This window comes from Thamnophis sirtalis, unplaced genomic scaffold (assembly GCF_051295495.1).
Source record: "Thamnophis sirtalis isolate CommonGarterSnake01/CBP01778 unplaced genomic scaffold, rThaSir2_p1.2 scaffold_3, whole genome shotgun sequence".
Classification (NCBI taxonomy): domain Eukaryota; kingdom Metazoa; phylum Chordata; class Lepidosauria; order Squamata; family Natricidae; genus Thamnophis; species Thamnophis sirtalis.
In genome coordinates, this window is record NW_028261383.1 from 126,759,996 (window position 1) to 126,904,174 (window position 144,179).

At 40.2% G+C, this 144,179-nt stretch overlaps 2 protein-coding genes across 10 annotated transcripts; one reads left to right on the forward strand and one right to left on the reverse strand.

Annotated features, from left to right (window-relative positions):
• Positions 1–39,271: 39,271 nt before the first annotated feature.
• Positions 39,272–110,757, reverse strand: SLC38A12 (solute carrier family 38 member 12). 2 transcript variants are annotated; one of them, XM_087709990.1, is made up of 10 exons: positions 110,613–110,757; positions 108,455–108,560; positions 102,498–102,619; positions 97,616–97,697; positions 97,179–97,278; positions 93,952–94,032; positions 83,443–83,542; positions 82,516–82,624; positions 53,050–53,143; positions 39,272–40,849 (listed from the first exon to the last, which is right to left on the reverse strand). In XM_087709990.1, exons 2-10 carry the CDS (start codon positions 108,497–108,499, stop codon positions 40,089–40,091), a joined length of 1,494 nt encoding a protein of 497 aa, XP_087566116.1. In that variant the 5' UTR covers positions 108,500–108,560; positions 110,613–110,757; the 3' UTR covers positions 39,272–40,088. The 2 variants fall into 2 exon arrangements, with proteins under 2 accessions (XP_087566116.1, XP_087566117.1); XM_087709991.1 differs by lacking the exon at positions 110,613–110,757 and adding an exon at positions 110,161–110,542.
• Positions 110,758–110,855: 98 nt separating this feature from the next.
• On the forward strand, positions 110,856–121,141 carry NAT9 (N-acetyltransferase 9). Of its 8 annotated transcripts, none has more exons than XM_087709992.1 (7): positions 110,861–111,008; positions 113,284–113,370; positions 116,783–116,892; positions 118,514–118,654; positions 119,689–119,748; positions 120,548–120,642; positions 120,733–121,141. In XM_087709992.1, exons 1-7 carry the CDS (start codon positions 110,923–110,925, stop codon positions 120,874–120,876), a joined length of 723 nt encoding a protein of 240 aa, XP_087566118.1. In that variant the 5' UTR covers positions 110,861–110,922; the 3' UTR covers positions 120,877–121,141. The 8 variants fall into 8 exon arrangements, with proteins under 8 accessions (XP_087566126.1, XP_087566118.1, XP_087566123.1 ...); XM_087709997.1 differs by having other exon boundaries at positions 110,869–110,915; XM_087709994.1 differs by having other exon boundaries at positions 110,922–111,510.
• Positions 121,142–144,179: the final 23,038 nt, after the last annotated feature.

A 144,179-nucleotide genomic window follows, 5' to 3' on the forward strand; every position in this document is an offset into this window, starting at 1 on the left:
TCACCTTCCTTCGTCTATGAGTTCTGCAGTTTGAGCCTCATTCATTTTCTTGGTGTGACTCAACTCTCCCACTGTATTTTTTTGTACCAGTCTCACACTTCTAGATTTAGTTTACATTTGTTCAGCATTATTTCATTCTTGCGCTTCCCTCTTCTCTTCTTGCTTTTAACCCATACATTTCCCCAGTACTCTGTTGACACAGCAATCAAGGTAATTTTACGTTGCTCCTGGTGTACCCCCATTTCATTATAATAAAGTATGCCAACGATTAATATAGGTGGTCCTTGACTTATGATTAGTTGATTAGTAACCATATGAGGTTCCATATGAGGACCTACCTGGATGGCCCTAACAACCTGGATTTGAAGTTCCAATTGTTGGGCACCTCCTGAAGTCATGTGACCACACAATCAGATTGCTTTAGTAAGGCCACACTTGGAACGCCAAAACTGCATCCAGTTTTGGTTGCCAGAATGTAGAAAAGATGTGGAAACTCTAGAAAGAGTGCAGAGAAGAGCAACAAAGATGATTAGGAGACTGGAGGCTAAAACATATGAAGAATGGTTGCAGGAACTGGGTATGTCTAGTTTAATGAAAAGAAAGACTAGGGGAGACACGATAGCAGTGTTCCAATATCTCAGGGGCTGCCACAAAGAAGAGAGATGCCTCTCCAAGGCATCTGAGGGTAGAACAAGAAGCAATGGGAGGAAACTAATTAACGAGAGAAGCAACTTAGAAGTGAGGAGAAATTTCCTGACAAAACAATTAATCAGTGGAACAACTTGGTTCCAGAAGTTGTGAATGCTCCAACACTGGAACTTTTAAAGAATTTTTTAAGAAGATGGTGTATGCCCTCTATATGGCGGCGCGGCAGTAGCTCACAGCAGCCACTCTGGATCCAAAAGTGGTGCTATTTTTATGTTGTATCCTGTCCCACGAAACATGTAGATGTCAGAGAAACCGGTGTTTATGTGTACCTACGGCAGACGCTATGGAAATACAGAAACAACTCCAACACCATTAATGATGATTTGCGGAGGAAGCTGCGTAATCTTGGCTTGCTCCGAGGTCCAGGCTCTCAGATCCCGGCATCGCCAGAAGCCAACTGATGGAGGAGGGGGTATCAGAAGCAGTGCAAGAGGAAGTGGAAGCACGGAAAGTGAGCAGGGGTTAACGCTAGGCTAAAGGCAAATCCTAGCCGGCCTGCTCTACCATCCATCCTGCTAGCAAATGTCTGCTCCCTGGACAATAAATTAGATTACATCAGACTCCAGCAAGATACATGGTGTGAGTACAGACACTGCTGCATCTTTGTTTTCACGGAGACATGGCTGAGTAATAGAGTTCCAGATGCTGCTATTCAGCTGGACAGGTTAACTGTGTTTCGTGACAACAGAAATGCCGCTCTGAGTGGTAAGACTCGTGGCGGTGGACTGTGTGTATACATCAACACAGAATGGTGTAAAAACTCTGTCCTCATTTCCACCTACTGCTCACCACTTGTGGAGTTTATGGTTGTGAGATGTAGACTTTTTTACTTACCCAGGGAATTCACCACTGCTATTATACTTGGCGTGTATATCCCACCTAGCGCTAATGCTAAGAAAGCACTCGGTATACTTCACCGGACCATCAACGAACTGCAGAATACACACCCTGAGGGATTGTTTATTGTTGCCAGAGATTTCAATCATGCAAATCTCAGGACTGTGCTCCCTAAATTTCATCAAAATGTGGACTTTGCAACCAGAGGGGAAAACATGCCGGATGTTGTTTATACAAACATCCCGGGTGCACACCGGACGCAGCCCCGCCCCCCACCTTGGTTAGTAAGACCACATCTCTGTTATTCTAATTCCAGCATACAGACCACTCACCAGGCATTCAAGACCAGTTCGGAAGCAGGTGAGGACCTGGCCAGCAGGAGCCATCTCTGCTTTTCAGGACTGCTTTGAATGCACTGACTGGGACATGTTCAGGGAGTCTGCAACCAATGGTGACTCCACTGACTTGGAGGAGTACACATCGTCAGTGACCAGCTACATCAGCAAGTGCATTGATGATGTCACAGACTCCAAGAAAATTATCTCACACCCAACCAGAAATGGTGGATAACTGTAGAAGTGCGTGCTCTACTAAAAACCCAAGATTCTTCATTCAGGGCAGGTGATAAAGCGGCCCTAAGAACAGCGAGAGCCAATCTGTCCCAGGCCATCAGAGAAGCTAAGCGTGCAGGTGCTCACCAACACTTCATGAACAGCGGCGACACATGGTGTATGTGGCAGGGCATCCAAACCATCACTTACTACAGAAAATCACCACCTGCCTGTGAGAGTGATGGCTCACTTCCAGATGTGTTAAACAGCTTCTATGCACAGAAGAATGTGACAGCGAGGAAGACCACACCTCCTTCCAACGACCAGTTACTTTGTCTCTCCACTACTGACATGAGGAAAGCTCTAAGCAGAATCAACCCACGGAAAGCTGCAGGACCAGACAATATTTCTGGCAAAGTGCTCAGAGGATGTGCAGACCAACTGGGAAATGTTTTCACCGACATCTTCAACATCTCTCTGAGCACCACTGTTGTCCCAAAGTGCTTCAAGATAACGACCATCATCCTCATGCCGAAGAAACCATCAGTGTCCTGCCTCAATGACTACCGTCCCGTTGCACTTACTCCCATCATCATTAAGTGCTTCGAGAGGCTCGTCATGAGGCACATAAAGACCCTGTGGCCCATAACATTGGATCCACTGCAGTTTGCATACCGCTCAAATCACTCCACCGACAATGCCATCTCTACTACACTCCATCTAGCCTTCACTCACCTAGAAAACAAAGACTCATATGTACGAATGCTGTTCATAGACTTTAGTTCAGCATTCAACATTATCATTCCTCAACACCTGATGAGGAAGCAGACCCTGTTGGGCCTGAGCACCTCCCTCTGTAACTGGATTCTGGACTTTTTGACTGGAGGACGTTAGACAGTCCGGATTGCGAACAACACTTCTAATACCATCATACTGAGCACTGGAGCCCCTCAGGGCTGTGTGCTCAGTCCTCTGCTGTTCACCCTGCTGATGCACAACTGTGTAGCGATTCATAGTTCGAATCACATCATAAAGTTCGCTGATGACACGACCATGGTGCGTCTTATCAGCAATAACTATGAGACAGCATACAGAGAGGAGGTGGAGAAGTTAACGAACTGGTGTAAAGCCAACAACCTGTCTCTGAATGTAGACAAAACAAAAGAGATGGTTGTTGACTTCAGGAGGACACAACACAACCGCTTCCTGCTAAAAATCAATGGCTCCTTCATGGAGATCATAGAGAGCACCAAATTCCTTGGTGTTCACCTGGCGGAGAATCTCACCTGGTCCCTCAACACCGGTTCCATAACAAGGAAGGCCCAGTAGCATCTTTACTTTCTTAGGAAACTGAGGAAGGCACAGCTTCCACCACACATTCTCACAACCTTCTACAGAGGCACCATCGAGAGCACCCTGAGCAACTGCATCACCACCTGGTTTGGGAATTGCACCATTTTGGATCGCAAGACCCTACAGCGAATAGTGAGTACGGCAGAGAAGATCATCGGGGTTGTTCTTCCCTCTGTTGTGGACATATACACCACACACTGCATTCATAAAGCCAGAAATATTGTGGCTGACCACACACACCCCTCAGACATGCTTTTTACTCTCCTGCCATCTGGAAAAAGCTACAGAAGCATTCGGGCCGCACAAACAGATTGTGTAACAGTTTTTTTCCACAAGCCATCAGACTCCTCAACACAAAGAAACTGGAACCATAAATACTTGTGTATTTAGCTTGTGTATTTTTTGTGTATTTAGCTTGTGTATTTTTTGTGTATTTAGCTTGTGTATTTTTTTTAGCTTGTGTATTTTTTCTCTCTTTAAGTTCTTAGATTTAGAGCTACATGTAGCTCTGTGTCCCTGCTTTGTCTGACGTAGCACCTTGGTCCTGGGGAAACGTTGACTTGACTTGACTTGAAGATGTTGGATAACCATTTGTCTGAAGTGGTGTTGAGTTTCCTGTCTAGGCAGGAGGTTGGACCAGAAGACCTCCAAGGTCCCTTCCAACTCTGTTATTCTATTCTATTCCATTCTATTCTATTCATATTGCAGTTATGGGCATTGATAGCGTTTTACAGCAGTTTTATTGAAAAAATGGCGTTTACTTCCAATTTCCAGCAAAGTTGATGCATGGCAAACTATGGGTTTGCTTAACAATTGCAGTATTCCCTTAATGACCAGTGGGCAAAAAAAGTCATAAAATTGAGCCAGTCGTGTGAGCGATTTGCTTTACTCATTACAATTATTATGATGGGTAGGCTCCATTACAGTTGTAATTTGAGGATTTGCTGTACATAGCTATACATATCCATTTTTACTTTTGTACATTAAATATTCATCCTTGTAGCATGTCACATACAACCCCTATCATACTACTAACATCTGCATGTCTTTAAAAAGTTTTCCCACTTTTAGTAAGCATTCTACCAAGGTAAACAAATTAATGTAGTCAATAAGATGGGCATTGATAAATGATAAAATGAATAAATATGTTTGCTTTAGCTTTTTGTAATATATCTACAACCAGCAATTATTCATTCCATTTTCCTAGTGAGACACTATCACTTGGGTTTCTGTTACACTAATTTTTAGATGCATACATCTTGCCATCTATATAATCTATCTCAGAGGTCACTAATCTTTCGGACCTCAGGGGCCACTAAATTCATAATTTTTAATCCTGCGGACCACTAATATGAATTTTAAAAAAAGATAAATAGTATTTAGTGCAATATCAAAAATGCAAATAATTTTTCTGCAGACCACCAAAATTTTCTCATGGACCACCAGTGGTCCATGGACCACTAATTGGTGACCATTGACCGATTCTATCTAACATTGTCTGCTAATTATTCAGCTTCTAAGCCAACAACATGACATTGTCTGCAAATAAAAATACATCTCCCGAACCGATAACCTCTATCATCACCTCCTTATAACACTTCCTTATAAATATGGGTATATATAAACTAATCAAGGGACATTACACATCTTTGTTTTATTGTCTGCTCAATATTGAACCATCCACTAAGCTTTTCACACCTGTCATGTGTGCGTTCTTTCTATCATATACCACTCTCATCCCATTCAGCAACCAATTGGGAACTTCATATTCATTGTAAAGTATTCTGCATTTCCACACTACTCCCTTTATGGTACTTTCTCAAAATGAAGGAAGTGTAAATAAGCTTTTTTTCTCACCTCCATACTTTCCTTAATGACACCCCCTTCCCCCCAAAATAAATCTGTTTTGCACATCCTCTGCCTGTCCTAAAGACAGACTACATCTTGCTTATAGCACCGCTTAGCAACGTTTTGCTAGAACCTCAACAAACATTATTGCAGCATGAACAGAGGTGGCCTTCAGCCGGTTCGGACCACTTCAGGTGAACTGGTAGCGGAAATTTTGAGTACTTTGGAGAACCGACAAATACCACCAGTGGTTGGCCCCGCCCTGCCATCCCCGTCGTTCCCTGTCCTATATTCCCTTGTTTTTTAGCTCAGCTGATTCGCATGGCAGAGCGGATTGCCGTGCTTCAGCTGAGCTAAAAAACAGCTCAGCTGACCAGGGTTGACACTAAGGGCGGTCTTTGAGGGCTGCACATGCGCGCAAAGCGCTCTCTGTCATAGAACCGGTAGGAAAAGATTTGAAATCCCAACACTGAGCATGAACTAGTCTGCCTAGAGTTTCTATAATAATTCTTATTACAGGTAGTCCTTGACTTATGGCCACAATTGAGCCCGATATTTCTGTCACTGAGACAGTTGTTCAGTGAATTTTGGCCCACTTTACAACCTTCCTTGCCACAGTTGTTAGGTGAATCACTGCAGCTGTGAAGTTAGTAACATGGTTGTTAAGTGAATCTGACTTCCCCATTGGTTTAGCCTGTAAGAAGTTCACAAAACAGATCACATGACCCCAGGACACTGCAACCATCATAAATATGAGTCAGTTGCCAAGCATCTGAATTTTGATCACATCACCACGGGGGTACTGCAAGAGTCATAAATGTGAAAAACAGTCATAATTCTTTTTTTTTTAAAGTGCTGTTGTAACTCCAAATGACCACTAAACAAACTGTCAAGTCAAGGACTACTTGTACCTCTCTCTTTATAGGAGGGAAACAAAATTGGCATGATTCCAAGGGGCACCAATGCAGTCAAACTGCTGTAAAAGAAGCCACTTAGCCATGTCATAAGCAAACCACATCTGCAGTTCTTTTATTGTAGTTTCACCATTTATAACTACAGCCTTATTCAGAGAGCTTTTATGGCTTCCTGTCAATTATATTTATATTATATTTTCATGGATGCTAACATTTACAGCATTTCTTTAAATTCTATCCACCATTCCCATACAAACTTCTATATATTCCTTCCAAGACACACACACACACACACTATCACTGTATAATCATTTATTTTTTCTCTTTGCCAGAAGATTTTCCTGCAAGCCAGTCACATAACATTTTAAATTTTCATTTCTTATTTAATTTTCTCTGCTTCTTTTAATCATTACCATTTCTTGCTCTCTCTCTCTCTCTCTCTCTCTCTCTCTCTCTCTCTCTCTCTCTCTCTCTCTCTCTCTCTCTCTCTCTCTCTCTCTCTCTCTCTTTTGCAGGAATCATTCTGTTATATGCATTTTCCCCTTCAACCACAACCTCTTTCACTTTACTATTCTAGCAATCTCCTTTTTAAACACACCTCATTAGTGTAATGTTACACACTTCAGTGGTACTCTATCATTTAATTTTTTTCATTCTCTCCCAGCTTCCACATCATTTTTCCATTCATTCTGTTGGGCAAATCTAATATACATATATATGATTCTACTTTCACTCTATTTTTTTTAAAGAAAACATTTTTCCATTTCTTCTACGTTCTTTTATTCATTATCCATTCTTGATACTGTGAAAAATGATCAGTTCAACATTCAGGATTTCTCGTCACTCACAAATCCTCTGTATGTATAAACCCTGTAACTGAAACAACAAAAATGTATTCTAAGTAGATGCTTTACAAAACAATTACCATTTCCTTTCCTTCTTGGGTAACATAAGACCAATTTTATTGCCATCCATTCATATTTTTCACCTAAATTGTTTATTATTCAATTCATTTAGCCACTCGACATATGACTCAGAGAACATGGACAATTGGAAATAACAGATTACAAGTATGTATATGTGCATGTGTGTGTGTTTATGTATGATTTGTTACACACAAAAAACCATGCATGTGTGCGTAGATACACACATTTATTTATTTATTTATTGTTTCTTTGTTTGTTTATTTATTATTTTATATTGCCACCTATTCGCCCATGGTGACTCAAGGCGGCTTACAGAACAAAAGACCACATTCAAAACAATAAAAACTAACAAAAAGAATCAAATAAATTAATATAGTACAACATAACAAAATCACCCCCACCTCCCATCCAACCTCCCTGCCCTGCTCTATTTGCAACATATTGCATCAGAGCAAGTTCAAACAATTAGAAATAATTAAGACACATACTTTAAAGACCCCAGGACACTGCAAGGAGTTCGATTCTCACTGGCTCAAGGCTGACTCAGCCTTCCATCCTTCTGAGACCAGTAAAATGAGAACCCAGATTGTTGGGAACAATATGCTGATGTTCTAAACTGCTCAGAAAATGCTGTAAAGCATTATGGAGCAGTGTATGAGCCTCAGTGCTATTGCTATTGCTAACTCAGTATTGTGGGGTGGGAGGGACGGGGGACGACAGCCAGATGTTAAGAGCCTTCTGAAACTCTGGAGAATGCCACTTTGTAAGGTAAGCTTAGGCACTAAGAAGCTATGACTCCTGTCATTTCCCCTTCATGATGCTGCTTAAGAGATAGGGAGGACTCAGACCAATCCTATTGGATGGACAGAGGTGTCAGAGACATACACTACCACAAATAACCAGACTCTGTGGTATGAAATGTTGAATTGCACTTGGAGTTGCAATTGAACTGTCTCTGTGTGAAGTTTTTTTATTTTTTAAAAATATACTTTCATTATTTTTTTAACTAAATATAATAGCAGGTAAACCATGTTAATGTAAAACCAGGGTATATCTAGAACAAACAAATAAAAAATATAGAAAATACAATCGGGTTCTACTGCAATGAGGATTCTTTAGTTCTTGATTTTTAAGCTTATGATTTGGTCCTGTAAATAAATGCAGCGATAGTACTTATCTCCCATTTTTTAATCCAGTTAATCTAATTATTGGATCCAAGCAGGGGTGGGCTTCAAAAATTTTAACAGGGATTTGCAAAAAATTTCTGCCTAGTTGCTGGGTGGACATGGCCATGGTGGGTGTGGCCTAGTCAGCCTCTTGCATCAGGGCCGGGGGGGGTTGCCCTCCCCAGGCTCTGGAGACTTTCCTCGAGCCTCCGGGAGTGCGGAAAAGGCCTCCCCAGGCTCTGGAGGCCCTCTGAAGGCCAGAAATGGGTGCTTCTGGCCTTCCCAAACTTCTGGTAGGCCTGTTTTTCACCCTCCCCAAGCCTCCACGCCCGTCCTGCGCTTACCTGCATGGGCCCCATGGGAGGGGTGGGCAGGGCCAGCCAGGAGTGGGATTTGGGAGTTCTCCAAACTGCACCTTCCGAACCCCTGCGAACCCCCAGCAGCCCATCCCTGGATCCAAGTGTTAGTGCCAAGATTTCTAGAGCTAGGGTGAATAGTAAAGCTGATAAGGGGCAACCCGCCTTGGTATTTCTGAAAATCATAATGGGATCTGAATCATAACTGTTAAGTCTTATCTGGACTTTAGTTGGGCTGTATCATCAATCACATTCTTAAATTTTTTTAAATAAATTTTAAAAAAATTAAATTTAAAATTTAAATTTAATTAATATTTAATCTCTTCCAACTGATGTGAATTTCACATGGTTTCATGGTGAAGTTTCTTAAGCATTTTACATATAAGCCATATGAATTGACAGAAAGAATGAAAATCTCTTATGTCCCTTCAGCTGTCAGGAATTCCACAAATGAGGGTGGGTTTACCCTGTAGCCAGCTGGAGTGTAGCATTGTTCTAAACAGTAACAGAGTTGGAAGGGACTTTGGAGGTCATCTAGTCCAACCCCCGGCTGACGCAGGAGACCTGTACTAGGGATTTGAACCACTGAACTGCTGACCTTTCTGATCAACAAGCTCAGTGTCTTAATCACTGAGCCACCTAGTCAGTCCTAAGAATCCCAATCTACTTCATCTTTCAAGTGGGGAGAAAATGTATGTAGTGTATTGATATGCAGGATATATGCTTTTCTCTGCCAGCAATAGCCTTTTATAAATTGGATAAGACAAAGGGAGAATAAACGGTTACAGTTTCATATTAGAAATGCTCATATTCAGAAGGTAAGAGGCATTTCTTTATATTGGCCACTGGTTGACTCAAATCCACCAGTTACAGAAAAAAGAGTCATTATTGCAAATACTGGAAGAAAATGCTTCAAGAATGGTTTAAAAAGAAAAGAAAAACAGGAGAAAAATGTTAAATTGGCGTCCTTTCATAAAGTTCAGAAGGGAAATCCAGCATGAAATCGTCAAATCGCAATTTAACCCAAATTTTAATTTTGATTTTTTTTTTCCTTTTTATCTCACTACCTTACCAATGTAAAGTTTTTGGCCTTCTCCCCAACATCACTCCATAAATTCTCACAGTAGCTATTTTGATTTAAAAATAATTTAATAATTAGCCACTTTACTTTTTGTATTGTGTCTTTATCCTTGTCCCTGTTTTGTTTTGATTTCCACTAGCCTCATTTCTCCACCAGTGTATGTACTCTATGTGCCCACATGCACACATCACAGGGTTGGGCTGCTGGGGGTTCGCAGGGGTTCAGGAGAATCTCTAGCTAAGATTCTATGCAATTTGGAGAACTCCCAAACCCCACTCCTGGCTGGCCCCTCCCCTCCCCTACTAGGAGTCCCCACACAGTCCGTTTTGGATGCAGGTAAGTGCAGTGGGTACACAGAGGGTCGGCCTCCCGGAGGTTCGAAGAAAGACTTCGGAGCCCAGGGAGGGCAAAAACACCTCTCCCTCCACGGTGCAGTAGGCTGACTAGCCACCCTCGCCATGGCCATGCTCACCCAGCAACTGGGCAGAGAACACTTTGCTAAAAACTTTGAAGCCCTCCCCCTGCACACATGGGTGTGCATGTCACTTTTGGATTAAATCAGAAGTAGATTTAGATTCTCAAACGCTCCTGTCGTAATTAGTGTGCTAGCCTGCAAAGTGCCCCCAACTCTGGTTCTCTTTACCTAGCTGAAGCTCTTATCTCTTATTAAAAGGCACACAAATGGCTCTGTGCCATTTAATTAAAGATGACATCACGATGTACATTCAGAAGCATTTCAAGAAACAGGCTCGGTCTCAAACTGGCACTTGCTAGAGGGAAGTTGTCTCAGCAATGTCACTGTTCAAGGTCACCATGTATGGCATGCTAAATAAAGGGAGGATGGAAACCTGTTAAAGTCCTTGCTGCATTTCAGCTGAATGGTTTTTTAATGTCTCATTGTGCAAAAACACCGTGCAGAGCCTGTTACTATACTGGGAGCTTAACTGGTTTAATAGCAGGCTACTGGGATAATTTACATGCTCTCACAACAACAAATCAGTCTGAGCCCACCCTTTAGCTAGAGAAGATACAACAGGGAGTTTACTTCCTCCTCCTTTGTCAGAAAAAGCACACTCAGTTCTTGTGAGATTTTAGCATTGAATGGAAATAGAAGTTGGCTCCTTTCCCTACACAAGAGTTTAAGGCCTACTGAACATTATTTGACCTACTGCAATCTAGGCTAGATGAGAGGCATTGATTTACATAACTTCACACATTAATATCTGAATTTGCTTTTTGTCTCCTGTTTCCTTTTTTGTCCCTATGTGGGATTATGTTCAACGAATTCCAAGACCTATTTTAGAAGTTAATGAACAGTAGCTCTGAGTGAAGAATGGTTCTGGAAGGAAACTTACTCAACTGTAATCTCAGGATTGGGGAATGGAGGTGGAACACCTCCAATAGTTACACTGGGCTAAAATAAGTATGTTTGCATTAAGAATCTACCTGTCAGGGTTCCAAATAGCTTCCAAAAGTAAGTCAGAGTCCAAGGCAAAGTATTGTTCAAAGTTCCAATTTATTAAGAGAGCCATGTTGGCACATCTGGAAAACCCACAAGTCCATCACATGGTCCAATCTTCCAATGCCATTCTGGCAGTTTCACCCATCCAGTTCCGATCAGGTGCAGAGACAAAGGATGACCTTGGCTTTCTAGAAAGAATTTATGGCTACGTCACATCTCATTCCTATAATCCCCCCTCCCATTTTCCTACAATAGAAAATGTATAGTAGAATAATAGAAAGTGTGGCAAGCCAAAGATCCAAAAGATGCAGGCCTGACACTATCTTAGCATGGACATATAGGAGAAGAAGGTAGTTCCTTCACAAGCAGGAGTTGAAACGTAGTCCCATCTTCTGCATTTGTCTAGAGAACAGTTACAGTTTCAATGAGACAAATATTCTTTTGGTATTTTTTTTTCTCTCCGACAATCTTTCTCAGCACCTTGGAGCCTATCTGGAACAGTTGCCTAAAGCTAACTTTAATTGGATGAATTTCATGGGTGGACGGTGCAATGTGAACGGGTAAATGAATATTTGCATTTAATCTGAAGTCACTGGACAATTGAAAACTACCATCTGACCTTGTTCAAAAATGGAAATTTCGATCAAATATGTTGCTTAAGTGAACTAAGGACCTATTTGAATATGCAAAAAAGAAAAAGAAAAAAACCTAATTAAAGCACTGCAGGGGAAAAAAAGCTTTGATTCCCCAGCCATGAATATAGATACAACCATATGAGCCAAAGGCTATTTGGCCTGGAAATTGCTCCTTGTATATATAAGACAATAAATCCTCAGTCTTTATTTACAATCAGTATGACTAGTATTAGATGACCTTGAAGAGATGTTTCTGTTTCTTCTACTGGACATCATATCTCAGCCTTTTTAAAGGCATGGATATAATAGCAATAGCACTTAGACTTATATTCCTGTTCGTAGTGCTTTTACAGCCCTCTCTAACCAGTTTACAGAGTCAGCATCTTGCCCACAACAATCTGGGTCCTCGTTTTACCAACATCAGAAGGATAGAAGGCTGAGTCAACCTTGAGCCTGCTGAGACCCGAACTGCCAAACTGCTGGCAGTTGGTGATCAGCAGAATAAGCCTGCAGTACCGGTAACCCCATTATTTTAATTTTAAACAACATGTAAAGGGAAGTCAGAATGCTAGATTACCAGTTATCAACTTCCAGAATCATCCTTACATTCCAGAAAACCATGAATTCTACATAGATCTCATAGGCATTCTTAAAACTGTTTTTCTTCATATATTAACTTAATAATTCCTATCATGGATCAATTCCAAAATATTTTCAACTAATATTAAGAGGCTGAACAATCTGGAGTGAAAAAATATTTATTTGCGCTGAAATGTAACTGTATATGTATATGCAAATAAAAACATGCAACTATATATGCAAAATATGCATATGTTTCAAGAGACTTACATCAAAAAAGGACAAAATACATTTATTGGCATAAAAACATTTTAAAAAACTTAAACAAATCTGCTTTATTAGGTGTATGTCATTACTTCCTTATTTCAATGTATAGAGACACAAGTATCTTATAGAAAAGGAATATTTTATTGCTCTTCAGTTCATAAAATTTATTTGAGAACAGATACATGCTGAATTTCCAATTGATTATTAATTAAACTCCTAATCATACAATCTTACTCAATAATTGTAAAATTAAACATAGGAACTTCTAGATCTAAGAGGTGGAATCTCAGTGGACTATTATTATTGCAGGAATATATCAAATCTATAGTGTGGGACTTTAGCAAAGCATTTATGAAAATATTATTTATCTCTCTAGAATCAAATAGAAAGGGAAAAACAAAAGGACACAGTAGTAAATGAATCAAAGCAATTAGAATTAACACTTAAACATAATCCAACATCAGATTAAGAAGAAAAGATGCAACTGATTTGTAATACTCACTATGCCATTACTTTGTTTCAAATGATTCTAATTAAAAATGAAAATAAGATTAATAATCTTAAAGATTATTAATATTAAATGACAATTTGTCAGACAAACAATTAATTTTATATAGTTTTTGGGGGGGGAAGTCAAATAGTGCAGAATTTAAAAGAACAAAGTAGTTTAGCACCACCAAATTCCAAAATCTGTTATCAAGCTAGATCCCAAACTTGGATTACAGACTGGATCACGTAGCCTTATCACAGGATTACTTCTGTTGAGGGAACATTATTTTACAAAAAATCTTTGATATAAGCAGAAACCCACAAATTGTAAGAGATCATTTAACAATATGCATAGGATAATCACAGAAAAAAATTGGTCAAGATCTCATCAAATTTCATTATTAAACATGTATTTCCATGAAAGTGAAAATTTAGATAAATTTAGTCAGTAGAGAAATAATAAATCATATGGACTGCAAGGTTTATCTGCCAGGAAGACAAATTTTGCAGAAATCCTTTGGGACTTTCTCTTCAAAATGATCAGAACCACCTGGCTAGTTCCAATGTCTTTACATAAGCCGTGTAATTTTAAATTACGAAAAGAAGGCAGAACATTTAGAGATTTGACTGAATTTGACAACTTTCCAACCCAAAATTCAGTAAGGGATTGGATAGAGTCCAGTTTGATCTGGTGGTGAAGGTTAGTTACTAGCTTAGAAACCTGGAGACTCTGAGTCAAGTACTGCATTAAGCATGAAAGTTGACTGGGTGATTTTGGGTCAGTTACTCTCTCTCATAGAGTTGTTGTTGTGGGGAAAATAGAAGGAGGAAGGAGTATTAGTTATGGTCACTGCCTCGAGTTACTTATAAAGCAATAAAGGCAGGATAAAAATCTAGTAAACAAATAAAAAAAATAAAGTATCTTAACTACTAAGAATGAGTTCCTCTCTAAGATCAGACAAGTGCAATTTGCACTGTGACATTAATATTTTCCCTAGCCATTTCTTTTCCTTCATTATGGTAGAATTCTTCTTTATCTACTTACTATAGCAAAGAAACATTTTTGTAAAATTATAAAGAGGCTCAACTGATGACAATACATAGTATATTTAGATGAATTATTAAGAGTTTTATTGTTTAGAATGTATTGGTTCCTCAGCACGTCTTGTCAAAAGATTGCCAGCAGGGGAAGTCTCCAGGCCAGTCAAACAGAGGAAAACCAATTTCTTCAACAACAGACCCTGAGTAAAATACATCCCACACATATTTATTTTATAAAGACTTGCTAATTAGATACCAGCTGCTTGAAAACCGATAGAGAATTCCCCAGGCGGAACCTGCTCAAAATGAGAAAGACTTTTGGACACCACATTAATTTGAGAGACAAGGGCAGATCTGCCCTACATCTGAATTCCAATATTCAGCACCAACGAGGAATTCTTAAAAGCAGCCAGTGGAACTCGGGACAGTTTTCAGTCTCCTTTTGAAGCTAATGAAATGCTCCGGTCAGAAACTGGAAAAGGGAGCTTTCAACTTTCTCGTATTGTCAGTGGCATCCCTATCCACCAGCCTTTTCCCACTCCAATTTATCTTTCCTGCCAATATTTTGTTGAGGAGGTGTGTGTGTGTGTGTGTGCGCGCACGCGCCTTTGAAAAGCGTTGCATATGAATATAGACTCAAGAAGTTTAGATTGTATTTTTCTATTTCAAGAAGACAGAAATTTCAGAATCTATATTCGAGCTAGGCAGACCCCAGCCTTAATGTACCACCAAGCACGCTGTCGATGAATCATCCAAGTTTGTGCCCACAGCAAAAAATATGTGCCAGCAGAAAACACACTTGTTTTAAACTGGGTTGGCTGAAGACGACCTGAACTTGAAGCTGGGATGAGACAACAATGTGATGAGGTTCTGTTCTTTAAAAATATTTAGTGGAGTATCTACATGCTGTGGTTAAATGTGAAGCTGAGCCCTTTGAGATAATATTTTGGTGCTTTCTAGGGCAATCCAAACACTGGATGGTGACAGCCTCACCATCCAGTGAGAAAAGACTAAAGAGGAATAAATTGTAATTTCATTTCCACTCTTGCTCAGCCCAAAGGCAGGGTGCCTTTAGAATATGTGACACAAGAAATAGCAATAAGTTGGAGGGCGGGTCTTGACGTCGCAACGACACGACATACAATCTTGGGGCTCCAGGATTACTGTTGATATCTCTGTTCCTGGATGGTCCTTTTGGACCTAAACTGATCTCAGGGCCATTGCAAAGCCCCCGACTGATCCAGGAGAAAGCTCTTGTTGCCAGCTACAAGAGAAGCAGTCAAAATGCCTGCCGAAGGTTGGAACAAGCCTCTGAAACAAGCAGTACAGGAATGGTGTCGAAATGGTGAGAAAAAAATTTATTATTAGAGAAGGGGAAACCCAAAAGAATTGGAATTTAAAATAAAATTGAAAACAGAAGAAAATAAGCAGCGAATTAACCCTGGTCTAAGACTATCGTGTTATCCTTTTTACCTTAACTTTGTTTGTTTTCTATGGATGGACTTTTTACAGATGCCTCTTACCTTTAAGCTGGACTGGTTTCTTTTTTTCCTTCTTTCTCTATACTTTTTCCATTTTTTGTATTCGTGGATTAAAAGCTTCTTCTCTCGTAAGACGGAGTGTAATTTTTAAACATTTTTTTTACCTCTCTCGGAACTGGTGTTTACAGAGAGAGGCAGAAACAGATGTAAAAGAGGTAACACTGCCATCTAGTGGCTAGAGGCTTGGCAATATCTGATAAAGCTTTAAGCTTTATTTATTGAAAGGCTCAGTGGAAAATGTTTTGTTTATGCAGTGTTCCTTTGAAGGAAAGAGAAAGCTTTGATTTGAAAAACTTCACTGAATTTGTTTGACCTAAAAAGTCTTGGATGATTTGGCAGTGTTTATAACCTGGAAAATTACACAATGTGAAGAAGAAAAGGCACTAAATGTGCAAAGAATTTTCTTAGAAATTAAAAAAGTTTTAATAATTACAGAGATAATTGAAAAGAGACTTGAAATTATAGATCAAAATACAGAAAGTACGGGGACCGTGATGAAGTTTGAGGACAGAGCTGAAAAATACAGAGACATATGAAAGTGATAAGAAAATTGTTGACAATGACAGCAAACTGAGAGTGGAGGGAAATGACAAGTGTGAAATACAAAAAGGAGAAATCGATGAACCGGAACGTTATTTCAGATGTCAGAAAATAGATGAAGAAAGGAGATAAAATTTGGCAGAAATAATGAGAGTAATCTCAGCAGAAGCACTAATGATAACAAAAGTTAAGCTGGTAAAAAGAGCAGATAGAGGGTTTCGAATTCTTATAAGACATGCAATGAACAACAAGTTCTTAAGAGAAGTCCACATAAGACTTATCAAGAAAACACTTAGAATACAGGCTTTACAAATGGCAAGAGATATTGGACTACACTATCTCTGGAAGGATACAGGATGATGAAATGAAATGTCACAATAAATTTTAGTTAAATGTAGTTAAATTTTGAGTGCTATGTACAATGTAATAATACCTATAATCAAATAAATGGTTAATAATAATAACAAAGCATTTATATATATTAAATTGATAATATGAAATTTTATACAATACTGTAAGTGAGGATTATGGAGATGATGTTGAAAAGCCTTTTTATAAAAGATAAATAATTTTATATAGAATAGAATATAAAGATGTAATATTGGATGATTTCAGGATGATGTAATAAAATGTCATAATATAAATTTACTTTAAATTTAATATGCCTTATGTTGAAAGGATGTAATAATAGCTAGGCTTAATGAATGTTTAATAATTATATCAATTTGTATACAAGTATATTAGATTGATGATACTAATAATAAGGGGGAAACCATTGAATTGAAAATTATTAGAGAATGTTATTAATGCTAAAATAATAGAATGATGTCACAATAAATTTTAGTTAAATATAGTTAAATTTTGAGTGCTATGTACAATGTAATAATAGCTGTAGTCAAATAAATGATTAATAATGATAACAAAGCATTTATATATACTAGATTGGTATTATGAAATCTTATACAAATTGTAAGTGAGGATCATGGAGATGATGTTGAGAAGCCTTTTTATAAAAGATAAACAATTCTATATAGAATAGAATATAAAGATGTAATATCATTGGATGATTTCAGGATGATGTAATAAAACATCATAATATAAAGTTACTTCAAATTTAATATGCTTTATGTTGAAAGGATGTAATAATAGCTAGGCTTAATGGATGTTTAATAATTATAACAATTTGTATACATGTATATTAGACTGATGATACTAATAATGAGGAAAAAACATGGAATCGAAAATTATTAGAGAATGTTATCAATGCTAAAATGATAGAATGACTTAGAATAGGAGGAAGCATAATAACGATGTATACAAAGATATCTTGATTGTCAATATGTGAATTTTGATAAAACTCAAGTGATGACTATGGAAAGGACACAGAAGGCCTTGTAACCAATCGACATACTGTGTGTAGTTGAAGAGGCTTTTATGTTATATGTGCTGTGTGTTTGTGTTTGTCTGAAAATAAAATTTTATTAAAAAAAAAGAAATAGCAATAAGCACTTAGACTTATATACCTCTTCACAGCACTCTCTAAGCAATTTTATAGAGTCAGCGTATTGCCCCCAACAATCTGGGTCCTCATTTTACCGACCACGGAAGAATGGAAGGCTGAGTCCATCTTGAGCTGGTGGAACTTGAACTGCCAAACTGCTGGCAATCAGCAGTCAGCAAAAGGATCCTGCAGTACTGCACTCATTTGATGGATGCTAATCACACATATTGACATATAAGAACAGCAAATTCACCCCAAGAAAAAGATGTTTGTTTTCCAAAGCAGGTACAGTGATTGTGTTTGTTTTGTTTTTGCAATTCTATTCATGTGCTGTGGACTTTAGACCGGCTCCTACAGGATTAATTAGGCTTCTTCCTTCTTTTAAATTATATTTTAGCTTTTAACAAATAATATGTGGTAACATAAATCCAAGATACACATAGAGAAAAAAAATCTGAATATTCAAAAGAGATCTACTGCAGTGAAGATAAAGAGACAGGTACTGTACACATGGACATTTGTCTCATATGTGTGTGTGTTTGTGCATATTTGGGCATACGAGGGGTTGTGACACAATATATGTATATGTATATGATGTATACATATACATCATATACATATACATATACATATACATATACATATACATATACATATACATATACATATACATATACATATACATATACATATACATATACATATACATATACATATACATATACATATACATATACATATACATATACATATACATATTGTCAGCCTCTGCTTTGCTGCTGCTTCAGCAGCCATTGTAACGGGGAGGGGGGGCATGGTATTTGGGAGGGGAATCATGATGTGCTGGAGGAAGATTCTAGACGCTGACCTGACCAACTTACTGCGCATGTGGAGGAAGGGAGTTTCCCGCCAAGGTTAACTGTCCGACATTCCATCCTGGTGATGTCTTTTGAAGTTATCTCCCACCTGACAGTTGGGTGCATTATAATTGGACTATGGACTGGGGTGCCAAGGGGAGGGGATTGAATTATACATGATATTCTTTGCTTTCACGCCTAATTAACCAGATTCAGCTTAGCTTTGCTACTGTTCGTTTATAATTAGTAAAAGTACACTTGATTTCAAACAAATGGAGTTGAGTGGTTACTTTCCTGATTATTAAATGAAGTTGCATCTGACAATAAGCTGAATCTCAATCGCACCCATCCTGGAGCGAACAACTTCCGAGGGGGGTGCCCTCACAAGAAGAAAAGAAAATGTCTTTGCATGAAAGCGACCAGGAGGAAGAAGTGGGGGCAGCGGCGGGACCATCTCTAACAGAAAAACTGGACAAACTGATAGTGGAAGAACCTGCCGTCTGTCCCAGATGGACTTGGGGTGTGGGACAGAAAGAGGAACCTGAGGAATTACAAGCTGGAGTCACGAGAAGGAGACCAAAGAAAAAACCAGTGGCTGACTGGAGTGGCACTGGAGAAGAAGACTACAAAATCTCCCACCCCATGAGGCTCCTCGAAGAGGCATGAACGTCGAATTCGAGAGAGAGCTGTGGAAAGGGAGCCAACAGAGGAGCTGGAGAAAAGGTACTCAATGCATGGCTTAAGGGAAACTGGAGGGCCTGAAGGGGGATATGCACAAGAAAACCCAGAACCAGCCTCCCCACTGCAGCTAGAGACATTCCAAGAGCGGGGGGGTGGGCAGGTGACGCCGGATGGCTAAGGTCCCACCCTTAAGCATAAAATGTGATGGAGACCCCAGAGGCCTCGGGTTGTTTATTATTCAGGTCTGGAATTATATGGAAATATATGGACCTGATTTAGAGACAGATGAAACTAAAGTGAGAATGGTGTTAATGGCTTTGGAGAAGAAAGCGGCCGACTGGATGGTCAGGCTACATAAATGCAATTCCCCTCTCCTGAGGAATTTTGATGAATTTATGGCAGCCATGAGAAGAAGGTTCGACGACCCTTTGACCGAGCGTCGTGCTAGGCTGAAATTTACGGCCCTTAAACAGGGAAAGAAAACTGTGCCTGACTATGTGCAGGAATTCCAGGAATTGTCAGCCTATATGAGGGGGTGGTCAGAAGAGGACTTGCTGGATCAATTCGCTGATGGCTTGGATAAAGATGTTTACCAGCAATGCATAAACAGATGCCTTCCACGTCATTTAGAAACTTGGTATGAAAACGCGGCAGACGTGGAATTGGATTTAGTCAGATTGCATTGCATGAGAGAGGGAGAAGTTGAGAAATCCCCCCCAGCACCTCCTAACCCCCCCCCCCGCCCAAGAAGTGAAGGTGGGGGAAGTTTTGCAGGCAAAGCCAAGCCTTTCGCTTGTTTCCGCTGTGGAAAGGAGGGGCATCATGCCTAGTTAACCAGATTCAGCTTAGCTTTACTACTGTTCATTTATAATTAGTAAAAGTACATGTCAGGCTCCGCTTTGCTGCTGCTTCGGCTGCCATTGAAACGGGAAGGGGGGGCATGGTATTTGGGAGGGAAATCATTGTTGTGCTGGAGGAAGATTCTAGATTTTGAACTGACCACTTTACTGCGCATTTGGAGGAGGAGTGTTCCCGCCAAGGCCAACGGTCCAGCATTCCATCCTGGTGATGCCTTTCGACGTTATCTCACACCTGACATTTGGGAGAATTATGATTGGACTGTATTCGGTGCCAAGGGAATGAATTATACAATATATTATTTGCTTTCACGCCTAAATAATCAGAATTAGCTTAGCTTCGCTTCTATTCATTTATAATTAGTAAAAGTACACTTGATTTCAACAAATGGAGTCCGGTGGTTTTCTTTCCTGATTTTTGAATGAAGAAGGGCTGACAGTACACTTGATTTCAAACAAATGGAGTTGAGTGGTTTCTTTCCTGATTATTAAATGAAGTTGCATCTGACACATATACATATACATATACATATACATATACATATACATATACATATACATATACATATACATATACATATACATATACATATACATATACATATACATATACATATACATATACATATACATATACATATACATACATACATACATACATACATACATACATACATACATACATGTTGTGACTCAGCAGCAGTCTTCTCTGAGTCTTTTTGGAATGCAAGATTAACGATGCAGCTTGGGCTCATTAGTGGGGTTTTGGGGATAAAAGGATGGATGGTGCCACGCACTAGTTGCAGGAGTCAACATTCCTTGGTTTGTTCAACATTGATTGATAATCAGTCGTGGTTTATGTAAGATACACTTGGAAAAGTGCTTTGTTTTCTGTAACCCTGATTCAAGAAGATACACTTGGAGAAGTGCTTTGATTTCTGTAACCCTGATTCGTAGAGACTTTGGAAGAAGTGCTTTGCTTTCGTTTTGTTCATCTTGTTTTGCCGTAAGAGAGATTTCTTTTGTATTCTGTTATCGGGTCAGAGACTGTACTTATGTTATTTTTGGGCTCGAAGCCAGTCGGAGCTGAGAACTGATAAAGAAAGTTCCTTTTAAGTTTGTTTGCCTGCCGTTTGTTAACGAGCGGAGAAGGGGGGACAAAACAGATTGACTCCTGCCTGGCAAGCCTTCATTTCAGTAATTATGGAACAATTAATGGATGAAAATAGACTAATGGCACAACAAATCGCAATATTGTCGGACCAAATTCAACAGTTGCAGAGAGCTGCAACCCCCACCCCCCCCAGCCAAGGAGGAAGTGCCCAGTAGCCATGCCAGATAAATATGATGGGAGTCTGGCCATGTTTGCCGCATTTCTGGGACAAATGCCAGCTGTTCCTGAGTTTGAGAGCGGAGGACTTTCTCACTGACCGGATGAAGGTGGGATTCATTATCAGTTTGCTCTCAGGCACAGCTGCCCGTTGGGCTACCCCCTTGTTAGTTCAGCAGAGCCCTTTGTTGGATGACTTTCAGGGCTTTTGCCAGTACTTCAAACGAATGTTTGAAGATCCGATCAAGGTGGAAACATCTGCTAGAAGTCTAAAGTCACTGCAGCAGGAGAGTAGTTCATTGCAGGACTATGTGATTGAATTCAGGCTATGTAGCCAGGATTCCACGTGGAATGAACCAGCTCTAATGGACACGTTCCAGGATGGATTGTCTGAGGCCTTGCAGGATGAACTGGCGAGGGTGGACAGGCCACCAACGTTCGATGCGTTGGACCACCTGTGCCTCCGGATAGACGCCCGGCTGCAGAGATGAAGGCCTCGCCATGTATTCCAGGAGACCACCAGCATGCCAGTTCAGCAAGGGACTGCAGTGGACTGGGAGGAGCCCATGGAGTTGGGTGCTGTCACGGACAGAGATGGACAGACGACGTGCGGAGGGATTGTCCTTTTATTGTGGGGATCTTGGACACCTGGCAGGGAGATGCCTCAAGAACAGAAGGGTTGCGCGGACTGCAGCCATCCCTCAGCAACGCACTATCATGTTGGACAACCAGCACGTTGGTGCGGCCGTGATACCCCATTTGCACAAGATAGCATGCGTTCGGGGTGTGTGGAGTCCCAAGGCGGATGCCCTGCCGAGTAAAGTAGAGAACTCTGACCCTGCGAACTCGCTTCTACCTCAGACTGTTCTACCCGTTGCATCCTGCGCTGCTGTTTGTCAACCTGTGAGCAAGCAGTCTCTGATGCGGGATGCGCAGCGGGGTGACTACTGGGTGGAGTGACGAAAGGCGGAAGTGGGGCCAGCATCCCCATGGACTTTGGAAGGGGATCTTTTGAAGTGTCGGGGCCGGCTCTATGTTCCCACAGGGCACATCTGTCAACAGGTGCTCTCGCAGGTTCATTGTCTGTCTGCATCAAGACATTGGGGTTTTTTTTGGACGTTGCACCTGGCCTCCCGTCAATTTTGGTGGCCCCATCTGAAAAATGACGCGCGGAGGTGCGTGGAGTCATGTGCCAAGTGCCAATGGGCCAGGTCTGCAAGGAGAACTCCGCCAAGATTCCAGCCTTTGTCGACTCTGGTCTCCGCAGCACTGGACTTTGTTTCTCGGTTCCCGGTGGGGTACTAGTGTCTTGGACCGTGTTCCGTGGAGGCCGTCACCACCCTTTCTGGGCCGCACCCCGATTGTAGGAACCGGGGGAAGGGCTCTGCAGGTGGGGATTGCATGGTGGCTCGACAGGACTCGGTGGAGCTGCCGCCGGACTCTGATGGGGAGGGGGCATATGAGTTGGCCTTGGAGGAGGTGGAGGACCCTGGACAGGGTGTTATGGCTTGGCCGGAGCTGGTAGAGCTGCCGTCAACCTCCGACAGTACAGGGGCTGGTGGGTCGGCCTTGCAGAGGGTGAAGGTGTCAATGCTGTGAAGGGCGGAAGGAAACATGCTGGCCATCGGATACCTAAGGAGTTCCGATTCAAGGGGCTATGCCTCCAGAGGTTTGGGATTCATGAAAAAGGCACCAAGGGAAATGGGTGCAGGTCATCTTGTGGACATGTCATTCCGACCGCATCCTGTCCATCGGGATCTGGGGAAAGGGCCCTGTGGTGGGGGATAGTGTTGTGACTCAGCAGCAGTCTTCTGTGAGTCTTTTCGGAATGCAAGATTAACTATGCAGCTGGGGCTCGTTAGTGGGGTTTTGGGGATAAAAGGACGGATGGTGCCACACCCTAGTTGCAGGAGTCAACCTTCCTTGGCTCGTTCAACATTGATTGATGTTAAACCATGATTTATTGAAAACACCATAATGGTTAGTATCATATGAAATGTTAAAACATAAACTGTGATTCCTTAAATGAGTTCACACAACACACTATGGCAAAATTAAGCAAATCACTTTGTGTTCAACATGTACGAATGAAGCTAGCTTTCCCCCTAAATTCATAAAATGAATTTTTCCCCTTATGACTCAGATTTATTTCTTCATTAGGCTTCTACATTCAATTATCTAAGAGTACATTTTGATTCTTCTTGTGTTTAGAAAAAAGTAATAAAACTCTAATTTACCTGCTTACTTTCATGTGGTATACAAAAAGTCAGAAGTAGACCAATTTAATTTTGTAACATAAAAGACTTTTTGGAGTCTGAAATATAATTGACACAAAGGAGAGAAGTATGGGGAAGCTTTATTAACTAACTGGATCAAGTACAATCAACTATTTTAGTTAATATATCTTTAGGGCTGATTTTGCATAAGGATAAGTGTTGTGACTCAGCAGCAGTCTTCTGTGAGTCTTTTCGGGATGCAAGATTAACTATGCAGCTGGGGCTCGTTAGGGGCATATTCTGGGGATAAAAGGACGGATGCTGCCACGCCCTAGTTGCAGGAGTCAACATTCCTTGGTTCGTTCAACATTGATTGATGATCAGTCGTGGTTTATGTAAGATACACTTGGAAAAATGCTTTGTTTTCTGTAACCCTGATTCAGGAAGATACACTTGGAGAAGTGCTTTGATTTCTGTAACCCTGATTCGTAGAGACTTTTGAAGAAGTGCTTTGATTTCTTTTTGTTCACCTTGTTTTGCCATAAGAGAGATTTGTTTTGTATTCTGTTATCTGGTCAGAGACTGTATTTATGTTATTTTTGGGCTCGAAGGCAGTCGGAGCCGAGAACTGATAAAGAAAGTTCCTTTTAAGTTTGTTTGCCTGCCGTTTGTTAACAAGCGGAGAAGGGGGGACAGAACACATACATACATACATACATACATACATACATACATAATACATACATACATACATACATACATACATACATACATACATATTCGTAGATTTTCACAGGGATAGGTATGCTGGTCTTGTTTTATTCGGGTTTTTTTCCGAATACACGGGAAAAGACCCGAATACAACAAGACCAACATGCTTGTGCGAGCAAAGTGTGATCAGAGCTGCCGTCTTTCTATAAATATTGGTGGAGTGCTGGCTTTGTTGCTGTAAGCCGATTGGGTGGCTGTGTTGTAACATCTTGATTAGTTGATGGAGTTGATGTTTGCAGATTAGTCGGCTGTTTCATAACATCCAGTGTGGCTGAGGTACTGGCTGTGCGCCTATTGTTCTTTTGTGTTGTAACGACCTGGGTAATGGGCTGTGTGATGTCATCCTGAGCTCTATTGTAGTGATATCCTGAGTCCTATGCTGCTACCTCCTGGGGGGGGGGGTTGCTGTGTTGTAACATCCTGAGCCTTTGCGTTGTAACCTTCTGAGTTCTGTGATGTAATGTTCTGAGCTGATGGCTGTGGTGTAACATCCCGGGCTTTGGTTTGGCTCTGAGTTTGCGGTCTGGCCATGTTTTCATGGTGTGTGTCAGTTTGCTTTGTGTGGGGTTCGGAGGGGGGTGCAGCAGTTGGTGATGCCGCCATGGTTTGGCTTCTGGATGGTGGTTGCATTTGGTCTATGGGATGGGTTTGGGTTCGAGTCTGGTGAGGGTGACCCAAATCAGACTTGAAGTCACCAACATTCTCTGCTCCAGCACTCCACCCGGAAGCAACTTACATAAAGAAGAACAAAAAGCATTCACCAACATGAGGAAAGACAACAACATAATCATTCTCCTAGCAGACAAAGGTAACACCACTGTGGTGATGAACACATCTGACTACCAAGCCAAACTATCCAATCTATTCCAAGACCCCGCTTACAAACCTCTAAACACAGACCCCAGCACCTACCTGGAAAAAACCACCAAATCCAAAATAAAAGCCTCCCCAGAGAGAACTCATCCAGATGCCCCAAGCTCTATGGCCTCCCCAAAATACACAAAGAAGGAACACCACTCAGACCCATAGTCAGCTCCATAGGCTCACCTCTACAGAATCCTGCCAAATTCCTCGCCAAACAACTCCAACCCTATGCAGAATCCATCACCTCACACATACAAAACTCATTCCACTTCATAGAAACAATAAGGAAACAAAACCTACAACCTAGCGACCTACTCGTGAGCTTCGATGTCATATCCCTCTTCAGCCAAGTGCTTATAAAAGAAGCCTTGACAGCTATCCAGAACAAATACAACCCCCCAAGCATATCCTAGATCTGACCAACCACTGCCTAACCAACACATACTTCATCCGCAATGGACAAAGATACAAACAGATAGAAGGAGCAGATAGTGATCCTCTATGGGATCACTCCTCTTACCCCTCATCCCAAACCTATACATGGAACATTTTGAAACTAATGCCTTAGATAAATCTGAACACAAACTCAAACTTTCAGTCAGGTTTCAGGCCTAGTTACTCCACCGAAACTGCTTTGGTCACGCTGACCAATGATCTCTGGTGGGCCAGGGATAGAGGACATTCCTCTATCCTGGTGCTTCTTGACCTCTCAGCGGCTTTCGATACCATCGACCATGGTATCCTTCTGCGACGACTGGGGGAGGTGGGAGTGGGAGGCACCGTTCTACAGTGCTTCTCCTCTTACCTCTCGGGTAGGTCGCAGTCGGTGTTGGTTGGAGGACAGAGGTCGACCCCTAGGTCCCTAAAGTATGGGGTGCCTCAGGGCTCAGTCCTGTCCCCTTTCCTATTTAACATCTACATGAAGCCGCTGGGTGAGATCATTCGCCGGCACGGGATCAAATACCATCAATACGTGGAGGATACCCAGTTGTATCTGTCCGCCCCGTGTCAACTCAGCGAAGTGGTAGAAGTGATGTGCCAGTGCCTGGAGGCTTGTCAGGGTCTGGATGGGAGTAAACAAGCTGGCACTCAATCCAGACAAGACCGAGTGGCTATTGATGTTGCCCCCCAAGGACGGTGCAGATATTCCATCTCTCAGCCTGGGGGGTGAAACTATACACCCCTCAGAGAGGGTGTGCAACTTGGGTGTCCTCCTGGATTCACAGCTGACATTAGAACATCACTTGTCGGCTGTGACCAGGGGGGCTTTTGCCCAGGTTCGCCTGGTGCACCAGTTGCAGCCCTACCTGGACCGGGAGGCACTTCAAATGGTCACTCATGCTCTCGTCACCTCTAGGCTTGATTACTGCAATGCACTTTACATGGGGCTGCCCTTGAAGAGTATTCGGAGACTACAGTTGGTCCAGAATGCAGCCGTGCGAGCAATATCGGGTGTACCTAGATACACCCATGTTACCCTATCCTTTGTGAGCTGCACTGGCTTCCCATCGGTCTCTGGACGCACTTCAAGGTGCTTGTTATGACCTTTAAAGCCCTACATGGGTGAGATCATTCGACGGCACGGGATAAAATACCATCAATATGCGGATGACACTCAGTTGTATCTGTCCGCCCCGTGCCAACTCAGTGAAGCAGTTGACGTGATGTGCCAGTGCCTGGAGGCTGTCAGGGTCTGGATGGGGGTTAACAAGCTTGTGCTCAATCCAGACAAGACCGAGTGGCTGTTGTGTTTCCCTCCCAAAAATTTGGTTAGTATTCCATCACTCAGGCTGGGGGGTGAAATTTTACGCCCCTCAGACAGGGCTCGCAACTTGGGAGTCCTCCTGGACCCACAGCTGACTTTAGAACATCATTTGTCGGCTGTGACCAGGGGGGCATTTGCGCAGGTTCGCCTGGTGCACCAGTTGCGTCCCTACCTGAACCGGGAGAAACTCGCAACAGTCACTCATGCCCTCGTGACCTCAAGACTGGACTACTGCAATGCGCTCTACATGGGGCAGCCCTTGAAGAGCATTCGGAGACTTCAACTGGTCCAGAACGCGGCCGCGCGAGCGATTGTGGGTGTACCTCGATACACCACATTACACCTATCCTCCGCAAGCTGCACTGGCTTCCAATCGGTCTCTGGATACGCTTCAAGGTGCTAGTTATTACTTATAAAGCCCTTCATGGTATTGGACCTGGGTACTTGAGAGACCGCCTGCTGCCAATTACCTCCCAAAGACCCATTAGATCGCACAAGGCCTCCTCCAGGTTCCATCCACCAGCCAATGCCATCTGGCTACGACCCGGGGGAGGGCCTTCTCTGTTGCAGCTCCGGCCCTTTGGAACGAACTCCCCGTGGAGATTCGGACCCTCACCTCTCTCACTGCTTTCCGAAAAGCCGTTAAAACAGGTCTGGGGTTGATGAGCTCCCCTCCCCTCTCAACAGATGTGGTTGTTGGTCATTTTAATATGTTTATTTTGTACTTGTATGTTTCCCCTTCCCGTTTAAGTTGTTCGCCGCCCTGAATCCCTTTTAGGGAATAGGGCGGCATATAAATAAAATAAAACTTAAACTTAAACATGGCTTGAGACCTGGATACCTGCGGGACCGCCTCCTGCCACATACCTCCCAATGACCCATAAGATCTCACAGGCTGGGCCTCCTCCGGGTTCTGTCGACCGGGCAATGCCGGTTGGTGACCACTTGGGGGAGGGCTTTCTCTGTAGCTGCTCCAGCCCTGTGGAACGATCTCCCCGCAGAGATCCGGACCCTTCCCACTCTCTTGGCCTTCCGAAAAGCCACTAAAACCTGGCTGTTCTGGCAGGCCTGGGGCTGCTGACTCCAAAATACGGTCCAGCCCCATCTAGAACTGAGTGCATGGAGTGTTGTTTTTAAATCTATCTTTTGTTTTCCTTACATTTTTGTTTTGATTTTATTTTGTATTGTAAGCCACCCAGAGTCCTACGGGATTGGGCGGCATATAAATGTTATTAAATTCAAAATTCAAATTCAAACTCTGGCTTAGATATGTTGATGACACTTTCGTAATTTGGCCACACGGGAAGGAAAAACTGGACAACTTCCTCACACATCTTAACAGCCTACACCCCAAAATACAATTTACTATGGAAATAGAAGCTAACAGAAGTCATTACTTTTAAAGCCCTACATGGTATCGGACCTGGCTACTTGAGAGACCGCCTCCTGCCAATTACCTCCCTGAGGCCTATAAAATCGCACAGATTAGGCCTCCTCCAGATTCTAGATGCCGGTCAATGTCGGCTGGCGACTCCCTGGGGGAGGGCCTTCTCTGTTGCTGCTCCGGCCCTATGGAACGATCTCCCCATGGAGATCCAGACCCTTACTACCCTTCCAGCCTTCCGCAAAGCGACCAAGACCTGGCTGTTCCAGGAGGCCTGGGGCTGTTGATTTTGTCCAGCCCCATCCTAAGTTGTGAACGTTGTGGATCTTTTAATGTTGTCTTGTTTTTGTATGTCCTTCCCTTTCCCTTTTTTACTTTTAAGCCGCCCTGAGTCTCTTTGAGAGTGGGCGGCATACAAATTAATTAAATAAATAAATAAAAATAAATAAACAACCAACTTCCCTTTCTGGATGTCCTAATCTACAAAAAACCCAATGGCTCTCTAGGACACACTATCTACCGGAAAAAAACACACACCAACCGCTACTTAAACGCATAATCCCACCACCACCCTGCACAGATCAACTCCGTAGCCAAGACCCTCATCTCCAGAACCAAACACCTAGCTGACAAAAACCACCTGAAAACTGAATTACACACTCTCACAAACGTATTAATCTCCAACGATTCCAAAGAAAAACAATTACCAACCTAATCCAAAAGGAGACTCCCCCTCCCCAAAAACCAAGACACAGAACAGGACAATGGCATCACCCTCCTTCCTTACATCAAAGGCACCATGGATAAAATCAGCAAAATTATCCACACAATTAAGCACAATATCAAGACAGCCTTCAGCACTGACCAAAAAATAGCCAACATCTTAAGAAACCCCAAAGACAAGATCCAGCTACAAAACCAAGGAGTCTACGAAATACCATACAAAATCTGCCCTGCCAAATACATTGGACAAACTAATAGGAGAATAAATGCATGCATCGCAGAACACAAGAACGCAGTCAGAAAAAAAGAAAAAACTTCCTCCCTTTTCCAGCACCTTAAAGCAACAGGACATGAAATTGATTTTGAAGGAACCAAATTAATCTCCAAAACTGAACACTTCAACAAGAGAATAATTATGGAAGCCATTGAAATAGTAAAACACCCCTACAACATGAATAAATGTGATGATACCTCTCGCCTATCAGACATCTGGAAACCAGCCCTAGTCAACAAACGAGCCCCACCCACCACCCAGGTCGTTACAACACAAAAGAACAACGGACACACAGCCAGCACCTCACCCACACAGGATGATATGAAACGTCTGACCAATCTACAAACATCAACTCCATCTACCAATCAGGATGCAACTACACAGCCAATCAACCCACTTACAGCAACAAAGCCAACCCTCCACACACTCCCACCAAGATTTATAGAGAGACGGCCACTCCGACCATGCTTTACTCGCACAAGCATGCAGCCAAAAACACTAGCCTGAAGATGGCGAGTGGGACCTTGCCGAAACATTGCCAAGAAATCTCAATCTTACACGGGAAAAGACCCGAATATAAAAAGACCAGCATATATATTCAGGCTCCTGAGCTCCATTTTTGGCTGCAACAGACTCCTGCAACTGTCTGCCAGCAAAAACGGAGTTCACACATGTCCTACCAAGCTCCATTTTCATTGGAAGAGGCACTACGGCCAGTCCTTTGCTGTTTCCAGGGTAGCTTCATGGGCCAGATCTAAGCACCCTGCAGGTTGGATCTGATCCCCAGGCCTTGATTTGACACCCCTGACGTAAACCATAAAACCCATCCAAATTTGATAAAATTGTGGTTTCTGCCCCTCATCTCACTAATTTAACTTTTGTCTGTGATTTTTTTTCCTAATGTAGAAATTGAAGAGGCCTTGTTATACAATAATACAATGGCAGAGTTGGAAGGGACCTTAGAGGTCTTCTAGTCTTCTTAGGTAGGAAACCCTATACCGTTCCACACAAATGGTTATCCAACATCTTCTTAAAGACTTCCAGTGTTGGGGCATTCACAACTTCTGGAGGCAAGCTGTTCCACTGATTAATTGTTCTAACTCAGGAAATTTCTCCTCAGTTCTAAGTTGCTTCTCTCCTTGATTAGTTTCCACCCATTGCTTTTTGTTCTACCCTCAGGTGCCTTGGAGAATAGTTTGACTGCCTCTTCTTTGTGGCAACCCCTGAGATATTGGAACACTGCTATCATGTCTCCCCTAGTCCTTCTTTCTATTAAACTAGACATACCCATTTCCTGCAACCATTCTTCATATGTTTTAGCCTCCAGTCCCTTAATCATCTTTGTTGCTCTTCTCTGCACTCTTTCTAGAGTCTCCACATCTTTTCTACATCGTGGAGATGAAAACTGAATGCAGTATTCCAAGTGTAGCCTTACCAAGGCATTATAAAGTGGTATTAACACTTCACGTGATCTTGATTCTATCCCTCTGTTTATGTAGCCTAGAACTTTGTTGGCTTTTTTGGCAGCTGCTGCACACTGCTGGCTCATATTTAAATGGTTGTCCCCTAGGACTCCAAGATCCCTCTCAGGGTTACTACTATTGAGCAAGGTACCCCTATACTGTACCTGTGCACTTCGTTTTTCTTGCCTAAAGGTAGAATCTTACTCTTTTCACCATTGAATTTCATTTTATTAGATAGTGCCCGATGTTCAAGTTTGTCAAGATCCTTCTGTATCTTAAGCATGTCTTATGGAGTGTTGGCTATTCCTGCCAGCTTGGTGTCATCTGCAAATTTGATGAGTTCCCCATGTATTCCATCATCCAAATAATTGATGAAGATGTTGAAGAGTACTGGGCCTAAAACAGACCCTTGGGGTACTCCACTGCATACTTCCCTCCATGTTGTTAATCCACAACTCAATTGTTGTGTTATTTAGAGTTGTCAAATGTTGCACAATTATTATTTTGGCTGATAAGATTAGACCAGTGGTTCCCAATGTGGGGTCCATGCCACACCAGAGAGACAATTTGATTTTTAACAGGGGCAATTTGAACCTTGTTTAAACCAAGTTAATGGCCTTTTAGGCTTCCTCTGCGTGAGTAGAGTTCACTTTTTGAGTAAAGTAAGAATTATATGCCACAGGGGAGGCATCGGGATTTTAGAGATGCTTAGGTGGGGCATGACCAAAAAAAGGTTGGGAACCACTGGGTTAAAGTAAGAAGGCTGAAATCAATGCATCACAAGAATTCTCCAGATGTACCTTAAACTTTACTTTTAAGCAGCTCTACAACACGGACATTGGAGGCAATGTTGTTAAACTGGCCTTTCCGCTTCTGCAAATTCCTCTAATTCCTTCCTAATATAGCTAGCAAAATGAGAAGCATTTGAGAGCATCAAGATCCTATCCTCTGCAAATCGATTTAAAAAATATCTCTTATCTCCCATTTTTATCCTTTTAATTTGATTATTGGACTGAAGTGCTAGTTCTAGGGCTTCTATAGCCAGGTTGAATAGTAAAGGTGATAAAGGACAATCCTGCTTGCTTCCTCTTAAAATTGTGATGGGACCTATTAAGTTGCATCTGAAGTTTATTTGGTCCATAAATATGTTCAATCATCTTATAGAAACCAGCCACAAATTTAAATGCAATTAATCTTTGTTTAAGACTCCTGCGAGTCCCTTGGATCAATCAAACCGGTCATTCCTAGGGGAGATCAACCCTGACTGCTCCTTAGAAGGCCAGATCCTAAAAATTAAACTCAAATACTTTGGCCACCAAATGGGAAGGAAGGACTCAGTGGAGAAGAGCCTAATGCTGGGAAAGATTGAGGGCAAAAGAAGAAGGGGAACGGCAGAGAATGAGGTGGCTGGATGGAGTCACTGAAGCAGTCGGCATGAGATTAAATGGACTCCAGAGGGTGTTAGAGGACAGGAAGGCCTGAAGGAACGTTGTCCATGGGGTCGTGATGGGTTGGACATGACTTTGCAACCAACAACAAATCTTTATTTTAAAAATTGTATATCCAAACCTTTTCCTATATTTGAAGAATATATGGCTAATGAAGATTATTATGTTCATTATAAATTTTTCTAATTTGTATATTATTTAATAATTTCTTAATTGGGGTAGATACAGTATGGTCTGGAATGAAGTAAGACTGATCCATTACTATTATTTTATCTATAATCACTTTTAATTTGTTCAATACCTTTGTCCTTAACTTCAAATCAAAGCTCAGGTCATTAATTTTAAAGAAGAGATAAGTAGTCAGATTGGTCATTGCAGTTTTCTCTTTCATCCTTAAATTATCTCCTGCTACCATTCTGTAAATCTGCCAACTCAATCTTTATTTCAGAAATATTATTTTGAGCCCTGCCTATTAGAGATAGTATTGATTGCAGCTTTACTGGCAATAACCTGACCTGTATCTGCTATTTGCTGTGACATTTCCTTAAATTGTTTATTCATTTGCTCAGGCATACCTACAATAAGTCTTTAGTTATTCACATAGCATGTTTATCCTACTCTGCCTTCTATTCTTTGTTTTATTAATTGTCCGATTACCACCCTATTGGATGTCTGTCCATGTCAATGGACAGTGCTTCCTTCCTCCATTGCTTCTTCTTTATTGCTGGGAAGAGGCTCCTCAAACTCTTTCGGGTCTTTCAAATTAGCTTTGATTCCCTTGGCTTTGAGCAGATATCTCCTTAAGATTCTGCTTAAATCATTTTACTGTCTGAAGATATTTAATAAGGTAAACTGGCAATAGTAAAGAAAATAGCTGACTTGGGGCAAGAGCAGAGAACACAGCACAGACTCCTTATCTTTATATAAGCCATGGTGGCGCAGTGGTTGGAATGCAGTACTGCAGGCCAACTCTGCTGACTGTCAGCAGTTCGATCCTGACTCAAGGTTGACTCAGCCTTCCATCCTTCCGAGGTGGGTAAAATGAGGACGCAGATTGTTGGGGGCAACATGCTGACTCTGTAAACTGCTTAGAAGGGGCTGTAATAGCACTATGAAGCAGTATATAAGTGCTATTGCTATATCCCTCCATCAGGCTTCTACTTAAAGATAGCATAACTAATCAAAAGAAGCTTCAAATAGTGACCAGGTCTGATCATAAAGAATTCTGCTCCATACAAAAACACATTTATCCTTTTCATCCCTATGTCAGATTCTTTTCTTCTTTTAGGCACTGGGTGCCAGCAAATGTTATTACTGTGCTAGAACAAACTTCAATATGCAAGAACCTTTTATCTAAAAAAAAAAAAAGCAGTTTGTGCACAACTGCACAACAAAAACTTCATTTACATTTAGAGTAATAGCAGATAAAGCAGGTTCCTTGCTGTTCAAAGGAGATGGCCCTGCTGGATGACAAAGGGAGTTAAAAAAAAACCATTATTTTTTCTTTTCTGCTTTGTCCCTAACTATGGCATTTTACTTTCAAGTGCTGTAAGATGTAAAGCCAAGAGCTAGTTATTTGAAAATTGTTCCTCCCAAAATAAACAGATCTACAGCAGGTGGATGCAGTAAAGATTATTTTGATTGACAGTTGGAGGACATACAGAGTTTTTCAGAATACATCACACTGCCAGTTTATAGGTCTTGTTGTACAAAACCAGAGGCCTAGATCTGTATACTGCTTCCACTTTGGTCACATTTTTTTGGTTTTATTTGATTGTCATTTTGTTTTTATGACATTTTAAATAATTATTATTATTGTTAATCATCTTGAGTACTTTAGAAGGCCTGGATTTATTTGGAAATATATAAAAAACCCTACTACTACTATTACTAGATTATCTGCAAAGAAACAGTGACATATAAAATATAAGTAATTCAGGAAGAAAAACATTATCTCATTATGTACTCTTGTGTATTTTAATTATAGAAAGTTTTTCCCATATTCCCTCTTTAAGCATTTTTTTTAAAATCAAGGGTTATTTAACACTTCATTGAAGAAGTTTTATTTAACACCAGAAAGTACCATTTCCCCAAAAATAAGACCTCCCTGGATAATAAGCCCAGTTGGGCTTTTGAGTACATGTGCTAAAATAAGCCCTCCCCCGAAAATATTGCAACACAGCAGCAGCCATGAGGTGACCACACTCTCCGCCTCTTGCACCTCAAAAATAATAAGATCACCCCCAAAATAAGGCCAAGAGCTTATTTCAGGGGTTAAAAGAAAATAAGGCCCTGTCTTATTTTCAGGGAAACACGGTAGTTTAAAAAAATATAGCAATTGTTTTACGTTTAAAATAAAAGAATTCTTCTAAGAGGGAATTTCAACCCAATTTTACAGACAGGATTCTAAAGAGAAAGAGGGAATGGTTTCTCCAGAACTTTCCAGAGATGTGACTGATCTCAAGAAATAGATTGACTGGACCATGGCAATCGCAAAATATTCTAATTTCACAAGCTTCAGTGGAACAATAAGAGTGAAATGTTGACAGTTCTCCCTATGGTCCTCTTCCTCAAATTTGGTATCACCAACTATCCTACATTTGGAGGTGGCTCTTTGCCCACGTGATCTTTGAAGTGAGGGGGGGGGGGGAAATAGCCATCAGCTCTAGCATCTCTTTGATTTCAGATTTACACTCCAGTTCCTCAATAAATCTGCCAGTGCTTTAATCCCTCAGACAGAAATAATGTGTGAGCCACAAAAGGGGAAAATAGAAACTGTTTATTTCCATCATAAAGATGCCTTTTAATATTTTAACATAAATCAAGCTGTGGTTTATGATTATAATAAATTTACCAGGAAGAAAATCAACACTTCATTTGTTGCCCAAGACTGTGGAATGATTTGATTTGCTCCGTTTTTCAGTTTGAGAAAATGTAATTGAGATGGGTGAGGTACAGCTGTTTTAATTGAGTTTTCAGAGAGTACCTACTGCTGCTGGAAGCAGGAGGCTAATACGGAATGAAAAGGCACACACACACAAACACAAACCTTCTCCATGAGCTGCTGCCACGAGGCTGCCCTTCTTTGCTTCTGGCAATAGAAACCAATTCTAGATTTCCCCTAACCCCTGGAGGAAGGCCAGACACCCCAGATGCATAACATTTTGGAAAAATAATCACCCTTAGGGACAAATCAAGGACACAGAGCAGTAAAGAGCCATAGGGGAGATCTTTTGCATTAGAATAATCCATTAAAAATATCTCCCATGTTAAAACAAGGGGAGAAGATCTCAGCTGTTCATACTCACCCAAGGTATGTTCTGGATTTCCCTGTCCCTGCAGTCCTTGATTATGGGGTCAATGAAGGATACGCAAAAATAATCCTAAACTCTTTCTTTTGAAACTTTTTAATGTAAGTTACAACTATTGCGGAAATTGGATCACACTGGCATTTGCTTATTGCTGGCATTGGGACACTCACTCCAGCTCTAAGGAAGCTACCAAATTGGGGGCCCAATGGAGGGCACTATTATTAGGCCCATGGGAAAAATCTGATTCCCATTCATGCAGAAAGCAAGCCACATTTATCTAGAGCAGGGGTGGATCCAAAGATCTTAAAAGTTGTCAAGGTTGGATACCCCTGATCTGGAGAGTTGTTCTGAAATCAGGAAAAAAAAACCTACTATAATGTTGTGTTTTACAACCTTCAGAGCAGAATTTTGGGATAGCTAATGTTGGTTGAAAATATATTTCATACAACGTGGAACTGGGAAGGAGCTGCCAGGGGAAATCCCGCAAAGCATACCAGAGGCAGGAGCTGTGCATTTAAGTAAACAATGGGAAATGAGTACACTTGAAGCCTGTGGTTTCCTCTTTTCAAGAAGGAAAAATGAGTGTCTGCTTAACAGAAGACAGTTGCAGGAATTCTGCTTTTGCTGAAACCCAGGCCTTTTGCCTGCTTCCAGAATCAAGCGATGGCCAACTCTATCTTCAGAGGTTCTTCTAAGATGAATGTCAAGGATGAAAGACAAAACAAAGAGGGAAGAGAAGAAAAACCCTGTGAAGATTCGAGAGGGATACATGCAGGAAATGAGTAATCCTCTCTCCAGAAGAAAAAATACATGGTAAATTCCATTAGGTGAAATAGGACATGTGCTCATCTTTCAAATCATTCAGGGCCTGAAGATTAAGCCGCAATAGCCAAAATGTGCATTCTCATCATGTATAGGTGATCCCCTAAGGCATAGGAGATTTTGTTACTAAAATACTAGCAGTCATTCTATCTTTGCTGGTATCTTATTATTCCGAGGATAGATTGGTGCAGCACCTGACAGCTCTTGACATGACTCTCCAGGATCTCTCTTCTGCTGCTTAGGAAGGTTTACGGCAATTGTAGGCAAGAATCACAGAAATGAATAATGTTAAATCTACGTGCTTGTTGAGATAGATGATTTCCTATTTCAATGGAGGGTGGATATGGTTTTTAAAAAGAAAAGAAAAACTATTTTCGTTCTCCCTGAACCAGGGCGGAAAGCTGACTCTTATGGGCTCAGTCATTAAGAGCTCTCTGCAACCTGGTGTCTGGGATCCAGCCTTATCCATTTGCAAGCTTTGCAGGTTGTGTACGTGATTCTCTGATGCACCAAAAGGGCTGCCAAGAACAGCCTGACATCGAGAGGGTGCTGTCATCAGGTCTTGATGTGCCTGCAGAAAACGTCCCTAGCTGCCAAGCCTAACCTTATGCAATCTAGCAAAGACACGGCCTTCTTTTGGAGACAGCTGAGTTTCACTGCAGAAAAGATACTGTCTCTCTCTCTATTTTTTTTTTTAAAGCACAGCCGCTGCCAATCTCTGTAACAAAAGCAATTTGGGCTTTAAAAAAAAAATCATTCTACTTAATCATTCTTAAAAAAAAAAAAACCTAACACCACCGAATTTATCAACTAACCTTGGTGAACATCAAATTTAATATCACGGGTACAACCAGCCTGGAGAAGAGCATCATCATCCACCTGTTTGGAAGATGGAATTTAATAACAGAAAAAGCACTTTCAACACATCTATAGCCAAAGGAAAGAAAAAATAATACTTTCCTTATACGTATAACTTTGCGAGTTGTGACCCAAACTCCTCTTGTGACTTTGTATCAATGCAGTTGAAGAAATATCCCTTCTTAACAAAGTCTTATGGTCTCAACTAGAAGAAATCAAAATCCAGTATTTTGTTCATCATATATCCAGTTGGATGTAGATATCGGGTTTAAGATCCAAATACTGTAATAGGTGATGGATATTGGGAATTCTTTCAAACTCCCCCCACCCCATTTTCCCCCCAGAAGGTTTAGTTGTTATAGAACAGCCTGAGAAAAAGAGAATACCACTATGGCTAGAATACTGCATCCCAGGGGTGGGTTTCAACCAGTTCGCGGCGGTCCCCGCGATCCGGTTGGTCGCCGAACCCGGAAGTAAGTAACTTCCGGGAACGGCGAAGGCCTCCCCCCCCGCGCGCATCCTGCGCCCGCTCCTTACCCGGTTTTGCCGAATTCTGCGCTTCCACGCATGCGCAGGATGCATACAGCGCCTGCGCGATCCTCCAGGAGCAGCTGGAGCATCGCACAGACACTAGTACGCATGCGTGCGGCGCGTGCGTGCACACGCGTGCCGCGCGCATGCGCGAGGACGCCACCGGTCTCGTTCCAAACGAACTGGTTGGAATGGGGCGAGAAACCCACCCCTGCAGTGCATCCAGTGCATTTTAGTGGAGACTTTGGCAAACTGTTATTTACTTATTTAGTTTGGTTTACATAGCTCCGCATCCATAAACAGCAACTAAGATGTTAAGGAACCTGGAAGGAAAAAGTTATGAGGAGATAGATAACCTGGAGAAAACTGCAGGGAGTTGTCTTAAGTAGCTGAATGACTGTCATGTAGAAGGGGATTTGTTTCTATTTATTTATTCATTAATCAAATTTATATGGCCACCCATCTCACAGGAAGTGACTCTGGGTGGTGTACAGCATTGTTCAAAGTTATTTCAGAAGACAGAATGGCAAACCATGGAAGAAATTAGTAATGGGTTGTCTGAATTTCCTTATAGGAGGAGCTGCTCAACAATGGAACAGATTCCTTCAGATGATGACTGACTTCACAAGAGGTGTTTACACAGTGTGGAATCATGCCCTGGGATGGCATTGGATTCAACACTCTCTAAAGTCTCCTTCAACCTTTACATTTTATGATGTGAACATCGGTTTAAGGAGAGAGAGAAATGAGATTTCATGGACTGGAGTTCATGATTTAGCAAGAATCAGGAGGCATCATTTAAAATATTCTGTTAGAAGATGGAATGGCTTTCAGAACAAGTCTCTTTCCACTTTCTATAGTTTCTCCCCTCACCCTAAATTTAGAAAATTATTTACATACCATGTTTTCCCGAAAATAAGGGTCTTTTTTTTTACCCCCGAAATAAGCACTTGGCCTTATTTTTGGGGAGGCCTTATTATTTTTGAGATGCAGGAAGCTGCGAGCGTGGTCACCTCATGACTGCTGCTGTGTTGCAATATTTTCAGGGAGGGCTTATTTTCGGGGAGAGCTTATTTTAGCGCATGTGTTCAAAAGCCCGATTGGGCTTATTATCCGGGGAGGTCTTATTTTCAGAGAAACAGGGTAGATTTAGTCATAATATATTGTATCCAGACAATATAAGCTGCTCTCCACTTTTATCCAAGTAGTCCTTTAGTAAGAAATCAACATTTTCACCATATAGAAAGCACGGGGCCTGCCCTGCTGCTGTGACACTAGCATGATTCCATTAGCAGTATAAAGAGAAAACAAGGCATTATACTGGGAAACATTCCTTATTACTTATTAAGAGATGGCTTTGTATCAACCGAGTGTATAGTTCATGGTAGGACTTCCTACCATGTATATTGTACATAAACAATTGAGGAGGGAAATATCAGAGATAAAAGAACAACAAAGATTAAAGCTTGGCAAGTTTCAGTCTCAGGACTGCATTATATGAAACAAGGCAACATGGAAAGGCATTGGAAAGGCTGAAAAACAAATGGGCAAAAGGGTCAAAGCAGGACTAGGGGAGAAGGAGAAGTGGTGGGGCTCCTCTACTCATTTCAGAGCGCTTAGGTTGCCACATACATCATGCAATATTAACAGTTATTAAACCAAGTACCATCCTTTTGCTCCTAATGTTCAATGAGTTGGCAGGATAAAAAGCCGCTTCACAAGGAATACGAATGATTAGGGAAGCAGATTTCATTAAGTCAGATCTTGCTTGAGTCACTAGCTATTGGCTTGACTACTAAAACTTTTAGTAAAACTGTTCTTTTTCATCACGTGAGGGATTAGACGCATATCCAACAGTCTCTGATATCTTCTGACAGAGAGGAAAATACCCTGCTTAAAAACTGATCATAGCAGCCTGATGTAGGACAGAGTCCAATTGTTTTGTGCATGAAATGGAAAATCAGAATCTGAAAGGTAACTCAACAAATAGCAAGATGCCTCAAATGAGCATCAAGCTCAATATTGTATTAGTAGTTTAAAAGTAGTTTAATCTTAAATTAGCTTAAAAATATCCTTATTAGGTGCAACACCTGGAGCAGAAGTCTTAAGAGATCATCTTAACCAGCAATATTGCTCCATTAGTTTTTTGTTTCACTCAAAATTATATTTGCAGTCACAAACAAAAAACAAAAAAGTCCCCAGAGCAGCACAAACCCAATCCAGAAGGTGTGCCGGAAAGGGGACAAATGTTTATTGAGTGCACGGTTTCTAAAGGTCGTTTGTGTTTCTTTCCGACTATAGTATGCTAAAAAAGCAGGGATGATGTACTGGATCCCATTTCCAGCATAGGCACCAGTGATTCCCACCAAGGATTCCAGATCATGAGTACAGAAAGCCACAATAATTGGAGGAATTAGTGTGATGGCTGGGAAAAAAATTCTGTCCACTACCCATGGGTAGGTTCCCCCTTCCCGGTGGAAGAGAGTTTTCCAATTATTTCTTAGAGTCACAGCAATTATAGGAAAGTTTGTACTGATGGTGAAGACAGGGAAGAGTCCCAGGAAGTAGCGGATAAACGCAATGCTGACAATGTCACAGTTTGTGAAGTTGAGTGTATACATGTCCATTAGAGTCCCATTGCGGAAACAATAGATAGCAGTGAAAGACAGAAGACTATAGAAACCCAGGATCAAGACATAATCCAGCAGGACTAGCTTGTTAACATGCTTCTTCTTAGAGATGGGAGTGATGAGGGATGGCAGGGAGTGCTGACACATGAAGGAATAAACACAGACTCCAAAGAGATTCCGTACACCTGAGAGCTGAGCCAGAGGGGGGTGACCTTCCTCTTGACCCTTGGCGATGCGGAGGAGGGCCACAATGATCATGATGATGAATGCTGAAACAAAAAGGGGGAGGGGGAAGGGAAGAAGAGAGAAGGAACAGAGTTAGGTCAGAGAAATAGACAGGATCCTAACTTTTGTGACTTTTTCCCTCTATCTTAGCTGGATCTTTCCTAGTCTGTAGCTGAAGGGACAAGGAAAAAACACTCATCTGGATAAAGCTGTTCCATGAATAAAATAGAATAACAGAGTTGGAAGGGACCTTGGAGGTCTTCTAGTCCAACTCCTTGCTCAGGCAGGAAACACTACACCACTTAAGACAGCATACAACATCTTCTTAAAAACGTCCAGTGTTGGAACATTCACAACTTTTGGAGCCAAGTTGTTCCACTAATGAATTGTTCCAACTGTCAGGAAATTTCTCCTTAGTTCTAGGTTGCTTCTCTCCTTGGTTAGTTTCCATCCATTGCTTCGTCCTGCCCTCAGGTGCTCTGGAGAACAAGTTGATACCCCCCTTCTTTGTGGCAGCTATCATGTCTCCCCTAGTTCTTCTTTTCATTAAACTGGACATACCCTGTTCCTGCTACCATTCTTCATATGTTTTAGCTTCCAGTCCCCTAATAATCTTTGTTTGCTCTTCTCTGCACTCATTCTAGAGTCTCCACATCTTTTTTAGGAGTTATGAGTCATGAGGAGTTATCAGTACATAAACAACCCACCTGATTGTACTGAAGGTTGAAAAGGGATTATATAAGGCTCTGTTTAGGCTCTTCTAAATACCCCTATTTTTTCCTCAGGAGCACCTACTTCACATTTGAATTGTAGAAGAATGTACATGGTCCCTTCATTTGAGGGGTCTTGCCTTGTTTCTGCTAATAAAGTTGCATGGGAAAAAAACTTCTCAGCATAAGCATATACCACTTCAAGATGAAAGGTCATTTGAAAAATTGCCTCAGGCAGCGCAAGAGTACATGCCCTGTGGTTCAGGGCAGCATTTGTTAAATTTTTTAAAAACCGACAGGGCAGGAATTCTTGTAAATGGAATAAAGAAATCACCGGCATTGTTCTGAATCAAGAACAGTTAAATTTACTGCCTGTGGCTAACTGCAATCTAATCGCAAGAAACTTGGGTAAGTTATCATTCATTGTGCGTTTTATTTTCTATTATTTTCCTCTTTCTTTTTTGCATAAAAATGCATGCACCTTAGAAGATGTACCACTGCAGTTTATTGTTTCGTAATAAAATGTTTCATTCTAAGGAACTAGCGCCGCCTCAGCTCCCACCTGGATTCTTTCAGTACTGATTTTCATCATGTTTGCCCAATGTGAGCAGACTTCTGTCTTACAAAATTTACTCCTTTTCTTCATGAGAATTTCAAGACCGACCAATTGTAGGGACAAGGTGGCTCAGCTCAAAACATCACAAATAGAATTAAGGAGCAGTGAGTTATTGAACATAGACGTTAGGCTCTGGATTTGATTTCAATAATGTGTGAGCTTTCACAAAAATCAATTTCTGATTACTGCCTCCCCAAACTGGTCTACCTTCTGTTGGTCACCTGGTTTAGTTAATGTAGCAAATCTAAGGAGATCAAATAAGACTACAGTATTTTCAAAGTTTGCTCTCAATCATCTGTATGTCGGAGGCGAGGTATTTACTCCACATTTCAAAGTGGTTCATTGTTTCAAGATCACAAAGGCATTCCACATAACCCAGGACAAATCGATCTCTATAAAAATCTTAACCATAAACAAAACCTAAAGCTAATTTTCTTAGGATTTATAATGACATGTTTCCAATAACTGATAATAATGTTTAAAACCACTTTTAACCCGAAGACTCCATTTTTTTTTAAACAATCAAACTGTGAAATGTAAATAGGGCTGCTGCTGTTTTGTATGTTTTTGATCTTCAGATGAAATGTATTACAGGCCAAAACAGCAGAGAACCCAGTAAATAGCTGAAAATATGAAGGCTGAAATTAAAGATTGAATTCTATATAACTTGTGCAGAAAAATTAATAAGACTCAACAGCACAGAACGCAGACATTAAAAAAAAACCTAGCTGGCAGAAATTCCTAGCTATACTTATTTACCTGTTTCAAAAACAAAAACAGAAGCTTCCTAAAGTAAATATTCTGCCACTTCAATTACTGCTTCAACTTCTGCAGCTTCTTGGAGAGGCTCCTGGGGGCATAAAAACTCTGTTCCTTATCCAACAACTTTGTTATAAAAAAACCTAAACATGTCTTTATCCAACAGAGAAAGCAGTTGGGTATCTGGCACTGAATTTGACAAAGGGCTATTTCACAGTTGTAGACGGTGAATCTTTAAGTCTGCATTCTGGCAGGCAGACTATATTCACAATATTCCATTTTATTTTACTTCTACTACAGCCCAAAAGCAGAGTAACATGGAACAAAAAGATCCCTGTGCCTGCAAGGGGCAAATGTCCAAATACCAGCTTCTGGATGCTGGTACCTCATCAGGAACCACAGAATTGTGTCCTTAATTTGAAAATTATTCTGCAATATTGGTATAACCCTTTCTGAATTTATGAATGGAAAAATCTGCCTGTCCAACCAGATCTGATAGGGTGGGCCCACTTCATGTCCTTTCCTTTAAATGCTTCCACTTCATGGGACTTAGGTTGTGTATCACAGCAGCCCCTGTCCTGTGGAATATCCTTCCCCCTCAGATCCAGCAGGCTCCTACACTCCTCACATTCTGGAAGTCTAAAAAGCTGGTTTTTTCCAGGAGTATTGGGGTCCATTGGTGGTCTGTTGCCTCTGGAGAGCCAGGATTCCTTTTCTTTTCTTAACCTGGATTAATATCTACTGATTACATCTTCCCTTGTTTTAATTCTGGACAAGGCACAAATTGTATTTAGGGTAGTTTTTATTTCTTTTTTTGCTGTTACTTCCACAAGGATTCCATATTACATCACAGACAATGGTCATATGAAATAAATAATGCCTTCCTCCAATTTCGGTTTGCACTGGAAAAGGTATCTTTCCCAATGGCTCAGTAAAATATAAAATAATAAAAACTAAATTAGAATTCCTCAGCTCCCATTTTTTTTCTTACAAACAGAGGGGGTCCTTGGTGCTCTCTGAACTTGCTTGCACAAACAATGTCAACCCTGAGCTACAAATACTCTCCTCTATTGGTTCTTATAAACTGCTACAATATTTCAATACAGAAAGAAGATTGAGTCCTCGTTTTCATTTTCCAAATCCAACTGTCTTTCCATGGGACCATAAAGTTTTTTTGAATATATTATGTTAACATATTCTACATGGAGAAAGTAGCTTTTTTCTGTTTTGGAGATCCCCCGCCCCTTGTTGAAGAAAGCAACCTTAAAGCTCAACCTGTAACAGTTACAAGTCTCTTATTGCTTCTAAAAACAATTATGTACAAAAGCTCTAAATCACCGCAGGAAAGGTACAAAGCTCTTCAAATTATCTAGAACTCTCAAAAAGACATAAAATATTATCAGTAAGGCAGCAAGAATTGCAAGCTCACACATCCTGACAGGAATAGTACAGCAGGCGCAATACCAAATGGTAGCTTCAAAGAAAGATCAAGTAAGACAAGTAGGTCTTTTCAGAAAATACCTAACTCTCTATTTGGAGAAAAGAGTTTGATTTATGGTACATAGTCCCATAAACACTGCTGGAGCTTAATTATATTTAACCATAAGACCTCTGTACCTCTCCTCCTGCTGGAGAGTGAAACGATATATCTCTACTCTTTCTGTTCATTCAAGGATGAAGATCTGACCTATATCCTCCCAAAGCTCTCTTTATCAGGTAGAGACTGTTCATTATTTCCCATAATAGTAGCATGTGAGTATCAGTGGTGTACCCCAGCAAACACAATCTTTCCAAACCCTTTGGTTTAAAGTCACCTAGCATCTTTATATATAACATCCTCAAATTCACATTCCAGGAGGCAAGTCACCAATCACTCAGGTGTAGCTTGAACCCGCCAGTTTGGGAATAATTCTGATGTTCACTTTGTAACATTTGATTTTTTTTAAAAAAAAGAGAGAGAGAATGCATTATTTCTGTGCTGGAAAGGCAGGGCCAAGCTTAGAGGCCACAGGCAACAGTGAATTGATACTTTACAGAGTCAATGGCAATTTACGCCATCAAGTCCCAATCTTTGCTATATATGGAAAGCTATATAAAGATATCTGTGACTGTAGCTGTCCCCTGTCCAGCCTCTACTGAACAAATCCAGTGACAGGGTAACCCACCAATTTTCTAAATTGGTTCCACTATCTAAATGCTTTTTCTGTTAGAAAAAATGTTCATACCATTTACAATACCTGGAATCTGCCTTCATATAATTAGACCCATTATTCTGCATTTGTCCTCTAGAATGACAGAGACTATGTATTTTCTACTGCCATAAGAATATGCTTGCTCTACTCAGAGAATATGTCTATTCTGATCTTCTTATTCTACTATTCTACTCATATAAATGCATGCATATGATATGTTCATATGAATGCATGCCTAACTTCGCATCTGTGCAGTTAAATGGTTTGTATCTGGTAACTGATTTATGACATTACCGTAAGTTCAGATTTTTTAAAAAAAAATGAATTCATCAACAGCTATACAACAGAAAACTCACCCACAAATAGACATACACAATTATTTTATATGAGAGTTATTTATAACATCTGACTCCATTTTTGTATAGGATATATGAACAAAATGTAAACTATGCAACTATGAGTCTCAAACTTTTCAAACCAAGTTATGATTGGTCCTCTCTGAATTTGATTATTTTCTTGCAGAATTTTTATTATCCCAAGTAACATTATTAGTGCTAGTTATTTTTAAAATGTGCAAAAACATCACTAAAATGTTAATTTTTCCCCCTCTAGGAGTGATCTGGTTTACCTTATATTTTATAAGCTGTAAATCAAAGGTTTTGCTGGAAATGTTTATTTTTTTCTGATCTACAATTAACAAAAGTCTAATGCAATTTAAGATATTTAGCAATTATCTTACTAATTTCTTTCCGAGTGAAGGGGATAATGGGAACATCTTCTTGCTTGTGATACAGGTACTGCAAAGCTGAATATTCATATGCTAAATTTATCTTTCTGTCCTGAAAGGCAGCAAGATGAAGACAATGTTCCAAACCCCAATTATGTCCAACAATAAATCAAAACAAAGAGGGTAATAACTCTTGATAACAAGTATTAAAGCTAGGATTTGGTGGCATATGGGACATGCCCTATTCATCCAACTTCAAGATCCTCAAGTAATGAGAAAGAGTACAAACATCCAATTTTATGAAAGTTAACTATGAAGTGGGTATTACTAGCTATTCTTCTTCAAATAAAAAATGTTAAAATACTTACCTACCAGTGATGGGTTTCCCCACTGTAGTGGTGGCAGGAGGCACCGCCCACCCGCTTCTGCACATGTGCAGAAGCATTGTGTGCGCATGGGAGAGTGCATGGGAGTGCACCCAAACTGGTAGTAAAAATATTTGCAACCCACCACTGTTACCTACATATGTGTTTATTAGAAATTGATAGAACTTTCAGTTTGTCAAAACATAAGCTGCATCTGTAATTAAATGCAGTCCTGAATACGCATGATTTAAGAAAATAGACTGCTAGATATTTTGGGTAGTACAACACTGTACTTCTATAATTCTACTTCTAGAGTGTTATAACTGGAAACAAATTTTATGTGGGAGTCGTTAATTGTTGGATGTAGGGCAACATAAAACAAATATATGTATGCAGAAAGAAATAAACTGAGAAATCCAGAGAAAATAAAAGGAATAAAGGTGAAAAATGAACACAAAAGAAACAAGCAGCATAAGAAATAGCTCTACAAAGTTTCATCAAGTAAAAAAAAAAAAGGACACATATTTTCAAGGAAAGGAAAAACAAATTCTGATTAAGAGTGTCCTGCTGCCCAGGTTTGATGCTCCTCCAAATGTGCCTTTTTTCAATGTTCACTTAGTTTTCTTTCTCACTTTACTTTCACAGGGCCCCTCAAGATTATTATAATTAAAAATAAAATAAATGGAGAGGTGGCATTTGCAAAGCATCTGCCTCTAGCATCCCATTTATTTGCAGGGGTTGTTTTTGTCCTTTCTGGGATATTACAGAGCATTTTGGGAGAGAGGAATTGAGCAACATGTCTAGCCTTCTCAAAAATGCCAATTAAGAATCCAGCAGATGTTGTATTCTTCCTCAAGCACTTGACACGGTACTTTGGCAATTCTAGAAAGAACTCTAAAAGCTTATAGAACAGAGCCAATGTCAAAAGGACTCTCCTTAAAACACACTGAAAGGATGATCCCCAGGTGATCCTACATTTTAACAAAGTGACAAACATGTAGAGGAGTAGATGAAAATTAAGATTTCCATTTCCAACCCTTTTAGCAATTCTATCTTATTTTATGCCACAATTTATACAGCTTGGGAGCCTTAATATTAATCAACAGAAATATCTTACTCTAGTTGTCATTGCCACAAACAATCTAGATTAGAACAGAGCATAAAATCATACTGTATCATCATGATAGAAAGGGAGGAGCCTAACCCACATTGCTCTTTTGATCCAATTTAAAATCATTTGTTTAAGCAAACAACTATTAACCATTTTGACACATTTATGACAGAGCTATCTATCAGTACTAGCTCCTGGCGTGACACATATTCCCTTCAAAGCTGAGAGACAATATTCTAGACCATAATGATAATGAATCACCCTCTTTAAATATGTGCTTCTTGCTTCATTCTTCATGAAAAAACTAGCAGGATTTTTGTGGGAAGAAGAATCTTGAGGGAAAGAGAAGGCAGATGAGACCAAATCATGATCTCTCTGGAAAAATTCTCTTTCAAACATATTTTAAGGAAAGGCAGGCTCTTTGGCTCACAACAGGCTATCTCTTATAACAAAGGTCTTCAGTATTTTAGAGTGATGGACTTTACAAACTACATCTTAAAATATGAAAATAGGCCTATTTGAAATTTGCTAATTTTAAAAAAAATTTAGGCTGATTATGCTATGTAGTACTATACTTAACTGATCAGGTTAAAGATTGTAACACTGGAATTAAGAGCGGTTTTAGAAATTATTTACAAAATTTATCTTCAAAGTCTACAATACTGAGAGAAAAAAAGTATCTTTAACGAAATTAAAATTGGAATCAAATATTTCTGTTTGCATTTTATAGGCACACTCATGGGTGATATGCAACTTTACCACTAATGGATGTAGAAGAATTTTCATCTTTCTTTCATCTGGAACTGGATTCTAGATACTTTGCTTGTCAAAAATATCCCACATAAGCAGAATCCAGTAGAATGTTATCTTCTCCACTGTACATAAAAATTACAGAGGTGTAAAGTACCAGCTGATAGGTTCCCTGTGGCTTTTGAAAAAACCCTTAAAGGCCTTTCTGGAATGCCCATTAGGTTACTTCCAGGAAAAAGCAGAGGTTGATTTTAAAAGCAGGCTGGGCTTTTTCATTTTTTAAGCTGCAAAAGTTTTATATCTATCAGGAAAAAAATCCTACTACATTTCCTGTCCTGTACAGAGAGATTTTTTTCCAGTCTTCAGAAAAATCCTATAGGTAGCCCTCGATTTACAACCACTTCCAAATGCAAAATTTCCAATATCCCAGGTGCTAAGCTGAGACAATTATGTAAGTTTTGCCCCATTATATGACATTTCTTGCCACATTTGTTAAGTGAATCACTGCAGTTGTTAAGTTAGTCACACTGTTCAGTGAATCTGGTTTCCCCATTGACTCTGCTTGTCAGAACATCACAAAAGGGAATGTCAGATCTCACCATATCATCCATCATAACTATGAGTCAGTTGCCAAGTGTCCCGATTTTGATCATGTGATCATGGGAATGCTGTAAAGGTTGTGTGAAAAATGATCCTGTCAATTTTTGCAGTGCCGTTGTAACTTTGAATGGTCCCTAAACAAACTGTTGTAAGTTGAGGTCTACCTGTACTAACAAGTACCAGAGACAAAACCTCCCCTGATGAACTTGAAGCTGACTCTGGAAAAAAACAGAATTATTTTAGGCTTAACATCTCTATGGTAAAATGAACACCATTGACAAAACAACATCCCATTGCCCCAAAGCCCCTATTTTCTTTTTGAGGGTTGAAAAGCCCTTGGGTAAAGGAAAGACTAAGAAGCAAGATGGCCCTATTTTACTCTACCAATCATATTTATACTATAAAATGGAGAATATTTCAATTCTGTATCTATGAAAATAGGTTCTTCTCTCATCATATTATTTATGAGAGCCACTCTTGTCCTCTCTGAAAGGATCAAGAAAAATGGTTTTATGTGGGCACATATAAAAACTTTATGAGCTAAAGACACCAGTTAAAAACCTAAACATACAGTATATGATGGTTCAGGCTTCTATGTAAATTAAAATCTAAGGAGGAATAAATCATACAAGCTTTTCATGAGCACTCAACTTTTTTTCACTTCACCTGGGTAAAATGTAATGATAAAGACAGATTAATGTCATTAACTTAGTAACAGATTTTATATATCATTATATTAGCCATGGCTCTAAATATTGAGAACAGTTCTCCCCAGTTACAATTTGCATAATAGCAAAACTAATTCAGAGATGGATCTGCTAGATACATTTTAATTTTAAGATACATGAAGGACATAGCTAAGAATTCAAAGTCTATACAACAACAGCAGTGATGTAAAATGATTTTTAGCTGTCACCATGCTTTTCAGAGGCACCTATTGTGACTCTCAATTACACCAAAACCAGATGTGATTACTAATAACAATAGGTTTACCAAACTCTATTTCATTTTAATGTCATCCAAATTAAATATGTTGTATCCTCATGCCTGTCATTTAATCTGATATGAATGTCTATATATTGGTCACTTGGTTCTGAAACAGCTGCAAATCTCAAATCTATTTCTAAAATGGTCAGTTTGCTGGAGAAAGCAACTTGGTATACATGTCAAAGTCTGGAGTCTTTTAGAAACATAAGAATAATGTATATGTATGTCTTAAGCTTTTGACTTTGAAATTGTTTTCTGAACTGAGTTTATTGTTAAATCAAGAGTAATGATGGAGTTCAATCATTATGTTAAACCATGATTTATTGAAAACACCATAATGGTTAGTATCATATGAAATGTTAAAACATAAACTGTGATTCCTTAAATGAGTTCACACAACACACTATGGCAAAATTAAGCAAATCACTTTGTGTTTTCAATGTGTACGTATGAAGCCAGCTTTCCCCCTTAATGATGAAATGAATTTTTCCCCTTATGACTCAGATTTATTTCTTCATTAGGCTTCTACATTCAATTATCTAAGAGTACATTTTAATTCTTCTTGTGTTTAGAAAAAAGTAATAAAACTCTAATTTACCTGCTTACTTTCATGTGGTATACAAAAAGTCAGAAATAGACCAATTTAATTTTGTAACATAAAAGACTTTTTGGAGTCTGAAATATAATTGACACAAAGGAGAGAAGTATGGGGAAGCTTTATTAACTAACTGAATCAAGTACAATCAACTATTTTAGTTAATATATCTTTAGGGCTGATTTTGCATAAGGATAAGTGTTGTGACTCAGCAGCAGTCTTCTGTGAGTCTTTTCGGGATGCAAGATTAACTATGCAGCTGGGGCTCGTTAGGGGCATATTCTGGGGATAAAAGGACGGATGCTGCCACGCCCTAGTTGCAGGAGTCAACGTTCCTTGGTTCGTTCAACATTGATTGATCATCAGTTGTGGTTTATGTAAGATACACTTGGATAAGTGCTTTGTTTTTCTGTAACTCTGATTCGTAGAGACTTTGGAAGAAGTGCTTTGCTTTCGTTTTGTTCCACTTGTGTTACCGTAAGAAAGATTTGTTTTTCATTACGTTATCTTCAGGCAGAGACTGTAATTAGGTTTATTTTGGCTCGCAGCCAGTCTGAGCCGAGAACTGATAAAGAGAGTTCCTTTTAAGTTGTTTGCCTGTCATCTGTTTAACGAGCGGAGAAGGGGGGACAGAACAGATAACCTTACACTATATGTATTAAACCACTGTCCCTGTATTTTTTCTGATGTAATAGAGAACTTTATACCATATCATCTTATATCATTTCAGCAGTCCTTAAAATGCTGATTATTAAATCCTGTTTTCTTGCATAAAATACTGAATTTTAATTAATTCTTGCATCCACAATACAATGCATCTATGTATATTTTGTTAAAATATATCACAGCAATTCTAATAAATCACTCCCACATTATGGACTAATTGCAGTTAAAACAGCAGTACTGAGTGACAAATGGAGTCATTGTCTGATCCAGGAGGAGGGCAACCAAGGGCAGAATGACTGAATAGAAGAGATGCCATGGAGGCAGCTAAGAGATGGCAGAGACTGTGGGAGCAGGCAACTCCATAAAGCATGGAGTAAGCTAATTGATTCATAAGAGTGTTTGGTTATATTAAAAAGAAATGACCACCCCAGGTTTGGCTTGTAGGGAAGTACTGGGAAATGACAGGAATTTGGGAAGGAAATTAACCCTTAAGATCAAAAAGTCCAATTTATGTTCCTTTCATATTCTTTCTGCATGTATTTGCTACTCCTCAGATATCTTTCTCTTCCCCCCTTACTCCCCCCCCCCCCGCAATACAAGGTACCGGAGTTCATTAGGAAGTTTTGTTCATTGTTCAATTTGATTGTAACACTGAAATACAGTGAGAACAATTTGAAGCATATTTGAGACTGGCATTTCTTCTATGGTATTATGGTCCCGGGCTGAGTTTAGCCATACCTTGCCTATTCTGATCTCAGTAGCTCTGAGGATGGACATCCTTCTTTTCTATTCCAAGCATCTCCAGTAAAAGAGATGAAAGAGTCATTTCCTTGAGAACCTAAAAATTTCCGGTTACAGGAACACACGGTGTAGCATCCCTGGATGGGAATCAGCCTGGGAATTTTTTTATTTTAAACTAGCAAGTTCTGCAGCCTGAAAAAAGGATTCAAAATCCTGATCTAGAAAAATCAATATATAGAGAAATCAAAGATTTATGGAAATCAAAGATATGTTGTTAGCATGTTCTTTGCAAGTTAATACAAGTTAAGTCTGGCAAAGAACAAATTCTTTATGATCAGTCATGCCCAAGAAATATCAATTTTGTAGTACAAAAGCAATTACCTAAGATATTTTTTCAATTGTATCAAATTTGGTAGGTTAAAATTTGGTTTAATTGCAAACAGCTGGTGATCTTTCTATAGTGTTCCATATGTGTTCAGGATGAAACATTGAGACTAGATTGGGGGTATTTTATGACTGATTTTAAGAAGCATACAAAAAATAAACCAAAAAATTGATGAACAGTAGCACAGTCTCTTTTATTATGATGGTAATATATTCAATTAATGAGTTAACCATAGATAATTGGGATATTATTAGCATCTTGATCTCTTTGATTCTGGGTTTAATAATGCCCATTAAAATCTCTCTTTTTGGGGGGAGGATGTAACTATCTAAAATATGATTATGTCCCAAGGGAAGGAAGGAGGGCATGACTGACTGACTGAATTAGTGTTTTTTCCACTACACTTTTGCTTAATAGCTGGTCTCAGTGGAAAAGTCCACTGTGCATGCATACATATACAGGCAGATAGTTGGGAATACTTTTGAAGCAGCCACACAAGCCTTGTAAAATATTACTGCTTTAGTATTTCAGTAATAATGAAAGGTTTTGCAAAACACGTGATTGTATGCCTTGCAAAATATCTCTTTTGAGTTTTTTGCAGTCCTGGTAGTGATTGCTACTCATTCATTCAATTACAGAAACAAAACTACTTAATTTCATATCATGAATCGTTTTGGTTTTTAAGAATTCTGCCCTGGTCAAAGGAGAATTTCTATGGTGTACCCATTAAGCTATCATCACAACTGCAACATAAGTGAAGCAATCACATACATTTTTGTACCAACAACACAGAATGGTATTCTTCCTCCCACTATCTTCCCACAGCTGGCCAAATCCAATCCAGAGTTGGGGATATTCGAAAACAGATGTGGGACACATATGGATGAATAAAGGGAAATCCTATTGGTCAAGTGAAAGTCTATTCAATTAATATTGTACACAATCCGGAGAGGTCTCTGTCTCTGTCTGTCTGTCTGTCTGTCTCTCTCTCTCTCTCTCTCTCACACACACACACACACACCTGTGATTTGTACACTTACCTAACCACCTCATTAGCGATGTCATGATCTGAAGATATTTAGTTTTCTGCACATTAAAAAAGGTGAAAGGGCCCAAAAGAAGAGTAAATACTGCCTGGAAAAAAAACAATTGAGAAAAACAATGTAGATTAGGAAAAGCAGCTTCCTCGTAGAAGTATAAAGAGTTCACTGATATACAGTTTTATTATTAGTCACTTTAAAAAATTATTAGTCACTTAAAAAAAGAATACATTTGCTTAGTAAACAATTTACTTATTTTTTTATTAAGGTAGCGGCATAATACTAATAGGCTTCATCACATTGGCTACAGCTGATAGTGCTACACAAACTACTCTACCTCAGATTATACCTAGTATCCATTATTAATATTTTTTTGCAAATTTCTCCTAGGAAGAAACAAATTTTGGCATTTTTAGTAAGACTCAAATTCATTCTAAAGTGGTTTATTAAACTTATATCATTAATACTAAAATATGCCATATAGAATACATTGTCAGAAAAAGTGATAAATAGCAAAATAAAAATTCAGAATATACATTTATGTAGGTGCAAAAGCAGCCCAATATTTCTTGCACATTTCACTACTAACTTTAAAGAGGTTGTCATAATTAAAATGACTAATCATCCATTATGTTGTTGTTTTTAATTGACAAAAAGGTGGACAAATCAATTGGGACTGAAGTCTAAAAGAGACTTTCTTTTCACTCTGCTTGACTCAATGAAAATCACCCCTAACTTGTTGTTTGTCCTACTAAATATTCATGTTTTGTCACCTGGGATAGAAGAAAGGGAATGTGGGCATGAGCATGCATTTCATTTTCATTTGGAAATATGTCCCAGGTGCAATCATGTCTCTCATGGTTAACCAAGGTGTTGAAAAAAATGATGGGAGATTCAAATTTCACTTCTTTTAAGTATTTGGTCCAGGAACTTATCTCATGGCCATATTTTCAAAAACTGACAGTAGTGATGCATCGACAGTATTGTCAGAATCAATAGTTTTATAGATTATCAATAACCTGTTTCCCTTTCAAGGATTGATTTTATACTAATCACTAATGATTTACTTTCTAGGGTGAAGAAGACAAAGATTGCGGCTAGGATCCTTTCGGATCATAACCCAGTTTGGATGGAATTGGGAAGGGCAGTGCAGGCAAGAAGGTCTTGGAGGCTGAATGAAAACTTATTCAGATATGAAAAGTACATTAATGATTGTAAAAAATTGTTATCTGAATACTTTGTTTTGAATATGAATAAGGGTACACCTATGGAATTCGTATGGGATGCAAGCAAAGCGTATATGAGAGGAGTATTGATGAATATAAACAAAATACATAGACATAAACAAGGGCTAAAACGAACAGAATTGGAAGAGGAAATTAAAGGGAAAGAGTTGGAGTTAACATTGAATCCAGGCGATACAAAGGTTAAGGAAGCAATTACCATATTAAAATCTCAATTTGACATGTTGATCTCTGACCAGGTAGCCACTAGTTTATTATATGCAAAACACAACACTTTTTGTAACGCAAATAAACCGGGTAGATGGTTAGCTTATCAGATTAGGAAAAAAAGGAAAACTCAAAATGTAACTAAACTGATTTATAGAGGGAAGGAGGTGTTTCAACAGGAGGAGATTCAAAAGGCATTTCGGGAATTTTTTACAGAATTGTATAAAGGGGATAAAATTAAGGGCTTAGATATAGACAAATACTTAGATAAAGAGAAAATACCCTTAGTCAGAGAAGAGCACAGGCAAAAGTTGAACCAACCAATAACCTCGGGGGAAATTTTGCAGGTAATTAAGCAACTAAAGTTAGGGAAAGCGCCAGGTACAGATGGCTTGACAGCGGTTTTCTATAAAAATTTACAGTTAGAAATGGTAGAACCGCTTAGAGAATTATTTAATAAGATTCAAACGGAAGGTAAAGTGCCTCCATCTTGGAAGACAGCGTTTATATCTTTGATACCCAAAGAAGATCAAGATATTACCCAACCAAAAAATTATAGACCTATCTCATTATTTAATGTAGATTATAAAATTTTTACTAAAATACTGGCAAATAGGTTAATGTTGGTTATTCAACAATTGATACACACCGACCAAACAGGTTTTATACAGGGGAGACAGATGAAGAGTAATGTTAGACTAATTATTAATGCATTAGAATATTTGGGAAAGAACAACCAAATTCCTGCTGCGTTCATATTTCTGGATGCTGAGAAGGCCTTTGATCGAGTTAACTGGCAATTTCTTTTGAAGATATTGCAAAAAATGCAGATAGGAGACAGCTTTTTACAGTCAATTAAAGCAATATACCAACAGCAAACAGCTCAAATCATAGTCAACGGAGGTTTAACAGACCCTTTTCAAATTGGAAAAGGTACAAGACAGGGCTGTCCTTTGTCCCCACTATTGTTCATTATAACTTTGGAAGTATTGTTGAATAAAATACGGGGCTTGGATGGTCTAAAAGGGATCAAGATTAGGCAGCAAGACTACAGAGTCTTTTGCGGATGATTTGGTCATAATATTGGAACAACCGCAGGAATCTAGTATGGTTTTAATGAATACGGTTAATCAATATGGTCAAGTGTCTGGTTTTAAAATAAATTTAGGAAAAACAAAAATATTAGCTATAAATATGAATACTAAACAAAAGGAAGAACTAGGAGGGATGCTAGGATGTGAGGTAGTCAAAAAAGTCAAATATCTTGGGGTTAATATTTTAACCTCAAACGGGAAATTATATAAGCACAATTATGAACCACTTTGGCATAGTATACAGATAGAGATGAAAAAATGGGAGAAATTGCACTTATCTTTGCTGGGTGGGATAGCGGCAGTGAAAATGAACATCTTACCAAAATTTTTATTTCTCTTTCAAATGTTACCTATACTTAAAAAAGATGCGAATCTTTTAGAATGGCAGAAGGGTATCAACAAATTTGTATGGGCAGGAAAGAAGCCGAGGGTAAAGATGAAAATAATGCAAGATGTACGCGAGAGAGGAGGCTTGAAATTACCTAACCTAAAATTATATTATGATGCAGTGGCCCTATCTGCAATTAGTGATTGGACTCATTTAACCAACGATAGAATACTGAATATCGAGGGACACGATCTGGTATATGGTTGGCATGCTTACTTGTTATTCAACAAAAACCTGGATAAGAATTTTAAAAGACATATTTTAAGAAATGCTTTACTGCGGGTCTGGAAAAAATACCAATATAAACTAAATGACAAGATACCCATGTGGGCAATTCCCAGACATGCAATTGAAAATATGAATATAACACAAAAACAGGATAGAACCACCCACAGACAGCTTCTCACTTTGGAAAGGGGGGTACTGCAATTAAAATCTTTAGCGGTATTGAAAGAGGAGAAGGTAGTTCAAACATGGTTCCAGTATGGGCAATTACAGGCCAGGTGGAAAATAGACCAAAAAAGTGGTTTTATCCAAGTTGAGGATAATTTGTTTAAACAAATAAGAGATCAAAGCTTAATGCACATAAAGAGGATATATAATGTACTAATACAGATGGATTCGGAAACAGAATTAGTTAAAGATTGTATGATAAAGTGGGCTCAAAATATTGAAGAACCAATAATGTTGGACACATGGGAAAGAAGATGGGTAAGAAATGTGAAATTTACACAAGCTCAAAATTTGAGAGAAAATTTTTACAAGATGTTCTATAGATGGCATTTAGATCCCAAAAAGCTGGCTTCTATGTATCCGAATGTACAGCCTAAATGTTGGAGGTGTGGTTCTCTCGATGCTACATATTTTCATATATGGTGGACTTGTCAAAAAGTTAAGGCATTTTGGATAAAAATGTGGTGGATTATGCAAAATATCTTTAAAAGAAGGATAAAGTTTACTCCTCAGTTATTTTTACTAGGTATATGTACTGACTTTACAGTGGTAGAGACTAACTTGGTTCTGCACCTAATAACGGCAGCAAGACTGTTGGTGGCGCAATACTGGAAGAAGGAAGACTTGCCTACAACTCAAGAATGGACATTGAAAGTTACAAACCTAGCTGAGATGGCTAAAATATTGGCATATCTTAAAGATCATTCAAATGAGAGATATAAATGAGACTGGAAAAAATGGATTGACTATACACAAAACAAATACGGGACTAAGAAATTCCAGATTGCCTATGCTTAAAATCAGGAATAATCTAAACTGTTCAAAGTTAGTGCAACAGGAAGAAGCTGAGTTCAATGTAGAGATGTTATTAACTTCTTTTTTTTATTTCTTTTGTCTTAATATATTTTAGACTGTGTTTGTTAAAAATCTATACCGTGTACGGGCTCTGGGAAGTCAGGGGGGGGAAGGGAGGGGGGTGTTAGGGGGGAGGGGGATATATAGTATGTGTTAGATTTCAATGTAATGCGATTGCACATGTATACTGTTGCTCTTTAATTTTACTGTAAAAATAGGACAAGCTGAATATATTGACATATAGTAGAAATACACCAAAGGGAGGAGTAGCGGGATAGAAGAAAGAGGGGTAGAGAGGGTGGGAGAGAGGATTGGAGGGAGGGTGAGAAGGAAGGGAGGGAGTGGACTGGGAGAGAGGAGTGGTAGAGGGGGAGGGGAAGTAGGGTAGAGGGGAATGATGGAGGGAAGATGGAAAGTTGGAGGGGGGTGAAAGAAAGAGATGTATGGAGGGTCGAAGAGGTATATTGGGTTTCTATTTTGGGGGGTATTGTTGACAAGAGGAATTGCTGTGTTTATTGTTTAATGTTGTATGGCCCCGGTTATGCACAGTATATATGTGACTGTATGAAAATGAAAAATGGAAAATAAAAAACACATTAAAAAAATAAATAAATAAATAACCTGTTTCCGTATTTCCTTTCAAAGGACTTCCAAAATGTTCAGAAGTATCTCTTAAAGCATATCATAAACATTTTATAAATTATCTAGATTATTATTATTATATACACATTATATAGAGCCAAGGTGGCGCAGTGGTTAGAGTGCAGTACTGCAGGCCACTTCAGCTGACCGTTAGCTGCAGTTCAGCAGTTCAAATCTCACCGGCTCAAGGTTGACTCAGCCTTCCATCCTTCTGAGGTGGGTGAAATGAGGACCCAGACTGTGGGGGCAATATGCTGACTCTGTAAACCGTTTAGAGAGGGCTGAAAGCCCTATGAAGCGGTATATAAGTCTAACTGCTATTGCTAACTGCTATACACAACAATATGAAATTACAGCTGCCAGTTCTTTAACTGGTGTTAGCCTTCGTAAGCGCTAAGTTCTTCCTAAGATCTAAGTCATATGGCCTTTTCTAATTAGTAGATGGAAATTTTGTCAATGTGTTATCCAAGGCTTTTTCATATACCATCCAGTGTACTGATAACCACTGTGACCACAGCCAATTTATGCCATAATTTTTCAACTTTATTTGTGATACTTGGTGATCTCCAATTCTTTGTCTTCTATTCTACTATCCCGATATTGTCACATCAATTATCCACATAATAATTATCCATTCTTCTTCTTTTCAACCACACTTAAATCTGTTGTATTATGCAGAAAGACTTTATTGGTTTGTATTTGGAAATCCCACAATATTTTAAACTGCTCATTTTCAATTAATTTTTCCAACTATTTCTTCCCATTAATTTACATTACTGGGTCATGATAATTTTTCATAATAGGTTTGAGCTGTGTATATAATCTACTATTCCTCCTTCTTCTTTGCACAATCTGCACTTTGAATCGTTAGATATTTTTTTCAGTTCTGGCCTTGATTGTATTAGTTCAAATAGCTTGTTCTTGAACAGCCAAAATCAAACCTTCAGCTTCTTTTTCTAATTCTTCCAATTGTAAGCTATTGCCATGTTTTATCTTTTCCACTTTTCCCTCCATCTTTTAAAGAAATTGACCATGTAATGCTTTACCTTGCTGGCATTTTGTTCATGTATTATTTTGGTATTTAAATATTTTTTCTGTACATTCAGCAAATTCCAATTTTTATCCTGCATCAGTCCCCTTTTTTACTGACTTTTACACAACCATATGTGTTCTGACCCCCACCTTCTTCGTTCAAAAACTACAGCCAAACAGAACTTCAAAGGAAATATTTTTATCAGTCCCGGCTTTTGCTGGCTGCGAGCCCAAAATAAACACAGATAAATTCTCTGGCAAAAAGTTAAACAGCAAATGCAAAAACAAACTCTTACAGCAAACCAGGTTTATATAAAGCAAATCACTTATCCAAGTGCTTCTTCTCGATTATTGCAAACAAACAGAGACTTGACTAGGACAGGTACGGAACGGACGAACATTGACTTCTGCAACTAGGGCATGGCACCATCAATCTTTTATCCGCAGGAGATCCTTAATGAGCCACAGCTGCTTGTTATCCTGCATCCTGAAACAACTCACAGGAGGTTTATGCTGAGTCATAACACATATGCATGCTTCACAGTTTGTTTGACCTAAAGTAAACCTCTGCCTCTATTTTTGCAGATGTACAATCTATCAATATCATTTCAGGGACATAATGCATAACAAATAGTCATCAGTTTTCTTGTTTTTCAATCCAAACTGTCCAGTTCAGCTTGTGTCCAGTTAATTACTCCAAGTGTGTGTCAAATCACAAGTTTGGCCCAGGTATTGATAGATTTGATGGTGTTTGTATCATTCAATTTTGTCTTTAGCGTTTTTCTTATTCTTTGGATGTATTCTTTATTAATCGCTTTTTAAATTTATCCATACTTGATGTTAACAGAATAACAGAGTTGGAAGGGACCTTGGAGGTCTTCTAGTCCAACCCCCTGCTTAGGCAGGAAACCCTACACCACTTCAGACAAATAATTATCCAATATCTTCTTTAAAACTTCCAGTGTTGGAGCAGTCACAACTTCTGGAGGCAAGTTGTTCCATTGATTAATTGTTCTGTCGATGTCAGCCTCCGCTTTGCTACTGCTTCGGCTGCCATTGAAAAGGGGAGGGGGGTATTGTATTTGGGTGGGGAATCATTGTTGTGCTGGAGGAAGTTTCTAGACTCTGAATTGACCACCTTACTGCGCATGTGGAGGAGGAGTGTTTCCCACCAAGGCCAACGGTCCAGCATTCCATCCTGGTGATGCCTTTCGAAGTTATCTCACACCTGACATTTGGGAGAATTATGATTGGACTGTGCACAGGATGCCCAAGGGGAGGGGAATGAATTATACAATATATTATTCGCTTTTGCGCCTAATTAACCAGACTTAGCTTAGCTTTGCAACTGTTCATTTATAATTAGTAAAAGTACACTTGATTTCAACAAATGGAGTCCAGTGGTTTTCCTTCCTGATTACTGAATGAAGAAATGCTGACAATAAGCTAAGTCTGATCTTTCACCCATCCTGGAGCTACAACGTACCGAGTGGGGTGCCCCCACAAGAAGAAAATAAATGTCTTTGCATGTGAGTGACCAAGAAGATGAGGGGGCGACGGCAGGACCATCTTTAACTGAAAGGCTGGCTGGGCTAAGAGTGGAAGAGCCTGCTGTTTGTCCCAGATGGACTTTGAGTGTGGGACAAAAAGAGGAGTCAGAGGAGTTGGATGCTGGAGTCACGAGAAGGAGACCAAAGAAAAAGTCAGCGGATAGGGGTGACTCTGGGGAAGAGGATTACAAGCTTTCCCATGCCATGAGACTCCTCGAAGAAGCTTGGTCTGAACGCAAAAGCCGTGAAAGAGCAGTGGAAAGGGAGCCAGCTGAAGATCTTGAGCAAAGGTACTCGATGCATAATTTAAGGGAGGGTGAAGAAGCCGAGGGGGGTTGGGCGCAAGGAAACCCAGAACCAGCCTCCCCCCCTCCAGCTAGGGCCGCTCAAAGAGTGGGGGGGGGCAGGCGACACCGAATGGCAAAAGTCCCTCCCTTAACTGTAAAATACAATGGAGACCCTAAAAGTTTAGCACATTTTATCATTCAGGTCTGGAATTATATGGAAATCTATGGACCTGATTTAGACACAGATGAAATGAAAGTAAGGATGGTGTTAATGTCCTTAGAGAAAAAGGCAGCCGAATGGATGGTTGGCCTACACAAATGCAATTCCCCTCTCCTGAGGAATTTTAATGACTTTATGGCAGCCATGAAGAGGAGGTTTGATGACCCACTGACCGAGAGACGCGGGCGCCTGAAATTTATGGCTCTGAAGCAGGGAAATAAATCGGTGCCAGATTATGTCCAGGAATTTCAACAGTTGTCAGCCTATATGAGGGGGTGGTCGGAAGATGCTTTGTTGGATCAGTTCGCTGAGGGATTGAATGAAAAAATATACCAGTAGTGCATAAACAGACGCATTCCCCGCCGGGTGACTGCTTGGTATGAACACGCGGCAGACATTGAGTTGGATTTGGCCAGGCTTCAATGCATGAAGGAGGGAGAAGCGGAGAAGCAGCTCCAAAAGCCCCCCTCCGCCCCAGAAGTGAGGGAAAAGGGAGTTTCACCGGCAAAACCAAGCCTTTCGCGTGCTTCCACTGTGGAAAGGAAGGCCATCTCGCTGTGAATTGCTGTGTAAAATTGGCTCAGACTGCTCCACCCCCTCCTTGAAAAGAGGGAAGAGCAATAAAGGCCCCGGGCAGGAAGAGAGAGGCTCCGTGCGCCGCTGAAAATGTTCCCCAGCATTTCCAGCCGGAGGAGGAGGGAGGCATTAGCTCCAGCTCGTCTGACGAATCGGATGAGGAACAGTCTCATCACTGAGTAAGTTCCAAAAGGGGGCCCATGCTTATCCCAATTGAAGTAAGAATGCCACCTTCTGGCGCGACTGAAAAACTTTTAGCTCTCCTGGATTCTGGCTGTTCTGCTGTATGATAAGTCCTGAAATGGTGGAGAAACTTGGCTTAAAATTGAGGACTTTGAAAACCCCTATTGTTTTTTGCCAGATTGATGGTTCTATTGCAGGAGGTGGTCCTGCTCATTTTTCTACTGAGCCCATAGAGATGAAAATGGGGACCCATCAAGAATTAATCACTTTTATTGTGGACACGCGGCAGACGTTGAGTTGGATTTGGCCAGGCTTCAATGCATGAAGGAGGGAGAAGCGGAGAAATCCCCCGCAGCAGCTCCAAAAGCCCCGCTCCGCCCCAGAAGTGAGGGACAAAGGAGTTTCACTGGCAAACCCAAGCCCTTCACGTGCTTCTGCTGCGAAAGGAAGGCCATCGCGCCGTGAATTGCCGCGTAAAATTGGCTCAGACCGCTCCACCCCCTCCCCGAAAAGAGGGTTTTCTTTCCTGATTACTGAATGAAGAAATGCTGACAGTCAGGAAATTTCTCCTTAGTTCTAAGTTGCTTCTCTCCTTGATTAGTTTCCTCCCATTGCTTCTTGTCCTTCCCTCAGGTACTTTGGAGAATAGCTTGATTCCCTCTTCTTTGTGGCAGCCCCTGAGATATCAGAATATTGCTATCATGTGACCCCCTAGTCCTTTTTTTCATTAAACTAGACATACCCTGTTCCTGGAGCTGTTCTTCATATGTTTTAGCTCTAATCCCCTAATCATCTTTGTTGTTCTTATTTGCACTCTTTTTAAAGTCTCCACATCTTATTTACATCACGGCGACCAAAACTGTACGCAATAGTCCAAGTGTGGCCTTACCAAGGCATTATAAAGTGGTATTAACACTTCACACGATCTTGATTCTATCCCCCCGTTTATGCAGCCTAGAACTGTGTTGGGTTTTTGAAAGCTGCAGCACACTGCTGGCTCATTTTAAAATGGTTGTCCACTAGGACTTCAAGATCCCTCTCACAGATACTAATATTGAGCAAGGTACCACATATACTGTACCTGTGCATTTTGTTTTTCTTGCCTAAATGTAGAACATTACTTTTTTCACCATTTCATTTTGTTAGATAGCGCCTAATGTTCAAGTCTGTCAAGATCTTTCTGTATCTTAACCCTATGTTCTGGAGTGTTGGCTATTCCTGCCAGCTTGGTATCGTCTGCAAATTTGATGAGGTCCCCATCTATCCCCTTGTCCAAATCATTGATGAAGATGTTGTATTGTATTGTATTTTATTATTTGTATGCCGCCCTTCTCCGGGAGGACTCAGGGCGGCGAACAATTCAAGGGGGGAAAAAAGGGGGAACATAAAAGACAAAATACAAATAATAAAAGTAGACAACAGTCGCACAACCATACATGTCGAGAGGGGAGGAAACTCATCACCCCCAGGCCTGCCGGCAAAGTCAGGTTTTGATGGCTTTTCGGAAGGCCTGGAGAGAGGTGAGGGTCCGAATCCCTGCGGGGAGTTCATTCCAGAGGGCCGGAGCTGCCACAGAGAAGGCCGTCCCCCGGGTAATAGCCAGGTGGCATTGGCTGGTAGATGGCACCCGGAGAAGGCCAACCCTGTGAGATCTAATGGGTCTGTGGGAGGTAATTGGCAGCAGGCGGTCTCTCAAGTACCCAGATCCAATACCATGAAGGGCTTTATAAGGTACGACTAGCACCTTGAAGCGTATCCGGAGACTGATCGGTAACCAGTGCAGCTCGCGGAGAATAGGTGTAACGTGGGTGTACCGAGGTGCACCCACAATCGCTCGCGCGGCTGCGTTCTGGACGAGTTGAAGTCTCCGAATACTCTTCAAGGGCTGCCCCATGTAGAGCGCATTGCAGTAGTCCAGTCTTGAGGTCACGAGGGCGTGAGTCACTGTTGTGAGTGCCTCCCGGTCCGGGTAGGGACGCAACTGGTGCACCAGGCGAACCTGGGCAAATGCCCCCCTGGTCACAGCCGACAAATGGTGTTCTAAAGTCAGCTGTGGATCCAGGAGGACCCCCAAGTTGCGAGCCCTGTCTGAGGGGCGTAGGTTTTCACCCCCCAGCCTGAGTGATGGAATATTGACCAAGTTTTTGGGAGGAAAACACAACAGCCACTCGGTCTTGTCTGGATTGAGTACAAGCTTGTTAACCCCCATCCAGACCCTAACAGCCTCCAGGCACTGGCACATCATGTCAACCGCTTCACTGAGTTGGCACGGGGCGGACAGATACAACTGTGTATCGTCCGCATATTGAAGGTGTTTTATCCCGTGCCGTCGAATGATCTCACCCAGTGGCTTCATGTAGATATTAAATAGCAGGGGGGACAGGACCGAACCCTGAGGAACCCCGTATTTCAGGGGCCTAGGGGTCGACCTCTCCTCCCCAACTAACACCGACTGCGACCTGTCCGAGAGGTAGGAGGAGAACCACCGAAAAACGGTGCCTCCCACCCCCACCTCTCGCAACCGTCGCAGAAGGATACCATGGTTGATGGTATCGAAGGCCGCTGAGAGGTCAAGGAGCACTAGGATGGAGGAATGACCTCCATCCCTGGCTCTCCAGAGATCATCGGTCAGTGCGACCAAAGTGGTTTCCGTGCTGTAGCCAGGCCTGAAACCAGTCTGAAAGGAGTCTAGATAATCGGCTTCATCCAAGGACCGCCGGAGTTGCGAGGCCACCACTTTCTCAACAACCTTCCCAATGAAGGGGAGGTTGGAGACTGGACGGTAGTTGTTCAAACTGGCTGGGTCCAGTGATGGCTTCTTCAGGAGGGGTCTCACCACCGCTACCTTCAATGCCGGTGGAAAGAAACCCTCCTGAAGAGAGGCATTCACCATCGCCTGGATCCAGCCCCGCGTCACCTCCCTGCTGTTCGCAACCAGCCAGGAGGGGCACGGGTCCAGTACACAGTGAGTGAGGCACTCACCGCTCCCATGGCCTTGTCCACTTCATCAGGAGCAACAGGTTGAAAATCAGTCCAGAAGTGTCGTTCAAGACCTTCCCCCGGTACCTCGGCTGGCTCTGCGCAATTGGAGTCCAGGTCCATCCGAAGCCGAAGCAACTTTGTCCGCGAGGAACTGGACATATTCCTCTGCTCTACCTTGTAAAGGGTTCCCCGCAACCCTCGTGTTTAAGAGGGAGAGGGTCACCCTAAACAAGGCAGCAGGGCGGGACTCAGCGGACACAATCAGAGCGGCAATGTGGTTGTTCTTGGCTGTCCGTAATGCCGATAGATATGCTCCGATGCAGGCTTTTAAGAGTGCTCGGTCTGACTCGGATTTACTGGTCCTCCAGCGGCGCTCTAGGCGTCTCTTTTGGCGCTTCATCTCCCCGAGGTCCTCGGTAAACCAAGGAGCCCTCCTGGATCCACTGCCGTGGATCGGCCGTAAAGGCGCAATTCGGTGGAGAGCCTCAGGCGCTACCGAGTTCCAAGTACTGACTAAGGTCTCCACCGAACTGCGGGTGAGAGTATTAGGCATAACGCCAAGCGCTGTCTGGAAACCCTGGGGATCCATAAGACGCCTGGGGTGGAACCACCTAATCGGTTCCTCCTCCCTACAGCGGGGGATTGGTCTCCGAAAGTCAAGTGTTGAAGAGTACTGGACCTAAAACAGAGCCTACATACTTCTCTCCATGTAGATGCAGTTCCATTGAAGACTACACATTGAGTGCGGTTGGTCAGCCAGTTATGAATCCATCTGGTGGTGGTGCTTTCTAACCCACATTTTTCTATTTTATCTAGTAGTAGGTTATGGTCTACTTTATGAAATGCCTTACTGAAGTTCAAGTAAATTATATAGAAAGCATTCCTCTCGTTCATTAATTTTGTCACTTTATCAAAGAAAGCAATAAGATTAGTCTGGCATGATCTGTTTTGACAAACCCATGTTAGCTTTTGGTTATTACTTTGTTTGCTTCTAGGTATTCGCTGATTCGTTACTTGATTATCTTTTCCAGCATCTTCCCTACTACTGAGGTCAGGCTGATAGGTAGTTTCCTGGATCTATTTTTTGTTTCCTTTTTTGAAAATGGGAACTACATCAGCTCTTTTCCAGTCCTCTGCCAATTCCAAGGTGCTCCAGGACCTTTGGAAGATATAGTTCAGTGGTTCTGAGATCTCATCTGCTAGTACCTTCAGAACCTTGGGGTGTAATCCATCTGATCCTGTTGATTTGAACTCATCTAGGGCAGACAGATTACCATTTTCTTCCCTATTTTAACTTGTCTTCCTAATCTAATGTTATCCAAGTATAAAATGTAAAATGATAGATATAATTGTTACTAGTATTATTTAGCCTTGAACTAATGATAGTAACATTCTAAATTTATTATCTAAACATGTAAAATTCATTTTAAAACTAATCTTGAAAATTCCCTAAATACCAATAAAATATTGGGTACAGTCTATTCTGTTGCAAGTCTGTCCTTTTGCAAATAAAAGATACAACACAATTCTATATTGTGTCTAGGGAATAAGACAAGTGAATTATCCTGGCAGTTGAGTATATTTATGCATACATATGAATGCAACAGTTGTGGTATACTCATTAATGGGATGTATGAGAACTTCTGTATGCTGAGAGTATTATGCTGCCAGCCAAGAATCTGTATAATTTGGTTGAGAACCTACATGAAAAGGAATAGTCTGGTGTATGAGTACATTGTATTCAGCAATTAATAATGAAAGAACCTTAATATTGTTTAATATCACACATTTGGTTGCTATTATTCATAATTCAAAAGGCGGATTCTCCAGAAATATTGACCCACTTTTCCTGGGTTTAAGATTATAACAGTCCTTGTGTGCCTCTGACAAAACCATTTAATCAACTCTGCTTGGAATGAACGGGAGAAGGTGAATTCCAATTCCTTAACGTAAGGCAACAGAGGAAAACAATATTTCGTGGTAGCGGGATACGCTTGAAGTTTAACAAGGTGAACAACAGCTTCTCAGTCTCCAACAACACTAGAACATCGTATAAGCAGCAATGCAGTCTACATTCTGAGTGACAGGTTGTGTGATTTGTGGATCAGTAGCTGCAAGAATGCATGTATTTTCATGTAAATCATCTTTACTACCTTTCTTCAAAGATTTCAGGACATGTTTTAAGGTTAAAAAACAAATGCAGTATTATGAATTCATTTCTGAACTCATTATGAAGAAATGAAGGAATTAAACAGAGTATTAAGCAGAGATTACAATAGCATTTTTATCGTATTTTTCACTGGTCTATTTTTCAGCTGGACACTCAGCAAACCACAATGAACAACTCAACATGACAAATCTTTAAAGAACACAGGTAGCTAATATCACAAGCATTTTCAAAATAGAAAGGATATATAAAATTCATGAATTCTGATACCCTTTTGCTGCAGGTAAGATCTGCTCTCCTGTTATACCAAGTCTGAAGATGTGTCCAATGTCTTAAAACTCTTAAACATACAGAAAAGGGCCTCCTATGATCTTCTTTCTTAGCCAATATATTCCTTTAACCCTAAAAATTAGCTGCATATTTTTCAAGGGATTGCATTTCTGATCTCACAGACCACAAAACTAATCTAATCTCACATCTGATAGGAAAATTCACCTTTTGCTGCCAGAGAAATATTCTTTTCCTTCTATGTCCTTCCTTTTTCTGCAGAACCAAGAATGAAGTTACAATGCAATTGTTAAAAATACTTGTCCAATGGCCATATAGAAACTAAGTAACTCTACCTACATTAAATATGTATTTTATAGATTGGCAACCATCAGGAAATTAAGTTCCTGAAGTCCCCATGATCATTTGTATTTACATTGAGATGCTTAACCACTGGTTCATATTTATGACCGTTGCAGTGTCCCAAGATCATATGATCCCTTTTTGCAACTTTCTGACAAGAAAAGTCCATAGGGAAGCCAGATGCACTTAAGAACGGTGTTACTAATTTAACAACTGCAAAGACTCACTTAACAAATGTGGCAAGAAAAGTCATAAAAAGGGGAAAACTCACTTAACACATTTCTCACTTAGCAACATACATTTTGGGCTCAATTGTGGTCATAAGTCGAGGGCTACCTTTAACTCTCAATGAATTGTCTCTACAACTAGAGTCAAAAATATGAAACCAGGAAGAGGCCAAATGATACAGGTAGTACTCACCAATTGTCTCATTCAGCAAATATTCAAACTTTTTCAATAATGTTGAAAAAGATTTATGACTGATGATCACATTTATGGCCATCACAAGCATCCTGAGGTCGCATGAGCGCAATTCAGGCACTTTGAAACTAACTTGATTTACAATTATCACAGTATCCTGCGGTCATATTGTTTACTGTTTATTAAATGATTGCCATTTATGACCTTCACAATTGGCTTCCAACAAAATATATTGCTTACTTCCAGCAATAAGTCGCAAGTTGCAGTCATGTGACATCACACTAAATGACCATAATTTGCTTAACAATTGAAGTAGAAATGATGTCATATGTTGGACATGGTCACTTGATATTTTTCTGAAGGACCATGTTGTTCAGCAATGGAGTTGCCAGTCCCAACTGAAGTGTCAACTCTCTCAGGTAACTCCTAGACAGGACACATAATTAGAACGACTAATTCTACTTTATTGTAAGGCTACATTAAATGAATTGGCAAGTCTGAAAGTACAAATTTCCTGCCACCACTTTTAACTGTTTGATCCATTTGGGCAGGTCCTTCCTAAGTTTCTTTCTCTGAGTGTTAAGCTACCATGGGCTCCTATTTCTCTTGTCTGATTGCTTCTTAGGCAGCATCTCTACCCTCATTCCCCAAGGTCATCCACACATTCAGTTACATTAAGCGAAGACCATCTGTATATTTATTGTGGAATGCAAACTAAACATTTTGAGTTAGCAATGTGACAATTGATGTTGCAAAGCTAATATTTTAAGCCATAATATGAGCAGCTATGCAGCGTGTAAAATTTTAGAATGCTTTCTCTTTTAAATATTTGATCTAGAAAAATTATCTGAAGTGTCCTGAAACTTCGTATTACAATGAAGATAAAAAAGGATCATGATTCATAGCTACACTAAATAAGTATAAAGCTTGTATCAGTGCCAAAAAGAGAAAAGCTATCTTCTGTGTCTAGAAATTATAATTCGGGTCCCTATTCAATTTTCTTAGCAAAACATGATTGGACTACTAATAAAATTCCCACTCGAAAAAAAAAGATTAGCCTATAGATCAAAAAGCGGTGAAACAAAGAGACAGACAAGGGATGTGGATGAACAGGTGTTCTTAGCAAATTGGAACACACCAAAATCAACCAGCAAAATCTGCAACTTGTTTCAACACCATAAAGGACAGGAAATTGCCATCAACAAAGTTGAAGCATGGGAAACCTAAAGTTGAGCACATTGACTGTTACTTAAAGGCACAATGGTCTTCCTCACTGGAGGAAAAAAAGGTGCTGTCTGATTTATTGCTATAAGATTTTTTGAAGTAAACCCTTTTTCGGAAATCTATCTTACTTTTGCTTGGTTATTAATTCTGAAGAAAACTTCACCATTAATTTGCATAAGATCATGTCTTCAAATACTTCTTTCTCCTAAAGGGTTCTACCATTAAGTTCATTACCAGAATGAGTAGTCACAAATCACTGCGCTTGAATTATGAATTTTGTTTTCCAGTCTCCTTTATTAAGAAATAATGTTTTGTTCTTCATGCATTTTAAATTAAGCTAAAAGTTTGAAGGAATGTTTGATGAATGTGAGTACAAATAACAAATGCTTACTGGTGTATCACATGAATAAGCCTTATCTGAGAGAGGAAAGAGAATGTACTTGATGCTGAAAAAATAATGCCTAGACTTTTTTATTCAGAAGGGTTTCATATAGGCACTATTAAAAAGCCCAAAGCGGTTATGTCTAATAATCAGCAGCCAACAAAACAAAACAACCCATACAATGAACTAAACAATATACTACACTCTTCAATCCATGACATTTAAGAATAAATCTTTAGTAATTTCTATTGGATATAATTATTAATTGTGCAATAAGTGTATTATCTCCCAAACAGAAAAATCAGTATAAAGGAACTGGAAATAGATTTGTACCATATTTTATAACATTCTCTCTCCCTCCCCCTCTCTCTCCCTCTCCCTCTTTAAAATAGAACCATTGCCCAAGTTCCTTTTACGATTAATCTAAAGCTGTCAACACCAGCAGAAACCAATCCAGGATATTTCCACCTTCTTTAAAAAATGTGTGACATATGATACTTGTACGTGCATGTATACTGTATATTTGCAAAGAACCGCAGTCCAAAAAAGAACAGAGCAATGAGCAAACCCACCCCAATCACTAATAATTAAAGTTAATTGCCTGTAAGAGTACCCCATTTAGAAAATTAATTCCTTCCTCTCCCAATCTCTCACACACATAAGTAAGCCCCACACTAAGGAACAAACATACAGATAATTCTCAACTCACAAACCACAATGGGGACCAGAATTGCTGTCATTAAGCAATGTGGTCAAAGCAGTGTGACTGCTTTGTTGGGGAAAGCAATTCAGATAGTCCTGTTTGCTATCATTAAGTGAATGTGCTGGTTATTAGGCAAAAAAACTGACAGGAAGTTGCGAAGCCCAGAGAGGACAGATGGAGGAGGGGGGGAGGAAGTGCCTGGGAGGGTGCACAAGAGCCTTAGAACAGCTTGGATTTTCAGCCCTAGAGAAGCTTCTGAAACCACCCTACTCTGCGGCTGAAAGTTCTCTGTATCGGAATCCAAGCAGGATTATCTAGGCATATGTTTCGTAGATTCCTGGCTCAAGAGACTATCATCCGATTTATTCTGTGCCTGGGTTGAAGGCAGAAAATGCAGCCTGGTTTTCAGTACTATTCGCAACTGTTAATTTCACAGAATCAATTAACTCCTGTTGCTCTTATGCCCTACACAATAATATTCTTATATTTCTTTGACATGCATAATCAAAGATGAAAGACACACAGGCAACATATATTTGGAACACTTCTTCTAATGAGCCCCCCCCCCCCAAGAACAAAAGTGACAAACCTTCTGAAAATGTGAGCTTGGGCTTTATCTCTTTCATCCTAAGGTAATAACCTGACTACCAGGACTCTTTAAAATCTTACAACGTTCTACAGATAAAGCAATAAGTTTTTGTGGTGTTCAGTGGGATACTTAAAAGAGAAGGAATCAGCAAGAAGAGGGCAATAAATGTATATGTCAGATGTATGAACATCTGATGCATGACACCAAGCCAATTATCTACACCCTTTTACAAGGGTCCCAAACCCCCTGGCCCCAGTTCGCTATTGGACCTTGAGCGCCTTTTGGAACCGAGCCATAGAAGTGGTGGGCAAGAGCAGGCATGTGTGTTTGTGTGTGTGTGTTCGCGCGCACATAACCACTTGTTATGACAAGCTGAAAAAGCTGGGGAGCTCTGCCCTATTAGGATGAGCCCCAGGGCAAGTGCAACAAAAAAATTGAAAAAAATAATGTAAGCAACTAAAATATGGCATAAAAATACAATCTTAAAACATGACTCTCATATGGGATAGAATATAGGAAATAAAAATGCAAATCAGGAGCCAGAGTACCTGAACTGAAGTGAGGAAATTAAAAATCGATTCTTTAGAAATTGTATCAACAGGCTGGATGCACAGTCAATGTCTGTTTCATAACCTCATAAGCTGAATCAATAAAAATGAAAGTGATTACCATGCTGAAAAGAAGCAATTAAATCTAACACTACTAGATACATATACAGACAGACAGACAAAGATGCAGACGTATAATGAGCCGGAACAGACAAATCTTCATAATTGGAATGCATTAATTTACTGATGGTTCACAACAACTGATTCAAAAGAGACATTCATATCAGACTAAACAAGACAAGAGACAACAAGGAATGAATTTTATTGTCCCCTAAGGAAAATATTTTAAAATCAGATCAATCAAGGCAGTTATTCTCATTTACAGCTAAGCGCCTCTAGTCAGTATAAACTGTTCTATTTCCTCTGTTATTTATTGATACTTTATTCTTTTCCACCATCTCTCTACCTTTTATTCTTTTATGCAGCTATTTATTCTTCTACTTTAAACATTTTAGGAAATTATAACTACCAAAAAAATGAAGGAGGGGACTTTTCAGATGATGCTGATCCTTATCCCCCATCCACCCACCAAGTAGCAGTCTGAGCCAGTGTGGTCAATACTGAGGGACTCTAGGAGCTGTAACTCTGCAGCGTCAGGAAGGCACAGATTCCTGCGTCTGAAAGGCAGCACTACTCAAAGGCTTTGATAAGAATCTGCAAGGTGCTGGGCACTCACTTGAGAGTCAGTTTGATCCAAGGTTCCTGACCTGTGCATTTCTGGGCACAGATCTGTAAGCAGCTTGGTAAGGAGGCTGTGAGTTATAATTTTGGTTTAGGCACAAAATCAGATGGGTGACCTTAGGCCAGACTCTTTCTCTCACCCATAGAAAGGAGATAATGGTGGCCTGCTCCGGGTTTGCCCAGGTTTGGGCGATCCTCTAGAGAAGATTCTGCATGGTTTGGCGAACCCCCAAATCCTACTCCTGGCTGGCCCACCCTGCTCCACCCCTCCTAGGAGTCTCCACACGGTCCAGTTTGGATGCCAGGTAAAGGCAGGGCGTGGAGGCTCGGGGAGGGCGAAAAACAGCCCCCCCCCAAAGCCTGAAAATGGGCCCGTTTCTGGCCTCCAGGGGGCCTCCGGAGCCCGGAGTCCATTTTCACCTTCCCAGAGGCTCAAAAAAACCCTCTGGAACATGAAGCCCCCCCCATGGTGCAGGAGGCCGACTAGGCCACACCCAGCCAGCAACTGGGCAGATAACCTGTTGCTAAAAAATTTGAAGCCCATTCCTGGAAAATGGCAAACCACTTCTGACAAAGCTTTGTAGAAAACTGCAGGGTCTTTTTCCAAGCAATCTCCAAGAACTGGATTGAAGAACAAAGAAAATGGGTGGGGGGGGCAATGCTGTCAGGCTTTTCATAACCTGACTGTTTTATAGTCTGCTTGTTTTAGGACCAATAGGAACAGCCTTCCTTGTTCAAAGTTAAGGAATGGGCATGCCAGTACAACAGCATAATGAAGGTATGAATTACTAATATATGTGAATCTATTCCTTAAGTTGAAAAAATGGGTTTCAAATAGGTGTTGCTGTTCCTAGTAAACTGAAAAGATGCTATTTTTCAGAAAGTTAATGCAAGGACACAGGATCCTACCATATATTGGACAAAATATGTAATGAACAGCAAGCTAGCAGTTTAGAATGTAGATATACTTCCACTGTTACTTTCCACAATCAAATTAAGGGGGAAAAAGAGACTGCCAATTTCCTAAGATGACCGCTACTTAATTTTTTATTACCAAACTATTTATGGTGCTGTATCAGGAATCACTTTGGCACCATTTTGCTTATATTTTTACTATTCTAAATGTGAATATATCATGATAGAGAAGGGAGAAAAGAAAACAAAACTAATAAGAAAACATAATAAGAATGTGGCAACAATATAGATAGATCTCGACTTACAACAGGTCCCCTAAGACAACTGACCTAACTTGGAGGTACTTATAATCTGGATTCAAGGTTCCAATGGTTACACACACTCCCCCAGTCCAGAGGTGGGTTCCTACTGGTTTGGCCCAGTTTGGCTGAACTGATAGTGGTATGGCGGGGCATGGATCACTGGAACTGGCAGCAACCCAGGCCTGCCACACCCCTGAACCAATTCTCCCCTTGGCACCATATCTTGTTTTTAAGTTCTGTGCACGTGCAGAACAAGTTTAATTGAACAGTGTGTGCGCACAAAGCATTTGCATGAGCAAACCGGCAGTAAAGCCAGTGGGAACCCATCCCTGCCCCAGTCACATAACCACACCTCAGACCAGAGGTGGGTTCTGGCCGACTTTACTGCTTGTTCACTTGTGCACATACTTGCTGTGCGTTGCGCACATATACACAGTTCAGTTAAACTTGTTCTGTGCATACACAGAACTTAAAAGCAAGATGGCGATGCCAACAGCGCTGACCAGAGAACCAGTTCGGAGATATGGCAGGCTGGGTTGCTGCCGGTTCCAGTAACTAATGCCGCCATACCATGACCAGTTCGGCTTAACCGGGCCGAACTAGTAGGAAACCACCTCTGCTTCAGACGCTCAGCAGTTGGGACACATTTATAATTGTTTGCAGCGTCCTGTGATTGCGTTTTGTGATGATTTTGACAAAAACCAGCATTTATTCCTGGTTTTCAGCAAAACTGCAACCATAGCAAGCCACTGGTTTGCTTAATAACTACAGCTTTCATTTAATTACAGCAGCATTTGCTTTACAACTGACAAAAAAAAACCAATAAAATCAAGTTAGTTGCATGACCAACCCACTTTATGTCTCTCACAAGTTACGACATGATGGGCAGGCTTCATTATGATCATAACTCGAGAACTATCTGTATTATATACCATGGAATTGCTCTGGAATAAATTAGCCAAAATAACGAACAAAAGTATATAATTATTAATTAAATGTAGAAATTTAATTAATTTAATGAAATTTAATGCAATAAATTGTTTCTAGTAGTTGCATAATTGCCTAAGAACATTTTGGGGTAATTTTTGAAGCATAAACAATTCAATGAAGGAGTATAATAAAATATTACTATTAAATAGTACAAAAAAAATCCCTGAGAAATGGAGACTACAATCAATTAGCAAAAAGTTCAATCACATTTAAAGGGAGCAACAAAGACAGATGGAAATCAGCCATATCCAAAATTAGCTCATGTGATTACTAGATCTAAGTATTCTTTCTTGAAACAAAATATACGGTTCTATTCTTTAATATTTCAACTGCTAAAATGATTTCAGCTGCTTCTGCATGAAAATAAATACCTTCATTATATTTTATTAAGTGAACTGAAAATGATAAAAACTTACCTGCGACTAAGGTAAATTTGAGCAAGTTGAATAAGGGTTGACAATAGGAAGGGTTAGGGTTAGATTTAATCCATGGAGGTGGAAAACTCAAAACATACTTGCATTTTTGTTGTTCTTAATATATTACTCAATTGTGAATTTTCTTATTACACACTACACCTACTATGGCTCTGTTCCCCTGGTCCTAAATTACCAAACAAGAAACACAAAAATTTCTTTAGTTGAAGTTTTAGCAGTTATGTCCATACAGAAAATCGGCTGCCAAGCATGCAGAATATATACAGCCCCAATCAAGACTTGTATATTTCTTCCAAAGGACATGCTCTAGAAAACTTACTACTATATAAAATGATAGTTTCTTCTGACAAATCCTAATATATTCTTAAACTGTCAAATTCTAAAATGAAAAAATCTCTGAATCTAACACCCTATGGTTTTGCATCAGTAATCCTTCAATTGATATGACCAGTTACCATAGTTTGGTTTTATTCCTACAGATTTCATGGCCCGTAAGTAATAAATCAAACTATGTAGTTTTGAAGTGCTAGGCATAATATATATTTTTGCCTTGCATAAATGTTCTGGTTATGGAATTGGAAAGAGGAAACCTATAAAAATCTCTTTATAAGACTATTCCAAAACAGTCAGATCTATAATGACAACACAAGCCATGCTTTAAATGAAAATAAGGCACAAACCAAAATCCTAGCCATGCAGAGCAATATAAATTGAGCAAGCAACCAAGGAAACAAACTAATAAATATAATTGGGCCCTTGTGAAGTACAAAGTATTCTTTGTCTGTGCAAAGAATATTCTCAAGCCCTCTTTGTTACTATTTATCTGTAAATTGAGATAAACCAATAAAATCCAATAGGATCACTTTTCTCCTAAAACCCTCCTTCCAACCATCTCATGTTTTGCAGTACATGGCAAGCTCAGTATCCACTTCAGAGCCATATCACCAAAGTCTATTTTTCTCATTCTAATCCAACCAAATTCCACTTTAAAATCTGACCTCAGAAGCTAATTCTGAAGATTATACTTGGTTTGTAATGTAGGAGGAAGCATCAGGAAAGATTTGGCTTTATCAAATGAATAGAATACAGAATACAGAGTAGAGTAGAGTATTGAATTGAATTTAGAATTGGAAAGGAGAAGGAGAAGGGAAAATGGAATGGAGAGTGGAATGGAGTGGGGTATGGTAGGGTAGAGAATAGGATAGGATAGGATTAGGATTAGGTCTACTGTACAAAAAGCCTTTAAGAGAACAGTTATTTGTATTTGTAAAACAGGGTATGATTAGAATAAATTTACTAAAATAATGAAAGAGTAATAGTCATGACAAGAACAAAACTAACAAATAAAATATTTTATTTAAAATCTTTAAAGGACTTAAATCAGCTTGGACTATTTTTAGTCCAAATTCCCTTCAAATCTACTTTTAATGTCTCATCAAAAAGTTAAAAACAAAATAATTCATAAATTATATCACATCCTTTTAAAAGTACATTAATCAAGCTTTTTCTAGATCATGTTGGAATCAGTTGATATATAATACCATAAACTCTAGTAATTAATCCCAAAATAGTACAATGTAAGACTGTTGTTGGGGTTTTTTTTGGTTTGTGTGCCAATACATTTAAAAGTGTGAGAAGCTAAAAGCTAACTTGCTAAATGTTAATAGAGCAAAACTGTTTGAAGATTCCTTAAGATAAGAACAGTTGATGTATTGGTTTCCATTTTTAGTATATTAACAAACACATTCTCCCAAAACTTAATACCTCTGCCAATATAAATGTTTTTGGACAAAAATATTGTCGTTGGACTTCCAATGAATGGAGTGGTCCTATGAATACGATAAGCTACATAACCATTTTTTATCCTATCATAATTTAGTCCCAGATTACAGAACCTGATCTATTCCCACATCTAGACAATTGTGTAGGATTTCCATAATATCCCTTAATTCATAAATAATAGAGAAATACAGCTACCAATAATTAGCATGCTAACATGCTCCTACTATCTACCACCAAGCTTCATAATAATATTAAACTGCCACCTAAATCTTGAAGGCAATGTAATAAAGTATTGCATTAAAATGTATCCCTATGTCTCTGAAAAAAATGTTCCACCAGGACAAGAAAACTAATTTGTTCACAAAATCAGATAACCTAGATTGAATTATTTCAACAACTACAAATCCTACAAAAATATATGGATGACCATTTTGTTAACTATTTCCTTTCCAAATCCCAAAAGATATGGCAAGGATATGTTAGACAGTAAAGATCTTTCATTACTTTATTCGAGTCCACACAATTGTTCAACCACAATTGTTCTATTGTTAAACTATCTGCATTCAATTGTCACAAGCTTATAGTTGAGTGCAGGAACAATATACACCTAGAACATTAAAATAAAATGTTTGGTAAGGGATTCACTTTTAAAGTATTTAGGAAATGTTAGCTTACAAAAATCTCAGACCATTTATTTATTATTGGCTCAAATGTAAATAACTTCCTTTGCATTCTTTAATCACAATTTTTCAGTGCATAATGCCAGACCATACTAAGAAAATTGAAAGGGTGTGTACTCATGTGGGGAAAATACCATAACAAGTCTGTTTAGAGCCTGTATCTAAATACTGGAAATTATTTTTGGGGCTTGAACAACAACATCTAAGTAAAATAGCTAAGGATAGCAAAAATAAATAAATAAATGAATAATAAATGAATAAATAAATAAATAAATAAATAAATCCAGATATTTTGCAAAGACTAAGATGGAAACATTTTCCAGAAACAAGAGGTCTGATAAAATTCTCAGGGATATTACTTAATTCATAAAATATGCTAAATTAGGTGAGCTTTCCACTGCAAAGCACCTAGATTTTTGCTAGGCTTGTTCTGCATATCAAGTGTTATTCACAATCCATGGACAGGAGGAGACATCTCCAGTGACTGGAATGGGAGGTGGGAGAAAACAGAGGGGAAAAATAAGAATAATACATAGTTTATTATAGGGTTCATTTCTCTTAAGTAAAGTTCTTGAAGTAAATCAAAATGAGGGAAAGTAAGAAGTGAGGCTTTAGTTTTTCTTTATCTGGTTTATCTCAAATCAGAATCACCATTCTATCAAACCAGAAGACCTGTTTGTGATTCTAATCAGTGTCAGCCTGGAGTAGCATTGCCTCTTCCTAATGAAAATTTAAGTTTGTGCAACCCTAATTTTACTCACTGCGCTGTATGCTTCCAACTGGGATAACGTCCATCAAACCATCTGCATGTCTCTCTTTGCTCAGCCTGCACCTGCTGGGCTCCCTGTAACACTGCAGCATCTCTGAAACTACATGCCTGAATACAGCTCTCATCCTAATTAACTCAGAAATTTCATCCCAAGCTCTGACAGAACAGATGAAATAAAATGTCTCAAACAGACCAAACCAGATTGGAGATAACATCTTTTGCAACACTCTATATCAAATCAATATTTTGTTCTCCTATCTGGAAAGCATTGCATATTTCCCTGTGCTTGAAAAATAGTTGAACAGTAGAGTAAAAACTAAAGCAACTTGGACAGACAGATATCAAAAGAATTGAGATTCTTGTGTTGTATCCCTTTGCTAATTGTTCCAGTTTAAATTCTAACAGCCAAGACAAAGATCTATGCCACAAAGATAACGGCAAAGCTGTCATTTGTGAGGGTTGATTCTACTTTGATAAATATTTAGAAGGCCATTATGTAAAAGCCAGGGGAAACCCTCTCCATTATCAGTGAAGAAATCTGCCTTCTCAACAGATCCCAAAACACCTGTTGGAAAGCAAAAGGAGAATGTCTTGGTCCTAATATGCACATGGACATATTAGATTTAAATAAATAATAGGTTTGGTTGCTACAATTCTTTTAACCATATCCCATTCATTACAATAAATCTTACTAATGAGAATTATTTAAAAATATTCCTTGGGGGGAAAATCACTTTCATTTTTAGTCCCTGCCAAAGAGCCTGATATAATAAGATTAAGAATAAATAGGCTGGATGGGATGCTAATTCGTTAATTCATAATCCACATGTAGAATTGATGCAGAACAAAGCAAAGAGCTTATTCAAGAATGTACAGCAAAGAGAACTATCTATTCTTAAATAATGTATGCTGCATAATTGCCTCATCACTCTGGACTAAGAAAAAAATATTTATGACAGCTTATAAATAATACTGAGATTTTCAGGCATAATGCCAAGCTATGGTCTATTATTATGGTCTGTTATTATTCAAGAAAGCTATGAACTCCCTCAACCTTTCTTTTGACTTTATGTCAATTAATTGCTCCTTCTATATAACAAACTATTTATATCCAAACTAGGAAAATATATGCCCTCCAAAGTAGCATTTCAAGTTAATTTCTAATATGGCTTCAAACTATTATCTGAGGGAAAAATTAATTCAACCAGAGGTTGCAAGTGCTTCCAAAACCACTTGGAATCTGAATGCTGTGGTGCCAAGAAACAATAAATAAGAACCAGAAAACATGGTCAATCTTTACCATTTGCTTTAACCAATAAATCTGCATTGCCATGAATTAATGCCACCAAATATGCCAGTTATTAGAGAGAGAAAAAGTACTGATAACACTTTATAAGTGAACCCAGATTCAAAACCCACCGGTAAAAAACCTACAAAATGATGTTTGAGAGTGAGGGAATCAGTTTAATCATTTATCTTCTAAACAACTTTTATTTAATTACTTGTTTATCAAGGTTATACTTTGGAATTTTAGTTTCCCGGGAGAAGTTTACCAGACAGTCAAGTATGAAATTTGTGAAAGACGAAGTTTAAACGTAAGCCTACCAGACAGTGGAGCTATGTTTAGGTTGCTGGAGCCTGCAGAGTAATATTAAGATGCTGCGCAGGAAGGAAACTCATCAGAGAGCAGCTTAATCTGTCTAAATATTTTCACTACGTGCATGGCACTCAGCCTTCATTCAGGCATAGGAATGCAGACTACTTCTGGAGGAGCTTTTGCACATTACAAAATAATATTTTTATGTCCATCATTCTCTCTTCTTCTTTCCTAGCTTCAGGATACAGTTAATGTATAATAAAAAAGTTAATACTGCAAGAGGAGAGGGAGAAGATTACAAACAGAAATCTTAGAAGAAAGAGATTATATATGTGCTTGTGTGTGTGAGTACATATGTGTACATTTAATAAATTACTATAATAGACAAACAACAATTTTGAGCTTTTAAATATAGCAATATATAAGAAACTGGCAAAATAAAGTACAATATAGGAAGTCAGAATGCAAACTTCAACTTGGGGGGGGGGGCGAGTGGACAGTTTGAGAACTCACATACACTAAAATCTTTACCACATTTACTGAAAATGGAAGACTGAAATTGGACTCCATTGGAAGACTTATTTTCTCCTTTCCAATGAACCTATTAGGGAAACTGTTTTTACAACAGTACATACAACTATCAGGGAAAACTGAAAACTGAGGAAAATATTTAGTGATCTAGATCGGGGAAGGACAACTTTGAGGGGTGGCCAAGGATTCTATTTAACTATTACTGCAACTGCTATTGCTGCTGCTGCTTCTTTTTTAATAAAGCAAAGGCCACAGTACATACGATAATGAAGTAAATTCAAAAAACCGTGGGAAAGCTGAAACACATGGGAGCAAACTTATGCTACTTTTTTAACCTGTGTTTGGAGGAGGTTTGGAAGGTTTTTAAAATATCAGATCAACCTTATATTACAATGTATATGTTTTCTACTTTCGAACAGCAGTAAATCATATTGCTGGTTTACTCTGCGGTGGTCATATGAAGCTCTGAAGCCCATAAAGGAAAGAGATCACATGCAACTTTGGGAATCAGGTTGTTTAATTTTAAACACTTCATCTCAAAGTATGAATGCACCGCAGGCCATGAGCAATGATTCTCAAATACTCAACCCAATCATTCTTCCTAATGGTTTAGAGTCAGTCAGCAATTGAGCACAGAAGGTTCATTGATTCTACTACCAATTTTTACATACTGTTAAAGCTGCAACATTAAAGATGCCAAATGCATCATAAAGCCAAGGAAAGACAGCATTACAGAACTGTATTATTATAGACTATTATTGCTTTCACAAAATACTCAACCTACTGCTTCCATAAAGGCACATTTTCTTCCATCCCTGCTTTAAAATATTACCTTATGAATTATAGGTGCAATATCTCAGAGATACAGGCCATAATTAATGCCTGCACGCCTTTCCTTCTGCTGGATCAAACTGTTACTGAAACTCAGTATAAAAGAAACCTTCAGTGGTATAAAAATTCTGTAGAAACAGGCCTAGGCACAATTTAATAAAACAATACTTCCTTTAAATAATTAACCAGGCTATGGCATTTCTTAATATTACCAAGGCTTTCTTCCTGTTTCCGCATTATTACTGTGTGTCGCCCATCCTCCCGAAGCGTGCTGTTCATAGTAATAATCTAATCAGGAGTGCAGGAACAAAGTTTAAGATGCACAGAGTTCCCTGAAGGAAAACTGTATTTATTGCTTCAGGTTTGTTTCTTCTTTGCCATCTGCATGATTTACTTACCATCTGCCACTGCCATGATTTTAGTAATAAAAATCTGATAAACTTTTTAAAAAGATTTTTGTTTTAGCACTCTTTTCCCTAATTATTACGTTTAACGCTTGATTGTTACCAACTTACAGCTGAATGTCAAAGTAAATTCATGACAAACATTACAATAGAAGTATGAAAAGGGTCATCTCTGGATAAACTGCAGTAGATAAGCAAACTCCTCAGTCTGTCACCTGATTAACTGCAATAGCAAAACAATATCCCTTTTAACATCTTAAATTATACTTCTAAAATCAAGGTAGTTAGAAAAAAAGAATGAAATTAGTTCAAATACTGAAACAAATTCTTGGGTTCAGTTGGGTTTTTTTAAGCATGCAGAGTATTTTTCATGTGCAGCTTCAACTGGTGTATCACAAGTTTGGAATAAAATGAAATGGATCATAAGCTGAAAATTTACATACACCTGCTTTGGTAAAATTGTTTAATATATACTGAAATATTGGTAAAGCAGGACCAGTGAACATATTTGCTAAAAATCACACTCATTTATAAAATGCCAACATACAACAAGCAGTCCTACTGTATATGAAGCATCTAATATTTCTTAGACCCAAGTAGTAATATTAATACAATTCAGTTGCTTTTCCAGTATTAAGTTGCTTTTCCAAGGTAGTCTGACAACCTTTTTCAAGTTTTCATCACTTCATTAGTATTGTAAATATTTCTGGCTTGGAAAAGAAGAGCTACTTAAATTTATTGCCTTATACAGGAAAAGAGGAAAATTAGGAAGGAGGCACTACAGTTAGCCAAAGTTGACACTCAACAGGATACCGTGCCTGAAGTGCAGTGTGTAGACAGCCTGATAAATATGAGTTGAGGCGGAGGTGATTTCCATTGAAAAGTATCATTAATTTTCCACCTATGTGTATCTCAAGGGACTACTACAGTACAAGGCTGACCTACTGAAAGGTATAAAGTTAACAAACTTCCAGGAGAAAAAAAAAGAAGAGAAAGAGGCTGAAAACAGCAGCAGATTATACCCTTAAAATTTAAATCAATCATTCTTTCACAATGTTATTTTGTTTAAGAACAAAGCAAAATTCATACTGTACCTTTGGTTAGTGATACCTACCAGATAAATCCTGTAAGCATCAATCCTCCTGATTGGCCCCCAGCACTTGTCTGTGTCATTATACTTTGTCCCATCTTCCACACTGCATGAATGATTGCCAGTCACAGTACTGACAAAAAAAAGCAAAGCAGAGTATTAATGTTCATCTGAATATGTGAAGAGACCCTTATTAATAAATATACCATACAGGTATGTCCAGGAAACAGTTGCAGATCAAGTAATAACAGCTTTTTAAGCAGCAGATGAAATAGCTAGTAAGACAACTGCAACTATTCCTTAGCTAGTTGGTTATGGCAATGGTTTTCCATTCTGCAGTTACTTATCATTGTAATGTATTTTATGTGGGCTGTCCTAGATAGCATTCAGAAGATATAATTCATAGCACAGTTGGATTACTAACTGGTATATTTAGTTTTCCTTGAATATTTGTATATATCGACAAATGTTTTTCAGAAATTCTAGTGCTGGTTTTTACTTTCCAAGTCCTATATAGCTTGGGACCTATGTGAGAAAACAATTTGGGCTGTAAACAAATATATCTGGACACTAAAATTTGCCACTAGTTTAATTTGTGTGTTATCAACTCTTAGCAACCACCTGGATAGATCTTCTCCAAGATGATCTGTCCTCAACTTTCAAGTTTCCCAATAGCATACCCACTGCCATTGTAACAGAGTTCTTCTCCTTTCCTGCTTTCCTGCTTTCCTGATTATCATTATAAGATGGATTCATGATTATTTCTAATAATGGTTTTTAAGTACATTGTGGCTCTTTTAAGTTTTGTATAGCCTGAAATTGACTTGAAAACTGGGATAGTTGTAGACCTCAATACAAAGTCAAAACCATCAATATGAAATAACTATATTATCTTTTAGCTTTTTAAGAAAATGAACACATCCACAATATTGTTACCAGACGCATACCTACCAAGTCACTTCCATGAGAGAAACTGGGACAGCAGCTGCATAGATTGCCAGATCACCATATAAATAGATGATTATACAGAAGTAAAACAAATTCACTCCCACTACAAAGAAGAAAAATGAGAAAAAGATAAACCATTGCGATTCACAAAATTGTATCAGTTTTTTAAAAAGCTTAATATTTTAGTCATTTCTTATTGAAAGTTCTTTTTTTAGAAGCCATGTAACCATGCTGAAATGAAATTGATCCAAAACACTGCTTGAAAAAAAGAACATACTCAATGCATACTGGAATTAAATCTTACAGGCAAAAATATGGTGCCCTATCTAGTATCTTAAAATCTATTAACATTGTTTTCTATAATTAAATATTTCAAAATGTTACATTAAATATAACACTCTCACTATGACAAACCTTCAGGCAGAAGTAAAGGATCTTACCGTGTGTGTGTGTGTGTGTGTGTGTGTATGTGTATGTGTATCTAGAGTAGAATACCTACTTCATTTGACTACAAGTTGCATCAATTATTTCACTCAGAGTATATAAAAATTATGATAGGTGCCGTACAATCACATTTAAATGTCATTTTATCAAAGCATACAAAGCGTAACCCTCTTTGATGGATTACATGTAGTCCTTCTCTTCAGACTGGTTCAAAGTTCCAAAGTTCTACCTGGGGAGTACTTACAACCTGAATTCAAAATTCCGTCGGTTGTCATCCCCCCCCTTGCAGTCATGTGACTTCACTTTGGGCAACTGGCAATTGGGCCACATTTACAAACCCTAGCAGATTTCCATGATGTGTTTTGCAACCAATTTGCTGAAAACCAGCATTTACTTCCAGTTTCCAAAACTGGATATGATTCTAATCTTGCCAAATTACCATATGATTTATAAAAGGCTATGATGTAATACTTTTTATTTACAATTTGGGGACAAAAGTATTGGTATGCCAAGAAGCTTTTATGATCAGATATCAGGAAAGATAAAGAAATTCCAAAACACATCAGCTTGTTTTTCAAAAAGGAACTGAAATAACTCAATCTAAACATATTTCATTTTCAAAGTAATCAGGCCAAGGACAGAAGGCATCAAAGACAGGACGAAAAAAAGAACATAAGAAATACAAAAATGGAGTATATTCAGCTTGGCACTAGGAATGGTCTTCTGCAATCTATTTGTGAGGATGGAATACATTTGCATACAGTTATATACCTATGCACACGCTGAATACATATACACATGCACAACTCTGTTAAAACAAAGTATTCTTCAGTCAAGTTTAATGCTTGGTGATTTCATAAATATATCTCTATATGTTTTGGCAACATTTGCAAATCACCTATATCTCACCAGTGTTGAGGTACTGGATTAACTTTATGCATGCTCAGATAAATAAATGCAGAATTCAAATAAAAAATAAATAAATAGCCAACTTTTTCTTCTGAGTTTTGGCTTCCAATCTAATCTATTAATTATCCTTATTTTTCTTGATAGTCTCCTATTTGAGTATAAAACGCATCTGACTCTACTCAAGTTTTGAGATCAGCCAAGGTCACCGCTTAAAAAATACAAGTACTAGGCAACCCTCGTTTCTTGGCCAAAATAATGTCTTTTACATTTTAAAAAAATCTCCTCAAACAACATGGTGTACTCAGTAACTACATGTCTTCTAAATGGGATCAAGGAAAAAGCCTTGACACTTTGCCAGAACACTTTGTTCAAAAGATAAATGGAAATGGGCACTATTCACTTATGCCACTATTCAGCAGTATTAATTCTATAACTGTTTAGCATATATTTTTCCCCGTTATAATTTGTTTCACTTCCTGAAATACCAAATTATTTTATGAATCAGTACCACAAGTATGTTGAAGCTTGACCTGATGCAAAACATGGACAGGCAGTCATTTGTTTTAAGCATCTGGTTCACTAATAAGTGACCACCTTTCTAGTTTCCTCCATGCATGATACACGGAAACATGATCAATGCCAATTATATGTATTTTTTAAACAATATGAACTATGGTAATCGCCAATATATTTATGCCTGCTGAGGTCTGTTGCCAGACTAGCTTTTCACTTGCCTTACAACATGTTCCTCTCTAGATACTTATTTGAGGGTTCCTTATGACTATCAGAGATCAGAGTTTGACTTCCAACATCCAACTGAAACCAATGATGCTAGGTGCGAAAAGTCTGTTGCATACACAAGTTCACATTATAACACTAGATGAAATTCACTTTCCACTTTCCGGGCAAGTGTTCTGTCAAAGGCCACTAAAAAGTGTACCATCATGAATATGCAAAAAGCACAGTGCACGCCAGTTTCAATTGCTAATTATATATTGCAATTAAGTGGGCAGTGCAGTAGAATAGCCATCCCATTTATAAAACCTGCATCCATTATATAACTTCTATACAAAGAGTCATCAATTCATTTATTACTAGCGTATCTATGCCATTGAATAGCCCAGAAATGGTTCTAAAGCAATGATATTTCATAATGAATAAGCCGAATTATTTAGAGTATGCTAATAGATGGAAACCAGAAAAATTCTTGTTTATGCCTACAACATATTCTTCTTTCTCTTCTTCTCATAAAAATATTTTGGTTCTTTGAAGTATTAAATCTCTTAGTGTAACTTAAGAGGAAAGCATAAAAAACAAATTAAAAACACACAAAATGTTATCTAACTAGTTATCTGTTAATACTGATATGTCTATCAGTAGAATAAAAGCAAAATTATTTCTCTGCAGTAATAATCAGTAATTATGTTACCACATTTAGATATTCATAATATTAAAATGAGACAAGAGCAGCATGGTAATCAAAAGCATATTTATTTCCAGCTTGGAGTTTATTATTTTTAAAATAGTAAATAGATTAAAATATTCATTAATTCTTTAAGACCCATTGCAGCTTTTCCTCCAGCTAAATGTACAAACAACTGCAGCTATAAATGCTTATTAAAATCTTATTCAAAGAAAAAAAATCAAATTAATCTAAAACCAAATAAAACTTGAACATTAAAGTCATTATTCATGTATATTATTAAACTATAATGGATTTTTGTCAGCCTTTTTGTAAATGCTAAATTGAATATATAGTCCCATTATAGAAAAAAAATACTCTTAATTAGGAGAAAGAGAAATTAGTCTCATGAAACTCTGACAAGAAAATGAGTTTGGACTAACATTCAAGTCAAGCTAAGACTGTCTCATCTAGCAAGTTCAAGACAGCACTTTCATCTTTCTAGAACAGGTCACTGGGACCAGAAGTTTACTGTTTCGAGCTTTTGGACTTAAACTGGAGCCAATCATCTCTCTACTAGAATGTGTGCTTTGGGCTATTCTATGCATAGTATTTATGCAGTGCTTGGCTGTGTACAGCTTTAGTTGTTGATTGGGATGCTGATGGCCGACTATTAAATCGTTGCCTGGTTTTCCTTGTGCTGCCAAGTTCTCAGCTCCTAATACCTGATAAGCTGGTGGTAAATCAACACTCCTGTTGATTGTCAAGGGGCCCATTTTCCAGGCTTCAATCATTTCCCTGGCTATTTTTGTACCTGCTTGGCCAACAATCTTAGTAGTTGTAAAATTGAACACATGTCCTTGTTCACTGCAATGTGAAACTACCAATGAATTCAGGTCTACTTGTCTGACTGCTCATATTCTTGCAATCTGGTGGTTAGACTCCTCCCTATCTATTCTACATAGTCTATCAGGTTGAATCTCGACTCTGATGAATTTGGGCCACAGATTCATTATTTTACCATTTTATCTGCCCCTACTAATAAGACATCCCAGTGATCTGGCCTTCTACTTTACTTGCTGTCTCCCCTTGCTTTTATTGTTCTCATCCACCCCACACTTAATTGTTTTTGCTAGTCGTTTATAGTCATGTGAACAAGTATATTCACATTAAATCATTTTTTTAACTAATGTAGACACATCAACATAAATATAAAGATAATGTAACTGAACAAAAACCTACAGAATAAAATATTGTCTATTCAACATAAAATTAACAGATATGCTATTTCCTTCCATAGAAAAAATAAGTCCACCTTTAATATTTGATTATTACCCCCTCTGGCAGAAACAACTTCAAGTAGACATTTCTTATAACTGTCTACCAGTTTCTGACAATAAATAGGATTAATTTTTTCCTCACTCCTTCATGCAATTTGTTTTCACTTGTGCAATGTTGGGAGGGATTTCTTGCATGCACAAGTTGTTTCAAATCACTCCACAGAATCTTGATGGGATCTGGACCTAGGCTTTTGACTTGACCATTCCAGAATCCTCCATTTCCCTTCTTTTTTTCCCAGCCATTCTTTGGTGGATTTACTAGAATGGCTACTGCCATTGTCATGTTGCAAGGTTCACTTTTAGTTACGCTTTTAACAGATGATCTTACGTTATCCTCAAACACCCTCTGGCACAATGTACAATAGATTCTATGATGGACACCAAGCACTCCATACCATAACCTCGCCACCGCCTGCTTTATAGTTAGAATCAGTTTCTTCTGGTAAAATTATGGATTTGGCTTTTTACATGTCTTCTGATATTGTGACCAAGTATCTCAATTCTTTACCTTGTATGTTCACAAAACACTATTCCAGAAGCCCCAATTTTTGCCTAGATGTTCATGAGCAAACTTTAGTTTTGCCCTCAAATATTTTCTGTAAGCAATGGTTTTCTCCTGGCACATCTCCCATGTAGATCTAATTTGTGCAGCTTCTTTCTAATGGAAGTCTCATGCACTTTGACACCAATAGTAGTGAGTTACCTACAGGTTACATGGTAAAATTCTGGGGGGGTTTAGGGATCTTTTAGGCATCTTGTGAACTTGTTGGGGTGGCCTGCCCTGGGCAAGTTGGCACTTCTTTGAGATCTTTTCCACCTCTTAATCATCGTCTTGACAGTGGCATGATTGATGTACAATTGTTTGGCAATCTTTTTCAATCCCTTTCCCAGAATCATAGGTGCCTATAATCTTCTTTTTGAAGATTACAAGAGCTATTTTAATCTAGACACAGTGATACCTCCCACTTGAACAACAAAGAGCAAATCAAACTAAATATCTGAGGTTTCAATAAGGCAGGTTTATTCAAGATCCTCTCTAATAATGTTCTAATCATTTGTACCTGATCTGAGCTTTTCTACCATATCAAGGTGATAATCTCCTGGAAGGTATTTTGAATACACCTCGGTAAATTTAAGAACAAGATAGCAGCTACCGTATTTATCGGCGTATAACACGCACCGGCGTATAACACGCATCCCCCATTTTAACACAAAAATTTGAGTAAAAATTTTTTTCATTAAAAATAAATGACTTGGAAGCTCGGAACTTAATGTTGGATTAAAATTTATAACATTAGAACATGAATTATAACATTAACTCCTCTTAAAAGGCAAATATGAAATGAAAAAACACCTCTTTGAGCAAAAAGTTATTTCCATTTTCTTCCTTATATAATATTTTCTGTTTCAACATAAAGTGCCTTCCTTCCTTCCCTCCCTCCCATCCCTTTCTTTATGTTTTCTTCATGCTTTCTTTTCTTTTTCCTCTGCTCTTTTTAAATCCCCCCCCCCTTCTTCTCCTCCTCTACATTTAGGTTGGATTAGTTTGTACAACGGTCATCAAACTTCTGAAGTAAAAATAAATAAATAAATCATATTTAAGAAGAAGAAGAAAAAGGAAGACGTTTTTAGTTAAGTCAAACGTTTTAATAAAAGTTTCATCTTTTAAGATTTGTCCAACACATCCAATTGTAACCTTAACAGTAAAGAATATCACCCCAGCTGCTAAAGGTTCAACCAGTCTGAGAACCATTGAAAAGACAACAGTGCAAAATCCAAAAGACACAACTTCCTCACCGCCATTGCTTTGGTACCAAATCTTTGAGGAAGGGGCTCCAGAAAGAAGGAGGAGGAGGAGGAGGAGGAGGAGGAGGGAACCAAAGAGAGGCTTTTACCGAGTCTGCGCCCCACAGCCAGGACCGTCCTTGCGCCTCCAGCCGCGTTTCTTCCCCGCAAAGCCCTTCGGGCAACCCGAGAGTTCCGCTTGACGCCAGAAGGGCTTTGCAGGAAGAAACGCGGCGTTTCTTCCTGCAAAGCCCTTCGGGCAACCCGAGAGTTCCGCTTGACGCCAGAAGGGCTTTGCAGGAAGAAACGCGGCGTTTCTTCCTGCAAAGCCCTTCTGGCGTCAAGCGGAACTCTCGGGTTGCCCGAAGGGCTTTGCAGGAAGAAACGCGGCTGGAGGCGCCAGGACGGTCCTGGCTGTGGGGCGCAGACTCGGTAAAAGCTCTCTTTGGTTCCCTCCTCCTCCCCCTCCTTCCACAGTTTGTGTGACGCTGCCGCCAGGCTGAGATCGGCGTATAACACGCAGGCAGGGTTTAAGCTTCCAATTTTAGTTTTAAAACTGCGTGTTATACGCCGATAAATACGGTATTTTAAAAGCTAATACTTGGATTCTCAGGGAAAAAAACTGAATTAGGAACAGCTGTAATTTAATCAGAGATATACAGTAAAATTAGACTGTCATTTTTCAAATAGTCGATTTAACAGGCCAAGGACAACATATAGGATAAGAGGATTATGAAAGGGCTGCTATTGTTCATTGTTAAAATCAAACCAACTAAATATATTGCTCACTACTTAGATCATTTGATTCCAGACTTGAATGTATATTTAATAATGCTTCTCATAGGAATTTTAGTTCAGTAGATTATAATCTAGTTATTTAAATAGAAAGTAAAACAAAAATGCTCACATTACTCATTCTTTGGGCTACAAAAATGGTTATGCCTTGACTCCTGCTTATGATTTAAGGTAATTCTAAGAACATATTTCTGTTTTAATGTTCTGTATTATTCATTTGACAGACAGAACTTTATTTTGGTTGTTGACTAATAAAAATACTATCAATAAAATGAAAACTATCTTCTAACAACAAGAACTACTATCAACCATTTGTACGAGAAGCTTACACATAATATACCAAAATTTTGCTACTTTTAGATAAATACACTTATCTTCCTTTTTTTTAGATAGTGCAGATAAAAGCTAGGTTCAGGTATTAAAATTTGGTTATTTACAGTTACAATATAATTGAGAAGATTGTGAAAGAAAGCAGCAATTTCTTTTTGATCTTCTACATCTAAGATCCTTTGTCGTAGTATTGATCTAGCGTGATCTAACTATAAGGTTAAGTTTGGCATCACTGGAGAAATTAAACAAAGTTGGTTTCTTTTGGATCACAGTTTCCCAGGAAGTTTTATAGTTTTTTGCAAATGTTAGATAGGTCAGTTCACTAGTTTGAAACTACTGCTTTTTAGGCAATCCTGTGGTTCCCCTGGAGAACATTTTGGCTTCCCTTTCTTAATTCTTCAATTAGTGTTTCATATTATTTTTTGCAATAAAGTTATGGTTATGGTTTTGGTTTGCCATTTGTTTTTTTTAATTAAGGTAAACATTGTGCCAGTTCTGTTTTATAAATAATCATGGGTCTTCATTGATTGATACTTTCATTACTAGACACAAAAAACGGAAGATCAATGGATTTCTCCAGGAGTGGTACATGACATATATGCCTAGAATCCATTACTACAATAAATGATTCCAGAGTCCCTGTTAGAGCAGGCAAAACTATCCTTCAGAGTTAGACACCTTTCATAGAAATCGTCAGAAGACATTCTTTCTCTTTAAGACTACATACCAATTTCCTACAAAGTACAGTTTGAAGCCTTATGTGTCTCAGCTTAAATTGGTAAGATAACAATTTGACAAGCATTGATTCTTATAAGATTACCAAAGGAAATGTGCAGGATATGCAGCGAACACAAAGACGCCCTTTTTTAACAAACCTATAACAGCAATTATAATAGAATATGATATTCTGAAAATCTTACTCTTTGCCTGGACTATATCTTTTTATTCCGGTAGCAAAACTTGCCAGGTTTTAATTGGGCATTACATTAGATATATTCACCGTGACTGCATAAATTTATTTTAGCCTGTTCTAAAACTACCATCACATAGAAAGCAAGGTCAGAAGTCAGCTCTTAAAAGCAAGTAATTGATGTAGTGCTGATTTCATTCACTGAAAAATTATGCAGAATTTCCACAGTTGCAGGAAGCCTGGCAAATGCCAAAGTATGGCAAGGAAAGAGCAAACTGGAAACGATGGATAGTATTTCTGACACCCAATAACCTCCAAGAAAAACTAAGTAAAATCCCTGGTAAGGGAATAGCAGGGAAGACAATGGCAAAACTATGCATTTGAGAAATTTGATTTTTCAGCAGTACAGGTACTCCTCAATTCACAACTATTCGCTTAGAACCATTCGAATTTACAACCACACTGAAAAAAGTGACTTATGACAGTGTGTGCGCTTACAACTGTTGCAACATCCCTACAGTCACATGGTCAAAATTCAGATGCTTGGCAACCAGCACATATTGACGATGGATGCAGTGTAACCAGCGTTGCGTAATCATCATCTGTGGCCTTCCCAGCCGGCTTCCAACAAGCAAGGTCAATGGGGAAGCTAGATTTGCTTAGCGACTACACAATTCATTTAACAACTGCAATGATTCAGTTAACAACAGTGACAAAAAAGGTCAAAAAAGCAAGCATGACTCACTTAACAACCACTTTGCTTAGCAATGGAAATTCTGGTCGCAATTGTTCTCATATATTGAGGACTGCCTGCATTTATTTCTGTTTGTAAAAAGATGCAACTGCATCTAATCCAGACAAAATATATGAATCAGCATAGCAGCAGTCAATTTTAGTCTAGCTGAACAAGAAAACTATAACATTTAGTAAGAGGCAGTTATTCAAACTTTTATATTTTAGAAAAACAAAGAGTCTTATCACTTATGTAAATTATTTAGAATTATCTTGCTTTCTAGATATGTTTGAACTAGAGACACCTTATAGGATTTCCACATTCCTATAGAAAGCAATGCTGCACAGGCGAATAAATATGTACAAATGTCATGGTTCTAGCTTCAGTTTTAGTATGTACATTTTTGCTTCATTTCACTAGACTATCAGAAAATTATGTATTTCTAACCGAACACTATTTAGAGACCATTCAAAACACTACACTGAGTGCACACTAAAATATTTTGCCAATACTGACATCTATAATGTAAAACCTCTATAGACGAGAAGCCAAAAGAAGGAATGGCAGGAAGAGAATTTATTATTCTCCTAGCTAAATTCAGTGCTTGATAATGTATGCCTGGATTTGGAAATCTCTATGATCTTTCCAAAGCGTTCTAATGCAACCAAGTATCTTTCTACAGATCAAAAGAACAGAAAAATCATATGACGCAAATTAGGGCCATCCCTACCTTTGGAGGGGCACTTTTATTTTGCTATAACTGTTCATTTTTGAAAACTTTTCCCTCTGAGAAAGAAAGCTAGTATGCTGCCTATAATAAGTGAAAAAGAGCAGAATAAATTTTGTTTGAACTGTCAACCAAATAAAGCATTTGTTAAAAAAAAATTAACTATGCTTAACCTGCATTCACATATGTGATTTGAGCACCCTCTACTGTGTAAAATTATTCATAGCCAAAATTGAGAATTAATGCTACCATATTATTCCAGAGCTGTATTTCTCCAATGTAAACATCCCTCTAGCCACCCTATCCAAAAAAAAAAAAAAAATCCATGATAAAAGCAAAATCTCAAAATTCATCCCAAGGAAGACATTTAATCACTATGGTATACAGTAAAAAAATGTACTAATGCTGAAAAGGTAACCCTACTTCAAATGAAAGCAAAAATATAGACATGGTGGAATAAAGGTACTCCTACATACAAATAGCAAAAACAAAACATAGTTTTGCATCCCATTTATCCTCATTATCTCACTCTCCTTCATTGCCTACAACTTCATTCATTAACTATTACTTCTTACCAGATAGTTAGATATGGTGTCGAAGAGCCAACTTTGGAAAGGTGGGAAGATAAAGTTAGCCAACACATCTTGACCCTTACTAGCTCACTTTGGATGAAGCTCACTTTGGATGACACTGACCAGAATAATACTTCAACCTTTGCTGTGAATACAAAGCTTAATGAAGAAGAAGCCAAAGGCCCCTGATTCCATACAAAGGCTTATTCAGTCCCAGATCTTGGGAACTATCACTTACATATGTTTGATCTATTTTCCATAACATATGTATGGATAATGTAGATGTTCTTAGCCAGGCCATCACCAATAAAACTTATACTTAGGAGGAAATTGAGGGAGGAAAAGGAAAGGGGGAAAGGCGGGGATAGAAGGAAATTGAAAGCTTTTTGGCAATAATTTAGCAGTACTTCATTTTCTGTATTAAGTGTTTCCTAGTTTGTGTTTACTTGTAAGTATTCCACAAATAAAAACTGTAAGCATGTTTTAGGAAATGAACCAGATAAGGTTTAAATAAAAACTCAAAAAACATATCCGAAATATAAAACAGGGCCTTAAAAATAGTTACCTTTGTTGAAGAACATGGAGGCCATCTGACCCATTTCTACCCTTTCTGTGATTTCAAAAATATTAGGTGCTCCTCGTCTCTCTGAAAATTAGAAGGAATATTTTAGACCCATAATAAGTCCACGCTATTCATGTTATAAACCATTTCCTTCACAAGTAAGTCCTCAATTTACAACTATGTGTTTAACAATTATTAAAAATTACAATAACACTGAATAAATGACTTATGGCCGATCCTCACACTTATGACCATCAAAGTGTCCCCATAACCACCTGATCAATAACCACCTGGCACCCAGCATGTATTTACAATGGTTGCAGTGTCCTGGGGTCACATGTTCACCATCTGTGATTCTTCCAGCCAGCTTCCAACAACCAAAGTCAATGGGAAAAGGGGGATTTGCTTAACAACAATGTGACTCCCTTAACAACCGCAGTGATTCACTTAACTGCAGCTAAAAAGGTCTTAATATTGGACACGACTCATTTAACAACTGCCTTGCTTAGCAATGGAAATTCTGATCCCAATTGTGGTCATATGTCGAGGACTACCTGTATCTTGTTTATGAGGTACCAATACCATGTTTCCCAAAAAATAAGACAGGGCTTATTTTCTTTTGATCCTTGAAATAAGCACTTGGCCTTATTTTCAGGGAGGTCTCATTATTTTTGAGGTGCAGGAGGCAGTGAGTGTGGTCACCTCACGGCTGCTGTTGTGTTTCAATATTTTTGGGAGGACTTATTTTAGCACATGCGTTCAAAAGTCCAACTGGGCTTATTATCCAATGAGGTCTTATTTTCAGGGAAACAGGGTAGGCATATATACATATAATAAAAAGAAAGAAACGTTACAATAGAGGCATATTTTTAAAACTCATTTTAAACTGCTTTGTAGTTAAATTTCTCAATCTTCTCTTGTTTTTCATCCTTTAAATGATTCCTTTGGTTGTACTACTGAGTAATGTATATGATTAATTATGGGGCAGAATTAAGAAAAAAAGTGTCTCCTTCTTCCCTCTCTGAAGGAGAACAGCTGCTTAAATAGGCTGAAAGATTTGGTTGATGACCCAAAAGATTAAGTAACGGGGGGGGAGCTATGTTCACCATTTTATAAACATTTTCCCCATGGTTTATGAAGGTAAACGTGCAAAACATTGAAAGATAAGTTTATTCTAATAATAAGGTTACATATATTTCTGATTGTTGTTATTCACTTTAATTACACAAAATGAGTGGTTAATAAGCCAATCAAATTTAAAGAAGTAGAATATGATAAAGTTGAATATGATACAGTTGGGAACCTACTAAATATGATACTGTACTTAAGCTTGATAAGAAATGGAGTAAAAAGTTCATATCCTAATTTTAAATAGTGAACTGACCAATCATTGATATTGATGCAACAGAGCAGTTACTTTCATATATATATATGTGTGTGTGTGTGTGTGTGTGTGTGTGTGTGTGTGTGTGTGTGTGTTAGTGTGTGTGTGTGTTGTATTTGTGCTGATAAATAAATAAAGGGAGACTAACAAAGGCAACAGTAAAAATATTGGGTTTCTGTCTGGATGGTCTCCTATGACGAGCCAATGGACAGAGAATGGAAGCAATAAACTTCCTCCCATATTTGGGCATACCAGGGGTTGTGACTTTATATATATATGTATGTATGTATGTATGTATGTATGTATGTATGTATAATGTATATGTATATGATGTATATGCATATGATGTATATGCATATGTATATATGTATATATGTATGTATGTGTATGTATGTGCGTGTATGTGTGTGTATGTATGTATGTATGTATGTATATATGTATATATGTATGTGTATATATATATATATATATATATATATATATATATATATATATATACATATATATATATATGTTATATTTATGCTGATAAATAAATAAAGGGAGACTAGTATAGATCTATTTCAAGCTATTTAGCTCTCATCAGCTAGCCATACCCATGTTTGGGAATCGAACCTGTGCTCCATTGCCTCCCAGGCAGGGGAGTATATATACACACACACACACACACACACACACACGATTTTTACAACCCCCGGTATGCCCAAATATGGGAGGAAGATCACTACTTCCATTCTCTGTCCTTTGGCTCGTCACAAGAGACCATCCAGGCAGAAACCCAATATTTTTACTGTTGCCTTTTTGTTACATTTTGTTGTATTTGTGCTGATAAATAAATAAAGGGAGACTAGTATAGATCTATTTCAAGCTATTTAGCTCTCATCAGCTAGCCATACCCTTACTGGGATTTGAACCTGGGCTAGCTGATGAGAGCTAAATAGCTTGAAATAGATCTATACTAGTCTCCCTTTATTTATTTATCAGCACAAATACAACTGTATGTATGTATGTGTGTGTGTGTGTGTGTATATATATATATATATATATATATATATATATATATATATATATATATATATATATATATATATATATATATATATATATACATACATACATACATACATACATACATACATACATACATACATACATACATACATACATACATATATATATATATATATATATATATATATTCCATTTAGAATACATTTATCTGGGTCACTTATATAGAAGTAGTATCAATAAAAAGAAAACTATAACCAGGAAGAGACAAAAGAGAAATTCCCAATCTTGATGTGATCTTCTGTTCTAATGCTTTTGAAGGGCTTGGTAACCAGATTATCAGGGAACCTGGCCTCATAATGTTGTGGATTAATGCTTATCTTCTGCAATAAAACCACCTTCATTCATTATTTAGGGATGGACAAGCAGGGAGATCTGGCGTGTATTACTGAAACCAATGAGGATGGGGATGTTGTTTGTTCTGAGAGTTATCCAATTATGTATCCAACATTGCAAAGAAGGACAAAATATGTATATTACAAGGACACCATTGTTGCAAGCAATGTGGCCTGGAATCAAGAAAAATATTTTTTAAATATGCATTTTGGTCAGCTGCAAAAAAAGAGCAAGCTTTTGACTTAGATAAACTATTTTTTTCAATTAAAATATGGTTTGCAAAGTATTACTAATGTTTGATTTCCTGATACACTTGTATTATTTACAGAAAGTGTAAATAAAGAATGGGGATCTTTTTTCACTTGCCTTTGGCAAAGAACTGTAGAGAGAGATTGATTCTTACATGTTATCAAGATGAAAGTAGAATCAGCTAGATACTTACGCACAGATAGAATAGGCCGTGTTTCTGATCGTTCATAGACATCTGGGAGAACTTCACTATCAGAAACTTCAGATGAAGAATCATCATCATTATCATCTTCCTAGAAGAGTAAGACATTAAGCTAGATCTCAAAAATGAAGAATTATTGTAGAATTCTAAGTAAAAAAAAATTAAGTACTAAATTAAAAACACATTTACTGGAAAAATAGCAAAACTGTTTAGCTATGGGGTCTTTAAGATGCTTAGAATTCCAGTTCCCCTATCATACTGAATATCCAATTTAGTGAGAGAAAAGAATGCTGTTTACAAAAAAAATTGCAGAATGGTAGGGAATTTATTGCTGTATTTTAAGGGCAGGCACAAGAGCAATATTAAAAGTTTCCTACTACGTAACAGTATGATTGGAGAGATATCAGATTAAGACATGCCACACAAACCTTGTGCTTTTCCATTCTCTTTAAGTGAAGCTGAGCATTAGCTGCAGCCATGGCCTCCATTACAAAAGTTGTCGTCATGTAGCTATAAGAGAATTAGAAAATGTCAGTTATTTTAAAACAGAAATGATTCACAATATTCCATTTATATTAACACGTTCATTTTCAAGCTCTATTCTGAGAAGTTTTCAGACAATGTTGAATATTGAAAGCAAAGTTAGATATGATGCGGGCAGCCAACTTTTTTCCCAAAATTCCTTTGTATAAAGCAGGGGTGGGACTTTAATTTTTACACCTTGGTATCAGTTGTGATTTGGAGAACTCAAGTTAGTTTGTCTTCTAATTCTTAGCTTCCCTTGACACTTTGCTTTTCTCCCAGCCAGCTTCAATGATAGGAGTCAAATGGCAAAGCTTAATAAAATTAACCGGATTAAAATATTGTAGATGGATGGAAAAGACACATTTGGAACACGCAATGTTACGTATTTGTGACAGATTTTATTCCAACATTTTCAAAGAACTACAAAACTGAAATTAAAGATAGGATAGGTATCCCCCCCCCTTGTTCAATTTTGTCCAGTTGCCTGGATAAGTCCTTGAAGTTTTTTTGGCAAGGTTTTTCAGAAGTTTGCCATTGTCTATTTTCTAGGATTGAAAGAAAGTGACTGGGCCAAAGTCACCCAGCTGGCTTTATACAAAGACAGGACTAAAACTCATGATGTAGCCTGATACCTTAACCACTATGCCAAATTGGCTCTCTTTCATAGATTTTTATTACATCATTGACTTTATTATTTAGTCAGATAGCAGTTGTATCACAGAAACAGTAGATAATAACCATTGGGACAATTCATGTATTTATGCCATTCTTTACAGAAAAGACTAGAACAGCAATAGTTAGATTATATGGATATACCAGGGCTGGTCTTACACATCATATTAAGTAATAAATGTGGCAGGTTTGAGCTACCAATTACACTTTAGTATATATAAATCAGGTTATATTTATTTTACAAACCATAATTTAAAAAATCCTAATTTACCATAGTATATGGAAATAGATCAGTGGTTCACATACAATGATATGCATTAGGGATTGAAAATACTTTTTAAGATCTACTAAGACAATAACTGGGAGTAAGTGATCCTTTAATTAAGAGATCAATGTTACAATTTGATTTGTTGAGCTTTCACCCATTTAGGTAGTTATTTTGTTTCTTATTTTTAGCAAAAATGAGCAAAGGATAAAATAATGTAATTCTCAAAAATAATATTTTCCTGCTGTACAATTTGAACTAATTTACAAAAATTGAATGAGAAATCATTTCTGCTATAATTAATACATATTTTATGTATATGTATGTGTGTGTGTATACATACACACACACACACACAAACATTCCCAGAGGCCTAAAAAACAATTCCCCCTAAGGGCTTCTCACTATATAAAACATATTTCAGGGATATCACAGATTCAGAAGTGTTTATACAGAAATGAAAATATCAGAGTAATACTGCAGGAAACATTTTCAAATTGACAGTAATAAGAAAAATTTGAAGGACAATACAATACAAATAGAACAAATAATTACAAATTGGAACAGAACCTATCAATACAAAGAAATGAACAGGAAGAGAAATCAAAGCACAAGGTAGGAAACTATAGATAAGCCTTAAAGTTTTAAAATAATCTCTTTTACAAAGCTCAGAAGCAATCTGTAAAGATTTGTGTTTTCCATCCAAGGAAACCAGCACTTTTTCAATGCCTTCACTAGTAATTTATAAGATTAATTTGCAAACAACATGGTCTCAACTGAGGGAGAAAGAATACAAGAAAATCTGTTTAAGAAAATACTTTTACAATGGAAGGTAATGATGCTCACAGTAGAACAATTAAATGTAGGTAAATAATTAGTTGCAGTTATCTAACAAATCCACAAATTTAAACAGACCATTAATGACCACAGTGTATAGAAAGCATTTAAGAAGGGAACTAGGTCATTTTTTTATTTACATCTTTTTTGTGTGCATGGTACAGAACAAATTCTTGCATGTTCTGTGTACTTTTAAAGTTCATTCAGAGGTATAAAACTGATCCATTACCATTAATTCTCTATACTTAAGGCAAACATTAATGGGAGAGATTAAATCTATTTTTTTATTCTGCACAACATACAATCTTTGTCTCCCTACTCCGCTCCAGGGGACATTACTGGTCAGGGTAGGGAGAAGAACCATATCATCTAGACCAGGTCCTGGACAGCTAATAATCAGGCCCCACAAGGTAATAAAAAATTGAAAAATAAAGTAAATTTATTATTTATGTATATTAACTATGTTATATATATTTACATGCAGTCCAATGCAATTCCTCTTCACTCAATAAGGCCCAGGCAAACCAAAAGGTTGGGCAACCATGATCTAGAGCAGGGGTGTCAAACTCAAGGTCCATTGGCCAGATCTGACCTGTGAAACAGCAAAGGAAAGGCCCATGGTGCCTTGGCCCACCCAGGTCAACTGGGCACTGATCTACAACCCGGTGGTGGCCATCCGGGCCAGAAAGTGGCCAGCCTTAGATCCGCGGGCTGCCCCCACCCCACTGGCACGCAAACAAGAGGCAGCGAGATGCACGGGGCCTGGCGTCCCTGGGGACCATCTTATCCTGCAGGCTGACTGTATTCGGAGTGCCTCCCTTTCACCCAGTAAGCCAGCCCCTGCCTGCATACGTCGCCGCTTGAGCAGGGAGGACAAGAAGGAGAACAGCAGGTGAGGTTTTATGCCAGCCGGCCGGCCAGACAAGAAGTAGGTCAGGTGGGACTGACTGGCTGGGGTGGGGATCATGGCTGCTCAGGTGTGTTGTGAATTTCTTATGTTTCTCTTTTTCCAAGATCTCATCCAATTCCAACTCTCCCTCCTCTTTTCCCATTCACTTTTCCTTCATTATTTTGGTTTCATGATTTAATTCTCATTCATTCTCTCTATGAGACTAAACCGTCTGAATGGACTTCTTTTGTTCTAGGCAGTCATTTTTCTACATTCAGGCATCACTATACATTCTTGACTGTATCTCTTCTTTCCATTGCAACTCAATGTTTTCTTGTTTTACCATAGATACTTTTAAGCAATGCATTTGCACTGCATTTAGTTTTCACAGCGAGATCTGTAACCTCCTTGCTTTACAAGAGTTATTTTAAATAGCAATAGCACTTAGACTTTTATACCACTCCTTATACTTTATAGCACTCTCTGAGTGGGTTGCAAAGTCAACATATTGCCTTTAAAAATCTGAGTCCTCATTTCCACCCTCAGAAGGGTGGAAGGCTGAGTCAACCTTAAGTCCGCCAGGATCGAACTCCAGCCTGTGGGCAGAGTTTGCCAGTAATACTGCATTCTAACTACTGTACCACCAGGGCTCAGGAGAAATGAACTAAACTTTCAATGTATGCATTAGGCAAAGATAGACATGGAACTTTAGTTATGAAACATAATTTAGAAAAGACAATCTGATTGCAGCAAATTAATTTTCATTGAAACAATTATTACTGGATATACTACATGTGTAAAATAGAATTTTCTACATTTATTAGACCACAGGTGTCAAACTTGATTGTGTCACATGATGTATCGTGACGTATTGAGACATTTTTTGCCTTTGCAAAGCTGGGGTGGGCTTGGCCTGCGCATGACTCATCTGGCCCACAGGCCGCCAATTTGACAGGCCTGTATTAGACTATTCAGAAAACACTTCTTCTATGATATTCAGTATATAATAATTCAATTCACCAACAAATTCCTAAGCTATCTTCATGTGTTAGTTGCCTAACAAACTGAAGACATTCAGCTTCCATTAACTTTAACAATAGCAGCTAAGTAAACAACCCAATAAAGCATTAGAAGTGCCTATGTAACAGTATAAAAAGAATAGCATTAAAATAGGATACATTTGTTCAAAGAGTATTGTTCATAAAATTTAGGAATGGCATCTAATTTTCAGGGCAATTATATTTTCATATAGTTCCAGGTGGTGAAACATTAGTAGGTCTAGGCTGAAAAAAAACAGGTCACACAGAACACCAGGAAATTTCAAGGATATAGATTAAACTGAGATATTTTTAAAGGCAGTAATAACAAAGAAAATAGATGTATCTATGTAATTACTAAGAATAAAACTTGACACAGGAAATAATTTATTTTTTTAAAAAATTGTATCATTATACTTAAAATAAGTGTGTATTGAGTGTGTATGAGCCACAATGGCACAGTGGTTAGAGTGCAGTACTGCAAGCTACTTCTGCTGACTGCCAGTTGCTGCAATTTGGCAGATTGAATCTCACCAGGCTCAAGGTTGACCTCAGCCTTCCATTCTTTTGAGGTGGGTAAAATGGGGATCCAGATTGTTGGGGGAAATATACTGACTCTGCAAATTGCTTAGAGAGGGCTGTAAAGCACTGTGAAGTGGTATGTAAGTCTAAGTACTATTGCTATTATTATTTACTGTGCTATTTCAATTTGCCAAAAATCAATTAAAACTTTTGGCAGCAAAAGTAGGTCAAAAGACACGGTTTCTTATTTCTTCCACTGTGATCCCCAATTCCATTCTGTGGGTCATGTCACTGTTGCTCAGGTCTTTTACCAGCTCAACTTTTTTAACCTTAGTTTTCAAGATGTGATTCCAGTGGGTCCAAAGATGCTGCTGAATTTGATTTACAGAACTATGTTAAGTTAAAGCAGCATATTTTATGTTGACCCTACTTGCTGGTGACCATGCTGAAAATATACAACAAAGAAAGTTGGTGTTCAATGAGCTGCAGCTAATCCCAGGTATATCTCTACATACCTCTTGTTTTAGCCAACTTAACAGAAGTAACATGTAGCAAAATCTTACCTCATAAATCCCAAGAACATTATTAGAATAAGGCTGACAAGCCAACCAGCAGCAGCAAAGGCCTTTGGCATAGTTAGAGCTCCTGTGCCAACTATGAGGTTGAACATATAAATCAAGCCAACCTGCAATGAAAGAACAGAAACATTTAATAGAAACTATTTAAATTAGTTCCACCTTTGGACAAATTGGGTATACAATATACAGTTCCAATCTCCACATGAGCAATCCAAACTCAGGTATTATGACTATGTGATTTCAGAAGTCTAACTGCCCAATGAAAATAATCTTTGTTAGTTCATATTAACTGTTCCAGTAATAATATTGCTTTATGATATGAAGGGTTCTTTTCCTCAACCCATGGAGGCGGTTCATTTGGCATAGTATAAGCCTGCAAAGAAATGTCTCAGTCAATGACTTTGCCAAATGCATCTCATGTGCTTAATGGGGCCAGTAGAGCAGTGGGTGGAACTAAATAAGGTCACCATGGTCAAAGCAATCTAAATCTGGCTTGCTACCATCTGTTCCTACCTATCCAGAACTTCCTACTTGCATTAATTCTCATCATGTTCCTGCAAGACATAAAAATATCCTTAAAATTAACCAAGGGTTTCCTATGAAATTTATCTAGCAATATATTACTTTTCATTGGTATAACATATCACTATCTTTTTCTTCTTCCATAATTCTCTGCGAGGTGGATTTATTTCTTGAAGCCTGGTCTGCCTACATCTTTGGTAATCTTGTGTTCCATCTTTTCTAGAACCTACACTTCTTCAGCAGCCAAAACTGCTTAAATCCGATTTGGTTTGCCAACTATCTTTGGCTCCTTTTTCCAAGTTCAGCAACTTCCTTTCAGGCAGCTTCCTAGCCTATTTCACCTTCCTTTCCCTCTTTATATATGTGAAAACCTTAAATTTGTTTCACTATCAGCATTTCCCAAATAGAGTTTAACAACTTGAAGTACAGTTCATGTGCTGGGAGACAATTGACAAAATGGCAAAGAATACTGGATTACTCCATTTTGTTATACTCCTGTAAAAGCTCTTTTGCACATTATAAGGAAGCATTCGTACTAAGTTCTGAAATAAATCAATAAATTCTCAAGTGAGCTACCTACCCAGATAGTGCTGGCTTTGGAAACCATTGCACAAAAAGCACCCAAAAGTACAGTACAAAGAGAATTAGTCTGGCAGAAAGCCAATTCTGAGCAAGAAATTCATACAGTATACTAAACGTAGAACACTTCCTAAAAGCACAAGATAATGGCAGAAAAAAAGCCAAATCCTGTAAAATTTACCATACCTATCAGAATTGTAGGAAACACAAAAGGGGGGGAAAGAAGGGGAAAATAAAAGAAAGTATCACTGTTGCCTTCAACTGCTTTATTAGAAATTCTGTATATAAAGCAGCTCTCTCTATAGAACTCCTATCTTCACTGTCAAAGTACATTTATTTCTGGATCTACAATATATGAATAAAATGAACCAAGAGCACAAAATAGCATAGGATTTCTGGCATAAGTTTAAACAATAGCCTTCAAAGACTGTATAATAATAATAATATATAAACATCATGCTCTTTCTGGGAGAACAAGATCCTTGTGTTCTGATCAGCATCTGATCAGCAAATGCATCTTTTAACTGGATCACAACATGTAATGCAATTTGTAATTTAACATTACAATGATCTGGCTTTATTTGGAAAACTTACTCTCCTATGAACTAAGTAATCTAGAAAGTGCTGTAACCACCTCTTCTTGGGATTGATGGACAGTTGAGAAAAAAAGTAAAAGAATTTTATAACTTCAGTGAGTATGAACAAAGATGGAAAGTATGAACAAAGATGGAAAGCTGTGGCAATACCTACAACAGATAAATAGTTGGTGAAGATGACAAAACTTGCTGAGATCGCCAAACTGATTTGTTTGATCAGAGAAAATGCAATCTGGAAAGTTTATTACTGGAAACCTTTTATCAACATTTTTGTATAAAACAGAAAAAATGAATTTATGAGTTATGATTTTGATGGTTAGATAAGATACATCAGATACAGTGACGTGCGGTGACGGTTACCGTTGGTGAGGCAAGACTGCAGCAACGGTGAGAAGCAACGTCCCCGGCACTGTGTCCAACAGGCGTCTTGCATTTATGGCGGACATAAACGCGAGACGCCTGTCGGACACAGTGGCGGGGGTGTTGCTTCTCGCCGCCGTCACACTCCACCGCCTTGCCCCCCACCTCCTCCGATGAACAATCCTGCAGCCAGCCCACCCACCCCTCGCCCGACCTGCTCCCTGCCTGGACTCACCAGTCTTCTCCTCCTCCTCCTCCTCCTCGTCCCTGCTCAGTGCTGGGCTGGCTACAGGCCGGGGCATCAGGATTGTTTGTATGAGGAGGCAGGGGGGGCAAGGCGGTGGAGCGCGACGGCGGCGAGAAGCATCTCAGATGGAATCGGGACACCCGGAAGGCAAGTCGGAACTTCGGCATGCCTTTAAGTGCCGGCTTGCCTTCCGGGTGTCCTGGCTCCATCTGAGATGCTTCTTGCCGCCGTCGCGCTCCACCGCCTTGCCCCCCCCCGCCTCCTCATACAAACAATCCTGATGCCCCGGCCTGCAGCCAGCCCACCCACCCTCGCCCGACCTGCTCCCTGCCTGGACTCACCGCTCTCCTCCTCCTCCCCACTCGATGCTGGGCTTTAAAGGGGTCTCCCCTCCCCAGCCAGCCAGCCCACCCAGCCAATTCCTCCCACCACCACCACTGAGTCCAACAGGCCAGGTGTCTCATGTTTATGGCGGACATAAATGCGAGATGCCTGGCCTGTTGAAACACAGCGGCGAGAACGTCCCTGCCGCTTCCGTGCTCCGTCGCCTCGCCCCCCTGCCTCCTCCGACCCCACCGCTGTGAAGAAAGAAAAACACACACACACACACACAAACCTCACAATAAAAAATTAAATTTTTTATTAAATTACAAATTAAATTACAATAAATTTGAATCCCTCCCTCCCTCCGTCCGATCCACCTTTTCCAGCTGTGGAAACTCTCTCAACTCTCCTCTTGTCTGCCCAACGTAAGCGTGCTAACGTAAGCGTGCTCCTAAGGCATGATTCGCTGCTCCCCGATCAGGAGGTGGGAGAATCAGTGCCTCTTTTGCATATGAAAGTGTTCGCTTGTTAACTCCGCCTTAACTTTTAAAAGGCGAACAATTCCTTAGGCAAAAGAGGCCACGAGTTCTCTGGCCTCCTCCCATAGTTAACACTGAGAGCAGACACCAAGCCACTGTGACTTTGAATCTGGTAGCAACTACCCTGGCTTTAATTATTTTAAAAAAAATATTTAAAATTCTTCCTTTCCCTCAGGAGACTGGTGAGGCCCCGCCTCCCCTGCCTCTAGTGACTGCACGTCCCTGATCAGATAATAGAAAGGACAGAGTCGGGATGTAATTTTAGACAAAGAGCAAATTTATAATTGTACTTATAACTGTTATAAAAATTATCAAACCCCACTTTTGCTGAGTCTCCAGAAAATGGCACGCTAAGCTGTAGGATGATTATTTTTCTGCTGCCAACAAACTACTGACTTTGCTGCCAAAGCCGGTTCTCTGGGTTAAGTTACGGGAGTAACTTGGAATAATCCATGATGGCCCTCGGATGACTGTGTACTTGCCTGGGAAGAGAATCTAGTGGATTGTGATTTTCTGCAAGAGCAGTGGATGGTTGGGTCTCCATCTTTTCTTATCACTGTTTGCTTTTTTATAGGCAAGTCTCTCTTTTAACATTTTGTTTTGAAGTTTCCCTTTGTTTTAGCCTATATTTTAATTGTTAAATTGAAAGCAAATGGAAATTGCGGAATAGGCTTATTATACGCAACTAGAAGACAACTGTTGGGGGATGCTGTGTTTTGATTGATAGGAAAATTTATTGAACAAGTGTTGCAGAGATAATCTCAACTCAAATGCAACTATTTGGAAAGATCCCAAATAATTCAAGGAAAAGTTTTATTACCAAGAATCAATCAAAGATTCGTGATCCTGGATGAATCAGGGATAATGATTGTAGTGGGTTTATGATAGATTAAAAGCCATTTGTGGACTATCTGTGATTTAAATACAATAGCAGATAATTAACAGAGGGCATTGAAGTTTAGCATGCTGTTGGGATTATTTGTTAACTGCTTTTTTACAGCAGACAGTTGGTAGGTCGAATTAGTTGATTGATAATAGATTTTCATATTTGTAATATTTTTAATGTTATATAGTAATTTAGTAAATTCCAGTCGGGTTTCAGGCCTGGCTACAGCACGGAAACTGCTTTGGTCGCATTGATCGATGATCTCTGGAGAGCCAGGGATGGAGGTCATGCCTCCATCCTGGTACTCCTTGACCTCTCGGCGGCTTTCGATACCATCGACCATGGTATCCTTCTGCGACGACTGCGGGAGGTGGGGGTGGGAGGCACTGTTTTACGGTGGTTCTCCTCTTACCTCTCGGACAGGTCGCAGTCGGTGTTGGTCGGAGGGCAGAGATTGACCCCTAGGCCCCTAACGTATGGGGTGCCGCAGGGTTCGGTCCTGTCCCCCCTCCTCTTTAATATCTACATGAAACCGCTGGGTGAGATCATTCGACGGCACGGGATAAAATACCACCAGTATGCGGACGATACACAGCTGTATCTGTCCGCCCCGTGCCAACTCAATGAAGCGATGGACGTGATGTGCCAGGGCCTCGAGACTGTTAGGGACTGGATGGGGGTTAACAAGCTTGTACTCAATCCAGATAAGACCGAGTGGCTGCTGTGCTTTCCTCCTACTAATTGGCCAAGTGTTCCACCTCTCAGACTGGGGGGTCAAATAGTACGCCCCTCAGATAGGGTCCGCAACTTGGGAGTCCTCCTGGACCCACAGCTGACTTTTGAACACCATTTGTCAGCTGTGACCAGGGGGGCATTTGCCCAGGTTCGCCTGGTGCACCAGTTGCGTCCCTACCTGAACCGGGAGGCTCTCACAAAAGTCACTCGTGCCCTTGTGACCTCCAGACTGGAATACTGCAACGTGCTCTACATGGGGCTGCCCTTGAAGAGTATTCGGCGACTTCAGCTTGTCCAGAATGCAGCCGCGCGAGCGATCGTGGGTGCGCCTCGGTTCACCCACGTAACACCTATCCTCCGCGAGCTGCACTGGCTGCCTGTTGATCTCCGGGTACGCTTCAAGGTGTTAGTTGTCACCTACAAAGCCCTTCATGGTATTGGATCTGGGTACTTGAGAGACCGCCTACTGCCAATTACCTCCACTAGACCAATTAGATCCCACAGACTAGGCCTCCTCCGAATTCCATCAGCCGGCCAGTGTCGACTGGCGACTACCCGGAGGAGGGCCTTCTCTGTGGCTGCTCCGACCCTCTGGAACAAACTCCCCGTGGAGATTCGTACCTTCACCACCCTCCAGGCCTTCCGCATAGCCCTTAAAACCCTTAAATATTTATAATATTTTAATAATTAAGGCTTTTCACTGCATTTTGTTATTATGTAATATAACTAGTCAGCAGGAACCATTCTTAAACTTCTTTTAACAACTTGTTGCCTGTATTCTGGAGGGAATTGCTGCTTATTTATAAACTTGTTTCTGTATCCTTTGGCATCAAAAAATATTTTAAAAATGTGCTATACACCAATACTTTCTTTAAATTTGTATTTATATGAAGTATAGATATAATCATTTACTAGTATTTTCAAATCCTTTTCTAGGTCGATTACAATGCAGTTATGAAATGATCACAACAATATTCGGTATCAAAGCCCAATTTATAAACAGGCTGTATGTAATATGTTCCATAATTTGGGAAAAAAATTAAAAAACAAGCACAAGAACACATTTGCCCTACATAAAATTACAATTTTTCATGTTAATACTGGACTAAACATAAAACACGCATTAAGTGACTATATAAATGCTAAGCACTCACATAAGGAGAGTAGAGCTCCCCTGTATCGGTGATGCTTCCAGCCATATTGAAAAGAATTTAAAGACTTGAGACAGATATGTTGTCAGTCGTTCTTGTTCCAGTTAACCTGAAAAACATAAAACACTTAGCTTTTTTACAAAGTTACTTATAATTATTAAGAATTGAATCCACCACATACCAAATTTTACTGAGATAAAGATAGAATCAGAGACTTAACCATCATGGCTTTAACCAATTAAAAAAAAATCACCGGTTTCCATGCCATTGCTTTATTAAACAACTCTAAGATTTTCTCTGCTTGAAATTAGATTGCAGTAAGTAAAAGGCACTCTTCCCCTTAATTGTTAGTTCCTAATTGAGTCTGCATCCTAGGGCAACACTAACATTATTTCCAGGGAAAGCTAATTATGAGATCCTAGTAATATATGAAATTACTTCATAATAGAAAAATAAAGTAAGTGAAGAGAATACAGTATATCAGTTGCAAATAAAGTCAGTCAATCAAACAGGAAACTGCAAGACTCTGATTGAACAAAATATTTTCTATAGAAGAAGAAAACTGGATTTATAGCCCATCTTTCTGTTAAAAGCACAAATGTGACTTAAAAATATCCATAGATAGCTCCTTAATTGGCTATTTCTGACCAAAGACATAAAATATTTCATATAATAAATCCCAAAGACCTTAATGCAAAGTACTGTTTCCCTTGTCAGAAATCTTTTTTTTGTCAAAAGCACAATGTTTAAAAACTTCCAAAACTTCTCAGAAATCAGACTGAAAGTTGATCCATCTTTTTGTTAATAGAGCATCCTGTCAAATAGGCATAGCTTATATGGTACAATCAGATTTTCTTTTTAAAATGTATTATTTATTCTCAGTCATCAGTTTCACATATTTCATAATGAAAATCTCTTTTGTCAATATTTTCATTTTGAAGTGTAGCCTAAGAAATCATCTAACTCTGCTTTTATCCCATTTTCTATCTTTGCACTGATGTTAATGCTAAAGTACTGCTATACATTTCTTTAAGCTTTAATAATAAACAGGGATTACTTTTCACCTTTATTCAATAGGCTTACATGTTACTTTAGCTCTTGAGAAAAAATGTATTTCCTCTCCAATACTATCTATCTATCTCTATCATGAACTAAGTAAGTAAGGCTATCATTAAGGATTATAAAAGGTAAGTTTAGAGACAGAATGGCATTAGGAGTCTGTGTTCAAATTCAGATTCAGTGTATACTTCTATTCAGAAGTATTCCCTGACCATCTTATTCTGAACACACTGATGTTCTCAACTTAGTCTCACTGCATGGAGAACAATGACATTTCAAGCGTGGTCACCTTATGGCTGCTACTGTGTTGCAATATTTTTGAGGAGGGCTTATTTTCAGGGGAGGGTAGTTATGGGTAATACATTTTAAGTTCCCAAGATCGCAATGTCTGTCTCTTCTTTTAGATAGGTAGGTAGGTAGGATTATAAATAAAGATAGATAGATAGATAGATGGATGGATGGATGGATGGATGGATGGATGGATTTTATAGATATATAAAATCTAACTTTAGGAATGCAGTTCAGATTATAGAATATGGTTTCGGAAAACCAATAGGCATAAAGATGTGACTAACTAGTATCTTAGTCCCTTTGCTTACTCTTCGCTTATACAGTATTGCACAATTTGCTTATTATACAGTATTGCACACCTTTTTCTAGATTACATCCTTCGGCGTAATTGGCGATCAAGTACGCCGGGCCGATCTTTTCACCAAGTGTAAACACAGAGCCGCCCGTGCACACGCGTGTCAGCCCCTCAAACGATGCTGACGACTGTCCTAACACGAAGTCACCCCCTCGTTTTAACAATGCCACGGAAACGCCCAAAGCTGGTTTCAGGGTACTTTAGGCATCATCCTACACGGGTCCCTTTGGAAAAGCATTTCGGGGTTGCAGTCCCTGCTGTTAGAAAGCCAAAGGAAACCTCTGCCGGAGCTGCTCCGGGCATGCCACGTCCCTTAAACTCGCCCAGCCGCGGCTTCCTCTTCCCATTCTGCCTCCCAGGGCTGCTGCTTCGCCGTGCCGCTTCCCGCCGTTCCCTACAAACCACCACGAAACGCCCTTCCTTATCTCTCTCTCTCTCAAAAAAAAAAGCCTTTACCGGTAACAACCACAAGCCCAGAGAAACCCCAAGGCAGAGGCTTCTTCACCCGCAACTCCAAGCCGGCTCCTTTCATGCTGCGCCCGGGGAAGCGAAGCCGCGGACAGCGCATGCGCCACGCCGGCCAAAAAAAGGGGCCCACTTCAACCACCACGACTGTACAGCTGTCCGAGACGCTTCCTACATCAATCGAGGAGGAGATTCGCGAGGCGGATTGAGGCTCTACGGCTACCGTAGCGTTCAGTTACGATAGGAGGGCCTTCGATTGCGCAAGCGTGGAGATCGAGGATTTGAGAGATTGGGGTGGGGGATGCGCGCTTGTCGCCGGTTGCTTTTAAATGGGGCGGCAGTTGGTGCTGGCTTGGGCGACGGAGCGGATGGGCTTTGTATCCTTTCGTGAGCTCTTTTGGCCTTTTGCTCTTCTTTCCTTCAGGAGCGTAGATATTAAAAGCCTAGCTCGAACCACGCTAGGCTTCGAGGGAGCGGTTGTCGGAACTCAGTGGGGCGATTTCTTTCTCTGTAACTAAATATTCCGAGATACGGTCATCAGCACGCAAGTCTAACATACATTGCCCAGTGTATGACTCGATTGATTGATCGATCGATCGATTGATGTATTATGCGCCATCAAGTCAGCGCCGACTCTTAGCGAGCTTGTCTGAAATGGTATATAGGGTCTCCTGCTTGAGCAGAGGGTTTGACTAGAAGACCTCCAAAGTCCCCTTCCAACTCTCTTACTCTGATTGAAACATCAAACACATAGACAGATTTTCTCCGTGAAGATGAGATGGATAATTTGAGCTGATACATCTATACCTCAACAAAATCGGAATAGTACAAGTCATGGCATTTCCCTGTGACACTACATGAAAGCAAAAGTTGGACTTTGAAAAAGCTGGTTAGAAAGAGTATTGACGCCTTTAGATTTTGGTGGAGGATACTCTGTGGACAGTCAGGGAAATAAACCAATGGATCGTTGGATGTCTGTAGAGTCTCAGTCTTCCAGGTTATGGTTGTCCCAAAGGTGCTTTTTTTTCAAGAGGCAATTGGAGTTTCTGGTTTTTTCTTTGAAGACATTTCATTTTTCATCCAAGAAGCTTCTTCAGCTCTGACGTTCATCACCAACCATCCAGTCAGAGCTGAAGAAGCTTCTTGGATGAGAAATGAAACAAACGTCTTCAAAGAAAAAACCAGAAACTCCAATTGCCTCTTGGAAAAAAGCACTTTGGGGACAATGGATCTTTGGGCAAATAATTCTCTGAGATGCAAATGCCAAAGGCTCCAGTTACCCTACTTCAGACACATGTAAGACCCAGAACTTTGGAAAAAAACTCTAAGATGGAAAAAAAGCAGAGTGGACCAGCATTATGGTGCCAATGAGGGATCCAGTGGGAAACTAAAGAATCAGTGAGGGATCGTGGAGAAAATTATGTGGTCACTAGGAGTCAAAAATGATTTGGTGGCACATAATTTGTGCCTTGAGTGAGAAGTCTGGTTTGATTTGTTCGATGATCCATTGATTTGTTTACTTGGCTGCCCATATGCCCATAGAATATTGTCCAACACAAATGGGTCAAAAGCTTCACTACTCTTCTTATGTTGCTTCTTCAGCATTCAAAATCAGAAGCTGGAGGAGCTTATTTAGCCAGGAGCTACAAAGTGCTATACAAACTTAAGGCTTAGAGTTAGTTTGATCTTTTTTCCCCTTCTAACCTATTTTTTTTCTACATCTAAAACCCTTCATAGTGGGTTTTAATGAACCCTCAGCCTTCCAGTTGTTCTCCACATTACCTTCATACTCTTCCCATTCTTGATTTAACTGGTGACTTATCAGTGCTACGTAAGCATTGGCATTTTCCATCCTAGAAAATACCAGTAATTATACTATTGTCCCTCTCATTTAGTCAACATGTTGTCTGTAAGGATGTAGATATTTGTTGTGTAAGGAAAAAGTGTGACAGCTTTAAAAAAACAAACTTTGTTATATCTATATCTTTTGACACCCCATAGGGTTCAAAAAGGATTATGATCTTGGCTTATCAGAGGACAAACCTACTGAGGCTTTAAAACAGCCTGACCTGTTTATCAAACACTAGTACATATATGATGGGGGAAGAAGAAAATGAGTTTAGTCTTTTTCAGCTTGCTTTTAACTTTCTAAGTAGGGAAAAGTCCCTAAATAGGAAAACAACAGTATAAAACAAGGAAATATGTGGCACTTCGAAGAGTTTTGGGCCAAAAAATTCCATATTCCATATCCGTGATCAACATCCAATGATACATTCATTCTTTTATGTGTTCTATCCGGTTATTGTATGTAAGTTTTAAAACTGTTTTCCAAAGAATGCTGTGGACACTGCCCTATCTAGATATTAGTTCATGATTCCAAATCTTTATTTTGTTTAACTTTGAAATAACTAGTTGAAAAAAATCAAAATGGAAATGAAATATTATAAATTGCTTTTTGTAGCAGCCATAGAGAATAAACTATTATTAGATTGGTTATTAAAACATTCTTTTGTCTCATTACTCATATAGGTACACATAGCTTTGTATTTCACACATTTTTAATTAAGCATACTGTAATACAAATAAAACGTTCAGTAAATGTCTTGAGTTAATTCTAATACTATTTCTACTCAGATTTTATTTCTCACTTATGTTGTTTTAGGATTCAGACTATGAAGATTAACCAAAACACTGTACTGCAGGGGAAGAGGGTAGCCCTTGTACCATATATGTCTGCTCATGTACCCAGGTATGCAATAAATAACTTAGTTTGGGGGGTGGGGAGTGATGTTGATTTGAGAGCTCTGGTTTGAAAATATATTTATTTTACAAGTTTATGTTTTCCACTCAAAGTGCCACAACAAATTCCCGAGATGTTCAGTTTTGAAATACATGCACAAAATCATTGGGCAGATAGGGAAAACATTATATTAATGTATTGTTGTTTAAAATCATGAGAATTTTGTCTGGAAAATGACTGGTGCAGCTATAAATCATATACAGCTGACTTATTTGCATATTTATTCAGATTCAAAACCAAACGTTATTTGGAATGTTTGTTCACCTTGCAACTGTAGGCAATTCTTTTTTTAAAAAGCTGCATATTTTCTGTGATTGACCTGCAATCAGAGAAAAATATAAGAATAGAATAGAATAACAGTTGGAAGGGACCTTGGAGGTCTTCTAATGCAACCCCCTGTTTAGGCAGGAAACCCTACACCACTTCAGACAAATGGTTATCCAACATCATCTTAAAAACTTCCAGTGTTGGAGCATTCACAATTTCTGGAGGCAAGTTGTTCCACTGATTAATTGTTCTAACTGTCAGGAAATTTCTTCTTTGTTCTAAGTTGCTTCTCTCCTTGATTAGTTTCCTCCCATTGCTTCTTGTCCTTCCCTCAGGTGCTTTGGAGAATAGCTTGATTCTCTTCTTTGTGACAGCCCTTGAGATATGGGAATACTGCTATGTCTCCCCTAGTCCTTCTTTTCATTAAACTAGACATACCCAATTCCTGCAACTGTTCTTCATGTTTTAGCCCCAATCCCCTAATCATCTTTGTTGCTCTTCTATGCACTCTTTCTAGAGTCTCCACATCTTTTTTTATATCATGGTGACCAAAACTGGATGCAGTATTCCAAGTGTGGCCTTACCAAGGCATTATAAAGTGGTATGATCTTGATTCATTCCCTCTGTTCTTGCATCCTAGAACTGTGTTGGCTTTTTTGGCAGCTGCTGCACACGGCTGACTCATATTTAAATGGTTGTCCACTAGGACTCTCACAGTTACTACTATTGAGCAAGGTATTACATATACTGTACTTGTGCATTTTGTTTTTCTTGCCTAAATATAGAACCTTTTTTTCACCACTGAATTTCATTTTGCTAGCGCTTAATATTCAAGTCTGTCAATGTCCTTCTGTATCTTAAGCCTGTCTTCTGGAGTGTTGGCTATTCCTGCCAGCTTGGTGTCATCTGAAAATTTAATGAGTTCCCCCTCTATCCCCTCGTTCAAGTCATTGATGAAGGTGTTGAAGAGTACTTGGCCTAAAACAGAGACTTGGAGTATTCCACTGCATACTTCCCTCCATGTAGATGCAGTTCCCTTGAGGACTACACATTGAGTGCGGTTGGTCAGCCTGTTACAAAATCATGTGGTGGTGATGCTCTCTAACCCACATTTTCTACTAAATTAAGGAGTTTCAGACAGATGCAGCATGCATACAATCATCTTACTCCCTTCAAATATATGGTAGATTGCTGTTTAGGCCAAGTAAACTATATCCAGAGTTGCTTACTCCAAAATTAACATACATTTAAGTTTCATCATTGATCTTAAAATTTGGAAATTAGGATTGCAAGTAGTAAGAATGAGAATTCTAAGGTAGACACCTACGTGTTTATTATACGCTGTTGCAACAGAATAAATATCTGAAAATAATTTCTGAATGGGGACCAATCTTCCAACTATCAGAGAAAGATCCCATTTTTTCCTCTATGAGTAAGATTTTCACCACATGAAATCTTTTCCCCCTTTGGAACGAGCTCCCCGTGGAGATTCGTACCCTCTCCACCGTCCAAGCCTTCCGCATAGCCTTGAAGAACTGGCTCGCCCGTCAGGCCTGGGGATAAGGATAGTTACCCCTCCCGAATGATGAATGTATGTTGCTTACTATTTTATTATATGTTTCTATCTTAATGTCTGTATTCCCCCTTCCCGGTTTTGTGTGAGCCGCCCTGAGTCCCCTCAGGGAAAAGGGCGGCCTACAAATACTAATAAAACTCTAAAACTCTAAACCCCCCCCCCCTTTCTTGTAAAAATGAATAGCAACTGAAGATCAAAAGGGAGTTCACTCAGTACTTATGAAATGAGCTCTGCATACTTGCTTAGTCTTTATCATAAATTGTATTACTTGCTAACTCTAGAGCAGCGATAGGAAACCCAAGAATCATATGCCAGGTGCAGCATTAACCCTGTTTTTTCCATAAGGTCATGCTGTGAAATTCAACAAAATGCCAGTTTCTATGATAAATGTTTATTAGGTAGGGTGTTGTTGTTTTTTGTAAAAAGAAAAGGTACAGTGTAATAAATTCAGTTTCTCTCCTGTTGTGATAACTAGAAACCCACTTTCTAAGCATCAAGTACAGGTAGTCTTCGACTTACAAGCACAATTTAGCCCAAAATTTAGGTTGTTAAGTGAGATAACTGTTAGGGGAATTATGCATTTTATGATCTTTCTTGACACAGTTGTTAAGTAAAGTACTGCAGTTATTTTAAGTGAATCTGGCTTCCCCATTGACTTTGCTTGTCAGAAGGTCGCAAAAGGAGATCATGTGACCCCGGGACACTGCAACCGTCATAAATATGAGTCAGTTGCCACGCATCTGAATTTTGATCACGTGATCAGGGGGATGCTACGGCAGTTGTAATTGTGAAAGGCTATCGTCACTTTTTCAGTGCCATTGTAAATTTGAATAGTCACTAAACGAGCTGTTGAAAATCGAGGACTACCTGTAAATTCAATCTCTAATTAGAGGAAAGGACTAGTGTGCAGAATTTGAGATGGCAGCTCTTAATCTGAATGGGGGCTATCAAAATGCTTATGTGAGTTACATTGTATCACTACACAGTTCATCAAGAAGTGTACTTAACCCCATACCAGCTTATAGGGCAGCGATGGAAACCTTTTTTGGCTTGCGTGCCATAAGCAGGGGGAATGCGGATGGGTGCGTGCATGGGCACTCATAATGCAATGCGCGCATGAAGTGACTTCCGGTTTGCTCGTAGGGCTGTTTGTTTTCCTCCGGAGCCTTCAGGGAAGTCTCCAGAAGGCCCCTGAAGGCTCCAGAGGGCTTAAACTGCCCCTATGCACAAACCGGAAATCCGTTCCCGAACTTCCGGTTTGCCCATAGGGCCGTTTTTTTGCGCTATGGAGGGCCTCGGGGGGGGAGGTGTTTCGCCCTCTGGAGCCTGAGGAGGGCGAAAAATGGCTTTAAAAAAGGCTGAACTCAGCTAGCCAGCGCGGGCATGCAACGCCTCATGTCCCCTGACAAATGGTTCCGCATGCCACCTGTGGCACACGTGCCGTAGGCTCACCATCCCGGCTATAGGGGATAATATTCTAAATAAGCCTAGTTACTTTTTCCTCAATTTTCTGATTAGATACCATGAGTGGATGAAGTCTGAAGAACTACAGCGTCTGACTGCATCTGAACCCCTAAGCCTTGAACAGGAATATGAGATGCAGTGCAGCTGGCGGGAAGATGCAGACAGTGAGATTTCTGAATATTTGGGAAGACCTGGAAAGGGGTAGTCTACACATATGTTGCGTGGTTCATTTCACAAATATTATTTATCTATGAAACGTATATGGCGCCGATCTGGCCTAGGCAGCTTACAACCGATATAAGCAACAAGATAAAACATCAAAACAATAAATAGTGACACTAAAATTGACTTTAAAATTAACAAAGATGACAAAGAAGGGAGCAAGATGCACACAGGGGGGAGGTGGGGTCTCATCTCAGTCTGTTAACCACCTCAGTATGACACACACCCTTGACAAGCCCTACAGGTAGTTAAAAGAAGCATTTTTAGACCATTACTGCTAATTGTTACAGTTTAAACTTTACAATTTCATAATTTTCAGTTCTGGAAATGCTTTTTATTGTAACTCAGTTCAATCATGATCAAATACAAAGAGATATTGTATTATAATAGAAAATCTTATTTAAATGTTTATGTACAGTATATTATGGGGCATTCTATTATACTCGGTGAAAGATTTCTGAAGGAATACAAATTAACTGATGGTTCTAGTCTTTTCAGCTATTTTGATACCCTTCTACATCATTTGCTTGGATTATCATTAGGAGACATGATATTAATATTGATTACAGTTCTTCCTGGAAGAGAAGTCTCAAAATGAGATGCTAGGAAAATTTTATTTTACCACAACATTGTTAGTCCAAGGACAATATTAATCTGTGAGCAAGCTTCTACCTACCATGTTTTAACATCTCCCTGAAATCCTTCAAGGAAGCTATCCTGAAGTTTCATGCAGTCATCATGAGAATCTATTTACTATTTCTACATACCTACTTATTCCAGGATGGCCCTAAAATTTTTGTTTCAGGATTTGAAAGCACTTTTGGGTAGATAGAAGATAACAAGACAGTGGAGTTAAAGTTTGGAAAACTAAATATTTTTATGGAGATCTACAGTTCTTAAATAAGGTTGTACTCCTATCAAAAACCTAAATGTGCAACCTGATGGCATTCAGGCTAGACTTTTGTAATACACTCTACATGTTATTATGTATTTAGAAACAGATTTCGACTGTTCAGACATGAAACAAACATCTCTTTCAAACTTTTGTGGTCCGTGAAATTGGACTGCAAGCTGGAAATGTTTTCTGTAATATTGTATAATTCTGGTTGCCATTGAGAGTTTGTCAGTCTTTCTTTTGAAATGTTGTACAGAACAACTGTTTTCCTTGGCTTTTTAACATTAGTCATTAATTATTAGATTATTAATTATTATGATTTATTTATTATTAATTTAAAAACTCATTAGCTACAATGTTGTCTTCAATTTTATTGTAAAGACCAGATATTTATTTTTTATCTGATGCCAATTGATTGTAGTATTTCAGAAAAATGCGATAAATTGCCCTTAGAAGATATATATTTATGTAAAGTGAGAAATCTGTAATTCAATTTTATATACCTGCAGAATGTGAAATGGAGTGCTGGTAAGAGAGTAGAATAGTGGCCAAAGCTAGATAATATTGATTCCAGTAATCATATATATTTACCTTGATTTTATATATTATGCTTCTTCCAGAGATTCATAATAATCTTTTCTGATTCTACTTTTTTTTACGTTTCCCAGAATGCACATTTATAATACTTGATGCTGAAAAGTGGTCTAGCCAGAAAGCCACAGAAGAAGACTGTATGGTGGGAGATGTGAACTTGTTCCTTACCAATTCTGAAGATCCAACAGTGGGAGAGATAGAAATCATGATTGCAGGTCATCTAATTTGTTTCATGTCTCCCAGTATTTATTTTGTTACTATATCATTTTTCTTCCAAGGAGATTTCCACGACACCCCCCCCCCCCCAAAAAAAAGCTGGATCTTAAATGCAACAAAGGCAACGGTACTTAATAATAATAATAATAAATTAAAATCAGCTCTCATTGTTTAAAAATCAAAAAAACTTAAATCACAGACATGTTTAAAGGGAATGTATTTTCATTATTGCCTCAGCACACAAGGATATCTTCAACTATTTTATTGACCCAAATTCCTTTCAGGAGATAGTTTTATTATTTCACCACTGCCAATGAGAAAACTACTCCTGGCATCATATTGTAAACAAAACTCATTGGGGCCTCCCAAATAAAACCTAGAGCAGAAGTTGGATCATATTGGTGGAGAAAATTATTTCAAATACTCCTTTACATCTTGAAATAATCTTTTAAGTTTATAGCAACATGCCTTTGCATCTGAAACCTACCAGAATCAAATCGAGTATATTTAATCATTTATATGAGAGACAAAGAGAGAAGTTTGAAAGAATGGCCTTCAAATATTTTTTAGCAGGCCAGTGAATGCTGTCTAGACAATATTGTTAATGTTTTGAACCTATAGGATACATCTTGATGAATAGGATTAGATCAGAGGTGGGTTCCTACTGGTTCGCACTGGTTCAGTGCAAATGGCGACTGGGTCTCTTAACCAGTAGGGACATCATGCCCACCACACCCCCAAACTGGTTCCCAGTAACCACAACATCTTTTTTTAACCTGTTTTAATGTTCTGCACATGCACAGACCTATTTATAGGCAACTTTGCGCACGCACCGAACCAGCAGTAATGCCAACAGAAACCCATCCTTGGATTAGATATAGAGCGAGAAAGCTTTGCCATCCCCCCCTTTTTTTTTTGATTGCCAATCTTATGCTTTCTAAAAATGTGTCTTGTGTAATACCAAATTTTGTAAAATGTAGGAAGAATCATAATTTTCCTAAAAGGAGACTTTGGCACCTGTTCCCTCTTTCAGAGCCCAACTACCGTGGCAGAGGGTTTGGCAAGGAGGCCACTCTCATCATGATGTTTTATGGTAAGAATACCTAACATAGAATATGCAAACTCTGATTTTTAGCTGTTACAATGTGAGAGGAACAGAATGAGCCAAGAAATTAAGGAATTTGTATGGTCAAAAAGGGTGCCCAACAGAACAGATTTTCTGACAGAGCATATTAACAGTTGAGCAAAATATTTAATGTTGGGAGAATGGGAAAATGTTTCCATATCACTTTTACTTCAGATCTGTGTGTGTCTTCTGTTCAACTTCTTTGTGTCTTAAAAATGCCAAAGTGCAATTCAATTGTTTTGAATTAATGTGGTGTATTTACATTCTAGTTGATGTTGGATTTTAGCTTCATATGTAAAGTACTTTATGAACGAGTATTGTTTATTTAGAATAACTTTATTGTCACTTTAAATATACACTAATCGGCATACACTAAAATGAAATTTCATTGCATACAGCTCGCATAGGGTCACCACCTCTAATATACACTACATGAACATGACAATAAATAAACATATACCCACTTATATTATATGGCACAGAGAAACAGCATAGTTCAACTCGCACAAAATATACTAAAAACAAAATTTCAACTTGTCTTTAACAGTAGGAACATTGTAAGCATACCTTTAGTTAGTTAGCGTAACCAAATCAAATTACTTATCTGTGTATGATGGTACTGTTTCTAAGGAGTCAATGGACCCACTTGGAGATGCCAGGAATTCAGCATAGGGATGTTTACATGCAAAGTTTGTATACTACCATTAGTCTGTAATCATTCCTTTTCCAAATAAAGCTCTATCTTCATTATTATCTTCATCTGTAGGAATTACGCATCTTGGACTCACCACTTTTGAGGCAAAAATTAAATTGGAAAATGAAACCAGTATTGGCATGTTCAAAAAAATTCATTTTCAAGAGGTATGGTAACTGGAAGCTGTCCTACTGCATGTCAAGTTGATATTAAATTGTGTTTGTTTCAATGATAACTTTATCTTCCATATTACCTAGGTGGGAGTAAATAGAACCTTCCAAGAAGTGACACTGAAACTGATTATGGACGAACAGGAGAAACAGTGGCTTTTTGAGCAAACTAATGGAATGATTGAAACAAAATACAGTGCCATGAAACTGCACCACAATTGTGACAGTTGAGAAGCTATGCTCAATTTGTCTCAAATTTAGAAAGATGGCTTTTTCTTGTCCAAAATTGGAATCGTGTCCCGAATCCATGGCACTGGCTCTTGCTGAAGAAGAAAATGAAGTGTGACCTCTGCCTTGTAATTGCCTTAGATTTAATTTAATTTATTAGATTTATAGGCCGCCCGATCCCGGAAGACTCCAGCCGGCTTACACAAAACAAGAAAAGAAAAACAAACAAAATAAAATTAAAATAAAGATTAAAATTCTCCAACAAGCTTACATTCAAATTGGGGCTGGACCCTACATAATAAGGTCAACAGCCCTAGGTCTGCCAGAACAGCCAGGTTTTTACAGCTTTTCTGAAGGCCATGAGGGTGGGCGAGGTCCAGACCTCTGGGAGTAGCTGATTCCACAGGTTCGGAGCGGCCACAGAGAAGGCCCTCCTCTGAGGCCCCGCCAGCCGACACTGTCCGGCTGACGGTGTCCTAAGGAGGCCCACCCTGTGGGATCTTATCGGCCGTTGGGAGGTATCCGGCAGTAGGCAGTCTCGCAAATACGCTGGTCCTGAGCCACGTAGGGCTTTAAAGGTAATGACCAACACCTTGAATTGTGTCCGGGTACTGTTCTGGTAACCTGCTCTGGAGGGCACACCCAAGCTCCTTACTGGTCTTTTAAGTCTTTGGCTCTTCTGTGCACACTCATGGCTCGTACAGCGCCTGTGCGATGCTCCACTGAGCAGCTGGAGCATCACGGAGGCGCTAAGATGCATGCGCAAGCTGCACGCGTCCGTGTGGATGCTGCCGGGCCCGTTCCAACCATACCGGTTGGAACAGCATCCGAAACCCACCACTGGGACAAATCCATTTGCAATGGCCACTACTTTAAGAATTGTATGACATTTTCAAAATACAGAGGTTATGGTACCCTACAGGTATAAGAGTTCCCAAGTTTGACTTTCTACAATGAGCCTGTGGATCAGTAGTGGGAGATAAATTGTCCTCGCTTTAAAATCTGTCAAATTGTGCCTTCATTGTTTACAGAGAGCCGCAAGAAAATGGCTTATTGAAGGCCATGGGAAACAGTTTTAGATTAAGGATAAATATCTATCATCAGATTTCTACATGTCTTTTATGTATAATTAGCAAATCAATCACTAGAGAGAAACAAAGTATAAGATACTTATGCATAGCTTGGCAGACTAAGTGAACAAGAGAAAACTTATTTTGGGAAAAAAAATCCACTGTAAAAGCAAAAAATTACAAGTCTGCATTGATTTTAGTTTCTTCCTGAAGGGTGGGTTTAAAATAAAAAGAAAGGCAGTTTGTTTTTTACAGATCCAGTTCCTTGCTTGTAGGTCATGCAACAACCTCTGGATTGTTGCACAGTTATTTGTCAATCCTTGGAGCAGCCACTATTCAATTAGAGAACTCCTGCCGGATCCTCCAGATTCAAACACTAGCAACAAAACCACATTCTGGGACCATGGAAATAAAATACTATTAGATAGTATTTTATATTGCTCTCATGAGCAATATAAATCTTTATTAAAACAGTCATTTCCTTTCACTGAAGATAAAGAGCCTCTGTTAAGAATCCCATTGGATCATCCTCAAGTCTTCTGAAAATTTTCCATTGCATCCTTGCACTTTGAACTGACCACCCAAGCTGTTTTACAACTACACTGTCACGTACTGAAACAGTTATATGAATGCAGATTATGTAGGATAGCACAAATGTGAAAGTACAACTATTTGAGTAGTTCAGTGGTGGGTTCCTACCGGTTTGGACCAGTTTAGCTGAACCAGTAGTGGTTTGGCAGCCTGGGTTGCTGGAACCAGCAGCGACCCAGGCCTGCCTTGTCCCCAAACTGGTTTTCCTTGTTTTTGGCTTCTGCGCATGCGCGGAACAATTTTTATTGCTGTGCGCCCATGAGTGAACGGCAATAGTAGCTGCCGGAACCCACCCCTGAAGTAGTTACAAGTATAAGTCACAAGCTAGACCTGGTAAGTCTCCAAGGTGGGGCGTGGGAGGAGTCATTGAATGGGTATTGTTACGGCCCAATTGCCTAGAGACTGAGGAAATCTGAGGCCACTCCCCCTGTTCCTCCTGGTGACTCCCCAGATTAACCTCAGTCTTCGGCCTAACAGGAGCTATTCAGTGACTCTCCAGTGAATAGTGTTAGTTAGGATATTTTTGTAGCCTTTTCTCCAATTTTGCAGCATCCACAGGATTTTCTTACAGCCTTTACTTTATTTTTAAAAAGTTTTTCCATCTCTCCTACCTTGAATTTCACACCCTTTCCTGCCTGCCTAAGCCCGACCTACGCTCGTGCAGATTTGCAGGCCCTGCAGCACCGGCTCCCGGTGAAGGGGGGGTACAAGAAAGCCAAGCCTCGCAGCAGCTGCCCTCCAGAGGTGAAGAGGAAGCCATCGGAGCTATGAAGACACGAGCTATGAAGACACTGGAGGCAGCGAGAAGAGGAAGGAGCGGCTCAGCGGGAGCGGCTCAGTGGAACCGCTCTAGGCATCGGACCGCGTGGTCGGCAGTCGCCATCTTGGAAGCAAAGGTGCACGTGCACAGAGCACTAAGGAGACTGTTGCAGTCTCCCAGCTCACCAGCACCGCAGGAAAACAGTTTCTTTGGGCCCGATTCCTTCAGCCATCCATGGAGGGCCGGCGCAGGCAGTGCAGCAGCCTCTGATTGACCCGCAGGTTGGCAGGCGCCTGGGAAGACCGCAGAGCCAAATGTAGCACTGGATCTGCGAGCAGAGGCCTTGTGGAGGTAGGAAGAGAGAGAGAAAGTCTCACAGTGAGTACTGCGATGGCGGAGGCCATGAGGAGCAAGGGAGCCAGGGCTCCCAGCTCTCTAGGGGCCGCTGATCCGGGCGAGGGAACCTCTAAGGGGGTAGGCCCCAGGCCCAGGGGGAGATCACCTCCTAGGAAGTGTTCCTCCAAATCTTCTGGAAGGGAGAGGCCTAGGCAGGAGGCCCCATCTACCAGGGCGACCAGCAGGAGGGCTAAGGATTGCATCAGCCCCTCCCCAACTAGATCTCGCTCTCCCTGCAGGCCCCCTTCCCTCTTCCAGGAACCTGGATCACCAGGTCCAGTGAGGCACTCAAGGAAATGCAGTCCCTTGTCGTCCCCCCCCCTCTATCTGTTTCCCACTCTCCAGGACCAAGGGGGGATCCCTTTGGGTGCAGGCCAGGGGGCTCTTCCAGGCACCCTTTGGCCCCTCAGGCCCCAGAGCGCAGGGACTACAGGGAGCCTCCTCCCCTTTCCCCTGCCTACCCAGAACTGCCAGAGGGATTCCAGATTGTACTGGCTAAAGCTATTGCAGATGGCATTACCTCAGGCATGCAGCACCAGTTTCAGGTAGCCAGATCCCAGTCTACCCGTGTGGAGCCACGGGATCACACAGCCAGGCCAGACTCTCCACCCCCAGGGACCACCGAGCATCATCACCTTCCATTACCAGTGAGGAATCAGAGTCGGGGGGGGGGGGGAGGACAGAAGGATTTGGGATTTTCAGAAGATAAGGATCCATCACCCTCAGAAGCCTCCTCCATTGCAAAGTTGTTTTCCCCCTCGTCATTCAGTTCCCTTCTGCGCAAGGCTAGGGCCACAGCAGATCTGGAGCCTCCTCCAGATACTAGCCAGAACCCCACCCCCAGCACTAGTGGGGAGAAGAAGAAGCAGGGCCCATTTCACAGGCCCCCAGTGGAGAAGGAGGAGATTCCAACTCCAGACCTTTTCATGGAAGTGCTCAAGTCCCAGTGGACCAAGCTAGGGTCCTTCCCCACCCCTGGGAGCAATGACTGTAGATTCTACAATTTAAATCCAGCTTTCACCCAAGTATTGCAGGTGCCTTCTATGGACGCTCCAGTGGCAGCCTTGGCCTCCGCTTCCTCCGTAGTAACAGGAGACATCTCCATCTGTCTTAAGGCAGAGGACAGGAGAGCGGAGCTGGTCATGCATAAGACCTTCCAGGCCACTTCATGGGCCATCAGGGCGGCGGTGGCCACATCCTTCTTTAATAGGTCCGCCATCTTGTGGCTGGAGCAGATCCAGGACAGGACGCCTGCCTTAGACGTAAGACTTCAACAGGACATCACGAAGCTGCTGGCGGTGACTCAGTTCTCAGCCGACGCAACCCTGGATGTGGTAAAGTATTCCTCCAGGGCTCTAACATCTTCTGTGGCGTCTAGATGTCTTCTATGGCTTCATCATTGGCAGGCTGATTTCCGGACAAAGTGGCCCCTGGGGGAGGCGGAATACACAGGAGACAAGCTCTTTGAACCCGCTCTGGACTCCATCCTCGTCGAGGATAGAATAAAAGGAAGGTCTTCCCGTCCACCACCAGATGCACAGACCACCGAGCGGCGCCATATGCCAGAAGGGCTTCGTACCGACCGCCAGAACAGGACAACCAGACTCACAGGTACTCTGCACCCAGGTACTCCAGACGGGGGACAGGCAGTTCTCCAATAAGAGGTTCAGACCCCAGCAGGCCAGCAAGCGGCCCTTTTGAGGAGGGGGCGGCCACTCCTTCCAAAGGGGCGGCCGCTCCTTCCGCAGGGGTAAGTGATTTGGGATCGAATCTACCCATCGGTGGTCACCTTTCCTTTTTCACAGCTCGCTGGGAAGGCATCACCTCAGATGCCTGGGTCCTCCAAACCATCAGGGTGGGACTCCACCTGGAGTTCCGCTCTCTTCCGCCCAGTAGATTCCGCACCTTTCCCTCCTCCAAGAACCTGGCTAAGCGCGCTCTCATCCACGAAACCATCCGCCATCTCCTGGACATTAGTGCCATAGAGCCGCTCCCGGAGGAGGAGAAGGGATCAGGATTCTACTCACACCTTTTCCTAGTTCCCAAAGGTTCAGGGGGATGGAGAACCATCTTGGACCTTAAGCTCTTGAACTCCAGGATAGTCTACCGGAAGTTCAAGATGGCCTCATTCAAATCCATCTTGGAGGGGGTCAGGGAAGGGGATTTCCTAGCCTCCATCAACCTCACAGAGGCCTACCTGCACATTATGATTGCCCCTGACCATCGCAGGTTCCTCAGGTTCTCCTACCAGGGAGACCATTACCAATACAGGGCCCTTCCCTTTGGTCTTGCCTCTGCTCCCAGAACCTTCAACAAGGTAATAGCTGCGGCCTACGTCCATTCCCTTCTGATCCGATTACACTGTTATTTAGATGACATCTTAGTCCTAGTCCCCTCAGCTCCCCGCGCAGAGAGGGATTCAGCTACCACCATCAGTACTTTGTCATCCCTGGGATTCTCGATTAATTTCGAGAAGAGCCACCTAACTCCCTCCACCAGGCTCCAACATCTGGGCACCATTATAGATTCAGTGGAGGGTAGGGTCTTCCTATCCTAGGAGCGTGGGGACAGCATCGTGGAATTGGTCCAGGAGATTCGCAGGCTCCGATCTGTTCCTGTAGCACTTCTCTCCAGGCTCCTCGGGAAGCTCATCTCCTGCATCAGGATCGTCCCCTGGGCTCGCCTCCACGCCAGAGACCTGCAGTGGTTCCTACTTCCCCACCAGAGGAACAGAACATCCGACCCAGCTTCAAGGTCCTAGTGGCCCCGCAGGTACTGCTCTCCCTTTGCTGGTGGAGGCCCTCCTCCCTGGCGAAGGGTTCTCTTCAGGGAACCGGACAGGCTGGTCCTTACCATGGATGCAAGTCTGTTCGGCTGGGGAGCCCACCTGCAGTCCCAGCTGGCCCAGGGCTGGTGGATGCTGACAGACCTGCGGAGGAACATCAACTGGCTGGAGCTAAGGGCAATCCACCTAGCCCTTCGCCGGTTCAAGCAGACGGTGACCAGGAAGCACGTCCTGGTTCTCACAGACAACGTGGCAGCAAAGGCTCACATCAACAAGCAGGAGGGGAACTCCGTGGCTCTTTGCGACGAGGCAAAGCACCTGGGGTGCTGGGCAGAGCGGAACCTCCTGTCAATTTGAGCGGAGCACATCTCTGGAGTGGACAACCAACAGGCAGACTGGCTCAGCAGGGAGACGGTGGACCACGGGGAGTGGCAACTTCACCCCAGCACCTTTGCCCAGATCAACCAGAGGTTCAGTCATCCGACGGTGGACCTCTTCACCACTCCATCGAATGCATAGGTTCCGAAGTTCATATCCTGGTTTCCCACATGGGGGGCAGTGGACTCACTACATTGCAGGTGGCCGGCAGGCCTCCTCTACGCCTTCCCCCCGCTCCCCCTCATACCAGGGGTCGTGAGGAAGCTAGTGGCAGAGAGGGCAGAGATCATCCTAGTAGCCCCTCACTGGCCACGGCGACCCTGGTTCGTGGATCTGATGGAGTTGTCAGTCCTTCCCCCCTGGCGTCTCCTGCGGGAGAGGTTAGAGCTGCGCCAGGGGAGTCTGATCCACCCAGACCCGGAGTGGCTCAATCTAACCGCCTGGCGCTTGAGCGGGAGCAATTGAGGGTGTCCCAGATCTCTTCTAGAGTCATCAGCACCCTGGAGGCTTCCAGAAGGAGATCCACTACCCTCATTTACAACGCGACATGGACCACCTTCGCCATCTGGTGCCAATCCAGGCAGGTAGAGCCATCATCAGCCTCCATCCCTCAGGTCCTGGACTTCCTCCAGGACGGCTTGGATAAAGGTTTGGCTCACAACACCCTATGCAGACAGGTATCGGCTCTAGCCACCATCCTCTGAGGGGAGGGTTCACAGTCCCTCTCCCAGATTCCAGTCCTTAGGGGAGCGGCCAACCTCTGGCCTCCGGTGGTCCACCAGTTTCCCTCCTGGGATCTTCCCATGGTTCTCCAGGCACTCCTGGAGCCACCCTTCAAACCCCTTAGGGAGGTTACCCTTCAATTTCTCACCCTCAAGTTTGTCTTCCTTGTGGCAATCACCTCGGCCAGGAGGGTTTCCGAGCTTAACGCTCTTTCTTCTAGGGCCGACCTCTGTACCTTCCACAATAACAGAATCGTCAGACTTGACCCGGCTTTCATGCCCAAGGTCAATTCCCCCTTCCACAGGGGGCAAGAGATCATTCTCCCAGACTTCTGCCCTCACCCTTCCTCCAAGAGGGAGAAGTCCTGGAACCGCCTAGACGTAAGAAGGGCCCTGCACATTTACCTCAAACGCATAGCCCCATTCAGATGGTTGGAGGTTCTCTTTGTCTCCTACCACACGTCTGCCAAAGGCTCCAAGGTCTCGCCTACCACCATCAGCAGGTGGATTAGGCTGGCCATCTCCAAGGCCTATGAGGCCTGAGGGCTGCCTGTGCCACAGGGCATTACTGCACACTCCACCAGGAGTGCAGCCACCTCAGCGGCCTGGGCCACCCAGGCCCCCATTGAGGACATCTGCAGAGCTGCAGCCTGGTCCTCTCCTTCACCATTCATCAAACATTACCGGCTAGATACCTATGCCTCGACCGAGGCATCCTTCGGGAGGCGGGTCCTGGGCACTCGGGGAACTCAGGCCAAATAATCCCTCCCATGGACATCTAGCTTGGGTATGTCCCATTCAGTGACTCCTCCCACACCCCACCTTGGAGACTGTCAGTTGGTCCTACCTGAACTGCATGTCTCAAGGGTGGGCATGGGAGCAGTCACTTCCTGCCCGTCAGGCGCCAGCGCCAGGCCTGAGTGGCATTCACAGACCATTCACGTTTCAGGAAGAGAAACTGCCGTTGGTTTTGTGTTCTCTTCCCTTCCAGGTTCTTCTTCCAAATCTTCGGTTAATCTGGGGAGTCACCAGGAGGAACGACCTCAGATTTCCTCAGTCTCCAGGCAATTGGGCCGTAACAATACCCATTCAGTGACTGCCCCCACGCCCACCCTTGAGACATGCAGTTCAGGAAGGACCAACTGACACTTTAGCATGGGATGTCATCATTGATATAATTGGCTCACCAAATGGCAAAATATCAAAATTTTAATACAGACTGACAGCTGCCACTTTATTCATTTAAAAGATTTATGTAGTCACCCACTTTATACTGGATTGTAAACCAGAAAAACACTGGATTGTAAACCAGAAAAATCAAGCCACCATAGTGGCATTACTAGCTACTTTGAGATGCCTCTGATCTGGACCACAGCAAATAGCACAGTCAAGTAGATAGTCTGTTGACAATCCAAGATGCAAATCAAGGCTGAGGATGTTCTAGGCATGGGAGAAATTGGGGAAAGAGTGGCAGAGTTGTTTTCTCCAGCTGTCAAAATCAGGCGGTATTCTCTATTTGAACAAAGCGGTTAAAAGATGAATGGCTGTAGATGCAAGCATTTCGTATGGACTCGTCAGTACCAAACTTACAATAACACAGATACAAATGTGTTATTATAAGTTTCGTATTGATGAGTCCACACAAAATCCTTGCATTTATACAGCCGTTCATCTTTTAACTGCTTTGTTCAAATTGTTAAAGGGGACTAACTGTTATTCTCTATGTTGCATATTTAGGATTTCATACATACAGAACACAGAGTTTGGCTTTTTCCCATGTTCTTTTATTCTCCTTTCAGACCACCAAGACTAATAGCACAGGAGGTTCTATCTCCCGTTGACTCGACCCACTAGATCCATCTTTGGACTTTTTCTGTTGGGGTAGACAGTAGAGGCATTGTCACCAGTGTTATCAAGGGTTGCTGAAAAGGCATTTGAATAGACCAGCCAATATGGATTTGTTCTAATAGAGCAATTAGACTAATTGCAGAAGCAAAAGGACTGCAACAGATCATTAACCCTGTGACCATAAATTTCCATTCTTAGTCAGGATAATGCAAAATGATGACATGGACATTGTGACACCAGAGCAGCCTTTCATTTGATGTCTTGCGTGTGAAGGACAGAATTTGCGTTGGGACATCATCGTGCATGTTTCATCACTTGCCCTCTTTGGCCCTACCCAGACACCTACCGTATGCATGTGATTAGGTATTAACAAACCTCAGTAAAAGAGCTCCTCTGTCTTACTTGTTGATGTTGCCTGTTTCGAAGAAGGACATTTCTTGTGGCTCAGGATTACAGTAATTTCATGGAGCATCTCTTTAATGTTATCACATATTAGTCAGCAGCCTCATCTCTCACCACCTCATTTTTTGATTAAGAAGGATATTCTCTGGCAGTGACAATACATAATCAATCTCCAAAGATATGAAGATATACCATGGCACCATGATTCAATCATGTGCGAGCTCGTGAACGGCCGGGAGCTCCTGCTCCGGCGTGGGACAGATGAAAGATCGGGAAAAGCATTGTGTTCCTATCGGCGAGCCCCCGCAGGAAAAGGGGCGAGCGGTGGGGTATGATCTGGAGGACCGGGCGGGGCAGTCAGCTGGGGGTTTGCTCTCTCGGGCTGGTCGCCTGCCTGTGTGGTTGTTGGCGGTCTTGCTACTTTGGTAGCGAAAATGGCGGCGCCCAGCAGCTTCTAATGACGCCGGCGCCTTTGGTCTGCCTCTTGATTTAAAAACCCAGGAGAAAACTTGGAGGAAATTCGGGGGACCTTTTGGAACAGCGCTACGCTATTCTGCCAACGAGGGGTGGCTGGCCCAAATGATGCCAAACGGAATTAAGTGGCTGGCTTTGCTGCTGCCACCACGGCTCTCCTCGCCCCCCCTCCCTTCTCCTCATTGTATCCTGGCTTGCGGTAGCCCGGGCGGCCTTTGCTTCAGTTTTTCGTAACTGGGAGAGCCCTGGAAGCTTTTGGAGCCTGCAGGACGGTATTGCCTTGTTGCCTGTCTTCACGGGGTGGTGTGGCTGCTTCATGTGGCGCTGGACGGAGGTGGACAGCTGTTGATTTACCATCACCACGACCCCTCCAAGCGCCCCCTCCCACTTCCCCCCCACCCCATTCGATCGGACACCTTCATGCTGTGGCCTTTCCTTGCCCTTTGGTAGCTTCCTGTTTTATTACTCTTACCACCTCCCCCCCCCCCTGCTTATGACCATTGGAGTGTTTATGAACTTTGGACTGCCTACGAACTTTGGACCTTGGTTTTCGGACTCCTGGATTTCCGGACATATAATCCTGTTTTCTCTATTACAACCATTACTATTTATTATTACTCTAGAGACACCACCTCAACCACCCAGTCCTCTGCCTCCCTCTACTATACTATCTGGGAGAGAAAAGAAGACGAACTATTTCATCTGCACCCCCTTGTCATCGATCTGATCCTTGTCTCCCTACTTCACGAACCAGAGACCTTACTTGCACAATTTTAACATCCATCTTAATATTTGCGCACCCCCCTTTTTTCTTTGTATGTGGAATGTATGTGTATGCCTGTGAATGAATGAACCCACTTTCTTTTACTTTATTATATTGTTGTATCTTATAAACTGTAGTGGGGTATGTTTGTGGGGAATGCTTGGTTGACACGTATGAGGGGATTGAGAGTGCGGTCTGGAGCCCCCTCCACTGAGTGCAGTAGCAGAAGTGGATGGGGGCCCGGATCCACCTCCCATCCCAGAATGCATGGCAGAAACGGCCTGCCGGGAAGAACGGAGGCTACAGGAGGGGAAGAGGGGTCTACGGGTGCGGGGATGGGCCGGTGCATTCCGGTCACAGTTGGGAGAGGCAGGTTTGACGGGAGTTACAGGGCTAGCCATTACCAGGGAAGGAGGGTTCGCTACGTTACAGCAATCCCTCCTTCCGGCCCTGATAGCTCCACTCCAGGACGAGATGGCGAGAGTTGTCAGGGCCCTGGTCTCAGGCTGCTGTTGCTAAATGCCAGGTCTGTGGTTCATAAAGCTCCCCTCGTCCAGGACCTAATATTAGACGAGGGGGCAGACCTGGCATGTATTACTGAAACCTGGCTGGGCCATGAGGGAGGAGTCCCCCTCACTGAAATGTGCCCAGAAGGGTTTCAGGTGCTCCACCAGCCGCGACACAAAAGGGGTGGGGGAGTGGCAGTCATCATCCGAGAGTCACTAGTCCCTCGTAGGATCCCTGCTCCAGAGTCTGTCGGGTGTGAATCCCTGCTGGTGAAGTTGGACCTTGGGGGTCAAGTGGGTCTGTTTCTAACGTACCTACCTCCCAACTGCATTACAACAGCCCTGCCTGTGCTCGCCCAGCTACTCTGTTTAGGATAGCACGCTCCCTCTTGAAAGGGAGGGATGCGGACGAGCCTCTACAGGGTAGAGCTGAGGAATTTGTTCAGTTTCTGTCGGATAAAATCACTCGGATTCGGACGGACCTGGACTCCACTTGGACAGCACCAGCCGAGATGCCGGGGGAGGATCTTGATCCGATTTTATGGAGTGAGTTTCAACTTGTCGCCCCTGAGGAAGTGGACAAGGCCATGGGAGCGGTAAGTGCCTCCACTTGTTTACTGGACCCGTGTCCCTCCTGGCTGGTCTCGACTAGCAGGGAGGTGACACATGGCTGGATCCAGAGGATTGTTAACACCTCTCTCCGGGAGGAATCCTTCCCGCATCCCCTAAAGGATGCGGTGGTGAGACCCCTCCTTAAGAAGCCTTCCCTGGATCCAGCCATCTTAAACAACTACTGTCCAGTCTCCAACCTCCCGTTTGTAGGGAAGGTTGTTGAGAAAGTGGTGGCCTTTCAACTCTGACGGACCTTGGATGAAGCAGATTATCTGGATCCCTTTCAGTCGGGGTTCAGGCCTGGTTACGGCACTTAAACTGCTTTGGTCGCGCTGATCGATGATCTCTGGCGGGCCAGGGATAGAGGACATTCCTCTATCCTAGTGCTTCTTGACCTCTCATCGGCCTTCAATACCATCGACCATGGTATCCTTCTGTGGCGGTTATGGGAGGTGGGAGTGGGAGGCACCGTTTTACGGTGGTTCTCCTCCTACCTCTCGGACAGGTCACAGTCGGTATTGGTTGGAGGACAGAGATCGACCCCTAGGCCCCTCAAATATGGGGTGCCGCAGGGTTTGGTCCTGTCCCCCCTCCTATTTAATATCTACATGAAGCCGCTGGGTGAGATCATACGCCAGCACGGGATCAAATATCATCAATATGCGGACGATACTCAATTGTATCTGTCCGCCCCGTGCCAACTCAGCGAAGCAGTGGAAGTGATGTGCCAGTGCCTGGAGGCTGTTGGGATCTGGATGGGAGCGAACAAGCTTGCACTCAACCCAGACAAGACCGAGTGGCTATTGATGCTGCCTCCCAAGGACAGTCCAGACATTCCACCTCTTAGCCTGGGGGGTGAAATTATACACCCCTCAGAGAGGGCCCGCAATTTGGGTGTCCTCCTGGACCCGCAGCTGACGTTAGAACACCACTTGTTGGCTGTGACCAGGGGGGCTTTTGCCCAGGTTCGCCTGGTGCACCAGTTGCGGCCCTATCTGGACCGGGAGGCACTTCAAAGGGTCACTCATGCCCTCGTCACCTCAAGACTGGATTACTGTAATGCGCTCTACATGGGGCTGCCCCTGAAGAGTATTCGAAGACTGCAGTTGGTCCAGAATGCAGCCGTGCGAGCGATATTAGGTGTACCTCGATACACCCATGTTACACCCATCTTCCGCGAGCTGCACTGGCTCCCTATTGGTTTCCGAACACGCTTCAAGGTGCTAGTCATTACTTTACATGGTTTAGGACCTGGCTACCTGAGAGACCGCCTCCTGCCACGTATCTCCCAACGACCAACTAGATCTCACAGGTTGGGCCTCCTCCAGGTGCCGTCGACTGGACAATGCCGGCTGGCGACTCCCCAGGGGAGAGCCTTCTCTGTAGCTGCGCCGGCCCTGTGGAACGATCTACCTGCAGAGATCCGGACCCTTACCACTCTCCCGGCCTTCCGTAAAGCCATCAAGACCTGGCTGTTCCGGCAGGCCTGGGGCTGTTGATCAATGTCCAGCCCCACCTACACTGAATGGATGATGTGCAATTTTAATTATGTACCTTTTTTTTAATTTTTAAATGTTTTTTATCTGTCTGTAAGCCGCCCAGAGTCCCTAGGGAGTGGGCAGCATACAAATTTTATTAAATTGGAAATTGGAATCTTGTGCTGGGGGAGGCTTACAAATCAAATCAATTTAAAACCATTATTATGAGCTTTAAGTCAAAGACACTACAATAAAAATGCATACACCTCTAGTTATTAATATACATAACTAAAAGTCAGTTGCAAAATATAATAAGAATACATAAGAATAAATTGATATAGCAACAGTAATACCGACAACATTGGCAATCATCAAAATTTATGCTAAATTTCAATCATTGGTAGGACAACCATTAATTGTTTATTTGTTTCATAGCATAAAACCAGGCAAATTTGGAAAAGATCTGTCAGGATGCTGGTCAAATAGATGAAATGCCCAATTAGTCTTGTGCTCTCTACCAGGATAGTTTTTTTTAAAAAAGTAAGATAGGTGAGTATTTTCTGAGATTCCCTGTAAAGAGAACAATGATGGAGCAGATCTCAGGCTTAGGGATCTGCAGAGCCATGATGAAGCCACAGAGGCTTCAATATCACAATGGCATTCAACATATCTGCTTCGGCCTCCTGATGTGGAGCTTTGTGCACAGGCCGGAGGGAAGTGCTGCTGGTGATGAAGATCCAGAGGGCCTTGTTCCAGTGGGACTGCATCATGGCCTGGAACTGGCTGACCATCTCAGCCCACTGAGCAGAGGTGGGTTCCTACCAGTTCGCACCAGTTTGGTAGAACCGGTTCGTCAAATCTACCGAACCGGTTAGAAGAGGTTCCACCAGAAAGCAGGCCACACCTACAGAAAAGGTTCCAAAATTTTTGAAACCCATCACTGACACACACTCACACAGAGAAAGAGAAAAAAAGGAAGAAAGAAAAAAAAGAAAAAGTGAGAGATGAAAGAAGAAAAGGAAAAAGGGACGGAGAGACAAAAGGATGGAGAGAGAGAGAGAGAGAAAACACATGGCTGGCAAGCCACTCCCACCAGGTCACATGGCCAGCAAGCCACTCCCACAAAGGAGGCCACACCCACAGAGTAGGTTTGAAAATTTTTTGAAACCCACCACTGCCGCTGAGCCTCCAAGCACTGGTACCTGGCCTCGCACTCCCACAGATCTTCCCTCTGCTTAGAAAGCCTATGCTCGTAGTTCTCAGTGAGGTGCTTCTGCTGAGCCTCCTTCTCGGTCAGATCCAATTTGAACTGAGCTGTTTTGCCAACTTTTTCTCATGGTGGCTGCTTAGCTCCAACAACTACTTCCTGTTGGGGGCCTAAGGAGCCCTGGTGGAGAGGCGAGGAGTGGCAGGGAGGGGAGGGGCAAGTAGAGGCCGGCGATGTGCCCCTCAACATGAGTGACATCGGGTTGGCCATGCCCACCCAGTCACATGACCACCTAGCCATGCCCACCCAGCCGGTCATTAGGCAGATCATATTAGTGGTTTGTGGGATTTAAAATTAAGAATTTAGTGGTCCCTGAGGTCCAAAAGGTTGGTGACCCCTGTCCTGCATGATGCAAAAATACTACTCAAAGCCTAGTTAAGACCTGGATACCAGGACAGAAACTGGGAGACTGAGTTCTAGTACCACTTTGGGCACAAAGCCAGCTGGGTGACCATGGGGAAGTAGAGCCAATTTGGCCTAGCAATTACAGCATCAGGCTAGAAATCAGGAGAATTTTAATTTTATCATAGTTCTAGTCTCACCATACACATGAAAGCCTATTTGGGAGAACCGGTGGTTAACTTTCTAAGCAGTTCGGAGAGCTGGTTGTTGGAAGAAATCTCATTTTGTTTTTCCCCACTTTACAGGGCTAATCCTGTAAGGAAGGCAGGAAGGAAACATTCTGGTGTTCTTTCTAGCCTAATCTTTATTGCCCTGCTTACAGAATCTGCCTCTCTGGTTAACCTTTATTACATTATAGTAGTAAGGCAAAGCACCCTTCGACATGAGTGACATTGAGTTCACCATGCCCTCCCAGTCACATGATCACTGAGCCCTGCCTACCCAGCTGGTCATTAGGGCAGAGAACCGGTTGTTAAATTATTTGAATTCCACCACTGCCTTGGGCCAATCATTCTGTCTCATCCCAGTTTGCAGCCTTGAGTTCTTTATTTAAAGAAGAATAATTAGGGTGGGATATATTTATAAATAAATAAATAATACAAATAAAACAAGCAAAGAAATAAACCACTTCCGAAAAACCTCGCAAGGAAAACTGCAGGGACTTGCCAGGATTCAAAAGCAAACTCCAAGACATCGGAGAACAAAAGAAAAAAAATTATACCCTCTTCCCCACCTTTTTGTTTTTATTTGTTTTTAGACTTTCCCCCCTTTTCATCTGCTTTTAGGAGTGAGGAAACAACATTTTCCCTTACACACGCCTCTCCATAATTTCGTGCAGCTGCAGGCTAATTTTAGCCGCTCTCAGCCTAATTATAAAAGTGTTTTTAGAAGTAATCAATTTGTGTTCTTGGAAGGGTGGTGGGGAAGAATGGAAAAAGATCTCTGAAAGACAAAAAAAATGAATGATTTCAGAGAGAAAGAGAAATGTCAACAAGAGGAAAGGAGGGGGAGAAAATGCTTGGCTCCATGCTCTGCTTTGCCTCCCCCAGCACAGGCATATGACCTTTCTCCTCAAGAGTCATCCCCAAGGAAATCATAGGGGGGGAGGAATGTTCACCTGTTTTATGAGAACACTGATTATGAGGAAGAAAAACATTTATGTAATCAACAAACTTCTCTCCAACTACTGCTCTCTCAAAGCAATACCTTTTCACATTAATCTGCCTTAGGGGACTTTCAATTTTTATTATTGAAGGCTTAATATTTAGTTTGATTATTTATGGAGCTGTTATATCTCTTCTCAGACCTAATTATGAATACTATCTTCTTGATAGGAGGGCTTCTTTCATTATTACAGCGCAAGAGATTTGATTAAATTTAATCATCAGGAACAGTTCTCAAAATCCAGCTGATATGTAACACAGCTATTTTAGCCAGAGTGATACAGTATGTTTTCCAAAGTTGGCGACTTTAAGATATTGAAATACATCTTAATAATACACATCTTAACAGTTGCCAACTTTGGAAAATATTGGTGTAATAAATCGCCAACCAATAGCCTGACTATAGGATTCTGACAAGCTAAAGATTCCGAAAAAGATTTTAAAAAACCATCAATCCAGTTATCTAACAGTGAAAAGCAGAATGAATAACTTATTAATTCTGAACTTGTCTAACAGCCTTGCAGTTAAGAATGCAAATATTTGAATCATTGGGGGAATCAGCTATAGTTTTCTGGTAAAGTTATAAATGAGTTGAGACAGTGTTTTTCAAGTCTGGTAGTAATACTAAAGCAGCAACACTTAATTACTAATGCTAATTGGCTCTGTCTTTAAAATTTAGAGGAAAGAAGGATACATTTTACATGTACAATTGTTTAATGTGTAACCATGTTTCTACAGAAATAATTGGTGTGGTAAAGCATTATTGTCTTTCTTACTATAGTTTTCATTTAGCTTTTAGTTCTTTTTTTTGTTTGCTTCTTTGTCAGCTTATTTTACCCAATGTTCTAATATATTCTGTTTTATTTGCTTTTACCAGTTCTGTCCATTTTTGTTTTTCACTTTGTAGTTTTATTTTAAAATAAATGTTATCAACTAAAGTATTGTCTGTTACTATATCCTCACCTTCTCATATTCCCATGTCATTTCTTCTGTAAGTATGAATTTTACCCTCCCTGTAACAGATTAGTTACTTTCTAGAAATGAAAGACAGGAATGTAATCTTTCTTTCAAATGTGAGGTTGATTCTTTGGTATTAGCCTTGCCTCATTTGAGCATTTGCAGATTATGGAAACTAGGACTCTGGACTTAATGGTCTTTTAGCAACCTCTTTCTTTTGATAGTTAAACCATCTCAGCCAGGTGTGCTCTTCACTAATGTTGATTTATGTAACATCAATCCCAAAACTGGTCTTGGTACCTCCTATAATTCGTTACATTTTCTAGGTTCTCAAAGGAACCTGAGATGTTCTTCCTTAGTCTCTTTCCACTGTGTTTGTGTACAAGGATTGATATGAAGTTGCTCTAGCCCACAGGTGTCAAACTCAAGGCCCTTGGGCCAGATTTAGCCCACGGGGTGCTTACATCTGACACACATGGCTGCCCTGGAAATAGTGAAGGACCGGCCTGTGGTGCCTCTGCCAGCAAAAAACGAGCTCCCAATTTCCATTTTCGGCTGGGACAGCATCCTACAACCCTCTGCCAGTGAAAATGGAGCTCAGGAGGGCCACATGCATGTGTGTGGCCCTCTGTGTGTGTCCGTACGGCCTTCCCAAATTCCATTTTTGCTGGCAGAGGGTTACAGGAGGCCATCACAGCCAAAAACGGAGATTGGGAGCCCATTTTTGCTCACAGAGCACTCGGGCCACCACAGGCGCCCCTGACATGAGTGTTGTCAAGTTGGCCACGCCCACTCTGATGTGGCCCTCAATGAAATCGAGTTTGACACCCCTTTGTTACAAAATTATTGGTTGAATTCATGCAGTTAATGTTCTTTCTACACTGGGGGTGATTTCAGCACATGCAGAGGCTTGTGTTGTTTGCCTCCTCTGACTTGATTAACATTGGGAGGCGTCCCTGTAGTCCACCTGTGAACCATGAGGGGTTGCTGAGCTTAACAAAGTCTACAGGGCTTGGAGTGAGAATGGTTTGCCCACAAAATTGTATGCTGTCATAACCATTTCCATAAGAACAGTTTCCTTGTTCATGGATTATATCTGAATATACACAGTATGGTGTCTCCTTGTGTTTTAACTATTGCAGTATGCACTACCTCTCTATGCTTGTAATAGCAATAGCATTTAGACTTATATACCCGCTTTACAGTGCTTTACAGCCCTCTCTAAGCGGTTTACAGAGTCAGCATATTTCCCCCAGCAATTTGGATCCTCATTTTACCCAACTTGGAAGGATGAAAGGATGGTCAACCTTGAGCCTGGTGAGATTTGAACTGCCAAGTTGCAGGCAACCGGCAGGCAGCAGAAGTAGCCTGCAGTACTGCACTCTAACCACTGCACCACTGTGGCTTTGGAAGGTTCACTTGTGCATTCAAGACACTCAGTCCTTTATCACTGGAGGGTGACTAGATCTTAACAAAAGCAGACAGTCAGTAGGCACTTTTATTATAACAGCACATCTGGCAAATGACAGCTAGCACCACCAGAGAGAAAATAGCATTAAATACAAATGATTCAGTGTAAGGAACATCTTTTAACTTAAAAAACAAAACAGATGCAGAGAGGCTGTCTGATATTAGTCTGAGCTATCATTAAACACTGGATACTGTGCTGATATTTGGCTCCATTTATTTAATTAAAATTTCTAACTTTTAATTAAGATTAAAATATTATATTTTACTCAAATGCTAGATAGTTAACTGCAAACCAGTATTGGGGAAACTGACAAAACAGAATATCCTCTTCTCTAAAGCTAGTCTATTGAGAACTTCAGAAAGATGAAACTTGGGTTAGTTAAGAGCTATAGGGATGCATTGGTTAGAATGTACTATTGCAAGCTAACTCTGCCCACTGTAGGAGTTCAATCCTGATTGGCTCAAGGTTGACTCAGTCTTCCATCCTTCCGAGGTGGGTAAAATGAGGACCCAGACTGTTGGGGACAATAGCCTGACTCTGTAAACCACTTAGAGAGGGCTGTGAAGCACTATGGATATAAGTCTAAGTGCTATTACTATTGCTTTACAGCTAAATTTTTTTGCAAATATTTAGCTAAACCTAGACAAAAACCACCTAGTCAAAATCACTTAATCTATGGCTGGAAGCAGCAGCTGAAAGTGGGGGATTAAAATTATGTTAACCTGTTTAAAGAAATAATTGTGTGTCTATAAAACTATTTCTAATAAATAGTTTTTACAGGGTTTTGAGATCTGCAAACTTGTTTAAAGGGAGCTGATAGAATTCTTGAATTTTTTAGTACCTCCATTAATTTGAATACAATCTAAATCTATTCTGACACCTAGTGGACATAAAAATAGATTAAAATGGAGACAGGAATTAAGCACACTGCTGTGCTCTTCTTACTCTCATCCTCTGTAAATAAAGAGAACAGATAAATGGCAGACTAATGTTAACCAAAGCGAAACGAAACGAGGACAGAATCATAGGGCTGGAAGAGACCTTAGAGGTCTTCTAGTCCAACTCCCTGGCCAAGGCAAGAGTCTTTATACAGGTAGTTCTCAATTTATGACCACAAGGGAGCCCAAAATGTATGTTGTTAAGTGAGTGCCCCATTTTATGACCTTTCTTGCCAGAGTTGTTAAGTGAATCACTGCAGTTGATAAGTTAGTAACCCAGTTGGTAAGTGAATCTGGCTCCCCCATTGATTTTGCTTGTCAGAAGGTCACAAAAAGCTATCATATGACCTTGGGACACAGCAATGGTCATAAATATGAACCAGTTGCCAAGCATCTGATTTTTGACCACATGATCATAAGGATGCTGCAAAGGTCATAACTGTGAAAAATAGTCATGTCCCTTTTTTTAGTACTGCTGTAACTTTGAACAGCCACTAAATGTACTGTTGTAAGTCTAGTACTACCTGTACTGTCCCATAAAAATTGTTGTGATATTCCCAGAACTCCAGGAAAATATGGCAGACATCAGATGGAAGAATGCTAAACTATCCTGCGTGAGAGAAATGAGTTAATGATGCCCAAATGAGTCTCCACTGAATAGAAAAGTAGCACATCAAAGAGAAGTATTTACTCTTCCAGCCTAGAGATAAGTTAGGGTTAGGGTTAATGTTAACTAACCCTCATATACCATGAGATACCTTTTAAACAGATAAGAGAATCCTCATCGATCTGCACCTTAAAACCCAACTTTGCTGCAGAATCTGTTTGTTCTTACAAAAATCTGATTCCAGTACAACAAATGTAGAACACTTTATGGCTAGAAAAATGACATCCAACTGGTTATTTAAAAACTATTTTTATGGATTGTATATTATCCACTACTGTTTCTTCAACATTATTTCCATTTTTGTTAATGGAAATAATGTCAAAGAAACAGTGGTGGTTAACATTTACTGCGTTGAGTTATCCCATGTGGAATTGTCCATGGTGAGTTGTTGGCCACAGATGGCCACAGTGAGATGGCCCTGGCGGGTTGGAAGTGGTGAAATGGCCATGGTGAGTTGTCCCATTCCACTCCAAATTCATCAGCTTTTTTGACTGCAGTGCCAAAGTCATTGGTTAGGTATTACCTAGCCTAGTTTAGATAGGCTCTTTGTCAGGCAACAGAGTGCTGTGACTTAGCCTAATGGATAAAGGAGCCCTTGCTCCTGTTTGGTCCTCTCTGGGAATCTTGCTTGATGTTCAGCACAGGGCAAACTTAATCAAAGGGGTGTAGAAAAAAAGTTCCTGAGGTTTTTTTCTCTCTCCATTGTTCTCCTTGACTTTACTTTGTCACACTTACTTTCTTGCAGAATGAGTTGGACATGAATAATGGGTCTCTGGAACATTGCTTCCTGATGTCATTTGTGCAAAAATGTCAATTGACAATTCTGGTGGGACAGTAGTCAAGGTCTTGGGCTAGTTCAGTGGTTTTTGCCATCCAATTAGCAATTTCAGCTGATAGTTCTTTTATTGAATAGGATGACAACAAAGGCACATGCCCTTTCCAGAAGTACAAGACTGATGGAAATAAGGGCATTAGTGAAATAGTTGAAAGGACAGGGTTGATAGCATAGTCCATGATGAGTGTACAACTATCTGACTTTGCCCATGACCCAAAAAGTATTCAGGATCCAAAAAAGAGACACTCATTGGAGAGGAATATTCACCACAAGTGATCAGAAGTGACCTTTCCCCTCAACATGGATCTCAGATGCAGATAATTAAAAAGCCTCCTTATGTAGTGTATGGAATTTCATCTGGGTTGAATCAAGTCCTAAACAAGACTAAAAGTGGATGATTCTGGAGGTTTCTTCTCTTGACAAATAGCAGTTCACCATTAAATGGAGCCGTGTACCTGCAGAAGTTAACATCTTACCTCAGAGCATAATCTATATAAATAAAAATGTAATAGTTGTTTGTTCAAAATCGCTAATCTCCGAAAGTTCATCACCAATTGCTTTGAAATTTTGACACAATGTTGCATTCGAATACTCAAATGCGAGCGAAACTACCTAAGTCCCTTTTCGATATGATGGATGATTTTGAACTGAGAGATATCTGGCGAGAAAGAAATGCAGAAGAATATGATTTTTCTTTCTTTTCCGATAGACCCTTTCCAGAATTGATTTCATACTAATTACCAATGATTTGCTTTCTAGGGTGAAGAAGACAAAGATTTGTGCCAGAGTCTTACCAGTTTGGATGGAGTTGGGAGGGGTGACACAAGCAAGAAGGTCCTGGAGATTGAATGAAAATTTATTCAGATATGAGAAATATATTAATGAATGTAAAAAATTGTTAACAGAATACTTTGTTTTTAATATGAATAGGGGCACATCTATGGAAATTGTATGGGATGCAAGTAAAGCGTACATGAGAGGAGCTTTGATAAACCTAAATAGATTACATAGACGTAAACAAGGGGGAAAGCGAACAAAACTGGAAGATGAAATTAGGAAGAAAGAGCAAGAGTTAACTTTAAAACCAGGAGATATAAAGATTAAAGAAGCAATTACCTTATTAAAAGACCAATTTAATATGTTGATCTCAGACCAAGTAGCCACTAGTCTGTTATATGCAAAACATAATACTTTTTGTAATGCAAATAAATCTGGCAGATGGTTAGCATATCAGTTTAGGAAAAAACAAAAATCTCGTAACATAGCTAAATTGCACTATAGAGGGAAAGAAGTGTTTCAACAGGGGGAGATTCAAAAGGTCTTCCGTGAATTTTTTACAGAGCTGTACAAGGGTGACAAAATTAATGGTCTAGATATAGAGAGATACTTGGACAAAGAAAAAATACCCATAGTTAAAGAAGAGCAGAGGCAAAGATTGAATCAACCAATAACTTCGGGGGAAATTTTACAGGTAATTAAGCAGTTAAAGGCAGGGAAGGCACCTGGTACAGATGGCTTGACAGCGGCTTACTATAAAAATCTACAATTAGAAATGGTAGAACCTCTTAAGGAATTATTTAATAAGATTCAAACGGAAGGTAAGGTACCCCCATCTTGGAAGACAGCTTTTATATCCCTGATACCCAAAGAAGACCAAGATATTACCCAACCAAAAAACTGTAGACCTATCTCACTACTTAATGTAGATTACAATTTTTTTACTAAAATACTAGCAAATAGGTTAATGTTGGTTATTCAACAATTGATTCATAATGATCAAACAGGTTTTATTCAAGGGAGACAAATGAGAAGTAACGTAAGATTAATTGTTAATGCACTAGAATATTTGGGAAAGAATAACCAAATTCCTGCTGCGTTCATATTTCTGGATACTGAGAAAGCCTTTGATCGAGTTAATTGGCAATTCCTGTTTAAAACACTGCAAAAAATGCAAATAGGAGAACGTTTCTTACAATCAATTAAAGCAATATATCAACAGCAAACAGCTCAAATTATAGTTAATGGAAGTTTAACAGACTCTTTTCAAATTGAAAAAGGTACAAGACAGGGTTGTCCCTTGTCTCCATTACTGTTTATTATTACTTTGGAAATATTGTTGAACAAAATACGGGGCTTGGAGGACCTAAAGGGAATTAAGATTAGGCAGCAAGAATATAGAGTGCGTACTTTTTTGGATGATTTGGTTATAATATTAACCCAACTGCAGGAATCTAGTATGAACTTAATGAATATGATTAACCAATATGGTCAAGTGTCAGGATTTAAAATAAATCTAGGGAAAACAAAAATACTAGCTATAAATATGAATACTAAACAAAAGGAAGAACTAGAAGGAATGATAGGATGCGAAATAGTTAAGAAGGTCAAATATTTAGGGGTTCATATTTCAACCTCAAATGGGAAATTATATAATTATGAACCACTTTGGCATAGTATACAGACAGATGAAAAAATGGGACAAGTTACAGTTATCTTTGCTGGGAAGAATAGCAGCAGTGAAAATGAATATTTTACCTAAATTTTTATTTCTTTTCCAAATGCTACCTATACTTAAAAAAGATGTGAACCTGTTAGAATGGCGGAAGGGTATTAATAAATTTGTATGGGCAGGAAAGAAGCCGAGAGTAAAAATAAAAATAATGCAAGATGTGCGTGAGAGGGGAGGTTTGAAAGTACCCAACCTAAAATTATATTATGATGCAGTAGCATTATCTGTAATTAGTGTTTGGATTGATTTAACAAATGATAGGATACTTAATATTGAGGGGTATGATCTGGTATATGGCTGGCATGCTTATCT

Bases quoted from the DNA above. Each gene is read 5' to 3' on its own strand.
- SLC38A12 (XM_087709990.1), bottom strand. From the start codon at position 108,499: ATGGCTGGAAGCATCACCGATACAGGGGAGCTCTACTCTCCTTAT. The intron at 97,279-97,615 runs GTTTGTGTGGCA...TTACTCTTCTAG, and splicing joins AGAGAATGGAAAAGCACAAG to GAAGATGATAATGATGATGA. The intron at 83,543-93,951 runs GTAACTATTTTT...TCTTCTTTGTAG, and splicing joins CTCCATGTTCTTCAACAAAG to TGGGAGTGAATTTGTTTTAC.
- NAT9 (XM_087709992.1), top strand. From the start codon at position 110,923: ATGCGCGCTTGTCGCCGGTTGCTTTTAAATGGGGCGGCAGTTGGTGCT. The intron at 116,893-118,513 runs GTGAGATTTCTG...TACGTTTCCCAG, and splicing joins CTGGCGGGAAGATGCAGACA to AATGCACATTTATAATACTT. The intron at 119,749-120,547 runs GTAAGAATACCT...CTTCATCTGTAG, and splicing joins TCTCATCATGATGTTTTATG to GAATTACGCATCTTGGACTC.